The sequence below is a fragment of the Triticum urartu genome, chromosome 4 (assembly GCF_003073215.2).
Source record: "Triticum urartu cultivar G1812 chromosome 4, Tu2.1, whole genome shotgun sequence".
Lineage (NCBI taxonomy): Eukaryota > Viridiplantae > Streptophyta > Magnoliopsida > Poales > Poaceae > Triticum > Triticum urartu.
The window spans coordinates 259,402,248-259,546,426 of NC_053025.1; positions in this window are offsets into that span (position 1 = coordinate 259,402,248).

Here is a 144,179-nt window from a genome sequence, read left to right on the forward strand (position 1 = left end):
TCCACCAGCCCCTATTAATGCCCTCCCTCCTTCCTCTTCCTTTCTTTTGCCCCTTCTCCCCTACTCTTCTTTGCCCCTCCACCACCCCCTCCATTAATGCCCTCCCTCCTCCCTCTCATATCTCTATGTAGAGCTACTAGCTAAATATAAGAAGGTGCTCGATATTCCTCTCGACAAATAGGTGAGCAAAAAAAGAGTTGTGCAAGAATGGAAATATGTGTGTTTGCGATTAGGACCGAAACTATGTGCGATGTGAATATACCAAATTGAGTGTGGCATGTGAGTGACATGAGTTGCCTATGTTTTGCCGAAATGTCGATTCATTTCTGTTTCGGCGAATTTCAGGCAAACTCAATATGTCCTATGTTTAGGGAAGGTCATGCCAAATTTTTGTATGAATTTGATCCATGCATGCATATATACGTGGTTATAATATTTGCTCCGCGCATAGGTGATCATGAAGGTCAATGGAAGGATGGTGGGATGATACAGGCAATCCGCTGTGGATGACATGTATGAAAAAAGACTAAGGGATGTTTAATGTCCATGTCGAAAATGCAAAGGAAGAGTCAGGATCGACCCCTTTCAGGGTGGTAAATTCAAGGCGCATCTGCTCATGCATGGCCATACTCGGTGGACAAGTGAAGATGATGATGATGATGATGATGATGATGATGATGAGGACGTCGACGGGGCAGGAAATAACAACATGGGGCCACCAGACGAAGAGATGAACGATTATGTGCCCGAAGAGGAAGACGGCCCCAGAAATGTCGATGGCGAAGAGGTAGTTCAAGGCGGAGAAGACGCGGACATGCCACCATCTTCGTCGCTACTAAGTTCAGCCATGCGAGACCCGCATGTTCAAGACCTACTTCGCAGGAAGACGACAAGCGACGAAGCTGCTTCTAGAGAGGAGGACAAACTGGCACAACTGGAGGTAGACTCGATAACTCCTTTGTATGATGGTTGCATTCCCGAGGTGACCCGCTTGAGTTTCACACTAGGACTTCTAAAGATGAAGGCAAAAAACAAATGGAAAGATACAAGCCTGGATGAGCTTCTGAAGTACCTAAAGAAGGTTCTTCCCGCGGGAAGCCTGTGTCCTACTAGTGTCGAGGAGGCAAAGAAAAAGGTGTGCCCTCTTGATCTGCCACATATTAGATATCACACATGCATCAGTGATTTCATCATATATCGGAACGAGCACGCGAAAAAACCATCTGTCCATAGTGAAATGCTTCACGATATAAATAGGCCGGAAAGAAAGCTCCACAGAAAGTTGTATGGTACTTTCCGATCACTCCGCGTCTACATCGGTATTTCGTAGATCCTAAGGAAGCAAAGTGTAACGCCCTCGATGCGGCTATATCTCCCACGTGTCGAAGCACGACTTAGAGGCATAACCGCATTGAAAGCAATGTCGCAAGTGAGGTAATCTTCACACAACCCATGTAATACATAAGGGAAAGAGATACATAGTTGGCTTACAATCGCCACTTCACACAATACATGAATAAAGCATTATAACATCCAAATACAATCAAGGTCCGACTACGGAACCAAAATAAAAGAAGAACCCCAAATGCGACAAAGTTCCCCGATCGACCCCAACTGGGCTCCACTACTGAACAACTAGAACGAAACAACATAAAGGACAAGATCTTCATAGAAGTCCTCCTTGAGCTTGGTTGCGTCATCAGCACAGACTCATCGGCACCTGCAAGCTGGTTTTGGAAGTATCTGTGAGCCACGGGGACTCAGCAATCTCGCACCCTCGCGATCAAGACTATTTAAGCTTATGGGTAAGGTAAAAGGCATGAGGTGGAGCTGCAGCAAGCGACTAGCATATATGGTGGCTAACATACGCAAATGAGAGCGAGAAGAGAAGGCAAAGCACGGTCGATAAAAGTATGATAAAGAAGTGATCCTAAACAACCTACGTCAAGCATAACTCCAACAACCGTGTTCACTTTCCGGACTCCGCCGGAAAGAGACCATCATGATTACACACGCAGTTGACTCATTTTAATTAAGGTCAAGTTTAGGTTTTCTACAACCGGACGTTAACAAATTCCCATCTGCCCATAACCGCGGGCACGGCTTTCGAAAGTTCAAAACCCTGCATGGGTGTCCCAACTTAGCCCATCACAAGCTCTCACGGTCAACAAAGGAATAGACCTCCTCCCGAGACATTCCGATCAGACTCGGTATTCCGGTACAACAAGACATTTCGACAGGGTAAAACTAAACCAGCAACACCGCCCGAATGTGCCGACAAATCCCGATAGGAGCTGCACATATCTCGCTCTCAGGGCACACTCAGATGAGCGCTCCATACAACTAAAACCAAACCTCGAGTTTCCCCAAGGGGGCGCTGCACAGGACTCTAGTTTGGACCAACACTCAGAGGAGCACTGCCTCGGGGGGGTAAAATAATGATGACCCTCAGGAGCGCGACTCCCAAGGGAAAAGAAAAGGCTAGGTGGCAAATGGTAAAACCAATGTTGGGCATTGCTGGAAGAGCTTTACTTAAGGCGAACTGTCAAGGGGTTCCCATTATAGCCCAACCGTGTAAGGGACGCAAAATCCGGGAACATAACACCGATATGAAGGAAACTAAGGCGGCAAGAGTGGAACAAAACACCAGGCATAAGGCCGAGCCTTCCACCCTTTACCAATTATATAGATGCATTAATTAAATAAGATATATTGTGATATCCCAACAAGTAAACATGTTCCAACAAGGAACGGTATCTTCATGTTCCAACAAGGAACAAACTTCAATCTTCACCTGCAACTAACAACGCTATAAGAGGGGCTGAGCAAAGCGGTAACATAGCCAATCAACGGTTTGCTGGGACAAGGTGGGTTAGAGGCTTGGTTCAACAATATGGGAGGCATGACAAGCAAGTGGTATGTATCGCAGCATAGGCATAGCAAAAGAGTGAGCATCTAGCAAAACAAAGATAGTAGTGATTTCGAGGGTATGATCATCTTGCCTGAAATCCCGCAAGGAAGAAGAACGAGTCCATGAAGAAGACAAACGGACGTAGACGAACGGATCCTCACAACACGACGTTATCGGAACCAACCCGAAGAAGCAACACCGGAAAGAAGCAAGAAATCGTGGTAAACAACCATCACATAACATGGCATGATGCGCAAAACAATTATGATGCATGTCCGGTTTAAATATGCATGGCATGGCAAAGGGCACAAACAAAACTACAAGTTAAGTGGAGCTCAATATGCAACGAGTTGCATATTGACGGAACACCACATCACTTATTTAGTTAACTCTCGGTTAGGTACTCCACAATATTAAATGCTGTTAGCATGGCAAGGGTGAAGCAAAGTAAAACTACCTATCTAGTCAAGTTTAAATGAGGCCGGAAGCAACGAACAACAATTCCGGTAAATCCTCATATGCATATATTAGGTTTGGTACTGTTCTGCCCTAAACATAATTTTAGAGTTATTAAACATGCAAAGTGATGCCACCATGTTAAACTATGCAAAATTCTACCCCATTTACATATATAATTCATTAAATTCGGAGTTACGCTTATTTAGTTATGAATTAAAGCATTTTAACATGGCATAGGAGCAAATTTAAACAAACAACATTTTAAGCATTTTAAACATGGATGAAAATGACATATTATTAAACTAGTTGAAAAACTAAGCAAGTTTCATATTAAGTTTGTTTTAAACCGATGCACGGTTTGTGAGTTATTATATGCATGATCTAGAGGGACTTTTCTGCAAACTGGTAAATCTCTGGATAAATAGACAGATCGCCTGATAAAAAAAATAGAAGTTGGGCCGAAAGTGGCTGGACCAACTGTGCACAGTCAAAAGGGCTGGGCGGAGCTCACATTGGGCCTAGCCCGGTCAGCGGGGAGGAGGCGCGCCAGTAAAAGGAGCGGCTGGGCCGGCGTGGGAGCTGTGCCTAGCGTGCCTGGTAGGCCACGCAACTGGCCAGCGCGGTGGAGGACGGGGTCAACGCGGTAGCAGGTCTCCTCGTTCGATGCAGGGAAAAACAAGGCGATGGCGCTGCTGGTCAGCGGCGAGGCGGGGAACTCCGGTGGGACGACGGGATGAAGTGGACGGGTGGTGCTGGGCCTTGGCGCCTGTCCACGCTGGCAGGATCGAACGAGGTGGAGGGGCGCGGTCAACTGATGTTGAACGAGGCAGCTTCCTCCTCTGCTCGAAGCAGAGGCTGGGCAGGCGCTGCGCGATGGGGCTTGGGCGCAACTCGGGTGGCGCAGTGCTCTCCGGCGAGGGTAGCAAGATGGCGGCGTTGACGGCGAACTGGGGTCGCCGGGATCCGAGGCAGCGGGGACTTGGCGCATGGCGCTCGATCGGCAGCAGCGGATGTACTCCTGTAGGCATGTACATGAAATCGAGAGAGTTTCAGAGAGGAGAGATACAGAGAAGGAAACGAGAAAACGGAGGGAAGAACAGGCGCAGTTGGCTCGCCCGAGCTTTGCGAGAGGCGTCCGGGCACGGCGGCGCTGGATCTGCTGCTGTTAGCAGCAGCATCCGAGGCAAGCCCCTCGAGCACAAGCAGGAGGGAGGAGAAGTGGCACTCGATCGAGCTTTGAGGCTAGCGAGGCGTTCGTCTCCTCGAACGCGACGAGGAGGAGGCGGTGCCTGTGGTCGAAGGCGACAGGAAGAGGCCTGGCTCCATGGGGCTTGAGGACGCTGCTCGAGAGGCGGAGAGATGGATCGGTGGTGGTTGGCCGATGGGGATCTGGGAGGATCCCAAGGATGAAAAGACCAGAGGAGCGGCGGCGGCTAGGAGGATCCCTAGAAATTAGGGATTGGTCTGAAATTAGACTAGGGGTGGACTGTAAATATACATACATCACGCATTATGTTAGGGTATCTCGACCCTACGATCGCAATCGGATGATCGCGGATAAGATAGCTAGGGAGTCCAATTAACAAAACGGAGATGTTTTGTAGATGTTTGGGGATGATCCGGATCCAACGGTGACGACTGCTCGGGTCGGTCCGGGACAATTTTCGGACGCGCGCGATGGGGGGTGCGGGCTGACGAGAGAGGTTAGGTTGGACCTGGCGGTAGGTAGTGAGCTGTGTAGACGGTCTCGAGCTGAGAGAAAGAGAAGAGAGGGAGGCCCAGCGACTGTTTTCGGAGACTGAAAACGTCCGACGTTAGACCGGCTATACTGCCGCTATAGTTATCCGTTGGGGCGTCAAACGGACTCCGAACGCGTTGAAACTTGACAGGCGGTCTATCTACACTATAATAAGACCGTACGCCAACTTTCAACCCATTCCGAGAACATTTTCCGGCCACTTATAAAATAATATTTCGGACATGCCGCAGGTGCGTGCAAGTGTGTGTGGGCTCAGAATGGACAACGAAAAGAACTGGGGGAAACTCGGACGAATGCAGGTTTCGAAAACATGATGATGCAATGCACATGATGACATGACAAGATGCAACACGCAAGCAAATGACAAGGCAACAACAGCGAATAACTGGAGGACACCTGGCACAACGGTCTCGGGGCGTTACAACACTCTAACACTACGAGAGGATCTCGTCCCGAGATCTAGAATGGCACCGGAGGGAAAAACGGAAGAGAAAGAGAAGAGGTAAAACTAAGTTGCTTTTTTTTGACAAACGAGTGAGACCAAAGAACCTTGAAAAGGTTATACCATTTCGAGAAAAAGAATAATGGAGATGAAAAATTTGAAAAACACTCCGTTAGAAAAGAGGGACAAAGAACATTGCGAAAAACCTTGAGGTTGAAGGGCAAGATGTATATTGAAACCACTCCGGTTAAAACAAGATAGAGAAGGATTAAGAATGATATAATTTGAGCAGCACTCCGTCTGAGAAGGGAGGCAAAACTTGGCAGAATGGGAAAAATTTGAAAAGCAGGCACGACACTCCGGTTAAAAGGATAAGGACGAAAAGAACAAGATCCTGACAAAACAAGAAGATGGGTTGCAGAGAGCAACATCACAATGCCTCCGGAATGAAAGAGTAGAGTAAAGATAATTGAGACATAGTAATGTAGAAGACAATGCCAACTTCTGCTACAAAAGAGCCTGAAAAGGCATCTTTAGGAGAAAGGTTGAACGGAGTTGTTGGAAAACCAACAACGAAAATAATAAGCTTGATATGGTCTTATGGAATACAACTCAAATTATGAGGTGACAACCCGCCACTCACAGGAAAGGATTAGATTGGAATAAACAAGGAGACGAGAAACTTATTTCACCGGAAGGATAAATGAAGAACTTGGGTCATTTATAAGCACCATGGATAGCTACAAACCTTAGGGAAGGCTTTAGGTTAAGTATAACCCCAAGATAACTCCAAAGAAGAGATTGATGGATTTAAAATACCTCATCCTTGACCACATGTGAATCATGAGACATGAACTCAAATTATCAAGAATGACATAATACCATCTCGAATGATACGGTTGAAAGAATTGCACTCCAGATTGCAAGATGAAGAATGTTTGAGTTCATTAGAAACAAATCTCGATGAAAAACTTCGAGAAGGAATTAAATCCTTGATGAACCATCGTGTAGAACCTGCATGAAGAACTCCGGTACACAAAAGGTAACGAAAAGAAAGAGAAGTTGAAAACACAAGGTAAAACATTGTAATGATTTAGATGAATCTCCGTGGTGAAATAATTGAGAGAACTTGGAACTCCGGGAAAAGAAAGATGAACAAACGAAATCAAGAATTTGATGAGCCTCCGGAATAGGGAATTGAGTTCAGTCGATGCAACAAGAATAAGAATTACATTATGCTTATCCTTCACCAATTAAATTGATGACAATCAACGGATTTGGCACACTACTTATTCTCATGGAAAGGATGAAGATAGATATGGCGCCAACTTGAGAAGGTCTTCAACGAACCACCGGTAGGATAGAAATAACAAATACATTGATATGATAAACGAAAGAAGAGAAACTTGAATGAACCACCATAATAATTGAAACTGAACGAAGGAAAGATAAAGAAACACCGGGAAGAGTTAGAGAATGAATGAAGATACTTCAGGGAATTTGATATATGAGAATGAATAGATCACAAACTGATAAGAGAATACTTTAATGATGCACTGGTAAGATTTGGAGAATGTGAGCTGCCAGCTGAAATGAATAATAGTGAGATGATGGCCTCCGGAGAATCAAACTGAAAAGACTCCTGAATTTTCACCGGATGGGTGAAAAGAAATGTCACAATCGAAAACAATTATGAGAGGATGGCAACAAGCTAGAATCACGAATCTTGAAAAGAATGAAGCAAGATTGAGAGAAAAAATCTTCTTCGGTCTTCAAATGCAGAGAATGACGACGAGAAACACCACCAAGAATTGTAGAGGCACTCCGGAAGAATCAAATGCGAAGAGATTGAGCCAACGATGAAAAGAATTCGACAGATCTTGGAGAAAGACATTTTACTGATGACAATGCATTCTTATGTCAAATTTTGACAAGAAATTTGAGGATATCTCCGGGAAATAAGAAGAGTCAGGTAAGATCCTGGGAATAGACCTGTGGGTTAGGGCCCACTCAAAAGAAACACCGTTGAAATGATTACTTGAAAGATATTGCACCGGTTGAATTAAATGACTTTAATGAGATACCAATCTCGAAAGATCTTGAACGAATGTAGAGTGGAAAACACGAATCTTGGAGATATCTTCAGCACTCCAGAACAATTGAATAACGAGAAGTGAAAGAATATGAGGAGCACCGGCATGAGAAAGCATTGAAACGAGGAAAGGATATGATCAACAAAGTTAGAATTGAATCCACCAGAGAAGAAACAAATTAAGGATGATGACCTTGAGGCTCCGTTAAAATCTTCATGAGAATCACCGGATAAGAACAATGACAAAAAAGAATGGAGAGACTTCACATCCATAAGATGGATGCTTCATTAAGACATCTGAGTCCTTGAGGAAAAGGGGGGGGGGGGGGGGAAAACAAAGGCAGCTTGGGACGAATGAAATGAACACCGTTGAGAAGAATTGAGATTGGATCTTGCAAATGTTGAAATGATCGGATCCACTTGAAGAGAAACACACCGGTGAAAAGGATTGACATGACAAACTCGATGATCGAGAAGGGTTGGTAATCACATAGAAATATGAGAACACCACTTGGAAAAGGTATGGAATCAACATTTGACTTCGAAGCAACTCGAATACCACAACTGAAAACAAAACAAAGGATTGGCTTGCAAAATAAGCCGGAACAAACATATGATAGAGATTTCGTTCGATGTTTTCGTGGTGGGGCCTACACGGGCTCGATCGTACAGCACCATCATGTACAAGGCAGTGCACATGACATACGAAGCGTCTCTGAGTCGGCATAGCCAAGGACTCTTTAGGACACAACGAGACCACTTTAAACCGACCGTGGATAGGCGGACCACTAGACGTCGAACCCCAATTTCATATCATACATCTGTCGGAAAGATATCCTAAGAGCTACTTGAATTCCCACCTATGAAACTCCCGAACCTTTCCGGTTATGCAATCAGGTGTTGGGGATACAGGGGAAGCATAATATCTCACCCAAACTAGTAAATCCTACATCCAGCTGTATCCATCCTTCAACACATAACCAAGAATCCTTCGGAAATCATCTACCTCAACCTTCGAAAAGCATCCATTATACGAGTTATGGCAATACTCCCGAACTCCCGCCCCAGTATTGGGTGGCGTCGAGGTTATCTCACCAACGAACTGCATAAAAGAGATTTTCGATGTCGGCGTACTAAACTCAGGTATTCCAGAATTGCAAAGATAAAATAATGACGACAACACCTCAGAGCTCAAATCCCCGGGACACTTCCACAAAACCCCTGACAGGAGGCACCAAGACAATGTTCTCGTCACAAAACCATCGGAACGATTCCAAGATACCCGCGTGATCCTAAATTTTTTTTTGTGAAATTTGAGAAGAGAAGAGTCAAAACTCTACGTCAGGATGCCTTACCAGAGCGATGAGGAGACTGGGAAGTAAAAAGAATTCCTAAACTCTATGATATACAATTCCTAAATGACTCAAAACATTTTCTAGACTCAACAATGGCTGCTAAAAACGATCAAGCAATGGGAGCTCCTAAGGTCGGGGAAGGCTCTGATACCAACTTGTAATGCCCTCGATGCGGCTATATCTCCCACGTGTCGAAGCACGACTTAGAGGCATAACCGCATTGAAAGCAATGTCGCAATTGAGGTAATCTTCACACAACCCATGTAATACATAAGGGAAAGAGATACATAGTTGGCTTACAATCGCCACTTCACACAATACATGAATAAAGCATTATAACATCCAAATACAATCAAGGTCTGACTACGGAACCAAAATAAAAGAAGAACCCCAAATGCAACAAAGGTCCCCGATCGACCCCAACTGGGCTCCACTACTGAACAACTAGAACAAAACAACATAAAGGACAAGATCTTCATAGAACTCCTCCTTGAGCATGGTTGCGTCATCTGCACGGACTCATCGGCACCTGCAAGCTGGTTTTGGAAGTATCTGTGAGCCACGGGGACACAGCAATCTCGCACCCTCACGATCAAGACTATTTAAGCTTATGGGTAAGGTAAAAGGTATGAGGTGGACCTGCAGCAAGCGAATAGCATATATGGTGGCTAACATACGCAAATGAGAGCGAGAAGAGAAGGCAAAGCACGGTTGATAAAAGTATGATCCAGAAGTGATCCTAAACAACCTACGTCAAGCATAACTCCAACAACCGTGTTCACTTCCCGGACTCCGCCGGAAAGAGACCATCATGATTACACACGCAGTTGACTCATTTTAATTAAGGTCAAGTTTAGGTTTTCTACAACCGGACGTTAACAAATTCCCATCTTCCCCTAACCGCGGGCACCGCTTTCGAAAGTTCAAAACCCTGCAGGGGTGTCCCAACTTAGCCCATCACATGCTCTCACGGTCAACGAAGGAATAGACCTCCTCCCGAGACATTCCGATCAGACTCGGTATTCCGGTACAACAAGACATTTCGACAGGGTAAAACTAAACCAGCAACACCGCCCGAATGTGCCGACAAATCCCGATAGGAGCTGCACATATCTCGTTCTCAGGGCACACTCAGATGAGCGCTCCATACAACTAAAACCAAACCTCGAGTTTCCCCGAGGGGGCGCTGCACAAGACTCTAGTTTGGACCAACACTCAGAGGAGCACTGTCCCGGGGGGGTAAAATAATGATGACCCTCAAGAGCGCGACTCCCAAGGGAAAAGAAAAGGCTAGGTGGCAAATGCTAAAACCAATGTTGGGCATTGCTGGAAGAGCTTTACTTGAGGTGAACTGTCAAGGGGTTATTATAGCCCAACCGCGTAAGGGAAGCAAATCCGGGAACATAACACCGATATGACGAAACTAAGGTGGCAAGAGTGGAACAAAACACCAGGCATAAGGCCGAGCCTTCCCCCCTTTACCAAGTATATAGATGCATTAATTAAATAAGATATATTGTGATATCCCAACAAGTAAATATGTTCCAACAAGGAACGGTATCTTCATGTTCCAACAAGGAACAAACTTCAATCTTCACCTGCAACTAACAACGCTATAAGAGGGGCTGAGCAAAGCGGTAACATAGCCAATCAACGGTTTGCTGGGACAAGGTGGGTTAGAGGCTTGGTTCAACAATATGGGAGGCATGACAAGCAAGTGGTAGGTATCGCAGCATAGGCATAGAAAAAGAGTGGGCATCTAGCAAAACAAAGATAGTGGTGATTTCGAGGGTATGATCATCTTGCCTGAAATCCCGCAAGGAAGAAGAACGAGTCCATGAAGAAGACAAACGGACGTAGACGAACAGATCCTCACAACACGACGTTATCTGAACCAACCCGAAGAAGCAACACCGGAAAGAAGCAAGAAATCGTGGTAAACAACCATCACATAACATGGCATGATGCGCAAAACAATTATGATGCATGTCCGGTTTAAATATGCATGGCATGGCAAAGGGCACAAACAAAACTACAAGTTAAGTGGAGCTCAATATGCAACGAGTTGCATATTGACGGAACACCACATCACTTATTTAGTTAACTCTCGGTTAGGTACTCCACAATATTAAATGCTGTTAGCATGGCAAGGGTGAAGCAAAGTAAAACTACCTATCTAGTCAAGTTTAAATGAGGCCGGAAGCAACGAACAACAATTCCGGTAAATCCTCATATGCATATATTAGGTTTGGTACTGTTCTTCCCTAAACATAATTTTAGAGTTATTAAACATGCAAAGTGATGCCACCATGTTAAACTATGCAAAATTCTACCCCATTTACATATATAATTTATTAAATTCGGAGTTACAGTTATTTAGTTATGAATTAAAGCATTTTAACATGGCATAGGAGCAAATGTAAACAAACAACATTTTAAGCATTTTAAACATGGATGAAAATGACATATTATTAAACTAGATGAAAAACTAAGCAAGTTTCATATTAAGTTTGTTTTAAACCGATGCACGGTTTGTGAGTTATTATATGCATGATCTAGAGGGACTTTTCTGCAAACTGGTAAATCTCTGGATAAATAGACAGATCGCCTGATAAAAAAATAGAAGTTGGGCCGAAAGTGGCTGGCCCAACTGTGCACAGTCAAAAGGGCTGGGCGGAGCTCACATTGGGCCTGGCCCGGTCAGCGGGGAGGAGGCGCGCCAGTAAAAGGAGCGGCTGGGCCGGCATGGGAGCTGGGCCTAGCGCGCCTGGCAGGCCAGGCAACTGGCCAGCGCGGTGGAGGATGGGGTCAACGCGATAGCAGGTCTCCTTGTTCGATGCAGGGAAAAACAAGGCGATGGCGCTGCTGGTCAGCGGCGAGGCGGGGAACTCTGGTGGGACGACGGGGATGAAGCGGACGGGTGGTGCTGGGCCTTGGCGCCTGTCCACGCTGGCAGGATCGAACGAGGTGGAGGGGCGCGGTCAACTGATGTTGAACGAGGCAGCTTCCTCCTCTGCTCGAAGCAGAGGCTGGGCAGGCGCTGCGCGATGGGGCTTGGGCGCAACTCGGGCGGCGCAGTGCTCTCCGGCGAGGGTAGCAAGATGGCGGCGTTGACGGCGAACTGGGGTCGCCGGGATCCGAGGCAGCGGGGACTTGGCGCATGGCGCTCGATCGGCAGTAGCGGATGTACTCCTGTAGGCATGTACATGAAATCGAGAGAGTTTCAGAGAGGAGAGATACAGAGAAGAAAACGAGAAAATGGAGGGAAGAACAGGCGCAGTTGGCTCGCCAGAGCTTTGCCAGAGGCGTCCGGGCACGGTGGCGCTGGATCTGCTGCTGTTAGCGGCAGCATCCGAGGCAAGCCCCTCGAGCACAAGCAGGAGGGAGGAGCAATGGCGCTCGATCGAGCTTTGAGGCTAGCGAGGCGTTCGTCTCCTCAAACGCGACGAGGAGGAGGCGGTGCCTGTGGTCGAAGGCGACTGGCAGAGGCCTGGCTCCATGGGGCTTGAGGATGCTGCTTGAGAGGCGGAGAGATGGATCGGTGGTGGTTGGCCGATGGGGATCTGGGAGGATCCCAAGGATGAAAAGACCAGAGGAGCGGCGGCAGCTAGGAGGATCCCTAGAAATTAGGGATTGGTCTGAAATTAGACTAGGGGTGGACTGTAAATATACATACATCACGCATTAGGTTAGGGCTATCTCGACCCTACGATTGCAATCGGATGATCACAGATAAAATAGCTAGGGAGTCTTAACAAAACGGAGATGTTTCGTAGATGTTTGGGGATGATCCGGATCCAACGATGACGACTGCTCGGGTCGGGTCCGGGACAATTTTCGGACGCGCGCGAGGGGGGTGCGGGCTGACGAGAGAGGTTAGGTTGGACCTGGCGGTAGGTAGTGAGCTGTGTAGACGGTCTCGAGCTGAGAGAAAGAAAAGAGAGGGAGGCCCAGCGACTGTTTTCGGAGACCGAAAACGTCCGACGTTATACCGGCTATACTGCCGCTATAGTTATCCGTTGGGGCGTCAAACGGACTCCGAACGCGATGAAACTAGACAGGCGGTCTATCTACACTATAATAAGACCGTACGCCAAATTTCAACCCATTCCGAGAACATTTTACGGCCACTTATAAAATAATATTTCGGACATGCCGCGGGTGCGTGCAAGTGTGTCTGGGCTCAGAATGGACAACAAAAAGAACTGGGGGAAACCCGGACGGATGCAGGTTTTGAAAACATGTTGATGCAATGCACATGATGACATGACAAGATGCAACATGCAAGCAAATGACAAGGGAACAACAGCGAATAACTGGAGGACACCTGGCACAACGGTCTCGGGGCGTTACACAAAGCTTATGTGCTGGCACGCGGAGAGGGTGAAGCCGGATGACGGAGATGAGCCGAAGATGAGACACCTCGCAGATGCTAGCCAGTGGAGAGCATTAAATGCTGAATTTGAACTTTTCGCAAATGATCCAAGGAACATCGTGCTTGGCGCTAGTAGTGGTGGCATGAATCCATTTGGCAACCAGAACACCAATCATAGCACATGGCCCGTGTTTGTATGGATGTACAACCTCCCCCTGGTTGTGCATGAAGGAAAAATACATACACATGGCTATGCTTATTCAAGGGCCGAAACAATCGGGAAATTATATAAATCTGTATCTCAGGTTACTGAAAGAGGAGTTACAGGCCTTATGGACAACGACGGCCAAGACATGGGATGCAAGCAAAGGAGAGTATTTCTACATGAGAGCCGCGCTGATCACGACGGTGCAGGACTATCTCGGTTACGGCTATCTCTCCGGCCAGGTGTGCCACGGATATTGCGGATGCACGAGGTGCATGGATGATACAACTTCTCTGCAGCTATCGAAAGATGGCGGGTCTTCGAAAATCGTGTACATGGGGCATCGAAGATGGCTCGAGAAGGATGACCCATGGAGAAAGCATGGAGATCTATTCAATGGTAAGGTTGAGCATCGAGGTCCTCCACGTAAGCGTAGCGGTGCAGAAATATATGAGTTATTGAAGAATTTGGAAGAGTGCCCCTCGCCGGGAAAGACGAAGAAAAAGGCGTCGGAGCCCCTGTTGAAGATATGGAAGACGAGATCTATTTTCGGGGACTTGGAATACTGGCTCATACTCGACATGCCTCATAGCCTTGATCAAATCCATATCACAAAAAATATCCTTGAGAGTTTGCTTGGAACATTGATGAACATGCCGGAGAGGACCAAGGATGGGCCGAAGGCAAGAAATGACTTGGAATTTTTGAAAATCCGGAAAGATCTCCAAATGCCTGGTAAAAGGTCGTTAGAGGAGACAGAGACGGAGACAGAGACGAAAGATAGGGGCAAAAAAGTAAACAAGAACGAAGAACAATATTGCCCCCCTCTTGCTTCACCTTAGATCCGAAGGAGGTCGATCAATTGTTCAAGTTCCTTGCTGGTATCAAAGTTAGTTCCGGATACTATGGAAAGATAAGCAGATATCTGGACACTAAGAAAAAAAGGTTCAGTGGGATGAAGTCTCACGACTGTCATGTGATGATGACGCAGTTACTCCCGGTTGCACTTAGAGGGATTATGGACACACATGTGCGTGAGATTCTTACTGACCTATGCCACTTTTTTGATGCTATCTCTTGAAAGTCGATCAGTGTGAAGCAACTCCATAGGCTACAGGAAGAGATTGTTGTCATACTGAATGATCTAGAGATGTACTTCCCGCCCATGTTCTTTGATGTCATTGTGCATCTATGTGTCCACATCATGGACGACATCATCGACCTAGGGCCCAGATGGAAGCATAGCCTAGGGATATCCTACCAAAGAATGCACCTCTTTCTGTGAGAGTTATCTGACCAAAGACCCTATTGTTGGTTTGCCTGTCAACAAGCACTGTGGAAGGCTCGAAGGTGAAGGTCACACCAACGGTCATAGGGATGTGAATGTGTTACGCTCGGGCCGACAAAACGACCTTGACAGGGCAAACTTACTAGTGTTACAACACCTATATGTGCTAGAAGATTTCGTGACACTGCACAAAGAGACCATTGCAAAGAAATACCGTCACAGTGGCGTGCACAGGACGGGCGCTGAAGTTATTAGAGAGCACAACTCCACTTTCGTGTGTTGGTTCAAAGAGCGAGTTATGGCTAATTCCCCGTAAGAGGGTTGTCCGAACGGAACACTCATATACGCCTTAGCACATGGCCCCTCGACCAACCTCGCGGCTTATCAAGTATACGATATCAACGGATACACGTTCTACACAGAGGAGAAAGATATAAACAATGATGACCAAAACTCAGGGGTGATGATGGAAGCGATGACCGGGAATGTAATTGAAAGATATTACGGAAGGGTCGAAGAGATATGGGAGCTTAACTACTCTGGAATGCATAGCGCGATGATGTTCCGTGTCAGATGGGCTAAGAATGTACACAGAGAAACCGACATTTCACTACCATGTGTATACCCTACTCCGATAGCGGTACCGTCAACGCCATCGCCAAAAGTGAGCCATGAGTACATGCTAAGCACGTGACACAATGTTTCTTCATAACTGATCCGATCAATCCCAGCCGTGTTGTCGTGAGGAGAAGCAAAAGGAGCTTCGCCGGAATGGATGGAGTCGCCACCGAGGAAGACTATGACCAGTACGGTGATCTGATGCGGGAAGATGATGCTGATGACGACGAAACATATGTCAAAAGAAGAATGAAGACTACATTACCTACGAAAGATCGTAATCCCTGGAGAAGGAAAAGTCACGACCATGGGCTCAATTATTCGACAATGAACAAAAGAGGGCAGAAGATCAGTCTGAAGTGTCGTCGTCGCCCTAGGTGACAAACTAATCCCCAAAGTTTTGTGTGTGTCTACCTATTTTGTATACCGCCGATAGAGGTCAAATGATGTAAGATATATATTATACTAATTATTATCCAGAGGGTAACAGTGGTATGGTTCAAACGACAGACCAAATTAAAGGAAGGAAAGTGCAAATGAAAGATAAGACAAAGAAAAGTGCAAATGAAAGAAAAAGAAAAGAAGTTTTGCAAAATGAAATGCAAGAAAAAGAAAAAAAGAAAGAAAAATAATAAAAACTAGTTAGTAGTAGCGCGTTTTAGCTTGTGCGGCGCTATAGTTAAGAAAAATAAAAAGGAAAAAAAGTTAGCAGTAGTGTGGTTTGGCCAGGGCAGCGCGGTAGCTAAGAAAAAGAAAAAGAAGAAAAGTTAGCAGTAGCGCGTTTTATCCTCGGTAGCGCTATAGCTAAGAAAAAGAAAAATATAAAGAAAAAAAGTTAGCAGTAGCGCTGTTTTGCTAGACCAGCGCTATAGCTAAGTTAGCTATAGCGCGTTTTGCCAACAGGCGCTATAGCTAAGTTGCCTACAGCACCCGCCCACGCCCACGCTCGATCTCTTTGCTCTCTCTCTCTCTCACTCTCTCGCTCGATCCCCTTTCTCTCGCACCCGCCCACGCCGCCGTCACCACCTGCACCTGCCCACGTGTGATAGCCTGGCTTATTAGGGATGATAGACTACTCATATCAATAAGGAATTCCTTCTTTTCCGGGAGCCCATTCGGACAAAACTCCAAAGTTAAGCGTGCTCAGCTTGGAGTAGTGTCAGGATGGGTAACCGATCGGGAAGTTGCCCCCGGGTGCGCACGAGTGAGGACAAAGTGCCCAGAAAAGACTAGTATTGATCTGTGGGGCCAGTCTACACCCCGCCAGGAGTAACGATCACCGGCGGGTGTGTCCGGGGCGTTACACCACACCACTGCCGACGCCCGCACCTACCCACACCACCCGACTCCCACACCTGCCCACGCCGCCGTCGACACGCGCCGCACCCGGCCCCGACGCCGGCTACTGGCCACCCCGACGCTCCCTCCCCCCGTGCTGCCCTCTGCCCTAGGTGCACCCCTGGCCCGGATCCTCCCACTCCGACGCTCTCACTCTCTCTCTGACCAAATTTGATCTCTCTACAGATCGACGAGGAGGAGAAGGACCCCCTCTGCCTCGGCGACCCCGACACCACCCCTCAGCCCCGGCGAGCCCTTACCCCGACGCCACCCCCTCAGCCCCGGCGACCCTAACCCCGCCGTGTGGTGAGCCACCCCCTCCTTTCTGGTCAGGTAGCAGGATTTTGCAGGATTTAGCCTTATGCAGTGTTCCATGTCTGGTTAGGTAGCAGCAACAATAGCATTAGTATCTAGGTTCTATGGTAATTAAGATAAATATGATGAACTAATGGTGTAGAGACCATACTGAAACTGAATATGCCACTAAATATGTGACCTATGTTTAAATGAAAATGAAATTGAGTATTTTTAAAAATTCGGAAAATGGAGTAGTAGATACCACTGAATATGCCATGGAAAATGGAGTAGCTTACATCATTGCAAAAAACAATGCTAAAAATATCTTGGAAAGTGTCATGTTAGCATCATTGAGCATTTTTCTGCCACTAAAGATTAGTGGAAACTGAAGATTGTTTTTTGTATTAAGCCACAAGTAGTTGTATTGGAAGCAACTAGTTGGCAGAAAGTTTTGTTAGTGAAAATTTGCAGTGATCAATTTTGCATTTCTATAACTAGTCCATTACAGTAGTCTGCAATTTTATTTGAATGCAATGTTGATGGACACATCAGCAAGTTTATGAAATGAAATGAAATGATGTCCATTGGAGTCCATTTGGAGTTGCTCCATTGCTTGCGAGATGCTCTGTATGTGACCTATGTTTTGCCGGTTGCGAGTGACCTATGTTTTGCATGAAATGTTGATTCATTTCCATTCCGGCAAATTTCAGGCGCTCTATATGTGCACTTTCTAGCAAAGGTCATGCCGAAATTTTCCATGAATTTCGGCATGACTTGTGCTTGAAAGTTGGACATATCGAGTGCTTGAGATTTGTCGCGACGGGAATGAAATGAAATTTCTGGCAAAACAAAGGTCTTGTTTTGTCATTATTAACTTTATTATGTAAAGCTCGATAATTTGCGGTGAACCCTAGGAAACATGACCGACACCGATGAGGCCGGAGGTTCTTAGTCCCAATTAGGTCGAGCACACGCCTACCTCGACTTACTGCCGGATCAGGAGAGACAGCAAGCTGGGTGTCCGAACCGCCTTGTCATGACGGATGACGATGGTGGTGGCGCTAGCACCGACACTGATGCCACCAACGACACCGGCACTGAGACTGGCGCTGATGATGTTCCTAACTAAAGCACGGAAGGTGGGACCTCCCAAGCCAGTGAGGGAAAGAAGGAAAAGAGGACACGACGCCCAAATGAGCTCGGCACAAGAAGACTGGTGGTCACGGCGGTGCACCCTAGCGAGTTCAAGCCAATAGAGCCGCGAGAAGTGGCAGCGTGTTACGACAACCAACTAGCATGCATCCTATGGGATACTGCTAACATCAAAACCACAAAAATACGGAAGAATGAACATTTGAAGAAGCTGCTTCTAACTAGGTTGCACGCAAGATTCATGTTCCCCGGTTGGAATGACGATGTCGACCCATGGGATGATGATGCCATGAAAAAAATCAACAACAAAGCCCTAGGGAAGTTCAGCAATGCATTGAGCGCTTGGAAAACTAGGGCGAAAAGGGTGATTCAAGTAGGATATGAAACCTACACAGAGATTGTTGCAGACAATCCAAAAATTACAATAGAGGACTTTGAAAGGTTCAAGGAGAGTTGCAATGAAGAAGCTGCCAAGGCCAGGTCAGAGAGAGGCAAGCAGCTGCAGGCAAAAGCTGAGACCAAAGGTGAGATAATCGCTGCCTATAGAGATGATATGGTGGCTGCCTTTACAAGCTTGATTCCAACAGTGGTCACATGGGTTCAACAAAATCCAAACGCGCCACCAAGTGATTTTCCCATGCCCAGCTTCACCGGGAGCAACTCAATGAACACCGCACCCATACCCATACCTAGTATGGCAACCGCACCCGCACCTCCTCCAGCACCTGCTCCTGCACCCAGCTCTCACAGCAGCCCTAGCTCCGTCTCTGGCTTGAATGTCGGGCCGTCGACATAGGCTGAGCTTGACGCCCTCATGGTAAATACGCGTCGCACCTTCATCAACTCAACTAATTAATTAATCTTCAGTTACCATTCTTTTTAGGCCGAATCCACTCCATGCACCCTCCTTTATAACATGAAGGGCGGGTTGGTGGATGTGGGGAAGGGTACTATAGTGAAGCCTAAGGATCGATTGTTTCACCGCCGGCAGATGCCTGATAACGCCTTAAGGGTCTCCGTGGCGAGTGTGAAAGCTGGCTACGAGGGTCTCCCTCGTCCGATACAAACCAATGGAGAGGATGACAAGACCCCCACGCAGCTTGGCCAATGCAAAAATTGGCTGATCCTGTGGCCAAAAAATCTTCTTCGTGTCGAGGTGGCCGGGAGCACACCAACGGGACCTCATGAAGGTATGACCACAACCCCTCCTACACAAGTACAACCATCGTCTGTGCTGCTTGCTGAGATCGAGAGACACGAGGAAGGAGGGCCAACCATTCCGGCTAATGATGCCATCTGCCCCATGGAAGATGGTAGGGATCATGACATGGAGGAGACCGATGACCCTGACCAGTATTTCAATACTGCCTATGACAACGAAGTAACAATGAGTCAACCATATGAATATGAGATGCATGTACCAGAGCAGGAACGTCCTCGGGAGTGCAAGAAGTCTTTATTCATGCAATCCTTGCAGGACATGCCTCTAGATGCCGGTTCCACCCAAGCTCAACTACTTAGACAGAGTCGTCCAATGCTGAGCCCGGAAACTCTAGGGGTGGTGCTCAGGGAGGGTCTGACAGACTCACCGGCACCTCAGCCCACCAAGAAGAAGCAGAGGAAGAGACCGACGGCGAGAAAATCCAATAAAGCTGGCAATGTTGGTTCTAGCAGCCAGCTGCCTTCGACCAAGGTTGAGAGTGCACCGATGAAACATCCGCCATTAATCCATGCCGTGGGAGAGCCAATGGTACCAGCGAATGCACTAGCTGCCATAACAGGGGATCTCAGGAGACTCCATGACCATGTGCTTTCGACAGAGAGAAGCCTCCTCGCCTCGGATGATCCAGGATACCCACTTTATATGGTTCGTGTGCCGAGAAGTTTCAAGATGTACATCCACACATGCCTCGTGGACCTCCTCTTCCTGAGGTTTGATTACATCTTCCAGATGTTTCAAATGAGGACACTCGATTTTATGTTCACCCACCTGTATGCGCTGCACATGAACTACATCGTCAGGAGAGAGCAAGTCACCGGTCTTGCGGTCGCGGACCCATACTACATGCATGAGGGCTTCTTGTCAATCAACGACGCCAACCGTCAATATGCGAGTCAGTACATCAAAGAATTCTTAGTCAGCAATAAGGAGAAAGAAACGATTCTCCTACCTTATCATCCCGGGTAAGTCATCCGCGGATAGCACTATAACACATACGTGCATTTCAATAGTTACTTTGCATGCATGGAGGCTAACTTGATCGTGTATTTTGCGCAGCGGGGTGTGTCATGCCGTTCTCATCGTTCTTTACCCGCGTTACTCCCGCGCTCTATATTTGGACCCATCGAAGAACATAGAGAAGAAAGATTACACACACATAAAGCATGTTCTGGACAGAGCTATGCTGGGCTTCAGCATGCGGGGTGGCTACATCTAATGCAAAAAAACAAATAAGGCCGGTCTTTATTTCGGCCACAAGACTGACTTCTGTTGCATCCAGCAACCGGCAAGAAGTGCGAATGATGGATTCTACGTCATCCATCTAATGATGGAGTACAGAAGGGATGTGCAATCACTTTTCATGAAATCTTCATCCGATACCCATATCCAGAGATGGGACGAAGCCTTTGGAGCCGTGCCGGATAATCAACTTCGAAATGATTTCTACAGGATCCAGCAGGAAATTGCGTCCATCATCATGAAAGATGTCCTCGAAGAGAATGGGATGTTCTACGGCGGCCCAATATTGTGAGCTGACGTTCGAACACGCAATGCCCTATAGCATCAGGACATGACGCCTTTCACTAAGCTTGGTGACACCCTTCCGGATATGGACAGATGTGAAGAGTGCACTTCTTAAAAACAATGTGTCTGTTTAGTTACTTGTTACTTTCTGTATGATGAAACTTTGAATGTCTCAGTGTATGATGATACTATTAGATGTATGGTGTCGCGCTCTAGTTAATTACTTTCGGTACGATGAAATTTGTTAGCTATGTTTACTATATATGTTGCTTCTATTTCATAACTATTTCGTTCAATTCCCTTCATGATATATATATATATGTATCTCTAACAGGTATATAGATCAACGATGGCGGGGAAGTGGTATGCCGTGTATGTAGGGCATGTTCCGGGTGTGTACGATGAGTGGCCACAGTGTCAGGCCCAGGTCTCTAGCTTCTCCGACGGAAGCCAGAAAGGGTTTGATAGCAGAGCGGAAGCCGAAGCTAGTTACTTGAGATTCATAGCACAACAGAGATTCTGAACCAGCGCTGCTGCAAAAACTACTACATAATACTGCTTTTGATCATCGTGATCGCTCTTATCTTCTATGCGGTCATACCATAGTCTACATAGATGATGAAACATGAGTATGTGACCATGTAGTTGCATATATTGAGAACTTGTAATGACTTGTAACGCTATTTCGAGACATGTGTTCGACCATGATTGATGAGGATGAGATACTTGAGACATGTCGAGACTTCTAATAACTTTGGCTCATCGATGACTCACTTGCTTTTCAATGAATATGCATGTTATTGTATAAACGGTGGATCTGTTTAATTGTGTACAGAGCCAAAACGCAAAAAAATACAAAAGATAGCAGTGGCGTGGGGGTAAACATTACCAGTAGCACTGAAATAATAGTAGCGCTGGCTAGTGCCACGCGCTGTAGATAATTACCAGTAGCGCTGGTTGGAAGCATGTTACATCTAGCTTTATATACCAGTAGCACTGGGCCAAACAAGTGATACTGCTAAAAATAGCTGTAGCGCCGTAGCAGTAGCGCGCCTGCCCATGCTACTAATAGAAAAAAACCAGCGCTACTGCTAATTGCGTGGGCGGGTGCAGGCGGCGACGGCGGCGTGGGCGGGTGCGGGAGAAAGGGGATCGAGCGAGAGAGTGAGAGAGAGAAAGGAAAGAGATCGAGCGTGGGCGTGGGCGGGTGTTGTAGGCAACTTAGCTATAGCGTGTGTTGGCAAAACGCGTTATAGCTAACTTAGCTATAGCGCTGGTCTAGCAAAACAGCGCTACTGCTAACTTATTTTCTTCATATTTTTACTTTTCTTTTTCTTAGCTATAGCGTTGCCTAGGATAAAACGCGCTACTGCTAACTTTTTTTCTTTTTTTTCTTTTTCTTTTTCTTTTTCTTTTTCTTAGCTATAGCACTGCCCAGGCCAAAGCACGTTACTGCTAACTTTTTTTCTTTTTTATTTTTCTTAACTATAGAGCCGCACAAGCTAAAAGGCGCTACTTCTAACTATTTTTTTAATTATTTTTCTTTCTTTTTTATTTTTCTTGCATTTCATTTTCCACAACTCATTAGTTCCTTTTTCTTTTTCTTTCATTTCATTTTGCAAAACTTCCTTTATTTTTCTTTTTCTTTTTCTTTTTCTTTCATTTGCACTTTTCTTTGTCTTATCTTTCATTTGCACTTTCCTTCCTTTAATTTGGTCTGTCGTTTGAGCAATACCACTGTTACCCTCCAGATAATAATTAGTATAATATATATCTTACATCATTTGACCGCTATCGGTGGTATACAAAATAGCTACACACAAAGAAACTTTGGGGATTAGTTTGTCAGCTTGGGCGACGATGACACTTCAAACTGATCTTCTTCCCTCTTTTGTTCGTTGTCGAATAATTGAGCCCATGGTCATGACTTTTCCTTCTCCATGGATTACGATCTTTCATAGGTAATGTAGTCTTCATTCTTCTTTTGACATATGTTTCGTCGTCATCAGCATCATCTTCGCTCATCGGATCACCGTATTGGTCATAGTCTTCCTCGTTGGCGACTCCATCCATTCCGGCGATGCTCCTTTTGCTTCTCCTCATGACAACACGGCTGGGATTGATCGGATCACTTATGAAGAAACATTGTGTCACATGTTTAGCGTGTACCCATGGCTCATTTTTGGTGATGGCATTGACGGTACCGCTATCAGAGTCGGGGTATACACATGGTATTGAAATGTCGGTTTTCTCTGTGTACATTCCTAGCCCATCTGACACGGAACATTGTCGCGCTATGCAATCCAGAGTAGTTAAGCTCCCATATCTCTTCGACCCTTCCGTAATATCTTTCAGTTACATTCCCGGTCATGGATTCCATCGTCACCCCTGAGTTTTGGTCATCACTGTTTATATCTTCCTCCTCCGTGTAGAACGTGTATCCGTTGATATCGTATGCTTGATAAGTTGCGAGGTTGGTCGAGGGGCCATGTGCTAAGGCGTATATGAGTGTTCCGTTCGGACAACCCTCTTCCGAGGGATTAGCCAGAACTCGCTCTTTGAACCAACACACGAAAGTGGAGTTGTGCTCTCTAATAACTTCAGCGTCCGCCTGTGCACCCCACGGTCACGGTACTTCTTTGCGGTGGTCTTTTTGTGCAGTGCCACGAAATCTTCTATCACATCTAGCTGTTGTAGCACTACTAAGTTTGCCCTGTCAAGGTCATTTTGTCGGCCCGAGCGTAACACATTCACATCCTTATGAGCCTTCCACGGTGCTTGTTGACGGGCAAACCAACAACAGGGTCTTTGGTCAGATAACTCTCACAGAAAGAGATGCACTCTTTGGTCAGATATCCCTTGGCTATGCTTCCATCTGGACGGGACATGTTATGAACGAATGCTTTGATGACCCCATTCATCCTCTCGAACGACATCATGCTATGTAGGAATGTCGGCCCTAGGTCGATGATGTCGTCCACGATGTGGACACATAGATGCACCATGACATCAAAGAACGCGGGCGGGAAGTACATCTCTAGCTCATTCAGTATGACAACGATCTCTTCCTGTAGCCTATGGAGTTGCTTCACACTGATCGACTTTCGAGAGATAGCATCAAAAAAGTGGCATAGGTCAGTAAGCGTCTCACGCACATGTGTGTCCATAATCCCTCTAAGTGCAACCGGGAGTAACTGTGTCATCATCACATGACAGTCGTGAGACTTCATCCCACTGAACCTTTTTTTCTTAGTGTCCAGATATCTTCTTATCTTCGCACAGTATCTGGAACTAACTTTGATTCCGGCATAGCACTTGAACAATTGATCGACCTCCTTCGGATCTAAGGTGAAGCAAGAGGGGGGGGACAATATTGTTCTTCCTTCTTGTTTACTTTTTTGCCCCTATCTTCCGTCTCCGTCTCCATCCCGGCCTCCTCTGACGACCTTTTACCGGGCATTTGGAGATCTTTCCTGATTTTCAAAAATTCCAAGTCTTTTCTTGCCTTCGGCCCATCCTTGGTCCTCTCCGGCATGTTCATAAATGTTCCAAGCAAACTCTCAAGGATATTTTATGTGATATGCATTTGATCAAGGCTATGAGGTGTGTCGAGTATGGGCCAGTATTCCAAGTCCCGTAAAACAGATCTCGTCTTCCATATCTTCAGCAGGGGCTCCGGCGCCTTTTTCTTCGTCTTTCCCAGCGAGGGGCACTCTTCCCAGTTCTTCAATAACTCATATATTTCTGCACCGCTACGCTTACGCGGAGGACCTCGATGCTCAGCCTTACAATTGAATAGATCTCCACGCTTTCTCCATGGGTCATCCTTCTCGAGCCATTTTCGATGCCCCATGTACACAGCTTTCAAAGACCCGCCATCTTTCGATAGCTGCAGAGAAGTTGTATCATCCATGCACCTCGTGGATCCGCAATATCCGTGGCACACCTGGCCGGAGAGATAGCCGTAACCGAGATAGTCCTGCACCGTCGTGATCAGCGCGGCTCTCATGTAGAAATACTCTCCTTTGCTTGCATCCCATGTCTTGGCCGGTGTTGTCCATAAGGTATGTAACTCCTCTTTCAGTAACCCGAGATACATATTTATATCATTTCCCAGTTGTTTCGGCCCTTGAATAAGCATATCCATGTGTATGTATTTTTCCTTCATGCACAACCAGGGGGGAGGTTGTACATCCATACAAATAGGGGCCATGTGCTATGATTGGTGTTCTGGTTGCCAAATGGATTCATACCATCACTACTAGCGCCAAGCATGATGTTCCTTGGATCATTTGCAAAAAATCAAATTCAACATTTAATGCTCTCCACTGGCTAGCATCTGTGAGGTGTCTCAGCTTCGGTTCATCTCCGTCATCTGGCTTCACCCTCTCCACGTTCCAGCGCATAGGCTTTGCTTCCTTAGCATCTACGAAATACCGCTGTAGATGCAGAGTGATCGGAAAGTACCATACAACTTTCTGTGGAGCTTTCTTTCTGGCCTTTTTATATCGTGAAGCATTGCACTTTGGACAGATGGTTTTTTCCGCGTGCTCGTTCTGATATATGATGCAATCATTGATGCATGTATGATATCTAATATGTGGCAGATCAAGAGGGCACACGATTTTCTTTGCCTCCTCGACACTAGTAGGACACAGGCTTCCCGCGGAAAGAACCTTCTTTAGGTACTTCAGAAGCTCATCCAAGCTTGTATCTATCCATTTGTTTTTTTGCCTTCATCTTTAGAAGTTCTAGTGTGAAACTCAAGCGGGTCACCTCAGGGTTGCAACCATCATACAAAGGAGTCATCGAGTCTACCTCCAGTTGCGCCAGTTTGGCCTCCTCTCTAGAAGCAGCTCTATTGCTAGTCGTCTTCTTGCGAAGCAGGTTTCGAACAAGCGGGTCCTGCTTGGCTGAACTTAGTAGCGACGAAGACGGTGGCATGTCCGCGTCTTCTCCACCTTGAACTGCCTCTTTGCCATCGCCATTTCCGAGGCCGTCTTCCTCTTCGGGCACATGATCGGTCATCTCTTCGTCTGGTGGCCCCATGTCATTATTTCCTGCCCTGTCGACGTCCTCATCATCATCATCATCATCATCATCTTCACTTATCCACCGAGTATGGCCATGCATGAAACCATGCATGAGCAGGTGCGCCTTGAATTTACTACCCTGAAAGGGGTCGACCCTGACTCTTCCTTTGCATTTTCGACACGGACATAAAACATCCCTCAATCTTTTTTCATACATGTCATCCACAGCGGATTGCCAATATCTTTCCACCATCCTTCCATTGACCTTCATGATCACCTGCATGCGGAGCAAATATTATAACCACGTATATATGCATGCATGGATCAAATTCATACAAAAATTCAGCATGACCTTCCCTAAACATAGGACATATTGAGTTTTCCCGAAATTCGCTGAAACGGAAATGAATCGACATTTCGGCAAAACATAGGCAACTCATGTCACTCACATGGCACACACAATTCGATATATTCATATCGCACATAGTTTCGGTCATAATTGCAAACACACATATTTCCATTCTTGCACAACTCTTCTTTTGCTCACCTATTTGTCGAGAGGAATATCGAGCACCTTCTTATAATCAGCTAGTAGCTCTAGATAGAGCTATGAGAGGTAGGAGGGAGGGCATTAATGGAGGGGGTGGTGGAGGGGCAAATAATAGAAGGGGAGAAGGGGCAAAAGAAAGGAAGAGGAAGGAGGGAGGGCATTAATGGACGGGGTGGTGGAGGGGAAAAGAAGAGAAGGGGAGGAGGGGCAAAAACAAGGAAGAGAAAGGAGGGAGGGCATTAATGGAGGGTGAGGAGGGGCAAAGAAGAGGGGGAAGCATTGAAGGACAAGCAAGTGCAAGAGGGAGGGGGAGAAAGAAAGGGGGAGGAAGAAGAAGGGGGGAAAGGTGGCAGATATTTTGGCTGGCGACCATAGCAGTAGCGCTGGGCACCAAAGCGTGCTACTGCTATGTGTGCCAGCCAAAATATCTACTGGTACATAAAACTAGCTATAGCGCTTGCCCAGAAGACACGCTACTGGTAAAATATTACACATAGAAGAAGTAGCAGTAGCGCTTCTTAGTGGGCCCGCGCTACTGATATTTTCCCAACATTATCGCTTGTTAGGGTACCAAAGCTGCTACTATTTTTTGGTCGGGGGGTGTGGTGTGCCTAACTTACCAGTAGCGTGCCGTCTAGAAACCAACATTGCTGCTAAGTTGTACCAGTAGCACGGTTTGTAACACGCGCTACTGCTAATTATAAGTAGTGTGGGCACCAAAACACATGCTACTGGTAAACTTCTATGTATAAGCCTTTTCCTAGTAGTGCTTAGTGCAGGAGAGAGGGCCGGCCAGAGGAGGTAGCGCTCCCCCCTTGCCAATCTGAATTGGACAACGGGTGGGGGTGGCGCCACCCTTTCCCTCTCCTACTCCTTCTCTCTTTCCCCCTTTGCTACTCCAGAAAAGGAAAAAAGGAGGGGAATCCTACTAGGACTTGGGAGTCCTAGTAGGACTCCCCACACTTGGCGCACCCCTAGGGGGCCGGCCCCCTCCTCCCCTCCTTTATATATGGTGGCAAGGGCACCCCAAAGCACATCAATTGTTCCTCAGCCGTGTACGGTGGCCCCCTCCACAGTTTATCACCTCGGTCATATTCTCGTAGTGCTTAGGCGAAGCCCTGCGCAGATCACATTATCAACACCATCAGCACACCATTATGCTGATGAAACTCTCCCTCGTCCTCAACAAGATCAAGAGCTTGAGGGACGTCATCGTGCTGAAAGTGTGCTGAACACGGAGGTGCCATACGTTCAGTGCTAGGACCGGTTGGATCGTGAAGACATTCGACTACATCAACCACATTACTAAACGCTTCCGCTTCTGGTGTACGAGGGTACGTGGACACACTGTCCCCTCTCGTTGCTATGCATCTCCTAGATAGATCTTGCGTAATTGTAGGAAATGTTTTGAAATACTGCGTTCCCCAACAATATCTTGGTATCATCTTTTGTGTCACAAAGTTGTCATCGCATACACAATTGCTATCTTGGTTCGTGAAGTTTTGTATGATAAATAGTTCAAAAGTGAATGAGCCAAACATGCTTTTAAGAAAAAAGAAAAGATAAACAAAGAGCTTATAAGCAAGAACCATAGTATCATACCACATTAAGATTGTCATACTTGATCATACATGTTATTTGCTTGTTCCACATTTGAGTGATCATTGATCCATCTTCAACATCGGTCAAGGTACATTTGGTATAAGTTCTTCCCTTTCTCCCTCTCACATATTTCCTTGGAATGATGGATAGGCCAAGTACTTATACCAACCCACTCTTCATTGAGCAAGACGACGACATATCCTCCTACGTCACAAAGAGCCACCTCTTTGGTGCACAACGAGCTTTGCATCAAGAGCAACAAGCAATGAATGAACGCGTAAACACCCTCGCCACCGACTTGCGACTCTCCGAGCAACGTACAAGAGTGTGACGCCCCCGATTCAATCATACACTAATCATACACGCAAACGTGTACGATCAAGATCAGGGACTCACGGGAAGATATCACAACACAACTCTACAAATAAAATAAGTCATACAAGCATCATATTACAACCCAGGGGCCTCGAGGGATCGAATACAAGAGCTCGATCATAGATGAGTCAGCGGAAGCAACAATATCTGAGTACAGACATAAGTTAAACAAGTTTGCCTTAAGAAGGCTAGCACAAACTGGGATACAGATCGAAAGAGGCACACACCTCCTGTCTGGGATCCTCCTAAACTACTCCTGGTCGCCGTGAGTGGGCTGCACGCAGTAGTACGCACCTCGCGAGTAGTAGTAGTCGTCGTCGACGGTGGCGTCTAGCTCCTGGGCTCCAACGTCTGGTCACAGCAATCGGTTATAGAAAGGGGGAAAAGAGGGAGCAAAGAAATCGTGAGTACTCATCCAAGTACTCGCAAGCAAGGAGCTACACTACATATGTATGCATTGGTATCAAATGGATTAAGGGTATCATATGTGGGATGAACTGCAGAATGCCGGAATAAGAGGGGGATAGCTAGTCCTATCGTAGACTACGCTTCTGGCCACCTCCATCTTGAAGCAGGAGAAGAGAGTAGATGGTAAGTTCACCAAGTAGAATTGCAATGCATAATCCTAACCGATGAGCCTCCCCTCGTCGCCCTGTGAGAGAGCGATCACCGGTTGTATCTGGCCTTGGAAGGGTGTGTTTTATTAAGTATCCGGTTCTAGTTGTCATAAGGTTAAGGTACAACTCCAAGTCGTCCTGTTACCGAAGATCACGGCTATTCGAATAGATTAACTTCCCTGTAGGGGTGCACCACATAACCCAACACGCTCGATCCCATTTGGCCGGACACACTTTCTTGGGTCATGCCCGGCCTCGGAAGATCAACACGTCGCAGCCCTACCTAGGCACAACAGAGAGGTCAGCACGCTGGTCTAAATCCTATGGCGCAGGGGTCTAGGCCCATCGCCCATTGCACACCTACACGTTGCGAGGGCGGCCGAAAGCGGAACTAGCCCCCTTAATACAAGAGCAGGCTTACGTTCCAATCCGGCGCGCGCCGCTCAGTCGCTGATGTCACGAAGGCTTCGGCTGATACCACGACGTCGAGTGCCCATAACTGTCCCCACGTAGTTGGTTAGTGCGTATAGGCCAGTGGCCAGACTTAGATCAAATACCAAGATCTCGTTAAACATGTTAAGTGTCCGTGAACGCCGACCAGGGCCAGGCCCACCTCTCTCCTAGGTGGTCTCAACCTGCCCTGTCGCTCCGCCACAAAGTAACAGTCGAGGGCCGTCGGGAACCCAGGCCCACCTCTACCGGGATGGAGCCACCTGCCCCTTCAGCCCCCAACTCCGAACAGTACCACATGTAATGTAACAATGTAAAGTATATAGCATATGCCCGTGATCACCTCCCGAAGTGATCATGGCCCAGTAGTCTAGAATGGCAGACGGACAAGAGTGTAGGGCCACTGATGGAACACTAGCATCCTATACTAAGCAGTAGGATAGCAGGTTAAGGTAACAACAGTAGTAGCAAGGATAGGCTATGCAACAGGATAGGATTAACGGAAAGCAGTAACATGTTACACTACTCTAATGCAAGCAGTAGACAGTATAGTAGGCGATATCTGGCGATCAAGGGGGGGGGGCTTGCCTGGTTGCTCTGGCAAGAGATAGGGGTCGTCAACACTGTAGTCGTACTGGGTAGCCGCGGCGTCGGTCTCGGTGTCTAGCGAGAGAAGAGGGGGAAGAAACAATAAATATTAAGCAAACAGATGCATAGCGGTGCATGATATGACAAGTATCGGTGCTAGGGGTGCCCTAACGCGGTATGAAGTGGTACCGGTGAAGGGAGAAACATCCGGGAAAATATCCCTGGTGTTTCGCGTTTCCGGACAGATGAACCGGAGGGGGAAAGTTGCGTGTTTGCTATGCTAGGGATGCGTGGCGGACGAACGGGCCGCGTATCCGGGTTCTTCTCCTCGTTCTGAGCAACTTTCATGTAGAAAGTATTTTCATCTGAGCTACGGTTTATTTTATATGATTTTCTCAAGTTTTAAATCATTTTTAGAATTTATTTAATAAATTTAACCAAACATTATCCAGAATAGTGCATGCATGACGTCAGCATGACGTCAGTAGTCAACCGGGGGTTGACTGGGTCAAACTGACGTGTGGGTCCCACATGTCATTGACTGTTTAGTCTAATTAGGGTTTAGGTTAATTAGCTAGGATTAATTAGTTGATTAGTTTAACTAATCAAAATTAATTAAGTTAATTAATTTATTAATTAATTACTTTAACTAATTATTATTATTTTTTAAATTGTTCTCAGGGACTGGGCCCACTTGTCATTGGGCCAGAGGGGCTTAGCGGTTCGGGCTAGTGTGCGTCGTGCGCAGGGGCTTGCGGGCGCCCGATTGGGGAGGGACCGGGCGCTAGCTCGGCGCGGCCACCGGCGCCCACAACGCCGGCCAGGGGAGGCGGCGGAGGCCTACGGGCAGCGCAGTGAGGCCACAACGGCAGGCATAGCCGAGGCGGGGTGCAGCGGTTGCCGAAGTTGGAGGTGGCCGCGGGCGGCCGTGGCTGGGCGACGAGCATGCCATGCGGGCGAAGGCGAGGTGCGCGAAGGAAGTAGAGGAGACGGGGTGCGGGCGCGAGCCGACTCGCACGGCGTGCGACGACGCAGGCGAGCGAGCAGCGGCAGGGGGGGTGGGGAAGGCAGTTGCAGACGGCGGTGACCTTCATGTGAGCAGCGACGCCCGTGGCGGCAGCAGAGCAGCGGCTGGCGTTGGTCAGAGGGAGGGCGGTTGCAACACGCAGGCGAGAGCGTGTGTGCTTGAGTGGGGGCAGCCGGGCGCGGCGCGGTGGCCGCGGCGACAAGCGCGAGCGCGAGGAGCGGCGAGGGGGGCTTGGCCCGTGCATTGGCGCGGTCGGACGATGTCTGACAGGGGAGGGAGGGGAGGCGCGGCGTCTCACCGACGACTGCAGGGAAAAGGCAATGGGTGCGGGGAGGAGGACGGGGTCGACGGGGATGGAGAGGCAGCAGTCCGATGGAGAGGTCCGGCGAGGTTCAGCGGCGTCAGAGGCGGGGCGGCGTCACGCGTCTAGCGGCGGGGATCGATCCCCCCGATCCAATCGGGGGCAGAGGTGGGGAGAGCGAGAGGCGCCTGGAGGGAGAAGAGGCGACGGCAGCAGGGCGCGCCGGCGATGGGCGCCGTCGTCGTGTCGCGAGGCGGCGGGGCGTGGTGTGGGTCGAGCCCCCGATCCAGATCGGATCGGGAGGGGGAGGGAGTGAGGGAGTGGGGGAAGTGGGTCGGTTGGAGGCTAGGGTTACAGGGGAGAGGGGGTTGTGCAGGGGGCCGGAGTGGGCCGTTTCGGCCGGGGTGCTGGTGCTGGTCGGCTGGGCCTCTTGGCCCAGTTGGCCAAGGGGGCTTCCTTTCCATTTTTTTTGTTTGTGTTTCTTCTTTTTTTGTTTTAGTTTATCTTTTCATTTATTTAGTTTTAGAAAAACTATAACTAGCACCTAATTAGTATTAATAAATAATCTACTGCCCCATTAATTTTTGGCAACTAAATAAAGTGGTTTAATATCTTATTAATTGTAAAAAGGCATTTAATCAATTGTTTTTATTATTATTTCCGAGTATTTAACATTTTATAAAGGAGTGGTTTCTCCACCACTGTTTCTTATGAATTATTTGGCTCACCTCAAACATCTTAGTTTTAATATTTGAAAACTTTTATTGTTTGCTTGATTTTTAATTTAAATTTGAACTGGTTTCAAACTAACGCAAGATTAGCAACAGAAATCGAGGTGACGTGGCATCATTAGCAGAGGTTCACTGTAGCTTAAGTATCCGGGCGTCACAATTCTCCTCCACTACAACAAATCTCGTCCCGAGATTTAAGAGGGGAGTAAGGGGGAATGTTCTGGTTACGATCTTCTAACGGAGTTCTCGGTCTTGGTTGCTCTTCTCTAAGTGGTCGATCCATAGCGCTGATGTCTTCATTCCTCTGCTTCAGGTCATCATGATGTAGTATGCATCCTTTCTTCTGGAACTCCGTTGTGCTTCCGACTAGGACAGGGGCGACTCCACAATGATGGAAGGCTATAAGGCGTAATCACCGGGGGTTATCCCATGAATGATTACATGAGTATCTCTCGAGTTGGTCAAATGAAACACATCGAGAGCCAAGCAAGAAGGTACAGTAAGAAGTTTCAAGTGGTTTAGACAATTGTTCGCTGTCTGGAACGAGGCACGAAAAGGGTTCGGAGCAGCGGGAATAGGTATTGTTTCTGATACCAGAGTAGATCATCTCTAGGAAGGTGACCTGTGAACTACATATGAAGTCAAGCGCGAGGAATAACTTTGGAGATAGAGGTGTACAGGAGAGTCAGGTTTCGATCCTGGGAACTGTGGGATATGGGCCCACCATGTGAGTTAACGGTAGGAAGGGCGGTGATGTCTTGCATGACCATGTAGGCAAGACATGTCAGCGGATAGCATGTCAGTTATGTTGGCAACAACATCGGTACCAAGGGCGAGGGACGAAGAGAACCATTTTCCTGCTCGTTGAATGAGGCGGACCAATAGGCAAAGTTCTCGTCCATCGGGGGTTACCAGGATGCCAACAACAATAGTAACAGGGTCTTACTGACAGAGTTGTACACCGAGGTGCTTATAAAAGCAGTGACATATTACTGCTTAGATCATATAAACCCCAAGAAGGTTAAACAGAACAATGGAAAGGAAAATATGATTATCAGATTAAACAGAACAATGGAAAGGAAAAATGTGTTTAAACACATATTTCAAGGGTATATCCTTCCCAAGGACAAGCAGAGCATGATTTCCTTGACAGGATATAATGTAGAAAACCCTTTAGGTAAGGGGGGGGGATTTCATGATATTACCCATACAATGGGGTTTGGGTAATTGAGCAGGAAACATTTAGCATTGGGCTTCAAATGTTCTCTTTCAAAATCAGAGTACCACCGACATGTTTCGAGATAGCATTGACATGGTCTTTAATCAAAGGTCAGACTCTGGATACACGAAGGGATTCATCATTAAGCCAAGGAGAGGATGAGGAGGTGGCTGATGGACTCAGCAATAATTCAACGAGGTATCCAAAAAGATGGATTTCCACAGTTATGTGAACAAGGAGATAACATTTGTCGGATCAAATGATAAAATGATGTATGCTCAAGGAAACACATACACAATTAAACATTAATTGAAAAGGGTGCCCAAAGTATGGCCTTAGGTAGCATGATCAAATGTTAGAATGGTGATTCAGTGATCAATAATCTAAGAATGAACGTCCGACCATTAACTTCAAAGCAATAGGGTTGCTAGAAGGGTAGAATCCAAACAGCACCGTTCACCTGTTGGTATCCCGGTTAGAACCAACACGGGGACCAAGAAAGAAAGGTGATGGTGAGAAGTATTACCTGTATCAAGAATCCTTAAGAGGTGGTGAAATTCTCATGAATTTCTTGACATTAAAGATGGTAATACTCCAAGGTAAAGAAGAACAAATGCTGGATAGCAAGGAACTCAAGGTATAACACAAAACGCGACAAGTTTGTGATGGAGGGAAGTCAATAAAGTGGTTGATGATAATACAAATCATCAAGGGCAAGGATGGTATTTCTCATCATGAACTCAATTGACATCCTGTAAGAGCTCAGAATGCCGATGATGATCACGACACAATTGTTGAGAGATTTCATGAAGATGTAATCGGTCAGCGATGACATCAGGCCAAAGGAATGATGAAGCGAAAGGTTACTGAAACCATAGGTACGACACAAACTTGAAATCAAGCTTGTCATTCAAGGAAAATTGTTATGACGAGGAAGATCGACGTAAGATTAGCTCACCTCGAAATTTTTGCTCTAGGAAGAAGGTCCAGGTAGCACAGTTAAAATCGATATGACAAGGATATAGCCAAACAGGCTAGGAATGACCTGATCGAGTTCAAACTCGTAAGTCATGAAGGTTACCTCGATTTGTTTAATCGTGGTGCAGACTTCAGTCTGTTATCGGTGTCTTTGAGTGTTTAATAACTCAGAGCCTGTGAAAAATTGGAATTAGTGAGAATGTACCACTTGATGAAGAACTCATAAGAAGTATGCAGTTCCATGATAATCTCGAGATACTAGGGGGTAATACTCGACGACAGATCATAGTAAAGGTTGGAATAGGGTAATGCTTTGTAGAAAACAAGTGATCAAACTTGCACGAGAAATGGAATCAAGGAGAAACATGGTCGGAACCATGTCCACAGATACATGATGAACTTATAACAAGGGGATTATTATCATTTACAAGAAGCTTCAATGAAAAGTTCCACATCGGGTCCATGGGCATGAACGCAAGGGCTCAAGGTCGACTCCCACTTCTTCAATGCATAACCTTTCATTTTACTTATCGCTTTTGATGAGGCCGTAGTGTAGAAATTTTATCCGGCGGAGCAACAGAAGAGTATGACTCGTGAAAACTTTCGGGTTCATACCGTTTGGGGAAGGCATAGGTTCAACCCATCAGGGCATCTTAGGAGTATATACCACAAATTTCAAGAATAAATAACATAAGCTCGATAGTAGAGCATGCTTGAGAAAGCATAGGATACAAGTTACCAAAGGCATTATGTATCCGAGGAAAGGCTCACAGACTTATTGAATATGAAGGACGTTGTCGGATAAAATCCAACAAAGGATCTGGTGGTCCGCAAGGGATCTGGTGTGAGCATCGGTACTCAACCAGAGGGAGAAACAATGCAAGGAGATCAGACTTTAGAAACAACTGACTAATTCAGATCTCAAATGCAAAGGAATTATGATTTTCAAATCAAGAGATCAGAAGCAATGTTCTAATTAGTGATGGATAAGTTGAATATCCTTAGGGGTACAATTGACGACAATTGGATTTGTTGAGAACCAGCTCATGTTTAAAATGACGTCTGAGCCGGAAAGATAATTTAAAAGGACCTACTGATGATTGCGTGCATTCGCACTCATGTTGAATCAAAGGGATCAAAATGACGGTGCCTAAGGATACTAACGAATATTGCCAGACATATGGAAAGCATCCATCATGCAGGCAGACAAGTATTGCAGAGCAATAAGCTACTAAGGATTTTTGGAGGATCAAATAGTATTTCGATGACCATTGTGAAACACATGAACAACTAGGGGATGAGAGGATACTTGATAAGTGCGAGAATTATCCGTAGGGGTATTCCGGTGACAGAGAACAACAAGGCAGTAAGCCCAAAGGATTATCGAAACAACGATGAGTATTTCGGGGTATCTTGTAATAACAAGACCAACTGGGAATAAAAGTAAGAACGACAGGTGTAAGTATTTATCCATAGGGATTTTTCGGTGGTAGGGAATTGCAAAAGCAACAGGCACAAGGTCTCTAGAAAATATCGGAGAGTATTGTCAGAATCTTCTGTTGAAGCAGTCAATCATCCATAATGAAAGGGTTCTCCAGCAGGAAGTGGTAACGAGAACCTAGAGTTAGATTTTAGCAAAATCATTTAACTAGAACAGAAGAGAGAACAGAGGCCCGGAGTATAGACGAGGAATAAAAGATCCAAATACCACCCAATGGCGACGTGGGCCCATAAGCCACACAGCCATGTTAGTAAAAGTTTTTCAATGACTAGACTACATTTCGGCCAAGGAGTTTGGAAGGGGGATTCCTACAGGCAGTCGGCTCTGATACCAACTTGTGACGCCCCCGATTCAATCATATACTAATCATACACGCAAACGTGTACGATCAAGATCAGGGACTCACGGGAAGATATCACAACACAACTCTACAAATAAAATAAGTCATACAAGCATCATATTACAAGCCAGGGGCCTCGAGGGCTCGAATACAAGAGCTTGATCATAGACGAGTCAGCGGAAGCAACAATATCTGAGTACAGACATAAGTTAAACAAGTTTGCCTTAAGAAGGCTAGCACAAACTGGGATACAGATCGAAAGAGGCGCAGGCCTCCTGCCTGGGATCCTCCTAAACTACTCCTGGTCGCCGTCAGCGGGTTGCACGTAGTAGTACGCACCTCCCAAGTAGTAGTAGTCCTCGTCGACGGTGGCGTCTGGCTCCTGAGCTCCAACGTCTGGTCGCAGCAATCGGGTATAGAAAGGGGGAAAAGAGGGAGCAAAGCAACCGTGAGTACTCATCCAAAGTACTCGCAAGCAAGGAGCTACACTACATATGTATGCATTGGTATCAAATGGATTAAGGGTATCATATGTGGGCTGAACTGCAGAATGCCGGAATAAGAGGGGGATAGCTAGTCCTATCATAGACTACGCTTCTGGCCACCTCCATCTTGCAGCAGGAGAAGAGAGTAGATGGTAAGTTGACCAAGTAGCATTGCAATGCATAATCCTAACCGATGATCCTCCCCTCGTCGCCATGTGAGAGAGCGATCACCGGTTGTATCTGGCACTTGGAAGGGTGTGTTTTATTAAGTATCCGGTTCTAGTTGTCATAAGGTCAAGGTACAAGTCCAAGTCGTCCTGTTACCGAAGATCATGGCTATTTGAATAGATTAACTTCCCAGCAAGGGTGTACCACATAACCCAACACGCTCGATCCCATTTGGCCAAACACACTTTCCTGGGTCATGCCCGGCCTCGGATGATCAACACGTCGCAGCCCTACCAAGGCACAACAGAGAGGTCAGCACACCGGTCTAAATCCTATGGCGCAGGGGTCTGGGCCCATCACCCATTGCACACATGCATGTTGCGAGGGCGACCGAAAGTGGAACTAGCCCCCTTAATACAAGAGCAGCCTTACGTTCCAATCCAGCGCGCGCCGCTCAATCGCTGACGTCACGAAGGCTTCGGCTGATACCACGATGTCGAGTGCCCATAACTATCCCCGCGTAGATGGTTAGTGCTTATAGGCCAGTGGCCAGACTCAGATCAAATACCAAGATCTCGTTAAACGTGTTGAGTATCCGCGAACGCTGACCAGCGCCAGGCCCACCTCTCTCCTAGGTGGTCTCAACCTGCCCTGTCGCTCCGCCACAAAGTAACAGTCGAGGGCCGTCGGGAACCCAGGCCCACCTCTACCGGGATGGAGCCACCTGCCCCTTTAGCCCCCAACTCCGAACAGTACCACAGGTAATGTAACAGTGTAAAGTATATAGCATATGCCCGTGATCACCTCCCGAAGTGATCACGACCCAGTAGTATAGCATGGCAGACGGACAAGAGTGTAGGGCCACTGATGGAACACTAGCATCCTATACTAAGCAGTAGGATAGCAGGTAAAGGTAACAACAGTAGTAGCAAGGACAGGCTATGCAACAGGATAGGATTAACGGAAAGCAGTAACATGTTACACTACTCTAATGCAAGCAGTAGATAGTAGAGTAGGCGATATCTGGTGATCAAGGGGGGCGGGCTTGCCTACTTGCTCTGGCAAGAGAGAGGGGTCGTCAACACTATACTCGTACTGGGTAGCCGCGGCATCGGTCTCGGTATCTGGCATGAGAAGAGGGGGAAGATACAATAAATATTAAGCAAACAGATGCATAGCGATGCATGATATGACAAGTATCGGTGCTAGGGGTGCCCTAACGCGGTATGAGGTGGTACCGGTGAAGGGAGAAACATCCGGGAAAATATCCCTGGTGTTTCGCGTTTCCGGACAGATGAACCGGAGGGGGAAAGTTGCGTGTTTGCTATGCTAGGGATGCGTGGCGGATGAACGGGCTGCGTATCCGGGTTCGTCTCCTCGTTCTGAGCAACTTTCATGTAGAAAGTATTTTCATCTGAGCTACGGTTTATTTTATATGATTTTCTCAAGTTTTAAATCATTTTTAGAATTTATTTAATTAATTTAACCAAACACTATCCAGAATAGTGCACGCATGACGTCAGCATGATGTCAGCATGACGTCAGTAGTCAACCGGGGGTTGACTGGGTCAAACTGACGTGTGGGTCCCACATGTCATTGACTGTTTCGTCTAATTAGGGTTTAGGTTAATTAGCTAGGATTAATTAGTTGATTAGTTTAACTAATCAAAATTAATTAAGTTAATTAATTCTTTAATTAATTAATTAATTAATTATTTTAATTATTTTATTATTTTTTTTAAATCATTCTTAGGGACTGGGCCCACTTGTCATTGGGACAGGGGGGCTTATCGGTTCGGGCTAGTGTGCATCGTGCGCAGGGGCTTGCGGGCGCCCGATTGGGGGAAGGACCGGGCGCTAGCTCGTCGCGGCCGCCGGCACCCACAACGCCGGCCAAGGGAGGCAGCGGAGGCCTACGGGTAGCGCAGTGAGGCCACAACGGCAGGCATAGCTGAGGCGGGGTGCGGCGGTTGCCGCGGGCGGCCGTGGCTGGGCGACGAGCACGCCATGCGGGCGAAGGCGAGGTGCGCGACGGCAGCAGAGGAGACGGGGCGCGGGCGCGAGCCATCTCGCACGGCGTGCGACAATGCAGGCGAGCGAGCAGCGGCGGGGGGGGGGGGGGGGGGGGGGAAGGCAGTTGCGGACGACGGCGACCATTATGTGAGCAGCGACGCCCGTGGCGGCAGCAGAGCAGCGGCTGGCGTTGGCTGGAGGGAGGGCGGCTGCAACGCGCGGGCGAGAGCGTGCGTGCTCGAGTGGGGGCAGCCGAGCGCGACGCGGTGGCCGCGGCGACAAGCGCGAGCGCGAGGAGCAGCGAGGGGGGCTTGGCCCGTGCATTCGCGTGGTCGGCCGACGTCTGACAGGGGGGGAGGGGAGGCGCGGCGTCTCACCGACGACTGCAGGGAAAAGGCAATGGGCGCGGGGAGGAGGACGGGGTCGACGGGGACGGAGAGGCAGCAGTCCGATGGAGAGGTCCGGCGAGGTTCAGCGGCGTCAGAGGTGGGGCGGCGTCACGCGTCTAGCGGCTGGGATCGATCCCCCTGATCCAATCGGGGGCAGAGGTGGGGAAAGGGAGAGGCGCCTGGAGGGAGAAGAGGCGACGGCAGCAGGGCGCGCCGGTGACGGGCGCCGTCCTCGTGTCGCCAGGCGTGGTGTGGGTCGAGCCCCCGATCCAGATCGGATCGGGAGGGGGAGGGAACGAGGGAGTGGGGGGAGTGGGGCGGTTGGAGGCTAGGGTTACGGGGGAGAGGGGGTTATGCAGGGGGCCGGAGTGGGCCGATTCTGCCGGGGTGCTGGTGCTGGCCGGCTGGGCCTCTTGGCCCTGTTGGCCAAGGGGGCTTCCTTTCCATTTTTTTGTTTGTGTTTCTTCTTTTTTTGTTTTAGTTTATCTTTTCATTTGTTTAGTTTTAGAAAAACTATAACTAGCACCTAATTTGTATTAATAAATAATCTACTGCCCCATTAATTTTTGGCAAATAAATAAAGTTGTTTAATATCTTATTAATTGTAAAAAGGCATTTAATTAATTGTTTTTATTATTATTTCCGAGCATTTAACATTTTATAAAGGAGTGGTTTCTCCACCACTGTTTCTTATGAATTATTTGGCTCACCTCAAACATCTTATTTTTAATATTTGAAAACTTGTATTGTTTGCTTGATTTTTAATTTAAATTCGAACCGGTTTCGAACTAACACAAGATTAGCAATAGAAATCGAGGTGATGTGGCATCATTAGCAGAGGTTCACTGTAGCTCAATTATCCGGGCGTCACAAAGAGACTACTTCGACAACAAGCTCGACAACCACAAACAAGATAATGACGCAAGAATGGACGAGATTCGTGCTTTGTTGCTCAACCGCTATTCTTCCACTTCATCCTACTCAAGATGGAGCCGCTCAAGTCAACACTCCGACGATGCCACCTCCGGGTCAAGTACTCCGACATCGAATACTCTTTAACGTGGCGTGTGCCAAGACCGTCAAGCAAACCGTAATCTTCTACAAGACAACGACTCTCAGTAACAACAACACCGTCAAAACCAAGCTACTTTTGCGCAAGCACGAAAACGGCAACGCCAATGCCAACAAGAAGAGGAAGATCAAGCGCGATAACACCAAGATGCACAAGATGTCGAGGCACAACATCAAGAACAACAACTACGAGAAGCTCAAGCACTTGAGGCGCAACGTGCCCTTCGAGATTCAAGTCGAGACGTAGCCACATGCAACCGGCAAAATTGTGAGCACCAAGAAGCGCTTCGCGAAAAAGTTCAAGAGAGGATTTTCAATCAAGAGTGCATCGTCAAGTTCCTCAAGCTCTTCCACAAGCTCGACAAGCACCTCAAGTTCACCAAGAGCAAGAAGACAATGGAAATCCTCCAAGGCAAGAGAAAGTTGAGGGAGACAATCCTCCTCGTCAAGGACGTCATCATCCCCGACCCCAACACAATGAACAGCAATGCTACGGCAAGCTAAAGTTCACCATGCCCAAGTTCAATGGAAGCATCGATCCCGAAGAGTACCTTTCATGGGCATTGAAGGTTGACAAAATGTTACGCTTGCACAACCATGAGGAAGAGAAGAAGATCGTGATTGCATCCCTTGAGTTCCAATATTTCATCCTCATTTGGTGGGAACAACTCATTGAGCGCCAAGACGCAAGAGGTGAACCACCCATCACAACTTGGGTGCAAATGAAGAATGTCATGAGAACACGTTTCATGCCAACCTACTACAACCGCGACCTTTTCAAGATACTCCAACTACTTAAGCAAGGAACCAAGAGCGTTGAAGAATACTACAAGGAAATGGAGATTGCCATGATATGAGCCAATGTCATAGAAGATGATGAGCAAACTATCGCATGTTTCTTGAATGGACTCAATCATCCTATCAAGAAGATCGCCAACTTCCAACCATACTGGAACCTCATCGAGCTAGTGCACCAAGCTACAAAAGTGGAACATCAAGTGCAAGATGAATTCAAGTATGCAGAGTACTCTTCCAAGAGCTACAGCTTATCCAACACCCAAGCTTCAACGACTCCAACACCTTCTACCTCAACCAAGCCATCTGCAAGCAACGACAACAAGTCAAGTTACAAGAAAACGTCGACAAACTCAAGTCGTCCTCCTACAATAAGCAACTTCAAGCCGAGAGCTTCATCATCCTCTACCCCAACCGATGAGACCATCAAGACAAGTTCCTTCAAATGCAGCACATGCAGTGGCCGAGGCCACAAGTCTTTCGAGTGTACCAACAAATGCACCATGATCTTCAACGACGATGGTACATATGACTCCATGAGTGAAGGAGAAATGGAAGCCCTTGAGCAAGTGGCCATGCACCGGCAAGTGAATGAAGATGAAGATGATCATGTCTTTTGTGACAAAGATTCGATCCCCGCTCTTGTTGTCTCCAAGGTCTTGACATTTCAACATCAATAAGAAGAACACCAAAGATGTCATACCTTCCATACCAAGGTCGGCACTAATGGAAGGTCCGTGAAGGTCATCATCGATGGAGGGAGTTGCCATAACTTGGCAAGTGAAGAACTTTGCTCCAAACTCCAACTGGTCAAGATGAAGCACCCACACCTCTACAAAGTTCAATGGCTAAGCAACTCCGGCACTATCCAAGTCGAGCATAGGGTACAAGTTTCCTTCAAGATTGGAGCTTACGAAGAAACTTTGGAGTGTGATGTCATTCCAATGTACGTTTTCCACCTTCTTCTTGGGCGACCATGGCAATTTGATCGAGGTGTCATCCACAACGTCCAAATGAATCACTATAGCTTCAACATGGAAGGAAAGGAGTACTTCCTTTAACCTATGTCTCCACGGCAAGTGACCGCCGATAAGCAAGCCACCCATCATGGAGAGAATAGTGAGAGAGCGAGCCACCAATAAGAGAGTGAGCGCCACAAGCCCAAATTGAGTGCCTCCACGGTGAGCGAAAAGAAAAATCTAGTCATATTTGCCACCAAAAGTGAGATGAGAGAAGTATGTGCGAACCCATCAAGTGTCATGCACTATGTCCTTTTGTGCAAGGACGAGGGACCAAACGCTAACACCTCTCACAATCTTCCTTTAGTGTTATCTTCTCTATTGCAAGAATTCCAAGACGTTTTCCCCGACGAGCTACCTCCGGGTCTACCTCCACTACGAGGCATCGAACACCGAATCGACCTCATCCCCGGAGCACCCCTTCCTAACAAGGCTCCCTACCGCATCAACCCCGAGGAAACTCTGGAGATCCAATGGCAAGTACAACAACTCATCGATAACGGCCATGTTCGAGAAAGTTTGAGCCCTTGTGGCGTACCGGTAATCCTTGTTCCCAAGAAAGATGGTACATATCAGATGTGTTCTGATTGCCGTCCTATCAATGCTATTACCGTGCGTTATCGTTACCCCATTCCACGCCTAGATGATATGCTAGACAAGCTTAGCAGATCCACCATTTTCTCAAAAAATGATCTTAAAAGTGGCTACTATCAGATACGCATCCAATAAGGTGATGAATGTAAAACCGCATCTAAGACCAAATTTGGCTTATATGAATGGCTTTTTATGCCAATGGGTTTATCCGAAGCACCCGGTACCTTCATGCGAGTCATGCACTTTGTTCTTCGGCCCTATATTGGTGTATTTGTTGTGCTCTATTTTGATGATATTCTTGTGTTTAGCAGATCTCTCAAAGACCATGTCACCCATCTTAGAACCGTGTTGCAAACTCTTAGAAAAGATCGCCTTTGTGCTAATATGGACAAATGCCTTTTTGTGTTGATAAGCTTGTTTTCTTGGGTTTCGTTGTGTCTTCTAAGGGTGTTCATGTTGATGAATCTAAGATCAATGCTATTAAAACTTGGCCCCAACCAATCAACTTGCAACAAGTGCGTAGCTTCCTCGGTTTAGCCAGTTTCTACCATAGATTTGTTAAGTGTTTTAGTAACATTGCTTCTCCTTTACATTCCTTGAGTAAGAAGAATGCGCCCATTGTTTGGGGACCATCTCAAGATGGCGCATTTAATGAGCTTAAGAATTTGCTTACATGCTCCCGTGCTTGCATTACCAAACTTTGACAAACCCTTTGAAATGCATTATGATGCTAGTGGTAATGGCATAGGAGGTGTGCTAACGCAAGAGAAGCGCCCCATAGCTTACTTTAGTGAGAAACTTTCCGGAGCGCAACTCAATTACCCCATCTATGACAAAGAGTTATATGCTTTAGTGCGAGTTTTGCAAGAATGGGAACATTATCTTCTCCCTCATGAATTTGTCATCCATACCGACCATGAAACGCTTAAATACCTTAAGGGTCAAACTAAGTTTAACAAGCATCATGCTAAATGGACTGAGTTGATTGAGTCATTTCCTTATGTCATCAAGTACATTAAAGGTAAGGAAAATTTCGTGGCGGACGCTCTTTCCCACATATGCATGCTTGTCACCAAACTTGAATTGAATGTCATTGGCTTTGAGCACATAAAAGACTTGTATGCGCATGATCCTACTTTTGCTATTCCTTATGCCAAATGTTTGACGCAAATATCTTGGGAATGCTATTACATAAAAAATGATTATCTTATGAGAGCTAACAAACTATGCATCCCCAAGTCTTCTCTTCGTTTGTTACTTTTGCAAGAATCTAATGGAGCAGGACTAATGGGACACTTTGGACACGACAAGACATTTGCTACGCTCTCCAAGAACTATTTTAAGCCCAAAATGTTCCTCGACATCTCATGCTTCACTAACCGAGGTTCTACATGTCGCAAAGCTAAGTCTAAAGCTCAATATCATGGCCTTTATATGCCCCTTCCAATTCCATATCACCCATGGGAAGATATTAACATGTATTTTGTCCTTGGATTGCCTAGAACTAGAAATGGAAAGGATTTTGTGTTTGTTGTTGTGGACCGATTCTCTAAAATGGCACATCTCATACCATGCAACAAGATAGACGATGATTCACATGTTGCAAATCTTTTTTGTAGGGAAATCTTGCGCCTACATGGATTGCGAAAGACGATTGTCTCGGACCGCGACGTCATGTTCCTAAGCTACTTTTGGAAGACCTTATGCACCAAGCTCGGAATCAAGCTCTTGTTATCTTCGGCATACCATCCTCAAACCAATGGCCAAACGGAGGTCACGAACCAGATGCTCTCCACTCTCCTACACATGTTGATAAAGAAGAACATCAAGGAGTGGGAGGAGTTCCTACCCATCGCCGAGTATGCCTACAACCGCGCAAGACATTCGATTACCGGCAAGTCCCCCTTAAAGGTCGTCTATGGTTTCAACCCATTGTCCCCATTGGACATTCTTCCCCTACCACTACAAGAGTGCAGAAACATGGAAGCGAGTGCCCGAGTCAACTACCTCAAGAAGATGCATGAAGATACAAGGCACACCATTGAACGCCAAGTACAACGACTCGCGACCAAACTCAACATCAACAAGCACCCCATGTTATTCAACATTGGAGATCTTGTGTGGCTATACCTTCGCAAGGACCGCTTCCCCAACGAATGCGAGTCCAAACTTCTACCATGAGCGGATCGACCCTTCAAGGTGCTTGAACTCTACAACAACAACACCTACAAGATCGACATTCCATGAGATAAGTACTCCGTGAGTGACATCTTCAACGTCAAAGATCTCTCTCCCTACCATGGTGACGAAGATTTCGAGCCGAGGTTGGATCTTTCCCAAGGAAGGAGAGATGATGCGGAGCATCCTACGGTCATCCCCATGGACCTACCGTCGTCTCACCAAGTGCCAAGAGGACCTATGACACGAGCTAGAGCTAGAGCTCTCGAGACCGAGGTGACTTCCTTCCTTAGTGATATCACATACGATCCACTCGAGACATCGCTACTACCTCAGTCCGGAATGTTGTGCATGATTAGGTACCAAGAGGACCCTCCCGAAGATGCATGTGAAGACGGACATGTCCCCAAGTTCACGGATGAAGAGAACCAACAGAAGGAGTCAAGAGCAGCTTCCAGGACCCGGACATCCGGCAATGACCCCGGACATCTGGCCCCTGGAGCATCCACCACGACAGCCGCCAAGAACCTACAGGCCTCGGACATCCGGCCTTACCACAGAAATCCGGCGTCCTCCATCCCGGATGCATCAAGACCAACCCCGCCAGCCCGGACATCCTGCCCAAGCACGGAAATCCAGCGTCCTCCATCCCGAATGCATCAAGACCAACCCCGCCAGCCCGGACATCCGCCCCCCAGCCCAGACATCCGGCCCTTCGGGAAAGCCCGGACATCCGGCCCGATGCCCGGACGTCCAGCCTCCCTTGTCCGCGCACAGTGTAGGGCCGAGGCCCATGTACCCCTTTCCCCCCTAGACTATATATACTCATCCTCCTCCCTCTTTCTAGGGTTAGCGTTGTGATAGCTCATATGTGAGATTGAGCCTCGCTCATCCATCCGGATCTACTCGACTGCGAGTGACCGACACCTCTTCGAAGAAGATCCACTTGGATTCAAGACACCTAACAGGAAGACCTCAAGACCTCCTCATGGAGAAGAATATGTTACCCTATGTATCATACCTTGTTGGATCTGGACCATGTGATCTCTATGTGTACTCGGATCTAGCATATGTGTGACCTAATCTCGTTGGCTTGAGTGATTCTCTTGTATTTCCCCTTCGTTATTTCCCCTTGTGTTCTTCGTGTTCATCGCGGGATCAGCTCCTTTCATGAAAGACCGGTCGTATAGGGTTCCACCCTACATCATCTTGGTATCAGAGCCAGGTTGATCACAATTTCAGAGCCTCCCCCCTTTGTTTTCTATCCTTGTTTTGTTGATTTTGTCCCAAATTCAAAAATTCCCCACAAAAATAGCCCCCAAAATTCTTTGTGATTTGTTGGTGTGATGAAGTTTTGTTGGATTTGATCTGTAGATTTCGTGTGTTGCAACTAGATCTAGCTTTCCCCCATCTTTTCACCAATTTCCAACCACAAAATGTCTTGAATTTTGCCCCGGAATTTCAAATTCCCCACGAGTTTATCAAGTTCATCCACGGATCCAGAGCCCGGACATCCGGCCCGACCCCCGGACATCCCGCCACCCCAGAATCCGGCCAATGATAGCAACATCTCCATCCACCGCCCTGTTTTCCGCCTTACCTTCGCCAAATTTTGCTCCGGTGCCCACTTTCACTTCCGCATACCACCATCACTTCCGCATAGCACCTCCTTTTCCCACAAACACCACCATCGCTTAACTGCTATCAACTCTAAAAATTTTGTCACGTTTTGCTTTGAGAATTTGAGTTGCGATTCCGTGTTCTATTGTGTTTCGGCTATTTTGGTATGGTTCAACACCAACATCACCGCCACTCATCTTCGCCATGGAATAGTCAACGGCAATGACCACTCCACCATTTTGACACCATACCGTAAGCAAGAACGGTAATATCGTCTTGGTATCATGATATCCCATCATTATACACTCTTGCCAATACATTGATAACCACAATATCCCAATTCTACATATATTACCATCGAGATTAGACTTTGAGTATTGCCGACAACGTCACTTTTGAAAATTAGTGGACATACTTCGCATTGCATACTTACCATATCATCTTGGTACAACGAGGGTGAACAACTACATCACCAAATCTTCAATCTTCGATTTAGAACGCCAAATGCAAGGCGCACAATCAAGATTGCGAGAGTGCATCAACAACCTCGCCATCAACATACTACACTCCGAGCTACGTACAAGAGACTACTTCAACAACAAGCTTTCCGCACAAAAGGAGGAGAATGATGCAAGGATGGAGGTGATTCGGGCCTTGGTCAACACTACTTCCCCTTCGCCATCTTCATGGCGGTGGCGAGCAAGTCGATCATCTTTAGAGCACCCACATGATGCAAGCACAATTCGTCCATGTCTACATCTATGTGGTGACCATCATCACATTCATGATCCACATGTCACCTCCAAGCAACATGTGCATGACAACGATGAACGACATCTACTCCGAGCTCAAGTACGACGACAACACCATCAACATGAAGATGCTCGAGATGCACCTACCTACAAGGCCCAACAAGCTCTACATCAAGCTACGGCAAAACTTCATGAGCACAAGAAAAAGACCGCGAGACAAGAACCACCAAGAGGACGCTACGGCTACTACCACCACCACTTCGGCATCTTCGCCAAGTGCTATTGCTACCTCTTGAGCATGCGTTGGTTTTCCCTTGAAGAGTAAAGGGTGATGCAGCAAAGTAGCGTAAGTATTTCCCTTAGTTTTTGAGAACCAAGGTATTAGTCCAGTAGGAGACTACACACAAGTCGCCTGGTACCTACACAAACAAACAAGAACATCGCAACCAACGCCATAAAGGGGTTGTCAATTCCTTCACGGTCACTTACGAAAGTGAGATCTGATAGAGATAATGAGATAAATATTTTTGGTATTTTTGTGATATAGATTGGAAAATAAAGATTGCAAAATAGATAGCAAACTAGAATTGTAGATTGGAAACTTATATGATATAAAGTAGACCCGGGGGCCATAGGTTTCACTAGTGGCTTCTCTCAAGATAGCATGTATTACGGTGGGTGAACAAATTACTGCTGAGCAATTGATAGAAAAGCGCATAGTTAGATGATATCTAAGGCAATGATCATTAATATAGGAATCACGTCCGTGACAAGTAGACCGAAACGATTCTGCATCTACTACTATTACTCCACACATCGATCACTATCCAACATGCATCTAGAGTATTAAGTTCATAAGAACGGAGTAACGCATTAGGCAAGATGACATGATGTAGAGGGATAAACTCAAGCAATATGATATAAACCCCATCTTTTTATACTTGATGGCAACAATATAATACGTGCCTTGCTGCCCTTGCTGTCACTGGGAAAGGACACCGCAAGATTGAACCCAAAGCTAAGCACTTCTGCCACTGCAAGAAAGATCAATCTAGTTGGACAAACTAAACCGATAATTCGAAGAGACTTGCAAAGATATCGAATCATGCATATAAGAATTCTGAGAAGAATCAAATAATATTCATAGATAATCAAGTTCATAAACCCACTATTCATCGGATCTCAGCAAACACACCGCAAAAAGAGTTACATCGAATATATCTCCAAGAAGATCGAGGAGAAATTTTATTTAGATCCAAAGAGAGAGAAGAAGCTATCTAGATAATAACTATGGACCCGAAGGTCTGTGGTAAACTACTCACACATCATTGGAGAGGCTATGGTGTTGATGTAGAGGCCCTCCGTAATCGAATCCCCCTCCGGCAGATCACCAGAAAAGGCCCCAAGACAGGATCTCACAGGTACAGAAGATTGCGGCGGTGGAAAAGGTGTTTCGTGGCTCTCCCCGAAGGTTTCAGGGTATAAGAGTATATATATAGGTGAAAGAAGTAGGTCGGTGGAGCTGCGAGGGGCCCACGAGGGTGGGGGGCGCTTGGCCCCCCTGGGCGCGCCCTCCTACCTCGTGGCCGCCTCGCTGCTTCCTTGATGTCCACTCGAAGTCTCCTGCATCACGTTTCTTCTGAAAAAGATCCTCGCGAAGTTTTCATTCCGTTTGGATTCTGTTTGATATTCCTTTTCTGCGAAACATTGAAATAGGCAAAAAAAACAACAATTTTCACTGGGCTTTCGGTTAATAGGTTAGTCCCAAAAATAATATAAAAAGGTATATTAAAACCCATTAAACATCCAAAATAGATAATATAATAGCATGAAACAATAAAAAATTATAGATACGCTGGAGACGTATCAAGCATCCCCAAGCTTAATTCATGCTCGTCCTCGAGTAGGTAAATGATAAAAACAGAATTTTTTCTGTGGAATGCCCCATAACATAATTTTCAATGTAATTATCTTTATTGTGACATGAATGTTCAGATCCAAAGCATTCAAGACAAAAGTTTAATATTGACATAAAAACAATAATACTTCAAGAATACTAACCAAGCAATTATGTCTTCTCAAAATAACATAGCCAAAGAAAACTCATCCCTACAAAATCATATAGTTTGGCCATGCTTCATTTTCGTCACACAAAATGTTCCCCTCATGCATAACCCTAATGAAAAGCCGAGCAATTGGTTCATACTTTTTAACGCGCTTCAGCCTTTTCAACCCTTATGCAATACATGAGTGCAAGCCATGGATATAGCACTATAGGTGGAATAGTATATGATGATGGGGGTTATGTGAGAAGAAAAAAAGGTGAAAGTCTCACATTGACGCGGCTAATCAATGGGCTATGGACATGCCCATCAATTAATGTCAATGCGAGGAGTAGGGATTGCCATGCAACGGATGCACTACAGCTATAAGTGTATGAAAGCTCATCTAAAGAAACTAAGTGGGTGTGCATCCAACTTGCTTTCTCACGAATACCTAGGGCATTTTGAGGAAGCCCATCATTTGAATATACAAGCCAAGTTCTATAATGAAAAATTCCCACTAGTATATGAAGGTGAAAAAATAAGAAACTCTCTATCATGAAGACCATGGTGCTATTTTGAAGCACAAGTGTGGAAAAAGGATAGTAAAATTGTCCCTTCTCTCTTTTTCTCTTATTTTTTTATTTTGGCTTATTTGGCCTATTTTCTTTTCCTCGCATGGGACAATGCTCTAGCAATGATGATAATCACAATTTTATTTACTCATAACTCAATGTTACAACTCGATACTAGAACAAAAATATGACTCTATGTGAATGCCTCCGGTGGCGTACCGGGATATGCGATGAATCAAGAGCGACGTGTATGAAACAATTATGAAAGTGGCTTTGCCACGAATACGATGTCAACTACATGATCATGCAAAGCAATATGACAATGATGGAGTGTGTTGATACGTCTCCAACGTATCTATAATTTTTGATTGTTCCATGCTATTATATTATCAACCATGGATGTTTTATATGCTATTTTATATGATTTTTGGGACTAACCTATTAACCTAGAGCCCAGTGCCAGTTTCTGTTTTTTCGTTATTTTTGATTATTGCAGAAAAGGAAAACCAAACGGAGTCCAATGGACCTGAAACTTCATGGAACTTATTTTTGGACCAGAGGAAGGCCAGGAAGTAAAAGAATTGGGCCAGAAGAGTCTCAGGCTGTCCACGAGGGTGGTGGGCGCGCCCACCCCCCGGGCGCGCCCCCCTGCCTCATGGACATCCTAGAGACCACCCTGCCTTGTTCCCGACTCCAACAACTCTTATATAACCCAAAACTTCTAGAAAGAAACCTAGATCGGGAGTTCCGCCGCCAGAAGCCTCTGTAGCCACCGAAAACCAATCTAGATATGTTCCTGCACCCTTCCAGAGGGGGGAATCCCTCTCCGGTGGCCATCTTCATCATCCAGGAGCTCTCCATGACGAGGAGGGAGTAGTTCAACCTCGGGGCTGAGGGTATGTACCAGTATCTATGTGTTAGATCTCTCTCCCTCTCTCGTGTTCTTGAGATGATACGATCTTGATGTATCGCGAGCTTTGCTATTATAGTTGGATGTTATGATGTTTCTCCCCCTCTACTCTCTTGTGATGAATTGAGTTTTCCCTTTGACGTTATCTTATCGGATTGAGTCTTTAAGGATTTGAGAACACTTGATGCATGTCTTGCATGTGCTTATCTGTGGTGACAATGGGATATCACGTGATCCACTTGATGTATGTTTTGGTGATCAACTTGTGAGTTCCGTGACCTAGTGAACTTATGCATAGGGGTTGGCACACGTTTTCATCTTGACTCTCCGGTAGAAACTTTGGGGCACTCTTTGAAGTTCTTTGTGTTGGTTGAACAGATGAATCTGAGATTGTGTGATGCATATCGTATAATCATACCCACGGATACTTGAGGTGACATTGGAGTATCTAGGTGACATTAGGGTTTTGGTTGATTTGTGTCTTAAGGTGTTATTCTAGTACAAACTCTATGATAGATCGAACGGAAATAATAGCTTCGTGTTATTTTACTACGGACTCTTGAATAGATCGATCAGAAAGAATAACTTTGAGGTGGTTTCGTACCCTACAATAATCTCTTCATTTGTTCTCCGCTCTTAGTGACTTTGGAGTGACTCTTTGTTGCATATTGAGGGATTGTTATATGATCCAATTATGTTATTATTGTTGAGAGAACTTGCACTAGTGAAAGTATGAACCCTAGGCCTTGTTTCCTAGCATTGCAATACCGTTTGTGCTCACTTTTCTCATTAGTTACCTTGCTGTTTTTATATCTTCATATTACAAAAACCTTTATCTACTATCCATATTGCACTTGTATCACCATCTCTTCGCCGAACTAGTGCACCTATACAATTTAGCATTGTATTGGGTGTGTTGGGGACACAAGAGACTCTTTGTTATTTGGTTGCAGGGTTGCTTGAGAGAGACCATCTTCATCCTACGCCTCCCACAGATTGATAAACCTTAGGTCATCCACTTGAGGGAAATTTGCTACTGTCCTACAAACCTCTGCACTTGGAGGCCCAACAACGTCTACAAGAAGAAGGTTGTTTAGTAGACATCAAGCTCTTTTGTGGCGTCGTTGCCGGGGAGGTTAGCGCTTGAAGGTATATTTTTAGATCTTGCAATCGAATCTTTTTGTTTCTTGTTTTGTCACTAGTTTATTTTACAAAAGAAAACTATATAAAAATGGAATTGAGGGTACCTCATATGCTTCATCTTTTTAATATCTTTCATGAAAATAAGGATTCCAATAATTGTGCCTAAGTGTTAGAAGAAGAATGCATTAGAATGTTTGGCACTAAATCTTTGAATGATGAGCATGATTTCAATGTTATTAGTATGAACTCTTTGAATATCCATAGTACTAATGATGATAGCACTAGTCATGATGAAAATGTCTCTTATAAGCATGTCAACTTTTGTGGAATACATAGAGCTTGCAAGCACATACCAAACAGGGAAGATAGATTTTGCAAGAGGCATAAGTATTTGGAAACTAAATGGTTGCAAGAAAGGTTAGATGATTGTGCCGAAAGATTAAATATTTATCACCATCCTTGTGAACTTTGCAATGAACATGGTCATTTAAAGCTCCAATGCTATTTGTTTCATGATCAAATCGTGTCCAAAAAGTGTGATAACTTGATTACCCTTGAGCATCATAAAGAGCTTAGTCTTGTTTTGTGGTGTGAAGAAATGAAACGTATAACTTAGGGTATTCCAAAATTTAATCTTGATAGATTTCTTGATTTTAATCTAGAAGAAATTTTTATGTATTGTGCGGTGAATTGCATTGAATATCCTTATATTGCCAATTACATAAAGACAATAAAACAAATAGAAGACGAAGAGAATACTAATGAAAGGGAAGAGACTTCCCAATATTGTCCTATTATTTCTTATGATGAATCAGGTAATGAGGAGGAGCCTCTTATTCAACCAATGTCATTAATAAGGAGCTCCAAAAAGAGGATCAAACCCACACATGATGTGAAGAAGAAAAAGAAAAGACAGAGAAGCAAATGTAAAAATGTATCCCTCCCAAATGATGTTGCTCCTATTACTCATTGTGATGAGAGTGATAATGCTTATGATATGAAAGGCCCAAGCTTGGCGATGCTATGTTTGATGAGACTGACATGTTTGAGAATGTATTTTCTGCAATTAATGTTTGTCCCAAGCTTGGGGATGCTATGTTTCATGAAGATGATATTTTTTACCTCCCAAGTTTTGATATGCAAATTTATTATGATGATAGCATGCCTCCTATTTATGATAGTTATATTGATGAAAGTGGGTTTGGAAGAGTGTCAACTTTAGGAAGTAATGATCCCACTATTTTGGAGGGTGTTGAATCTTATTGTGACAATTATGAAAGTGGATTTGGAGAGGTCATGACTTTTTTTAGTAATGATTCCACTATCTTGGAAGAGGTTTCAATTGATTATGATGAGAACAAAGTTGCTACTTATGATGATTATTGTGATGACACTTATGCCATAAAAAGTAGTGATGATTATATTTATAAAACATGTCATGATTATGATTACCCTTTTTCTGAACATTACTCTTTTAATGTGGAAACAATTTGTAGTATTCAAGTTTCTTGTGATACTCACACTATTCTGAATGAGAAGAATTTTGCTTATGTGGAGAGTAGTAAATTTTTTATGCTTGTAGATCATGAAAGCAATGCTTTATGTGATGTTTATATTGTTGAATTCATTCATGATGCTACTGAAAATTATTATGAGGGAGGGATATATGCTTGTAGGAATTGCAATAATATCAAGTTTCCTCTCTATGTGCTTAAAGTTTCAAAGTTATGCTTGTTTCACCCTCCTATGCAAGTTGATTCTTGTTCCCACAAGTTGTTTGCTCACAAAATCCCTATGCATAGGAAGTGGGTTAGACTTAAATGTGCTAGTCATACTCTTCATGATGCTCTCTTCGTGTTTCAATTCTTATCTTTTATGTGAGCATCGTTGAAATCATCATGCCTAGCTAGGGGCGTTAAACGATAGCGCTTGTTGGGAGGCAACCCAATTTTTATTTTTGTTCCTTTCTTTTTGTTCCTGTTTAGTAATAAATAATTTATCTAGCCTCTGTTATGATTGAGTTTTTATGTTTTAAGTGTTCGTGCCAAGTAGAACCTTTGGGAAGACTTGGGGAAAGTCTTTGCGATCTTGCTGTAAAAAACAGAAACTTTAGCGCTCACGAGATTTGCTGCTATGTTTTACTGGAGAGTGCTACTTAGTTGATTCTTTTTGAAGATGATTAATAGATACACTACTCACGTCCAGCAATATTTTTTAGAATTTTTGGTGTTCTGTTTTTGACAGATTCTGTTTTCTATGTGTTGTTTGCTTATTTTGATGAATCTATGAGTAGTATCGGAGGGTATTGTAACACCCTCGATGCGACTATATCTCCCACGTGTCGAGGCACGACTTAGAGGCATAATCGCATTGACGGCATATGTCGCAAGTCAGGCAATCATCACAAACATCCCATGTAATATAGATAATAAAAAAAAGGGATAACATAGTTGGCTTACACTCGCCACGTCAATCAAGTACATAAATAACATACATCTTCCAAACACTCATGGCCCGACTACGGCGCCAAAATAAAAGATAACCCAACATGCGACACGGTCCCGATCACCCCCAACTTGGCACCACTACTGATCATCAGGAAAGGAAACATAGTAACGTTGAGAGTCCTCGTCGAACTCCCACTTGAGCTCGAGCGCATCACCTGGAGCGGAATCATCAGGCCCTGCATCTGGTGTAATAGTAATCTGTGAGCCACAGGGACTCAGCAATCTCGCACCCTCGCGATCAACACTATTTAAGCTTATAGGTAAGGCAAGGTAAAAAATATATGTGGAGCTGTAGCAAGCGACTAGCATATATGGTGGCTAACTTATTCGTAAAAGAGAGCGAGAAGAGGAGGCAAAGCGCGAGCGAGAAACTAGAGGACAACCTGCGCAAACATTACTCCAACACCGTGTCCACTTCCCGGACTCCACCGAGAAGAGGCCATCACGGTAACACACACGATTGATTCATTTTAAATTAAGTTAAGGTTCAAGTTATCTACAACCGGACATTAACAAATTCCCATCTGCCCATAACCGCGGGCACGGCTTTTGAAAGTTCAAATCCCTGCAGGGGAGTCCCAACTTAGCCCATGACAAGCTCTCACGGTCAACGAAGGAATAGACCTCCTCCCGAGACGTACCGATCAGACTCGGTATCTTGGTTCTTCAAGACACTTCGACAGGTTAAAACAAGACCAGCAACACCGCCCGAATGTGCCGACAAATCCCGATAGGAGCTGCACATATCTCGTTCTCAGGGCACACTCAGATGAGCCAGACGTCGGGTAGGCCAGCCCAGAGTTGCCCCTGGTAGCCCCGGACATCGCTCGGTTGGACCAACACTCAGAGGAGCACTGGCCCGGGGGGGGGGGCTAATATAAGATGACCCTCGGGCTCCGGAAACCCAAGGGGAAAAGGGGCTAGGTGGAAAATGGTAAAACCAAGGTTGGGCATTGCTGGAAAAGCTTTAATCAAGATGAACTATCAAGGGGTGCCCATTATAACCCAACCGCGTAAGGAACGCAAAATCCGGGAACATAACACCGATATGATGGAAACTAAGGCGGCAAGAGTAGAACAAAACACTAGGCGAGAGGCCGAGCCTTCCACCCTTCACCAAGTATATAGATGCATTAAGATAACATGGCAATATAATGATATCCCAACGTAAATAAATGTTCCAACAAGGAACAGTCTCCAATCTTCACCTGCAACTAGCAACGCTATAAGAGGGGGCGGGCAAAGCGGTAACATAGCCAATCAACGGTTTGCTAGGACATGGTGGGTTAGAGGTTTGACATGGCAATTTGGGAGGCTTGAAAGCAAGTGGTAGGCATCGTAGCATTGGCATAGCAAAAGAGCGAGCAAACTAGCATAGCAAAGATAGTAGTGATTTCGAGGGTATGATCATCTTGCCTGCAAAGTTGTCAGAGTTGACTGGATCCTCAAGAGCAAACTCAACGGGCTCCTCGTTAGCAAACTCGTCTCCCGGCTCTACCCAAACAAGACAAACAAGCAACAAGGACACAATCAACCACGTGCAAGGATCAAACAATATGATGCAAGGATGGTATGCTATGCGGGATGCATATGCAAGAGGTGACAAGGAATGCATGACCCTGGCCTCAACATGGAAAACCAAGTGTGCCACTGGAAAGATGAGATGAAATCGCTTGAAAACGATATAAAGAACACCGGAATCGGAGTTACGGTTTGGAAATGGCAAGCGATTCAAATATGACACCGGTCTGCGATTTACAGCAAGTAGCCATCTAAATACATGGCAGGGATGCATTAAAGATGCTTAACAAAAGTCTAGCACTGAGCTATGGCCAAATCATCCATTAACAGGTTCAAACAAGTATGGAAAAAATGCATATGGTAAACAGATCTCAGACTTAGTGAAATTAACACTTGTCTGAAATTTCAGATCAGGTAGCACTCTTCGGAGCAACAATACTATATGCTACAGGAGCTGAACATGGCAAAGTAAAGCATTGCATGGAGCTACTCAAAGAGCTTAACAAAAGTCCCTTAGTGACCTTGAGCCAAAAGGGATCAGAAAATACAATTGCAAGCATGTGAACATGGCAAAAGCATAATCAGCTCTCAGACTTGGTGAAAACTGGAGCATGCTGAAAACAGATATCAAGTAGGCATGGTTATGAGCTCGGTGCACTCACTACGGTGCAAGTCATGACTAGCTAAGCATACACCCACCAAGAACACACAAAATGAAAGCTAGCCATGGCAAGAACAATAACATAGCATGCACGGATCAACTACAACAACATCGGCAAAATTGCAAACAAGTTGACAATCTGCCCAGATTCACAAAGTAGCAAAAGTAGAGCTCGATTGACTCAAGCTAGGGTGCTCCATAATTGCAAACAAAGACATGGATGGATAGAGCACTACAAGATTAACAAAACATCCTTACTGATCATTCTCAAAAGAGGCACGGATCACTAGGAAACAACAAGAACATATGGCATCATGAACTAAACGGCTCAAGGACTTAGTGGAATTGCTAAGTCCCTGAAATCAGAATTACCAAGTGCCTCACTTGGAAAGCTTGCACTAGACACCACACACATCACAAAAATACATGGGTTGCACCTCTGGAGATATGGCAAAACCCTTAACAAAACATATGTAGAGCATCAGGGCATATCATGCACACAATAATCATGGCAAAAATGACAAAAAAGCTAAATGGATTAGCAGATCTGACAATTAACTCAAGTAGCCCTCTTCTAACAGCATTTCGTGCTTCAAGATGAACTCAAATGAAAATGATGCAATGGAATGAAATGATGTACTCTTCGAGACGAACAATTTGATATGCTATATGCCCAAATCGGAGCTATGGATGAGGAGATATGATGCTATGAACATGGGCACTTGAGCTAGGGTTAGGAGGGAAAAAGTCTACCAAAAATTCCAGATCTGAGATTTGCACGCAATCCGAGGTTGGTCGGGAGGTTCTCCGGAGTTCCTGTACGCCGGAGCTCGGCGGAGAACTCAGGGAAGCAAGGGCCGGCCGGATCTCGCCGGATCCGGGCCGGGCGGCGGCGCGAGGCGGGCGGGCAGCGGCGCGCGGCGAGGCAGCGGCGGCGGGGCGGCACGGTCGAGGCGGCGGCGCGGCGATGACCGGGCGGCGGGGCGGCGCGGTCTGGCCAAGCCTCGGGCGCGAGGAGGCGGGGCGAGGGAGCGGGCGGCGGGGCGGCGCGGTCCGGCCAAGCCTCGGGCGCGAGGAGGCGGGGCGAGGGAGCGGGCCGCGGGGGCCGGCTCCGGGCTCCCGGGCCGCGGCGGCGGCTGGCGGCGGAGGTGCCACGTGGCAGCCTGCCACTGGTGCGGGCGGGCGGCGGACGTTGTCCGGCCGGGACGGACGTGTCCGGCGCGGCGCGGTGGATTTTTAGGGTAAGAGGAAGGGGAAGATCGGCGAATTTCGGGAGGGGACTTTAAATAGAGGTAGAGGGAGCTAGGAGAGTCTAAATGAGGTGCGGTTTTCGGCCACGCGATCGTGATCGAACGCTCTAGATGATGGAGAAGGTTTAGGTGGGTTTTGGGCCAAATTGGAGGGGTGTTGGGCTGCAACACACACGAGGCCTTTTCGGTCCCTCGGTTAACCGTTGGAGTATCAAACGAAGTCCAAATGATACGAAACTTGACAGGCAGTCTACCGGTAGTAAACCAAGGCCGCTTGGCAAGTCTCGGTCCAATCCAGAAATGTTTAATCCCCACACACGAAAGAAAGGTAGAAAAGACCACCGGAGGAGAACGAAGCGCCGGAATGCAAAACGGACAATGGGGAAAATGCTCAAATGCATGAGATGAACACGTATGAAAATGCGATGCACATGATGACATGATATGAGATGCATGACAACGATAACAACACACGGAGAAAAAGACCCGAACCCGAGAAAATAAAATAACTTAACACCGAAAACGGCAAGAGTTGGAGTACAAATTGGGAAAGTTACATCCGGGGTGTTACAACACTCCACCACAACGAAAGGATCTCGTCCCGAGATCTAGGACTGAAAGAACGCCGGGTACTCAGAACGGAGGTGATCCTCGCGTTCCCAGGTAGCTTCACGGTCGGAATGGTGTGACCACTTGACTTTGAGGAATTTGATTGACTTATTGCGAGTCTTGCGTTCTGTTTCTTCAAGAATAGCAACTGGGTGCTCACGATAAGAGAGATCTTCTTGGAGCTCAATGTCCTCGAAGTTTACGTTGCGGTCAGGAGTCTTGAAGAACTTTCGGAGCTGAGAGACATGGAACACATCATGAACATTTGCAAAGTTTGAAGGAAGCTCGAGTTGATAGGCGAGATCGCCTCTCTTGCTGACAATCTTGAAAGGTCCCACGTATCTGGGGGCAAGCTTCCCTTTGATACCAAAGCGACGAGTACCTTTCATAGGAGAGACGCGGAGGTAAACATGATCTCCGATCTCGAAAACCAAATCACGGTGCTTAGTGTCATAGTAGCTCTTCTGGCGGGATTGGGCTGCTTTGAGGTTATCTCGAATGACTTTGCACATTTCTTCTGCCTCTGTGATTAAGTCATTACCCAAAAGCTGACGTTCACCGGTTTCAGACCAGTTGAGAGGGGTACGACACTTCCTGCCATACAGAATTTCAAATGGGGCCTTGCCCGAACTTGCTTGAAAACTGTTGTTGTAGGAGAATTCAGCATAAGGAAGACAATCCTCCCACTTCTTGCCGAAGGAGATCAAACAAGCCCTGAGCATATCTTCAAGAATCTGGTTGACACGCTCGACTTGACCGCTAGTTTGAGGATGGAAAGCTGTGCTGAAGCGGATGTTGGTGCCCATGGCCTTCTGAAAAGAATCCCAAAACTTGGAGGTAAATATGCTGCCACGGTCTGAAGAGATCACTTGAGGAATACCGTGCAGAGAGACAATACGAGAGGTATAGAGTTCCGCCAATTGAGCTGCAGTGATCGACTCTTTGATAGGCAGAAAGTGAGCCACTTTAGTCAGTTTGTCGATGACAACGAATATAGCATCATTGCCACGTTTGGACTTTGGAAACCCAGTCACGAAGTCCAATTCAATGTGGTCAAACTTCCATTCTGGAATGGCAAGAGGTTGGAGGAGACCAGCCGGCCTTTGGTGTTCTGCCTTCACTCTTTTGCAGACATCACACTCATTCACGAATTGAGCAATCTCGCGCTTCATTCGAGTCCACCAATAAGCCTGCTTGAGGTCCTGATACATCTTCGTACTCCCAGGGTGGATGGAGAGGAGAGAATTGTGAGCCTCGTTCATGATCACTTTACGAAGATCACCTTTGGGTACCACAATACGATCCTCGAAGAAGAGAGTATCCTTGTCATCAAGGCGGTAGCACTTGTACTTGGGTTGACTCTTGGCAATCCCAATCTTCACCTTTTTCACCATAACATCAAGAAGCTGAGCTTGGCGAATCTGGTCTTCCAAGATAGGAGAGACTTTAAGGTTGGTGAGGAAACCTTGAGGGACAACTTGCAGATTAAGTTTGCGGAAAGCTTCACAAAGGTCGGGTTGATAAGGCTTAAGAATCAGGCTGTTGCAATAAGCCTTTCTCCTCAAAGCGTCAGCAATCACATTAGCCATGCCTGGAGTATACTCGATACTTGGATTATACTCTTGAATCATTTCGACCCATCGAGTTTGCCTGAGGTTGAGATTAGGCTGAGTGAAGATGTACTTGAGACTCTTGTGATCAGTGAAGATGTCCACTTTTCTTCCCAATAAGAGATGTCTCCAAGTCAAAAGAGCATGCACAACTGCCGCCAACTCGAGATCATGAGTGGGGTAGTTCTTCTCATTAGGATTCAACTGGCGATAGGTATAAGCAACAACTTTCTTCTCTTGCATCAACACTGCACCGAGACCTTGGAGAGAGGCATCACAAAAGACCTCGTACGGCTTGGATTCATCAGGTGGAGTCAGAACTGGAGCAGTGATCAACTTCTCTTTCAAAGTGTTGAAAGCAATGTCACACTCCGGAGACCAAACGTACTTGACGTGCTTATGGAGAAGATTTGAGAGAGGCTTCGCGATCTTAGAAAAGTTTTCAACGAATCTTCGACAATAGCTTGCGAGACCGAGGAAGCTACGGAGTTGCTTCACATTCTGAGGAGGTTCCCAATTCACAATTGCAGACACCTTCTCAGGATTCACGGCAATGCCCTTGGCAGAGATGATATGACCAAGATAAAGAACCTCATCGAGCCAAAATTCGCACTTGGAGAACTTGGCATAGAACTGATGTTCTCTGAGCTTATCGAGTACCAAACGCAAGTGCTTGGCATGATCTTCCTTATTCTTCGAGAAAACCAGAATGTCGTCGAGATAGACCAAAACGAAGTCATTGGTGTAGGCGTTGAAGATGAAGTTCATCATGCGAGAGAACGTCGGAGGAGCGTTGACGAGGCCAAAAGAGATGACAGTGTATTCATATGAACCATAGCTTGTCCTGAAAGCCGTCTTGGGAATATCTTGCTCACGGATTCGAATCTAATGATAACCCATACGGAGATCAAACTTGGAGAATACTTGGGCACCTTTGAGTTGTTCGAACAGCTCGTTGATGTTGGGAAGTGGGTATTTGTTCTTTATAGTCTTCTTGTTCAATGGACAGTAATCAACACAAACTCGGTCCGTTCCATCCTTCTTCTTCACAAAAAGAACACCACAACCCAACGGAGAAGAACTAGGCCGGATGAGACCCATTTTCTCTTGAATATTGAGTTGCTTCTTCAGCTCCTTCAACTCTTCAGGTCCGAGCTTGTAAGGACGTTGCAAACAGGTTCCGTGCCGGGCTCAAGATCAATGACGAATTCAACTGGCCGGTGCGGAGGCATTCCTGGAAGCTCTTCTGGAAAGACGTCTTGATATTCGCAAACGACTGGAATTTGCGAGATAGCATCCAGTTCACCCTTCTCATTGAGAGAAAACAGACGGATGGTGTCATCACGAGCGGCAAAGACAATTACATCCTCAGACGAATGAGTCAATTGAATCTACTTGGCTGCACAATCAAGCTGAGCCTTGTGCTTGGAAAGCCAATCCATTCCGAGAATAAGATCAATATCCGAGTCACCCAGAACATTTGGAGAGGACAAGAACTTATAGTCACCCAAAGTGAATGTAACATCCGGAACACATACTCGAGATGTCATTTGACGGGCCGGAGAAACAATAACCAACGGTTTCGACAACACTTGAGTAACAAAATCATGCTTAGATGCAAAAGGTCTCGACATGAAACAATGCGATGCACCAGTGTCATAAAGAAATCTTGCAGGAATATCGTTAACAGGAAGGTTACCCATGATGACATCTGATGAATCCTCTACCTGAGCTGCATTCACCAAATTGACCTTGGCATACTTGGGGTTATGCTTGACCACAGCTGTACTTGCCGATCTCACAGGAGGAGGAGGAAGACGCCTCTGGTTGAAACACTTGTTGGCATAGTGACCCTTCTATTGGCACTTGTTGCACGTGACCTCTGAAAGCGGACGGTGGTAAGGAGCACTCGATCTTGGAGCTTGAGACGAAGTCTTGTTCTGAAAGCCAGGGTTGGGTGGGTGGGAAGAACCATTGCCACCTTTGCTCTTCTGCTGATACGGCTGACGGAACGGAGGAGGAGGAAGCCAATACTTCTGCTGCTTGGCCAGTTGAGTAGAGGAAGAAGGAGTAACATCTCTGACTCGCTTCTTGGAAGCATCACACCTCAGTTGAGCGGCCTCTTGCTTCAATGCCATGTTGTAGAACTCATCGTACCTCAAGGGCTCAAAGAGGACAAGAGCTAGCTGAATTTCTTCTCTGAGACCACCTCTGAACTGGTATACCATGCTCTTCTCATCAGGGACGTCCTGCTTGGCAAAGCGGGCGAGCTTCTGGAACAACTTGTTGTAGTCATAGATAGACAAAGAGCCTTGCTTCAGGTTGCGGAATTCCTCACACTTACTTTCAACCACGCTCTGAGGGATGATGAGCTCGGAAATCTTGACAAAATTCATCCCAAGTGATAACACGTCCACCTTTGGAGTCCTTGTACTGCTGGAACCATTCTGCAGCTTGATGTTTGAGTTGGAAGGAAGCGAACTTGACGAAATCTTCAGGCCTGACGTTACTGCACTCGAAATGCTTGCACAGATCCACAAGCCAATCGTCAGCATCGGTTGTCTCAACACAATTGCTGAAAGTCTTTAGCCCGTTAGCAAGGAACTGGTTGAGTGTAGCAAAGTGATTCTGATTGTTTCCTTGATTCCCTTAGTTGCCTTGATTGCGCTCTTGGAGAATTTGCATGATCAACTGTGTGTTTGCATTGGTTGCGGCCATCACAGCTTGCCATGCCTCCGGAAGAGGTGGAGGTGGTGGCGTATCTTGATTCTGATTCTGACTAGTACTCTTAGCGGGAGCCATCCTGAAGAGGTTGACCACCGTTAGCACCTAGACAGATAAAATGAAGCTGAATCCAATGGAATGAAAATTGCAACATAAATTCTTCACATCCGAACAAAATGAATGAATGCATTCCTCTTGAAATGGTCACCTATCCATAAATTGAGAAGCCACGTAGAATTAAGGTAGAGAAATAAATCAACAAGGTACGGCTCAAGAATGAATAATCGGTAAGAAATCCCAATCTCAAACCAATATTCGTGGAAGAAGAACTAGAGCTACGAGAATTCCCACCTATGAAACTCCCGAACCTTTCTGGTTATGCAATCAGGTGTTGGTGATACAGGGGAAGCATAATATCTCACCCAAATCTAGCAAATCCTACATCCAGCTGTATCCATCCTTCAACACATAACCGAGAAAAACTTCGGAAACCATCTACCTCAACCTTCGAAAAGCATCCGTTATACAAGTTATGGCGATACTCCCGAACTCCCGCCCCAGTACTGGGCGGCATCGAGGTTATCTCACCAACGAACTGCATAAAAGAGATTTTCGATGTTGGCGTACTAAACTCAGGTATTCCAGAACTGCAATGACAAAATTATGACGACAACACCTCAGAGCTCAACTCCCCGGGACACTTCCACAAAACCCCTGACAGGAGGCACCAAGACAATGTTCTCATCATAAAACCATCGGAACGATTCCAAAATACCCGCGTGATCCTAAAGAATTTTTTTAGTGAAATTTGAGAAGAGAAGAGTCAAAACTCTACGTCAGGATGCCTTACCAGAGCGATCAGGAGACTGGGAAGTAAAAAGAATTCCTAAACTCTCCGATATATAATTCCTAAATGACTCAAAACATTTTTCTGGACACAACTCGGTTGCTAAAATGATCAAGCAATGGGGCTCCTAAGGTCGGGGAAGGCTCTGATTACCAACTTGTAACACCCTCGATGCGACTATATCTCCCACGTGTCGAGGCACGACTTAGAGGCATAATCGCATTGAAGGCATATGTCGCAAGTCAGGCAATCATCACAAACATCCCATGTAATATAGATAATAAAAAAAGGGATAACATAGTTGGCTTACACTCGCCACGTCAATCAAGTACATAAATAACATACATCATCCAAACACTCATGGCTCGACTACGGCGCCAAAATAAAAGATAACCCAACATGCGACACGGTCCCGATCACCCCCAACTAGGCACCAATACTGATCATCGGGAAAGGAAACATAGTAACATTGAGAGTCCTCGTCGAACTCCCACTTGAGCTCGAGCGCCTCACCTGGAGCGGAATCATCAGGCCCTGCATCTGGTGTAGTAGTAATTTGTGAGCCACAGGGACTCAGCAATCTCGCACCCTCACGATCAAGACTATTTAAGCTTATAGGTATGGCAAGGTAAATATAAGTGGAGCTGCGGCAAGCGACTAGCAAGTATGGTGGCTATCTTGGGGAAGACTTGGGGAAGGTCTTTGCGATCTTGCTGTAAAAAACAGAAACTTTAGAGCTCACGAGATTTGCTGCTATGTTTTACTGGAGAGTGCTACTTAGTTGATTCTTTTTGAAGATGATTAATAGATACACTACTCACGTCCAGCAATATTTTTTAGAATTTTTGGTGTTCCAGAAGTATACATTAGATCCAGATTACTACAGACTGTTCTGTTTTTGACAGGTTCTATTTTCTATGTGTTGTTTGCTTATTTTGATGAATCTATGAGTAGTATCGGAGGGTATTGTAACACCCTCGATGCGACTATATCTCCCACGTGTCGAGGCACGACTTAGAGGCATAATCGCATTGAAGGCATATGTCGCAAGTCAGGCAATCATCACAAACATCCCATGTAATATAGATAATAAAAAAAAGGGATAACATAGTTGGCTTACACTCGCCACGTCAATCAAGTACATAAATAACATACATCATCCAAACACTCATGGCCTGACTACGGCGCCAAAATAAAAGATAACCGAACATGCGACACGGTCCCGATCACCCCCAACTGGGCACCACTACTGATCATCAGGAAAGGAAACATAATAACGTTGAGAGTCCTCGTCGAACTCCCACTTGAGCTCGAGCGCGTCACCTGGAGCAGAATCATCAGGCCCTGCATCTGGTGTAATAGTAATCTGTGAGCCACAGGGACTCAGGAATCTCGCACCCTCGCGATCAAGACTATTTAATCTTATAGGTATGGCAAGGTAGAAAATATATGTGGAGCTGCAGCAAGCGACTAGCATATATGGTGGCTAACTTATTCGCAAAAGAGAGCGAGAAGAGGAGGCAAAGCACGAGCAAGAAACTAGAGGACAACCTGCGCAAACATTACTCCATCACCGTGTCCACTTCCCGGACTCCGTCGAGAAGAGGCCATCACGGTAACACACACGATTGATTCATTTTAAATTAAGTTAAGGTTCAAGTTATCTACAACCGGACATTAACAAATTCCCATCTGCCCATAACCGCGGGCACGGCTTTTGAAAGTTCAAATCCCTGCAGGGGAGTCCCAACTTAGCCCATGACAAGCTCTCACAGTCAACGAAGGAATAGACCTCCTCCCGAGACGTACCGATCAGACTCGGTATCTCGGTTCTTCAAGACACTTCGACAGGTTAAAACAAGACCAGCAACACCGCCCGAATGTTCCTACACATCCCGATAGGAGCTGCACATATCTCGTTCTCAGGGCACACTCAGATAAGCAATCCGTACAACTAAAACCAGCCCTCAAGTTTCCCCGAGGTGGCGCTGCAAGGGGCTCTAGGTTGGACCAACACTCAGAGGAGCACTGGCCCGGGGGGGTTTAAAATAAGATGACCCTCGGGATCCGGAAACCCAAGGGGAAAAGGGGCTATGTGGAAAATGGTAAAACCAAGGTTGGGCATTGCTGGAAAAGCTTTAATCAAGATGAACTATCAAGGGGTTCCCATTATAACCTAACCGCGTAAGGAACGCAAAATCCGGGAACATAACACCGATATGACGGAAACTAAGGCGGCAAGAGTGGAACAAAACACTAGGCGAGAGGCCGAGCCTTCCACCCTTCACCAAGTATATAGATGCATAAAGATAACATGGCAATATAATTATATCCCAACAAGTAAATAAATGTTCCAACAAGGAACGGTCTCCAATCTTCACCTGCAACTAGCAACGCTATAAGAGGGCTGAGCAAAGCAGTAACATAGCCAATCAACGGTTTGCTAGGACATGGTGGGTTAGAGGTTTAACATGGCAATTTGGGAGGCTTGAAAGCAAGTGGTAGGCATCATACCATTGGCATAGCAAAAGAGCGAGCAAACTAGCATAGCAAAGATAGTAGTGATTTCGAGGGTATGATCATCTTGCCTGTAAAGTTGTCAGAGTTAACTGGATCCTAGAGAGAAAACTCAACGGGCTCCTCGTTAGCGAACTCGTCTCCCGGCTCTACCCAAACAAGACAAACAAGCAACAAGGACACAATCAACCACGTGCAAGGATCAAACAATATGATGCAAGGATGGTATGCTATGCGGGATGCATATGCAAGAGGTGACAAGGAATGCATGACCCTGGCCTCAACATGGAAAACCAAGTGCGCCACTGGAAAGATGAGATGAAATCGCTTGAAAATGATATAAAGAACGCCGGAATCGGAGTTACGGTTTGGAAATGGCAAGCGATTCAAATATGACACCGGTCTGCGATTTACAGCAAGTAGCCATCTAAATGCAATGAGATGAACATGCTACAGCACTCAAGCATGACAAAAAAATACATGGCAGGGATGCATTCAAGATGCTTAACAAAAGTCTAGCACTGAGCTACGGCCAAATCATCCATTAACAGGTTCAAACAAGCATGGCAAAAATGCATATGGTAAACAGATCTCAGACTTAGTGAAATTAACACTTGTCTGAAATTTCAGATCAGGTAGCACTCTTCGGAGCAACAAAACTACATGCTACCGGAGCTGAACATGGCAAAGTAAAGCATGGCATGGAGCTACTAAAAGAGCTTAACAAAAGTCCCTTAGTGACCCTGAGCCAAAAGGGACCAGAAAATACAATTGCAAGCATGCGAACATGGCAAAAGCATAATCAGTTCTCAGACTTAGTGAAAACTGGAGCATGCTGAAAACATATATCGAGTAGGCATGGTTACGAGCTCAATGCACTCACTACGGTTCAAGTCATGACTAGCTAAGCATACACCCATGAAGAACACACAAAATTCAAGCTAGCCATGGCAAGAACAATAACATAGCATGCACGGATCAACTACAACAACATCGGCCAAGTTGCAAACAAGTTGACAATCTGCCCAGATTCACAAAGTAGCAAAAATAGAGCTCGATTGACTCAAGCTAGGGTGCTCCATAATTTCAAACAAAGACATGGATGGATAGAGCACTACAATATTAACAAAACATCCTTATTGATCATCCTCAAAAGAGGCACGGATCACTAGGAAACAACAAGAACATATGGCATCATGAACTAAACGGCTCAAGGACTTAGTGGAATTGCTAAGTCCCTGAAATCAGAATTACCAAGTGCCTCACTTGGCAAGCTTGCACTAGACACCACACACATCACAAAAATACATGGGTTGCACCTCTGGAGAGATGGCAAAACCCTTAACAAAACATATGTACAGCATCAGGGCATATCATGCACACAATAATCATGGCAAAAATGACAAAAAAGCTAAATGGATTAGCAGATCTGACAATTAACTCAAGTAGCCCTCTTCTAACAGCATTTCGGGAATCAATATGAACTCAAATGAAAATGATGCAGTATAATGAAATGATGTACTCTCTGAGACGAACAATTTGATATGCTATATGCCCAAATCGGAGCTACGGATGAGGAGATACGATGTTATGAACATGGGCACTTGAGCTAGGGTTAGGAGGGAAAAAGTCAACCGAAAATTCCAGATCTGAGATTTGCACGCAATCCGAGGTTGGTCGGGAGGTTTGCCACAGTTCCTGTACGCCGGAGCTCGCCGGAGAACTCAGGGAAGCAAGGGCCGGCCGGATCTCGCCGGATCCGGGCCGGGCGGCAGCGCGCGGCGAGGAGGCGGCGGCGGGGCGGCGCGGTCGAGGCGGCGGCGCGGCGATGAATGGGCGGCAGGGCGGCGCGGTCCGGCCGAGCCTCGAGCGCGAGGAGGCGGGACGAGGGAGCCTGCCACTGGTGCGGGCGGGCGGCGGACGGTGTCCGGCCGGCACAGATGTGTCCGCGCGGCGCGGTGGATTTTTAGGGTTAGAGGAAGGGGAAGATCCGCGAATTTCGGGAGGGGACTTTAAATAGAGGTAGAGGGAGATAGGAGAGTCCAAATGAGGTGCGGTTTTCGGCCACGCGATCGTGATCGAACACTCTAGATGATGGAGAAGGTTTAGGTGGGTTTTGGGCCAAATTGGAGGGGTGTTGGGCTGCAACACACACGAGGCCTTTTCGGTCCCTCGGTTAACCGTTGGAGTATCAAACGAAGTCCAAATGATACGAAACTTGATAGGCGGTCTACCGGTAGTAAACCAAGGCCGATTGGCAAGTCTCGGTCCAATCCAGAAATGTTTAATCCCCACACACGAAAGAAAGGTAGAGAAGACCACCGGAGGAGAACGAAGCGCCGGAATGCAAAACGGACAATGGGGAAAATGCTCAAATGCTTGAGATGAACACGTATGCAAATGTGATGCACATGATGACATGATATGAGATGCATGACAACGATAACAACACACGGAGAAAAAGACCCGAACCCGAGAAAATAAAATAACTTAACGTCGAAAATGGCAAGAGTTGGAGTACAAATTGGGAAAGTTACATCCGAGGTGTTACAACACTCCACCACTACGAAAGGATCTCGTCCCGAGATCTAGGACTGAAAGAACGCCGGGTACTCAGAACGGAGGTGATCCTCGCGTTCCCAGGTAGCTTCACGGTCGGAATCGCTTGAAAACGATATAAAGAACGCCGGAATCGGAGTTACGGTTTGGAAATGGCAAGCGATTCAAATATGACACCGGTCTGCGATTTACAGCAAGTAGCCATCTAAATGCAATGAGATGAACATGCTACAACACTCAAGAATGACAAAAAAATACATGGAAGGGATGCATTCAAGATGCTTAACAAAAGTCTAGCACTGAGCTACGGCCAAATCATCCATTAACAGGTTCAAACAAGCATGGCAAAAATGCATATGGTAAACAGATCTCAGACTTAGTGAAATTAACACTTGTCTGAAATTTCAGATCAGGTAGCACTCTTCGGAGCAAACAAAACTACATGCTACCGGAGCTGAACATGGCAAAGTAAAGCATGGCATGGAGCTACTAAAAGAGCTTAACAAAAGTCCCTTAGTGACCCTGAGCCAAAAGGGACCAGAAAATACAATTGCAAGCATGCGAACATGGCAAAAGCATAATCAGTTCTCAGACTTAGTGAAAACTGGAGCATGCTGAAAACATATATCGAGTAGGCATGGTTACGAGCTCAATGCACTCACTACGGTTCAAGTCATGACTAGCTAAGCATACACCCATGAAGAACACACAAAATTCAAGCTAGCCATGGCAAGAACAATAACATAGCATGCACGGATCAACTACAACAACATCGGCAAAATTGCAAACAAGTTGACAATCTGCCCAGATTCACAAAGTAGCAAAAATAGAGCTCGATTGACTCAAGCTAGGGTGCTCCATAATTTCAAACAAAGACATGGATGGATAGAGCACTACAAGATTAACAAAACATCCTTACTGATCATCCTCAAAAGAGGCATGGATCACTAGGAAACAACAAGAACATATGGCATCATGAACTAAACGGCTCAAGGACTTAGTGGAATTGCTAAGTCCCTGAAATCAGAATTACCAAGTGCCTCACTTGGCAAGCTTGCACTAGACACCACACACATCACAAAAATACATGGGTTGCACCTCTGGAGAGATGGCAAAACCCTTAAACAAACATATGTACAGCATCAGGGCATATCATGCACACAATAATCATGGCAAAAATGACAAAAAAGCTAAATGGATTAGCAGATCTGACAATTAACTCAAGTAGCCCTCTTCTAACAGCATTTCGGGAATCAATATGAACTCAAATGAAAATGATGCAGTATAATGAAATTATGTACTCTCTGAGACGAACAATTTGATATGCTATATGCCCAAATCGGAGCTACGGATGAGGAGATACGATGTTATGAACATGGGCACTTGAGCTAGGGTTAGGAGGGAAAAAGTCAACCGAAAATTCCAGATCTGAGATTTGCACGCAATCCGAGGTTGGTCGGGTGGTTCGCCACAGTTCCTGTACACCGGAGCTCGCCGGAGAACTTGGGGAAGCAAGGGCCGGCCGGATCTCGCCGGATCCGGGCCGGGCGGCGGTGGGCGGCGGCGCGCGGCGGGCGGGCAGCGCGCGGCGAGGAGGCGGCGGCGGGGCGGCGCGGTCGAGGCGGCGGCGCGGCGATGACCGGGCGGCGGGGCGGCGGGGTCGAGGCGGCGGCGCGGCGATGACCGGGCGGTGGGGTGGCGCGGTACGGCGATGGCGGCGCGGTCCGGCCGAGCCTCGAGCGCGAGGAGGCGGGGCGAGGGAGCGGGTCGCGGGGGCCGGCTCCGGGCTCCCGGGCCGCGGCGGCGGCTGGCGGCGGAGGTGCCACATGGCAGCCTTCCACTGGTGCGGGCGGGCGGCGGACGGTGTCCGGCCGGCACGGACGTGTCCGGCGCGGCGCGGTGGATTTTTAGGGTTAGAGAAAGGGGAAGATCCGCGAATTTCGGGAGGGGACTTTAAATAGAGGTAGAGGGAGATAGGAGAGTCCAAATGAGGTACGATTTTCGGCCACGCGATCGTGCTCGAACGCTCTAGATGATGGAGAAGGTTTAGGTGGGTTTTGGGCCAAATTGGAGGGGTGTTGGGCTGCAACACACACGAGGCCTTTTCGGTCCCTCGGTTAACCGTTGGAGTATCAAACGAAGTCCAAATGATACGAAACTTGACAGGCGGTCTACCGGTAGTAAACCAAGGCCGATTGGAAAGTCTCGGTCCAATCCGGAAATGTTTAATCCCCACACACGAAAGAAAGGTAGAAAAGACCACCGGAGGAGAACGAAGCGCCGGAATGCAAAACGGACAATGGGGAAAATGCTCGAATGCATGAGATGAACACGTATGCAAATGTGATGCACATGATGACATGTATGAGATGCATGACAACGATAACAACACACGGAGACAAAGACCCGAACCCGAGAAAATAAAATAACTTAATGCCGAAAACGGCAAGAGTTGGAGTACAAATTGGGAAAGTTACATCCGGGGTGTTACAGGTATGAACCATAGATGAGTTGGAATACAGTAGATATTACACCAATATGAATTTAGAATGAGTTCACAACAGTACCTAATGCAACACCCACAATGCGGCTATATCTCCCACGTGTCGGGGCACGACTTAGAGGCATAGCCGCATGGTAGGTTTGTCCCAAGAGGGGTAATCTTCACACAATCCCATGTACTGATTAAGAATGGGATAAAGAGTTGTCTTACAATCGCCACTTCACACAAATACAAGTTACACATACATCATCCAGAATATAATCAAGGTCCGACTACGGAACCAAAGTAAAAGAAGACAACCCCAAATGCTAGATCCCCGATCGTCCCAACTGGGCACCACTACTGATCAACCGGAAAAGACACAAGACAACGATCAAGATCTTCATCGAGCTCCCACTTGAGCTGGGTTCCGTCGCCTGCACTGGTATCATCGGCACCTGCAACTGTTTGGAAGTATTCATGAGTCACGAGGACTCAGCAATCTCACACCTGCGAGATCAAGACTATTTAAGCTTATGGGTAGGAGAAGGTAGTGAGGTGGAGCTGCAACAAGCACTAAGCATATATGGTGGCTAACATACACAAATAAGAGCGAGAAAAGAAGCAATGCAACGTTCGTAAAATAGAAGTGATCAAGAAGTGATTCTGAAACTACTTACGCACAACCATAACCCAAGAACCATGTTCACTTCCCGGACTCCGCCGAAAAGAGACCATCATGGCTACACACGCGGTTGATGCAATTTAATTAAGTCAAGTGTCAAGTTATCTACAACCAGATATTAACCAATTTCCATCTGCCACATAACCGTGGGCAGGGCTCTCGAAAGTTTACACCCTGCAGGGGTGTCCCAACTTAGCCCATCACAAGCTCACACGGTCAAAGAAGGATATTCCTTCTCCCAGGAAGACCCGATCAGTCTCAGAATCTTGGTTACAAGACATTTCGACAATGCTAAAGCAAGACCAGTAAGACCGCCCGATGTGCCGACAATCCCGATAGGACCTGCACATATCTCATTCTCAGGGCAATACCAGATGAGCACTCCGTACAACTAAAACCAGCCGTCAAGTTCCCTTGAGGTGGCGCTGCAAAGGACTCTAGTTTGGACCAACACTTAGAGAAGCACTGGCCCGGTGGGGTTAAATAAAGATGACCCTCGGGTTGGCCGACCGAAGGGAAGGGGTATAGGTTGTTAGGCAAATGTAAAACCAAGGTTGGTCCTTGCTGGAGGAGTTTTATTCAAAGCAAAATGTCAAGGGGTTCCCATAAAACCCAACCGCGTAAGGAACGCAAAATCAAGGAACATAACACTGGTATGACAGAAACTAGGGCGGCAAGAGTGGAACAAAACACCAGGCATAAGGTCGAGCCTTCCACCCTTTACCAAGTATATAGATGCATTAATTAAATAAGAGATATTGTGATATCCCAACATATCCATGTTCCAACATGGAACAAACTTCAGCTTCACCTACAACTAACAATGCTATAAGAGGGGCTGAGCAAAGCGGTAACTTAGCCAAACAACGGTTTGCTAGGAAGGTGGGTTAGAGGCTTGCCATGGCAACATGGGAGGCATGCTATAACAACTGGTAGGTAGCGCGACATAGCGATAGAGCGAACAACTAGCAAGCAAAGATATAAGTGATTTCGAGGGTATGATCATCTTGCCTGAGATCCCGCAAGGAAGAAGAACGAGTCCATGAAGAAGGCAAACAGACGTAGTCGAACCGATCCTCACAACTACAGAACGAAACTGAAGCTAACAAGAGAAGCAACCCGGAAAGAAGCAAACAACATAGTAAACACACATGCATAAACATGGCATGATGCACAACCAAGGATGATGCATGTTCGGTTTAATGAGGCATGGCATGGCAAAGTGCAACAATCAATACTATAAATTAAGTGGAGCTCAATATGCAACGAATTGCATATTGACGAAACACCACATGACTTATTTAGTTCTCTCTCGGTTATGTACTCAATAATATTAAATGTTGGTTAGCGTGGCAAGAGGTGAAGCATAATAAAACTACCTATCTAGGCAATTTTAAATGAGGCCGGAGCAACAAGCAACAAGTCCGGAAAAATCCTCATGTGCATATTATGAATTTGGTACTGTTCTTCCCTAAACACAATTTTAGAGTTTTTAAACATGCAAGGTAATGCGACTGTGTTAAACTAGGCATTTCTCAAGTCCAGAAAAATCCTCATGTGCATATTATGCATTTGGTACTATTCTTCCCTAAACACAATTTTAGAGTTTTTAAACATGCAAGGTAATGCCACTGTGTTAAACTAGGCATTTCTCTACCCCATTTACATATAAATTTATTTAAAACCGAGCTACGGTTAATTAGTTATGAATATAAAGCATTTTAGCATGGTATTTAGCAAAATAAACACAAACAACAATCTAAACATTTTAAACATGGATGAAAGTAGCATATTATGAAACTAGATGAAATTCTAGTCATTTTTCATATATAAATCATTTTAATCCGATGCACCATTTGTGAGTTATCAAATGCATGTTCTAGGGGGACTTTTCTTTAAAACTGCCAAACACTGGATAATAGCAAAGTTCACAGATCTGAAAAAAACACTCGGGCCGATTCTTGCTGGCACGATAGTGCTTAGAGGGGCGGCTGCTCACATTGCGCCCTGGGCCGAAAGTGGAGAAGCGGTTGGGCCGGTTCTGGCGACGAGAAGACGCTGCTGGGCCTCGGCGCGACTGGCAGCTGGGCCTTGGGGAAGTAGGCCGCAGTACGAGTGGGCGGTCAACGCGACATCATTTGCGGTCGTCTCGCTCGACCACGGTCGAACCATAGGACGACAGAGGCGCGATGCAGGGGCAGGGGGCATGAACTCCGGCACCTCGACGCGAAGGTCACTGGCGGCGACAGAGCTTGGCGAGGCGGCGATCAGGGCGACTCTGGCGATGATGCGTGCAATGAGGAGGGAGCTCGTGCTCCTGCATCCATGAACGAGGCACGGTCGGGGACTCTGGACTTGCTGGAGATGATGGCGGAGCAAGGACGAGGCGGCACTGTGCGGGCGAGCTGACGAGGAGGCAAACGGCGACGGGGCTGGGATGGCACGAGGACGACGCCGGCAAGCTCCATGGCCACGGCGGACGGCGGAACTTGGCGGATCTAGATGGACTTGAGGGCAGGGAGGCGGCTTGGCGATGCGGACGCCGGGGTTGGGCTCCTGTCTGTGAATCTGTGAAAGAGAAAGAGAGAGAAAGAGAGAGAGAGAGAGAGAGAGAGAGAGGTGTGGTCAGGGAGAGTTCACGGGAGAGAGGAGCGAGAAAGGAGCACGGGAAGGTGCGAGACGGCTTGGTGGCTGGATATGGTCGCCGGCAGCAGCGCCGGTTGCCGGACGACGAGGCGAGGTGGAGGAGCATGGGGATGTTCCTTGGCTTGTAGTAGATGGCGGGAGGCGGCATGGATGCAAATTAGCAGCGGCTGGTCACGAAGAAGCAGGGCGACGCCATGGTGGATGGATCGGGAGGAGGTTGTGGCTGGCTGCCTGCGGGTGGAATTTGGCGGTGACGAGGGGTTGGTCCAGTTGGAAATTCGAGGGGGGATTTGGATTGGGGGAAGAACCCAAGGTGGGAGGAGACAAGAGGACTGGCGGCGGCTATGAGGATCCCTAGAAATTAGGGATTTGTTCTCGGTTTAGAGAAATATATATAACGAGTTGGTTAGGTTACGGGCTATCTCGTCTCTCTGATAAAAATCGGACGATCGGGAAAAATAGGCTAGGGAGAGTGCAACGAGAAACCGATGATACTTTATAGATGTTTGGGGATGATCCAGACCCAAAGGTGACGACTGTCCGGGTTGGGTTTGGGGGAGTTTGGATGCGTGAGAGGTCGATGCACTGTGCAAAGAGGGGTTAGGCGAGCGAGGTCAAGTGTGTGGTTGGACAGAGAAGAGAGAGGAGGAATGCAACCCGACAACCGTTTCCGGAGACCGAAAACGTCCGACGATATGACCGACTATAATGCCGCTATAGGTAACCGTTGGGGCATCAAACAGACTCCGAATGCGATGAAACTTGGCAGGCAGCCTACCTACAACATAACAACACCGCATGCCAACTTTCAACCCATTCCGAGAACATTTTCCCGCCACTTATAAAATACTATTTCGGACATGCCGCGGGCGCGTGCAAGTGTCTCTTGGCTCAGAACGGACAACGGAAGGAACTGGAAGACCCGGACTAATGCAAGTTTCGAAAACATGATGATGCAATGCGGATGATGACATGGCAAAATGCAACACGCAAGTAAAAGACAAGGCAACTACACAGCATAACTGGAAGACACTTGGTGCAATGGTCTCGGGGCGTCACAACACTCCACCACTACAAGAGGATCTTGTCCCGAGATCTAGGATGGCACTGGAGAAAAACATAAGAGGAGGAGAAGAGGTAAAACTAAGTTTCTTCTTTGACGAATGAGTGAAACCAAAGAACCTTGAGAGGTTAAACAATTGAAAGAAAGAAAACAACGAAGATGAACAAAATTGTAAACACTCTGTTAGAAAAGAGGAATAAGGAACATTACTAGAACCTTGTAGGTTGAAAGACATAAGAAAAAGGTTGCAGTGGACAAGAAGTACATGCAAGCACTCCGGTTGAAACAAGATGTACAAGGAACGATAACGATCAATTACGACAACACTCTGGTTGAAACAAGATAGAGAAGGAATAAGAATGATATAATTTGGACAACACTCCGACTGAATGGAAAGAATTCAACATGAACTTGAAAATATGGGAGGATACTTGATGAAATCCACAAAACACTGCCTCCAGAACTATTGAAATAATGGCACAAAGGGTAAGAAAGATTTCAGACATTACTCCGGCTGAGAAGGGAGGTAAAACTTGACAAAATGGGAAGAACTTGAAAAGAGGGCACGACACTCCGGTTAAATGGATAAGCAAAGGAAAGAACATGATCTTTGCCAAAAATGGGATGATGGGTCGAAGCGTGCAACATCACAATGCCTCCGGGACAAAAGATAGAACGGACTGAAAGTAACAAAGAAGAAAACAACATCTTCTACCTCGAATGAATTTGAAAGCATCCTTCCATAGAGGATTGGACGGTGGGGAAATGAACAATGAAAATAATAAACTTTTTGTGGGCTTATTGAAAACATCCCAAAATTTGAGGTGAAATTCTGCCACCGAAAACAATGATTGATCGAGAACAAAGAAGAGACGAAAAACTTCTTCACCGAGAAGGAAGGAGAAGATTGGATCATTGATAAGCACCACAGTCGCAACCATCCTTAGTATAGGCTTTAGGTGAAATATAATGCAAGATAACTCCAATGAAGAGATTGATTGATTGAGAAGAGCTCATGCTCGAAGAAATTGATGTGTTTAAATATCTCATTCCTGACAACTTATCACCCATGAAACATGAAGGAAACTGTCAAGGATGACATAACACCATCTCAAAAGATAAGGTAGAAAGAATTGCACTTCAGAATGCAAGATAAAGAATGCTTGAACTCCTAAAATCAAGACATGTGTTGAACACCATCTTTATTTTAGAGTATAGCTTGGCGTAACATAACTCTGATAGAAATCTTGAAGAACAAATCGAGAAAGAAAGGAATCCTTGACGAACCACCATGTAGAGCCTCCATGAAGAACTCCAGTAATAAAAGGATGATAAAAAGAAAGAGAAGTTGAGAATATAAGGTGAAGCCTTGCGATGATTTAGATGGACTTTCGCGACGAGATAATGCGGAAAACTTGAAACTCCGAAAAATAAAGGATGAAGCATCTCGAACCGAGAATGTGACATGATGAACAACTCTAGAAAGAAGATATTATATCACTTGGATGAAACAATAATAAGAATTACGTTATGCGTATCCTTAACCAATTTAGTTTGATGGCAAGCAACGGATTTTGCATACTACTTATTCTCGTAGACAGGATTAAGAGAGATATAGCGCAAACTTGAGAAAGGTCTTCAATGATCCGCCGGTTGGATTGGAAAGAACGAATGAATTGATATGAGAACATAGGATGAGGAATCTTGAACAAACCACCATAAGAATTGAAAATGAACTAAGAAAATATAAAGAAACACCGGGAATAATTATAAAATGAATGAAGATACTTGAGAGAATTTGGATGCAAGTGAACGAAGAGATCCCGAGCTGATTAGAAAATACTTAAACGAAGCACCAGTATGATTTGGAGAATGAGAGCTGAAAGTTGAGAATGAATAAACCCGAAATGATGGACTTCAGAGAATCAAACTGAAAAGACTCCTGAATTGCTCCGGATGGGTGAAAAGAATTCTCACAATCAAAAACAATTATGAGAGGATGGCATCAAGCTTGAACTACACATCTTTGGAAAAACGGGTAAGGATTTAAGAGGAAACTCCACTTTGGTCTTCAATATCCGAGAATGACGACAAGAAACACCACAAATTGTTGAGACACTCCAAAAAGGAAATTAGAAAGGTTGAACCAACAATGAAAAGACTTTGAAAGATCTTGGAGAAAGGCATTTGACTGATGACAATTCATTCTTATGTCAAACTTTGAAAATGAATTTGAGAATAACTTCGGAAAAAGAAGAGCTAGGTAAGATCCTGGAAAAAGACCTGTGAGTTAGGGCCCACTCAAAAGAAACACCGTTGAAAATAATTTCTTAGGAAGAGATAATGCACCGGTTGATTTGAACGTCTTGAATGAGGTAACAACCTCGAAATAGCTTGGAAGGACTAAGAATGGAAACTTGAATCTTCCAAGATATCTTCAGCACTCCAAATAACATGAATATCAAGAGGTGGATGATTAAGAGGTGCACCGGCATGAGAAAACATTTGAAACGAGTAAAGGATATGATCGACAAATCTTGACTTGAATCCACCGGAGAATAAAAGAGAATGAAGAATGATAACTTGAAGCTTCGTTAGTATCTTCCTGAGAATCGCCGGATAAGAACATTGACGGAAAAGAATGGAGAGACTTCCCATCAATAAAAGAATACTTGATTAAGAAATCTGAGTCCTGGAAAAAAAAGGGGGGGAGGGCGGGAAAACAAAGACAACTTGGAGTGGATGAAACAAACACCGTTGCAAAGAACTGAGAATTTATCTTGCGAATAGGGAAAATGATAGCATCATCTTGAAGAGAATCGCACCGGTTGAAAAGAATTGGCATGAAAATATCGATGATCATGAAGGATTAGCACTTCCATAGAAATATGAGAACATCGCTTATGAAAGGTATGAATTCAACACTTGACATTGAAGAAACACGAATACCATAAACCAAAACAAAAACAAAGGATTGGCTTGCAGAATAAGCCGGAACAAACATATGATAGATCCCATATCGTATCATGTGTCTATTGGAAGGATATCCTACGTGATACTTGTAACACCCACAATGCGGCTATATCTCCAACGTGTCGGGGAACGACTTAGAGGCATAGCCGCATGGTAGGTTTGTCGCAAGAGGGGTAATCTTCACACAATCCCATGTACTGAATAAGAATGGGATAAAGAGTTGGCTTACAATCGCCACATCACACAAATACAAGTTATACATACATCATCCAGAATACAATCAAGGTCCGACTACAGAACCAAAGTAAAAGAAGACAACCCCAAATTCTAGATCCCCAATCATCCCAACTGGGCACCACTACTGATCAACCGGAAAAGACACAAAACAATGATCAAGATCTTCATCGAGCTCCCACATGAGTTGGGTTGCGTCACCTGCATTGGTATCATCGGCACCTGCAACTGTTTGGAAGTATCTATGAGTCACGAGGACTCAGCAATCTCACACCACGAGATCAAGACTACTTAAGCTTATGAGTAGGAGAAGGTAGTGAGGTGGAGCTGCAGCAAGCACTAAGCATATATGGTGGCTAACATACGCAAATAAGAGCGAGAAGAGAAGCAATGCTACAGTCGTAAACTGGAAGTGATCCTGAAATGACTTACGCACAACCATAACACAAGAACCGTGTTCACTTCCCGGACTCCGCCGAAAAGAGACCATCATGGCTACACACGCAGTTGATGCATTTTAATTAAGTCAAGTGTCAAGTTATCTACAACCAGATATTAACAAATTCCCATCTGCCACATAACCGTGGGCATGACTCTCAAAAGTTTATACCCTGCAGGGGTGTCCCAACTTAGCCCATCACAAGCTCTCACGGTCAACGAAGGATATTCCTTTTCCCGAGAAGACCCGATCAGTCTCGGAATCCGGTTACAAGACATTTCGGCAATGCTAAAACAAGACCAGCAAGACCGCCCGATGTGCCAACAATCCCAATAGGAGCTGCACATATCTCATTCTCAGGGCAACACCGGATGAGCACTCCGTACAACTAAAACCAGCCCTCAAGTTTCCCCGAGGTGGCACTACAAAGGATTCTAGTTTGGACCAATACTTAGAGAAGCATAGGCCTGGTTGGGTTAAATAAAGATGACCCTCGGGTTGGCCGACCGAAGGGAAGGGGTATATGCTGTTAGGCAAATGTAAAACCAAGGTTGGTCCTTGCTGGAGGAGTTTTATTCAAAGCGAACTGTCAAGGAGTTCCCATAACACCCAACCGCGTAAGGAACAAAAAATCAAGGAACATAACACTGGTATGACGGAAACTAGGGCGGCAAGAGTGGTACAAAACACTAGGCATAAGGCCGAGCCTTCCACCCTTTACAAAGTATAGAGATGCATTAATTAAAAAAGAGATATTGTGATATCCCAACATATCCATGTGCCAACATGGAACAAACTTCAGCTTCACCTGCAACTAGCAACGCTATAAGAGGTGCTGAGCAAAGCGGTAACTTAGCCAAACAACGGTTTGATAGGAAGGTGGGTTAGAGGCTTGACATGGCAACATGGGAGGCATGCGATAACAAGTGGTAGGTAGCGCGACATAGCGATAGAGCATACAACTAGCAATCAAAGATAGAAGTGATTTCGAGGGTATGATCATCTTGCCTGAGATCCCGCAAGGAAGGAGAACGAGTCCATGAAGAAGGCAAACGGACGTAGTCGAACGGATCCTCACAACTCCGGAACGAAACCGAAGCTAACCAGAGAAGCAACCCGGAAAGAAGCAAATAGCATAGTAAACACACATGCATAAACATGGCATGATGCACAACCAAGGATGATGCATGTCCGGTTTAATGAGACATGGCATGGCAAAGTGCAACAATCAATACTATAAATTAAGTGGAGCTCAATATGCAACGAATTGCATATTGACGAAACACAACATGACTTATTTAGTTCTCTCTTGGTTATGTACTCAACAATATTAAATGTTGGTTAGCATGGCAAGAGGCGAAGCATAATAAAACTACCTATCTACGCAAGTTTAAATGAGGCCGGAACAACAAGCAACAAGTCCGGAAAAATCCTCATGTGCATATTATGAATTTGGTATTGTTCTGCCCTAAACACAATTTTAGAGTTGTTAAACATGCAAGGTAATGCCATCGTGTTAAACTAGGCATTTCTCTACCCCATTTACATTTAAAGTTTATTTAAAACCGAGCTACGGTTAATTAGTTATGAATATAAAGCATTTTAGCATGGCATTTAGCAAAATAAACACAAACAGCAATTTAAACATTTTAAACTTGGATGAAAGTAGCATATTATGAAACTAGATGAAATTCAATTCATTTTTCATATATAAATCATTTTAATCCGATGCACCATTTGTGAGTTATTAAATGCATGATCTAGGGGGACTTTTCTGTAAAACTGCCAAACACTGGATAATAGAAAAATTCACAGATCTGAAGAAAAAAACACTCGGGCCGAATCTGGCTGGCCCGATAGTGCTTAGAGGGGCGGCTGCTCACATTGCGCCCTGGGCCGAAAGTGGAGAAGCGGCTGGGCCGGTTCTGGCGACGAGAAGACGATGCTGGGCCTCAGCGCGACTGGCAGCTTGGCCTTGGGGAAGCAGGCCGCAGTACAAGCGGGTGGCCAACGCGGCATCATTTGCGGTCGTCTCGCTCGACCACGGGCGAAGCAGAGGATGGCAGAGGCGCGATGCAGGGGCAGGGGGGCGTGAACTCTGGCACCTCGACGCGAAGGTCACCGGCGGCGACGGAGCTTGGCGAGGTGGCGACCGGGGTGACTCCGGCGGCGATGCATGCAACAAGGAGGGAGCTCGTGCTCCTGCCTCCATGAACAAGGCGCAGTCGGGGACTCCGGACTTGCCGGAGATGATGGAGGAGCAAGGACGAGGCGGCACTGTGCCGGCGAGCTGACAAGGAGGCAGACAACGACGGGGCTGGGACGGCACAAGGACGACGTCGGCGAGCTCCACGGCCACGGCGGATGACCGAACATGGCGGACCTGGACGGACTCGAGGGCAGGGAGGCGGCTTGGCGACGCGGAAGCCGGGGTTGGGCTCTTGTCTGTGAAAGAGAAAGAGAGAGAGAGGTGAGGTCAGGGAGAGTTCACGGGAGAGACGGGCGAGCAAGGAGCACGGGAAGGTGCAAGACGGCCTGGTGGCTGGACGAGGTCGCTGGCGGCAGCGCTGGTTGCCGGGCAATGAGGTGAGGTGGAGGAGCACGGGGAGGTTCCTTCGCTTGCGGTCGACGGCGGGTGGCGGCATGGATGCAGATCAGCAGCGGCTGGTCTCGAAGAAGCGGGGCGACGCCATGGTGGATGGATTGGTGGGAGGTTGTGGCTGGCTGCCTGTGGGTGGAATTTGGCGGCGATGAGGGGTTGGTCCGGTTGGAAATTCAATGGGGGATTTGGATTGGGGGAAGCACACGAGGTGGGAGGAGACAAGAGGACTGGCGGTGGTGGCTAGGAGGATCCCTAGAAATTAGGGATTATTTCTCGGGTTAGACAAATATATATATAATGAGTTGATCTGGTTAGGGGCTATCTCGTCTCTCCGATCAAAATCGGACAGTCAGGAAAAATAGGCTAGGGAGAGTCCAACGAGAAACCGATGATACTTTATAGATGTTTGGGGATGATCCGGACCCAACGGTTACGACTGTCCGGGTTGGGTTTGGGGGAGTTCGAGATGTGTGAGAGGTCGATGCACTATGCAAAGAGGGGTTAGGCGAACGAGGTCAAGTGTGTGGTTGGACTGAGAAGAGAGAGGAGGAATGCAACCCTGCAACCGTTTTCGGAGACCGAAAAAGTCCGACGATTTGACCGACTATAATGCCACTATAGTTAACCGTTGGGGCATCAAACATACTCCGAATGTGATGAAACTTGGCAGGCAGCCTACCTACAACATAACAACACCGCATGCCAACTTTCAACCCATTCTAAGAACATTTTCCGGCCACTTATAAAATACTATTTCAGACATGCCGCGGGCGCGTGCAAGTGTGTCTGGGCTCAGAATAGACAACAGAAGGAACTGGGAGACCCGGACTAATGCAAGTTTCAAAAACATGATGATGCAATGCGGATGATGACATGGCAAAATGCAACACGCAAGAAAAAGACAAGGCAAGAACAACGAATAACTAGAAGACACTTGGTGCAATGGTCTCGGGGCGTCACACCTAAGTGGTGATTTATTTTATTATACTAACGGAGCTTACGAGTTTTTTGTTAAGTTTTGTGTTGTGAAGTTTTCAAGTTTTGGGTAAAGATTCGATGGAATATGGAATAAGGAGTGGCAAGAGCCTAAGCTTGGGGATGCCCAAGGCACCCCAAGGTAATATTCAAGGACAACCAAGAGCCTAAGCTCGGGGATGCCCCGGATGGCATCCCCTCTTTCGTCTTCGTTCATCGGTAACTTTACTTGGAGCTATATTTTTATTCACCACATAATATGTGTTTTTCTTAGAGAGTCATTTTATTTTATTTGGTTTTGCTTGCTGTTTGAATAAAATACCAAGATCTGAAATTCTTAAATGTTAGAGAGTCTTCACATAGTTGCATAATTATTCGACTACTCATTGATCTTCACTTATATCTTTCGGAGTAGTTTATCATTTGCTCTAGTGCTCGGCTTATATCTTTTAGAGCACGGTGGTGGTTCTATTTTTATAGAAATAATTGATCTCTCATGCTTCACTTATATCATTTTGAGAGTCCTTTAGAACAGCATGGTAATTTACTTTGGTTATAAATTTTAAATGCTCAGAGAAGATGGATGCTTGATAGTTGTTTTGAGATATAAAGGTGGTAATGTTAGAGGTGTGCTATTTGAGTAGTTGTGAAATTGATGAATACATGTGTTAAAGTTGGCAAGTCCCGTAGCATGCACGTATGGTAAACGTCGTGTGACAAATTTGAAGCATGGGGTGTTCTTTGATTGCTTTCCTTATTAGTGGCGGTCGGGGACGAGCGATGGTCTTTTCCTACCAATCTATCCCCCTAGGAGCATGCGCATAGTGCGTGGTTTTGATGACTTGTCAATTTTTGCAAGAAGTATGTGAGTTCTTTATGACCAATGTTGAGTCCATGCATTATACGCACTCTCACCCTTCCATCATTGCTAGCCTCTTCGGTACCTTGCAATGCCCTTTCTCACCTTGTGAGTTGGTCCAAACTTCGCCGGTGCATCCAAACCCCATGATATGATACGTTCTATCACACATAAGCCTCCTTATATGTTCCTCAAAACAGCCACCATACCTACCTATTATGGCATTTACATAGCCATTCCGAGATAAATTGCCATGCAACTTTCCACCGTTACATTTATTATGACATGCATCATCATTGTCATATTGCTTTGCAGGATCATGTAGTTGACATCGTATTTGTGGAAAATCCACCATGCTTAATTTTTCATACATGTCAATCTTGATTCATCGCAATCTCGGTACACCGCCGGAGGCATTCACATAGAGTCATATTTTTGTTCTAAGTATCGAGTTGTCATTCTTGAGTTGTAAGTAAATAAAAGTGTGATGATCATCATTAGAGCATTGTCCCATGTGAGGAAAGGATGATGGAGACTATGTATCGGTGAGAACGATACCTATGGGATCACTGGGATCCCTTCTATGGTCGGCGAGCGCGGGGTCGTGAGAAGAGCAGGTCTTCGTGATGAGACTCCGGAGGAAAAAAAGAGGCCATAAAAAAAAGAAGGCCCAAACAAAAAAAGAGAGAGAAGAAGAGAGAAGGGGCAATGTTACTATCCTTTTTCCACACTCATGATTCAAAGTAGCACCATGATCTTCATGATAGAGAGTCTTTTATTTTGTCACTTTCATATACTAGTGGGAATTTTTCATTATAGAACTTGGCTTGTATATTCAAATGATGGGCTTCCTCAAATGCCCTAGGTCTTCGTGAGCAAGCAAATTGGATGCACACCCACTTAGTTTCTTTGATGAGCTTTCATACATTTATAGCTCTAGTGCAACCATTGCATGGCAATCCCTACTCCTTGCATTGACATCAACCAGTGGGAATCTCCATAGCCCATTGATTAGCAGCATCAATGTGAGACTTTCTCCCTTTTTGTCTTCTCACACAACCTCAATCATCATATTCTATTCCACCCATAGTGCTATGTCCATGGCTCGCGCTCATATATTGCGTAAAAGTTGAAAGAGTTTGAAAGGGCTAAGTATGAAACAATTGCTTGGCTTGTCATCGGGGTTGTGCATGATGAGAGCATTTTGTGTGATGAAAATGAAGCATGGCCAAACTATATGATTTTCTAGGGATAAGCTTTCTTTTGGCTATGTTATTTTGATAAGACATAATTTCTTGATTAGCATACTTGGAGTATTACTATTTTTATGTCAACAATAAACTTTTTTTATTGAATCTTTCGGATCTGAACATTCATGCCACAATAGAGAAAAATACATTGAAGAACATGCTAGAAAGCGTTCCACATCAAAAATTCTGTTTTTATCATTTACCTATTCAAGGACGAGCAGGAATTAAGCTTGGAGATGCTTGATACGTCTTCAACGTATCTATAATTTTTGATTGTTCCATGATATTATATTATCAACCTTGGATGTTTTATAGACATTTATATGCCATTTTATATGATTTTTGGGACTAACCTATTAACGTATAGCCCAGTGCCAGTTTTTGTTTTTTTTTGTTTTTGAGTATCACAGAAAAGGAAAATCAAATGGAGTCCAATTGACCTGAAACTTCACAGAACTAATTTTTGGACCAGAAGAAGGCCAGGAAGTAAAAGAATTGGGCCAGAAGAGTCTCAGGCTGCCCACAAGGGTGGGGGCACGCCACCCTTCCTTGTGGACAGCCCGTAGACCCCCCAGCCTTGTTCCCGACTCCAACACCTCTTATATAACCCAAAACTTCCAGAAAGAAACCTAGATCGGGAGTTCCGCCGCCAGAAGCCTCCGTAGCCACCGAAAACCAATCTAGACCTGTTTTAGCACCCTGCCAGAGGGGGAATCCCTCTCCGGTGGCCATCTTCATCATCCGGTGCTCTCCATGACGAGGAGGGAGTAGTTCACCCTCGGGGCTGAGGGTATGTACCAGTAGCTATATGTTTGATCTCTCTCTCTCTCTCTCCTTCTTGAGGTGATATGATCTTGATGTATCGCGAGCTTTGCTATTATAGTTGGATGTTTTGATGTTTCTCCCCCTCTACTCTCTTGTGATGAATTGAGTTTTCCCTTTGAAGTTATCTTATCGGGTTGAGTCTTTATGGATTTGAGAACACTTGATGTATGTCTTGCATGTGCTTATCTATGGTGACAATGGGATATCACGTGATCCACTTGATGTATGTTTTGGTGCTCAACTTGCGAGTTTCGTGACCTAGTGAACTTATGCATAGGGGTTGGCACACGTTTTCGTCTTGACTCTCTGGTAGAAACTTTGGTGCACTCTTTGAAGTTCTTTGTGTTGGTTGAATAGATGAATCTGAGATTGTGTGATGCATATCGTATAATCATACCCACAGATACTTGAGGTGACATTGGAGTATCTAGGTGACATTAGGGTTTTGGTTGATTTGTGTCTTAAGGTGTTATTCTAGTATGAACTCTATGATAGATCTAACGGAAAGAATAGCTTCGTGTTATTTTACTATGGACTCTTGAATAGATCGATCGGAAAGGATAACTTTGAGGTGGTTTCGTACCCTACAATAATCTCTTCATTTTTATGTGCAATTAGTGACTTTGGAGTGAGTCTTTGTTGCATATTGAGGGATTGTTATAAGATCAAATATGTTATTATTGTTGAGAGAACTTGCACTAGTGAAAGTATGAACCCTAGGCCTTGTTTCCTAGCATTGCAATACCGTTTGTGCTCACTTTTATCATTAGTTACCTTGCTGTTTTTATATTTTCAGATTACAAAAACCTTTATCTACTATCCATATTGCACTTGTATCACCATCTCTTCGCCGAACTAGTGCACCTATACAATTTACCATGGTATTGGGTGTGTTGGGGACACAAGAGACTCTTTGTTATTTGGTTGCAGGGTTGCTTGAGAGAGACCATCCTCATCCTACGCCTCCCACAAATTGATAAACCTTAGGTCATCCACCTGAGGGAAATTTGCTACTATCCTACAAACATCTGCACTTGGAATCCCAACAACGTCTACAAGAAGAAGGTTGTGTACTAGACATCATGTGTCATAATAAACGGAACGGTGGAAAGTTGCATGGAAATATATCTCGGAATGGCTATGGAATTGCCATAATAGGTATGTATGGTGGTTGTTTTGAGGAAGATATACAGAGGCTTATGTGTGATAGAGCGTATTGTATCACGGGGTTTGGATGCACCGGCCAAGTTTGCACCAACTCTCGAGCTGAGAAAGGCAATGCACGGTACCGTAGAGTCTAGCAAATTGCAGAAAGGTTAGACTGTGTATGATCCATGGACTCACATTAGTCATAAAGAACTCATATACTTATTGCAAAAGTTTATTAGCCCTGGAAGCAAAGTACTACTATGCATGCCCCTAGAGGGATAGATTGGTAGGAAAAGACCATCGCTCGTCCCCGACGGCCACTCATAAGGAAAGCACACAAAGAACACCCCATGCTTCAAATTTGTCACACAACGTTTACCATACGTGCATGCTACGGGACTTGACAACTTTAACACAAGTATTTCTCAATTTCACAATTGCCACTCGTTGTTCGAAAATCCATCAAATCTTTACCCAAAAACTTGAAAACTTCACAACACAAAACTCAACAGAAAATCTCATAAGCTCCGTTAGTATAAGAAAATAAATCACCACTTAAGTTACTGTAATGAACTCATTATTTATTTATATTGGTTTTAAACCTACTGTATTCCAACTTCTCTATGGTTCATACCCCCCGATACTAGCCATAGATTCATCAAAATAAGCAAACAACACACAAAAAATAGAATCTGTCAAAAACAGAACAGTATGTAGTAATCTATAGGTTTCGAATACTTATGTAACTCCATAAATTCTACCAAATTAGGAAGGCCTAAATAATTTGTATATTGATCTACTGCAGTTGGAATCAGTATTTTATCGCTCCCTAGTTAAAAATGAAAATTATTCTCGTGAGTGCATACTTTCTGTTTTTTTTCAGCAAGATCAAATAACAATCATCCAAGAAGATCCTAAAGGCTTTACTTGGAACAAACATAAATTAAAACATAAAAAACAATCATAAGAGAGGATAGATTATTTATTTATCACTAAACAGGAACAAAAAGCAAGAAACACAAAAAAAATTGGGTTGCCTCCCAACAAGCGCTATCGTTTAACGCCCCTAGCTAGGGATAAAAACAAGAATAGATCTAGGTATTGTCATCCTTGGTATGCAATCCATAAGTGGCTCTCATAATAGATTCATAAGGTAATTTAATTTTATTTCTAGGAAAGTGTTCCATGCCTTTCCTTAATGGAAATTGGAATCTAATATTTCCTTCCTTCATATCAATAATTGCACCAATTGTTCTAGGTAAAGGTCTACCAAGAATAATAGGACAAGTATGATTGCAATCTATATCAAGAACAATAAAATCTGCGGGCACATAATTACTATTTTCAACAATAAGAACATCATTAATTCTTCCCATAGGTTTCTTAATGATGGAATCCGCAAGATGCAAATTTAAAGAACAATCGTCAAATTCACGGAAACCTAGCACATCACACAAAATTTTTGGAATAGTGGAAACACTAGCACCTAAATCACATAAATCATAGCATTCATAATCTTTAATATTAATTTTAATAGTAGGTTCCCACTCATCATAAAGGTTTCTAGGGATAGAAACTTCTAATTCAAGTTTTTCTTCATAAGATTGCATTAAAGCATCAACGATATGTTTAGTGAAACCTTTGTTTTGATCATAAGCATGAGGAGAATTTAACACAGATTGCAACAAGGAAATACAATCTATCAAAGAGCAATTATCATAACTAAATTCCTTGAAATCCAAAAAGGGGTTCATTTATATGTAAAGTTTTGACCTCTTCAATCCCACTTTTACCAAATTTTGCATCAAGATCTAAAAACTCTGAATCATTGAGACGCCTTCTAACTAAAGTTGACTCATCTCCAATCCCATATTTATCAAGATTCATATTGGCAAACAATGATATAACAGGAGACACACCAATCACTTTTAGATCTTCATCATTATTATCATGAATACTAAAAGAACATGCTTTCACAAAGCAATCTTTCTTAGCACACATCCTAGCGGTTCTTTCTTTGCACTAATCAATGGAAATTCTCATGGCTTTGAGAGACTCATTGATATAATGCTTAGGTGGAATAGATCTAAGTTTCAAAGAATCAACATCAAGAGAAATTCTATCCACATCCCTAGCTAACTCATCAATCTTAAGCAATTTTTCTTCAAGCAAAGCATTGAAATTCTTTTGCGAATTCATAAATTCTTTAACATTAGTCTCAAAATCAGAGGACATCTTATTAAAATTTCCATAAGATTTGTTGTAGGAATTACCATAATTATTAGAGGAATTACTAGGGAATGGCCTAGAATTAAAGTTTCCTCTATACGCGTTGTTACTAAAATTGTTCCTTCCAAAAAAATTCACATCCATAGATTCATTACTATTCTCAATCAAAGTAGACAAAGGCATATCATTAGGATCAGAAGAAACACTCTTATTAGCAAACAATTTCATAAGTTCATCCATCTTTCCACTCAAGACATTAATCTCTTCTATCGCACGAACCTTTTTACTAGTAGATCTTTCGGTGTGCCATTAAGAATAATTAACCATAATCTTATCTAGGAGCTTAGTAGCTTCTCCTAAAGTGATTTCCATAAAAGTGACTCCCACGGCTAAATCTAAAAGATTTCTAGAAGCAAAATTCAATCCAGCATATTTTTTTTGTATAATCATCCATAAATTCAAACCATGAGTAGGGCAATTACGTATCATTAATTTCATCCTCTCCCAAGCTTGTGCAACATGCTCATGATCAAGTTGCTTAAAATTCATAATATCGTTTCTAATAGATATGATCTTAGCGGGAGGAAAATACTTGGAGATAAAAGCATCTTTGCACTAATTCCATGAATCAATACTATTTTTAGGAAAAGAAGAGAACCAAGTTTTAGCACGATCTCTAAGCGAAAACGGAAAGAGCTTCAATTTAACAATATCATTATCCACATCTTTCTTCTTTTGCATATCACATAAATCAACAAAGTTGTTTAGATGGGTAGCAGCATCTTCACTAGGAAGTCCAGCAAATTGATCTTTCATGACAAGATTCAGCAAATCAATATTAATTTCACAAGATTCAGCATCGGTAAGAGGAGCAATCGGAGTGCTAATAAAATCATTGTTGTTGGTATTGGTAAAGTCACATAATTTAGTACTTTCTTGAGCCATCATGACAAACAATCAATCCAACACACAATCACACAAGAGGGAAGCGAAAGAAGGCGAATGGAAAAGGGCGAACGGAAAAGAGGCGAATAAAACTGCAAAGGTGAAGTGGGGGAGAGGAAAACGAGAGGCGAATGGCAAATAATGTAATGCGAGGGATAAGAGTTTGTGATGGGTGCTTGGTATGTCTTGACTTGTGAGTAGATATCCCCGACAATGGTGTTGCGCCAGAAATCCTTCTTGCTACCTCTTGAGCATGTGTTGGTTTTCCCTTGAAGAGGAAAGGGCGATGCAACAAAGTAGCGTAAGTATTTCCCTCAGTTTTTGAGAACCAAGGTATCAATCCAGTAGGAGACTACACGCAAGTCGCCTAGTACCTGCACAAACAAACAAGAACCTCACAACCAACACGATAAAGGGCTTGTCAATCCCTTCATGGTCACTTACGAAAGTGAGATCTGATAGAGATAATGAGATAAATATTTTTGGTATTTTTGTGATATAGATTGGAAAAAATATTACAAAATAGATAGTAAACTAGAATTGTAGATTGGAAAATTGTATGATATAAAGTAGACCTGGGGGCCATAGGTTTCACTAGTGGCCTCTCTCAAGATAGCATGTATCACGATGGGTGAACAAATTACTACCGAGCAATTGATAGAAAAGCGCATAATTATGATGATATCTAAGGCAATGATCATGAATATAGGCATCACGTCCATGACAAGTAGACCGAAATGATTCTGCATCTACTACTATTACTCCACACATCGACTGCTATCCAACATGCATCTAGAGTATTAAGTTCATAAGAACGGAGTACCGCATCAGGTAAGATGACATGATGTAGAGGGATAAACTCAAGCAATATGATATAAACCCCATCTTTTTATCCTCATTGGCAACAATAAAATACGTGCCTTGCTGTCCATGTTGTCACTGGGAAAGGACACCGCAAGATTGAACCCAAAGCTAAGCACTTCTCCCATTGCAAGAAAGATCAATCTAGTAGGCCAAACTAAACCGATAATTCAAAGAGACTTGCAAAGATATCAAATCATGCATATAAGAATTATGAGAATAATCGTATAGTATTCATAGATAATCAAGTTCATAAACCCACAATTCATCAAATCTCGGCAAACACCCCGCAAAAAGAGTTACATCGAATAGATCTCCAAGAAGGTTGAGGAGAACTTTGTATTGAGATCCAAAGAGAGAGAAGAAGCCATCTAGCTAATAACTATGGACCCGAAGGTCCGTGGTAAACTACTCACACATCATCAGAGAGCCTATGTTGTTGATGTAGAAGCCCTCCATGATCGAATCCCCCTCCGGCAGATCATCGGAAAAGGCCCCAAGATGGGATCTCACGGGTACAGAAGGTTGCGGCGGTGGAAAAGGTGTTTCGTGGCTCTCCCAAAGGTTTCATGGTATAAGAGTATATATAGGCGAAAGAAGTAGGTCGGTGGAGCTATGAGGGGCCCACGAGGGTGGGGGCACGCCTGGCCCCGCTGGGTGCGCCCTCCAACCTCGTGGCCGCCTTGCTGCTTCCTTGACGTCCACTCTAAGTCTCCTGGATCATGTTTGTTCCAAAAAATATCCTCGCTAAGGTTTCATTCTGTTTGTATTCCGTTTGATATTGCTTTCCTGTGAAACACTGAAATAGGCAAAAAAACAACAATTTGCACCGGGCTTTCGGTTAATAGGTTAGTCCCAAAAATAATATAAAAAGGTATATTAAAGCCCATTAAACATCCAAAACAGATAATATAATAGCATGGAACAATAAAAAATTATAGATATGTTGGAGACGTATCAGCTATCAAGGCATCTTCACCTTTGGACGTATGGAATCTTCGCCTTCTTCCCATGAGTTCGCCTACATCAACATCTTCAACAATAAGGCGACCAACTATGAGTGAGGGCGATACTTCTATCTTCGGAAGCCTCTTAAAGAAGACAGCCGAGCATGGGAATATCCCTTCGGTCATGGAGACGAGCTACGAGGTACCACATCGTATGGGCCTCCAACAAGACGGTGACAAGAAGGTCGAGAAAGGGCCATCCCCTTCAACCACGACAACGATCATGAACCTCTTCAACAACACGAAGACAGCGCCCATATTGGACTCATACTCTGAGTCAAGCTACGAGACCGCACATGAGACATTATCTTTGGTCTCGGAGGAGAGTGATGTTTTGCCACATCCTAAGGCTTTCATCTTTGGAGTCATTATGGATGAGGAGGTTGAGCATGGGACTATCCCTTCAACCAAGGCGGAGATAGGTGTTGCCCATGGAGACGTTTGCACCTACATCTCTTCGACACCCACATATGACGAGATGACCCAATTGCCATGTGATGAGAACCACCACCACATGAGTGAATTGAGTGACTCCACCATATATGACATTGAGTGCATTTCCTATGATAGGATGAGTATGACCACCACTAGCCCCATACTTGAGAGCATGCCACACATCCTATGTGAGGTTGAGAGCCATTTAAGTGACTCCACCAACCATATCAATGAGAGAATCCAAGAGGGAGTGAGTTAGCCACAACACTTAGTGAGTGAGGTAGTTGACACGGCATGTGAGGCCACTATGATTTCTAACGACTTAACCTCCACTTCGAGTGTGTTTTATTCTTTGGTGCTAGGTCTCCTACATGATGTCATGCCTACCCTCCACGATTCCATACTTCCAACGACGACGATGGCCATGGTGGACGGTGATGCACCCCCCACATGGTTCCATCAATATGAAGATGACCATGACTTGGTCTTCAACACCTCACCTACAACACATGAGCGATGCTCCAAAGGTAACATATGTGATGGTGCTTCTCTTGTCCCACTAGTGGACTATCTCACCAATGATTGCTTGCATGATTTTGACACACCTATTACCATGCTTCATGCTAGTGCGACTTCCTCATATCATGACTTACCTATTTATGGTGAATATTATGACGAGCATGTCGAATTGCCTAGTTGTGATGATATGCTCCATAGGATATCATGTGAAAATTGTTTTGGTCACATCATGTTCGACAACCCATTGAACTTGTCATATGCTATGAGTGAGATCTCAACATAGTAACTATGCATGCCCCATTAAAATAAATCCCATTTGCACTTATGGCATAGATGACGAGATGACAGTCATTGACTTTTGTTTTTCATGTGATGATATTGTGATGCTCCCTTTATACGATTTGCGCAATTCATCTACTATGCCATGCCATGATCACATTGTTCCATATATGCATTGTTTTGGATGTTGTCAATATTCTCTATATGATGTGTCCATTAGTGCTCATGAGGAGACCCCCATAGTTTCCTCATACATATTAGGAGATTTTAATGCATTCCATACTTTGCATGTTTCCTATAATTGCGTGCACCACATGCATTCCATGAATAACAATGCTATACATATTTCTCATGATGCATTACACAATTTGAGTCTCCATTATGCTACACATAACAATAAACCTATCATGATGGATGACATGTTTCTATATCATGCATCTCATTTATTTGAGCATTGGATAATTTGTGCTAACTGACACAAGCACGTGCGCATCAGGATGTGTAAAGCCCACAATGCGGCTATATCTCCCACGTGTCGAAGCACGACTTAGAGGCATAACCGCATTGTAAGCAATGTCGCAAGTGAGGTAATCTTCACACAACCCTTGTAATGAATAAGGAAAAGACATACATAGTTGGCTTACACTCGCCACGTCACACAATAGCATAAATATCATTACATTCATCCAGATACAATCAAGGTCCGACTATGGAACCAAAATAAAGAACAACCCCAAATGCAATAAAGTTCCCGATCGCCCCAACTAGGCACCACTACTGATCGTCTGGAAAGGAAACGTAGTATCGTCCTGAGTCCTCATCAAACTCCCACTTGAGCTCAGTCAAATCACCTGGAGTGGTATCATCGGTCCCTGCATCTGGTTTTGGAAGGAATCTGTGAGTCACAAGGACTCAGCAATCTCACACCTTCGCGATCAAGACTATTTAATCTTATAGGAAGGGTAAAAGGTATGAGGTGGAGCTGCAGCAAGCACTAGCATATATGGTGGCTAACATACGCAAATGAGAGCGAGAAGAGAAGGCAAAGGCACGATCGATAAACTATGATCAAGAAGTGATCCTAGAACAACCTACGTTCAAGCATAACACGAGACCGTGTTCTCTTCCCAGACTCCACCGAAAAGAGACCATCACGGCCATACACTTTGTGGATTCATTTTAATTAAGTTAAGTTTAAGGTTACCTACAACCGGACATTAACAAATTCCCATCTACCCATAACCGCGGGCACGGCTTTCGAAAGATCAAAACCCTGCAGGGGTGTCCCAACTTAGCCCATCACAAGCTCTTACGGTCAACGAAGGATATTCCTTCTCCTAAGACAACCAGATCAGACTCGGAATCCCGGTTACAAGACATCTCGACAATGGTAAAACAAGTCCAGCAAGACCACCCGCTGTGCCGACAAATCCCGATAGGAGCTGCACATATCTCGTTCTCAGGGCACACTGGATGAACACTACGTACAACTAAAACCAACCCTCAATTTGCCCCGAGGTGGTGCTGCAAGTGGCTCTGTTTTGGACCAACACTCAGAGGAGCACTGGCCCGGGGGTTTAAAATAAAGATGACCCTTGAGTCCGCGGAACCTAAGGGAAAAAGAGGCTAGGTGGCGAATGGTAAAACCAAGGTTGGGCCTTGCTAGAGGAGTTTTATTCAAGACGAACTGTCAAGGGGTTCCCATTATAACCCAACCGTGTAAGCAACGCAAAATCAAGGAACATAACACTGGTATGACGGAAACTAGGGCGGCAAGAGTGGAACAAAACACCAGGCATAAGGCCGAGCCTTCCACCCTTTACCAAGTACATAGATGCATTAAAGTAGACAAGATGTAATAATGGTATCCCAACAAAAATAAACATGTTCCAACAAGGAACAAACTCCAATCTTCACCTGCAACTAACAACGCTATAAGAGGGGCTGAGCAAAGCGGCAACTTAGCCAAACAACGGTTTGCTAGGACAAGGTTGGTTAGAGGTTTGACATGGCAATATGGGATGCATTATAAGCAAGTGGTTGGTATCATAGCATAGGCATAGCAAAAGAGCGGGCAACTAGCAAGCAAAGATAGAAGTGATTTCGAGGGTATGGTCATCTTGCCTGCAAAGTTCTCCGAGTTTACGTTAGCTTGATCCTCGTAAACATACTCAACGGGCTCCTCAATCACGTACTCGTCTCCAGGCTCTACACAAATAAGAACACAAGAAAAGGGAGACACAATCAACCACGTGCAATGCACAAGCAACATGATGCAAAACATGGCATGATATGCGGGATGTGATATGCGATGCGTCTGCATGCTTCGGAAAGGAAAGATTGAACCTGGCCTCAACTTGGAAAACCAAGAGTGCCACTGGAAAGGGGAGTTGATTTGGGTCGAAATGGATATAAAGATCACCGGAATCGGATGCACGGTTTGCAAATGGCAAGCAAAACAATAATGGCACAAAGCTGCGATTAACAGCACGAGGCCATCTAAATGCATCAGGAACAACAAGCTACTGCACTCTAACATAGCAACAAAATACATGGCAGGGATCCACTCAAGATGCTTGACAAAAGATGTACACTGAGATATGTCTAATTCACTCAATAGCAGGTTCAAACAAGCATCGCAAAAGTGCAAAAGATACTAGGTTACAGACTTAGTGAAAATAACGTGCCAGGAATTTAACATCAGGAAACAATGTTTAGAGCAAGATATCAACATGCTACAGGAACATATCATGGCAATGAAAGGCATGGCATGAAGCAACTCAAAGCATACAACAAAAGTCCCTTACTGACCATAAGCCAAAAGGGATCAGAAAATACAATGGCAACCACGTGAACATAGCAATTACCGTTAACAGATTCAGAATTAGTATAAAACTGGAACATGGCAAAACAGATATCAAGTAGGCATGTTTACGAGCTCGATGCACTCACCACAAAGCATTGCATGGTAAACTAAGCATTCACCCAACAAGTAGACATGGCATAGAAGCTAAACATGGCAAGAACAACAACATAGCATTCATGGATCAACTACAACAACCTCGGCAAAAATGCTTAACATGTAAACATTCTGCCAAGAACATTTTATAGCAAAAGTAGAGCTCGATTGAGTCAAGCTAGGGTGCTCTATAATTGCAAACAAAGACATGGATGGATAGAGCACACCAATCTCTACAAAACACCCTTTCTGATCATGCTCAAAAGAGGCATGGATCACTCTGTAGCAACAAGGATAGATGGCATAAAAATATTGTCAGGGCAATGACTTAGAATATTTCTAAGTCCCTGAAATCAGCAACATTACGAGAGCTACTTTGCATGCTTGTGCTAGTCACCACAGAGATCACAAAAATACATGGCATACACCCCTGTAAAGATGGCATGGCATACTTCAAAACTCATGTAGGGCTCAAGTTCATAGGAGGCACACAACAATCATGGCAAAAATGACAAATGTGCATTTGCTGATAAGAATCTGAAACTAAAATAAACTAGCACTCTTGCAACAGCATTTAGGGCATCAAGATGAGCTCAAATGAACATGATGCAATGAGATGAAATGAAGTACTCGTCGAGACGAACAATTTGATATGGTACAAGCCCAAAACAGAGCCACGGATGCGGAGATATAGCATGATGAAATATGCAAAAAATACTGGGGTGAGGGCAAAAAGTCAACCCGATCTAGGGTTTCCAGATCTGAATCCAGACCGGCGCGGAAGTCCAGGTTCGCCAGCCGGAGTTGGAGCTTCGAGGTCGCTGGAGCTTGGGCCGACCGGAGGTGGACGCCGGAGAGGGAGGAGGACGCGGCCAGCGTCGAGGCGATGGCAGCGGAGGCAGCGAGGCCGGACGGCAGCGAGGGCAGAGGCGAGCTGTGGCGGAGACGGCCGGCGAGCGAGGCGGCGGGGTCGGCGCCGGCGTGGAGTGAGCTGGGCGGCAGGGCAATGGCACGGGCGGCACGTGGCTTCGGGCCGGCGAGGGCCGGTGATGGGCCCCGCGGGCCCGGCGGCGTGGTGAAGTGGGGAGCTTGGGCAGACGAATCCTAGCATGACACATGGCGGTGGCGGGGCGGAGCGGACGTTGTCCGGCCCGGCGGATTGTGTCCGGCGGCGCGAGGAGAGGGAGGGGCTAGGGTTTGACCGAGATTTTCGGGGGGAGATGTCTTTATATAGGTAGGAGGAGCTAGGAGGCTCCAAATTGAGCACAGTTTGCGGCCACGCGATCGTGATCGAACGACCTAGATGATGGAAGGGGTTTTAGGTGGGTTTTGGGCCACTTTCGAGAGATGTTGGGCTGCAACACACACGAGGCCTTTACGGCTCCTCGGTTAACCATTGTAGTATCAAACAAAGTCCAAATGGTATGAAACTTGACAGGTGGTCTACCGGTAGTAAACCAAGGCCGCATGGCAAGTCTTGGTCCAATCCAAGAACGTTTAACTCCCACACACGAAAAGAGGTAGAAAGGGACACCGGAGGACATAGGAGCGCCGGAATGCAAAACGGACAACGGGGAAAATGCTTGGATGCATGAGACGAACACGTATGCAAAAGCGATGCACATGATGACATGAAATGTGATGCATGACAAAGACAAAAAGCACACGAAGACAAAAACCCGACAATGAGGAAATATCATAACTTAGTGCCGGAAACGGCAAGAGTTGGAATACAAATATGGCAAGTTACATACGGGGTGTTACAACACTCCACCACTACGAAAGGATCTCGTCCTGAGATCTAGGACTAGAAAAACTCCGGGTATTCAGAACGGAGGTGGTCCTCGCGTTCCCAGGTGGCCTCATGGTCAGAATGATGTGACCACTTGGCTTTCAGGAATTTGATAGACTTGTTGCGAGTCTTGCGCTCAGTTTCTTCAAGAATAGCAACGGGGTGCTCACGATAAGATAGGTCTTCTTTGAGATCAATCTCTTCGAAGTTGATGGTGCGGTCTGGAGTCTTGAAACACTTGCGGAGTTGAGACTCGTGAAACACGTCGTGCACATTTGCAAAGTTGGATGGAAGCTAAAGTTGATAGGTGAGATCGCCTCTTTTGCCAATGATCTTGAAAGGACCCACGTATCTAGGGGCAAGCTTCCCTTTGATACCGAAGTGACGAGTACCTTTCATTGGAGAGACGCGGAGGTAGACATGGTCTCCGATCTCTGGCGCGATTGCGCGGCTTTGGGATTTTCACGAATGACTTTGCACATTTCTTCAGCCTCTGCGATCAAGTCATTGCCAAGAAGTTGGCATTCACCAGTCTCTGACCAGTTAAGAGGAGTACGGTACTTCCTGCCATAGAGAATCTCGAATGGGACTTGCCCTCACCCAGGCTGACCTGGCCTCCGCGCGCGCCGACTTGCTCTCCCTTTAGCAACAGATTGATGGCACCACGTCCCTTGTGAATAAGAGCGCGGATGAGGCATGTCATCGGCAAACGCTACAACATGAGCACGCTTGTATGCTCCAGGACATCAGTGTAAGGGCCAACCGAGCTCTGAGCTCTATCTGCGAGGAGAGCACCCCTCACCCACATGACGAAGACTACACCAGCGACCTCCCCTTCTTCACTGAAATCGTGACGCGCCTGGAGGACCGGGCCATGAGGGCTCGCGAGCTCATTGAGGGGAGGAGCCGGGGACTCCTTGGCCACGCATTCTCGCTGATCTTCAGTCACCTTCAGAACCTCGACCCCCATTTTGACTTTGATGCTGCCATAGCCCCCGTGCCCAGGGTTATTCGAGACAACTTATCGGACTGGGTGGACGACCATGTGGACGCCCTGGTGGAGGAGTTCACGCTTGAAGATGACGCGACCGTGGTGGTGGTTAGAGAAGATGGCGTGGACGACGATGATGCAGATGGCGCTAGCGACAACTCTAATGACGAGGACGAAGGCAGTGAGCATAGTGAAGAGGGTAGCGCCTTCGGCTAGCCCTGCGCTTTCCTTGCATTAACTTGTGTAAAAAAGGGAAACCTCCGGGCGCGTCCCTATGGGGTTTCAAAGAATTTTGGAAAGCCCCCGCCCCCTTATCATGTATGAAACAGGGTGTATGGAGTGCTGGCACGCTTTTATGGACAAAGCTTGAGATGCACTATCATGAACCCGAGGGGCTCCCGAGCTCAGTAGTCATCGTGCCTTACCTTGGCTCCGCAGGTCTTGGCCGCGCCTTGACGTCTTGGTCGGACCTTCCTCCAGAGGCGAGCCCCTAGGGGCTCGCGAGACTCAGGGATTCCCGAGGAGCCCGCGGATCCATTTGAGAGGGCCTGGCGAGGATCGTACATTTGACCTCGGCAGGATGCACACATGGAAATCTTGTGGTGCATGCACTCTTGGTCCCAGGGGGTCCTATCCGAGTCGCCCAGACGCGCCTGGCGCTGTCAGCCAGCCAGCCCCCCGCTCGCGAGGTGCTCGCGAGGGGGGTGCCGGAGGTGTGAGCCTCAAATAAAGCATGCAACCAGAACACAAGAAATTGGCACAAAGCAGAGAAAACACACCCTGTTTTTAGATAACACAAAAGAACATCAAATCTTAGTCCAAAAAGCGGTGAATCAAGTTACAGAGAAAGGGGCAAAAGCAAACAGCCACGTCCTGCACCTAGCTACTCTTCTTGTCTTCCCATCAGTGCGGAGCTATGTGCTTTCACTGGGTCCGAGCATAGTCATTGGGCGACAGTGTCGACGGCTAGTGCGGAGCATGGTGCTTCCACTTGGACATGGGCGGGAGCCCCCGAGGCCGTGGGGCGGCACTCTGGAGACTCCAGGTCATGTACAGCCTCACTCATTATTATGTGAGAGTGTCACGAGCGGAGACCTTCACAGGCGTGAGCCTTGCTTCATATTGCTTGACGAGGGCCCCGCCTTGCGCTTCCCCGTACCACCATTGGGGCGTCCGGAAACCAGGATGAGACCAAGGGGCAAGGGGGACGCTGGCGGCGCCCTCAGCGACCACGGGCTCTCTACCGGGGGGAAGGGCTCGCCAGTACCTCCCCTGGCAGAGGACCTACCTCCGTGTGACGCCTTGCTCCGCGCAGCGCGAGGGCCCCCCTCCGTCCAGGCCCCGCCCACGCAGCCCCCAGTGCGCTAGTCCTGCCGGGAGCGGGGGCACTGCGCCGGGGTCTCCGACCGCTGCCATGGCCTGGTTCACCTGCGGTCCATGGTTAGCGTTAGCATGTCCCTGGGGTATCGGCCGTCCCCTGTGGTTGTTGTCATTGAAGGTTCGGTGATGCTTCCCGGTAGCTCGTGGAAAGCCCTGGCCTCTAGCATATCTTCTGTCCAGCTCGGCTCGGGAAACGAGTTGGGGTCTTCCTCAGGCGTGTACTCCAGGTCCATCATGCGAGGCATGCAGGAATCTTGGGCGGGGCGATGCCCTTGCGCGGCCCCGCAGGGGACCGCCAGAGCTTGCCCCAGCTGCAGGCGTTGCGGTTGTGGCGGGACGAACTGCACTAAGGGCTGTGTTGTTGCGGTCGAATCCTTCGGGTGCTTCGTGGGGCGCACGGGCGCGTCAGTACACAGGACGCGCTTCTGCCATGGCCTGAGGCATGGAAAGGGAGTAGAAAGGTGCGGCACCCCTGTAGGAAACGTCAAGCAGTTCGGCAACCCGCTCCAGCAGGGCATCGTGGCCGCCCTCCGCCAACCTATAGTGTAGCAGCTCTCGTGCCACGATGATCGCGGCTTGCATGTTTGCCTGTTCCAGACGAGTGTGCGGCGTTGTCGCCGCGGCGTAGCCCGAAGACCGCGCGGCAACGCGCATATGCCGAGGTGCGAGGGCGGGTGGTACCGGCCCGCGCCGCCCACGCCCGGCGGGGTTGGGAGGTGTACAAGTCGCCTGGAGCACGGAGTGGAGGTCTTCCTGGGCGGATGACATCACCCGAGTGGGCCAGGCGGCGCAGTGTTCAGCATGAGCCCCCTGATCATCGGCCATCAAGACTGTCGGGTGATGGTTGGCTGGCTGGAAGAAGAGAGGCCCCGACGTACCCCTACTTGGCGCGCCAAATGTCGGATTCGGGGTTTCGCAGACCCTTGAGAGGTTCGAACACTATTGTGCGTGCCATGGCCCAAGGGACAAGAAGCACAACAGTTTACCCTAGTTCGATCCACCTTGTGGTGTAATACCCTACTCCAGCTTTGTTGTGGATTGCCTCGAGGGGCTAAGGATGAACTAGTACAGTCGATGAACAGCCTTAGGAGGTGATGTGTTCTTGAGCTCGGTGAGCTGGTGAGGTGGTCAGGATGGAATGGATCCGATCCTCTCTATGGTGGTGGCTAGGTCCTATATATAGTGGCCTTGGTCCTCTTCCCAAATGTAGGAGGGGCGGGATCCCACAACGGCCAAATTTGAAGGGAGACAACTAGTACAAGCTATCCTGATGAAATTATTCTTCGCCTGTAAAAGACTCTAGTGGTGACACTGCGGTGGGCTCCACGATGACCTCCGACCTGTCATCCTGGCAGTCTTCGTCTTGTTGCTCTGATATGGAAACCTTTGCTTGATTCCTCGGGACTCTGTGCCTGCGCTTGCCTCCTTGGGACCAAAGGGGAAACTGGTACACTGTGTCCACTGGAGCCCGCCTTGCCTTGGTCGTCATGGCTCACATCATGTGAACCTCGTGAGGTGCACCTTGCATTGATATATCCACTCCTCGGGAGCCAGCCTAGTGAGGCCGCCCCCCAGGGAGGTCCTAGTGTCATCCGCCTCGCGAGGCTTGGCCCCTCGCGAGGGTCTTGGGTTGTTGTTGCTGAAACTAGGCTATACCAGGACATTGTCGGAGCCACGCCACGTGCTGCAGGCAGGCAAGTCTGGGTACCACCGTTCCCACCGACAGATTGGCCCACCTTGCTGCACCTTAGTTACTTTATTTACTTGTTACCCTTTATGATTTATCTTAGCTCAAAACTATCTGTTACCCATAATTCTAGTGCTTGTAGAGAATACCTTGCTGAAAACCACTTGTCATTTCCTTCTACTCCTCGCCGGGTTCGACACTCTTACTTATCGAAATGACTACGATAGACCCCCTATACTTGTGGGTCATCACACGACCTGACGCTCCTGTGGGGCCCGATGCGCGATGTTGAGGGGGAGGAATCCTGCTCGGTTTAGGTCCTCGATGTCATTGTTGGTGACACAAGAGGCCTCCCACGTGCCCTTGGCTCCGGATCCGGCTATCACTGAACTTGACTTTGTAGAAAGATGGGTTGGAGCGTTCGAGCTCTGTAGATGGGGAAAATCTGTGGCAGGAGAAAGAAGAAGGCGTACGGGAACAATCATGGCTACTCCATTTTATAAGCAATTGTAATACCAAGAGTCCTATAAATGCGCCACTCACCTTGCCTATTCCCAATGAACTCGTGGCGTTATGCATGAGTGGGATACTATCAATCATTGATTGAACCCCTTAAAAATGGGACATGATCTCCACCTCGAAGAGACATGCCAGTGAAGGGGTGGCCTCGATCCGCGCATCGAGTCTTCATGTTTATGACCGGGTGAAACCCTTCCTCAAAAGTTGTCAGTCAAAGAAACTGTTCACACTTGAAACGATTGGCCTTCGAGGCTGAGTAAAATAGATAGTTCGGAATCCGGACATGGTTCGGCGTATGGCTGAATTGAATCAAGCAGCGGTTGAAGACTTCTTTGGAGGAGGATTGTTCTGAATGTTCGGAGAAAGGGAACTCGCCTGCAAGCCGGTGCCTGTAGTCATGGGAGATATATGAGACCAAGGTTGAAGGCTTGTTCGAGGGCTACTGAGGGATTCCTGGACTAGGGGGTCCTCGGGGTGCCGGTTCATCTCACGTGGGCTGGACTGTTGGGCCGCACCATGTTCGGACCGAAGACACTTGTACCATGGTGTGTACCCCAAGTCAAGATGGAAGATCCGAAGTTTCCTTGATGTAACCGACTATTTATAAACCCTAGCAACCATGGTGTCTATATAAACCAGGGGGCTTAGGTTGTAGAGGCTAGAAGAAGAACAATTGCCATCCTACTAGTTAGGGTTTCGTTTGTATGATCTCGTGGTAGATCTACTCTGTAACTCCCTCATACACAAGCAATATAATCAAGGGCCTGAATTTGGGTAAACATCATGTCTGATACGTCTTTGTCGTATCTAATTTTTTCTAATGATTTTCCTCTTGTTTTGGACTCTAATTCGCATGATTTGAATGAAACTAACCCCGAACTGATGGTGTTTTCAGCAGAACTACCATGGTGTTGCTTTTGTGCAGAAATAAAAGTTTTTGGAATGGAATGAAACTTTGTGAGGATTTTTTTATATCAATAAAGAGAATTTGTGGAGCCAAGAACCCACAAAGGTGGGCACTGATGTCTACTACACAACCTTCTTCTTGTAGACGTTGTTGGGCCTCCAAGTACAGAGTTTTGTAGGACAGTAGCAAATTTCCCTCAAGAGGATGACCTAAGGTTTATCAATCCGTAGGAGGCATAGGATGAAGATGGTCTCTCTCAAGCAACCCTGCAACCAAATAACAAAGAGTCTCTTGTGTCCCCAACACACCCAATACAATGGTAAATTGTATAGGTGCACTAGTTCGGCGAAGAGATGGTGATACAAGTGGTATATGGATGGTAGATAATAGTTTTTGTAATATGAAAATATAAAAACAGCAAGGTAACGAATGATAAAAGTGAGCGTAAACGGTATTGCAATGCGTTGAAACAAGGCCTAGGGTTTATACTTTCGCTAGTGCAAGTTCCCTCAACATGCAACAAAGAGTCACTCCAAATTCACTAATAGCGGAAAACAAACGAAGAGATTATGATAGGGTACGAAACCACCTCAAAGTTATTCCTTCCAATCAAACCGTTGGGCTATTCCTATAAGTGTCACAAACAGCCCTAGAGTTCGTACTAGAATAACACCTTAAGACACAAATCAACCAAAACCCTAATGTCACCTAGATACTCCAATGTCACCTCTAGTATCTGTGGGTATGATTATATGATATGCATCACACAATCTCAGATTCATCTATTCAACCAACACATAGAACCTCAAAGAGTGCCCCAAAGTTTCTACCGGAGAATCACGACGAAAACGTGTGCCAACCCCTATGCATAGTTTCATGGGCGGAACCCGCAAGTTGATCACCAAAACATACATCAAGTGAATCACGTGATATCCCATTGTCACCATAGATACGCACGGCAAGACATACATCAAGTGTTCTCAAATCTTTAAAGACTCAATCCGATAAGATTACATCAAGGGGAAAACTCAATTCATTACAAGAGAGTAGAGGGGGAGGAGAAACATAAGATCCAACTATAATAGCAAAGCTCGCGATACATCAAGATCATGGCAAATCAAGGACACGAGAGAGAGATCAAACACATAGCTACTGCTACATACCCTCAGCCCCGAGGGAGAACTACTCCCTCCTCATCATGGAGAGCACCGGGATGACGAAGATGGCCACCGGAGAAGGATGCCCCCTCCGGCAGGGTGCCGGAACGGGTCTAGATTGGTGTTCGGTGGCTGTGGAGGCTTCTGGTTGCGGAACTCCCGATCTATTGTTCTCGATGTTTTTAGGGTATATGGGGATATATAGGCGGAAGAAGTACGTAAGGGGGGCCACGATGGGCTCACGAGGGTGGAGGGCGCGCCCAGGGGGGTGGGCTCGCCCCCTGCCTCGTGACCTCCTCGCAGATCCCCTGACGTGCACTGCAAGTCTTCCAGGCTTCTTTCCTTCCAAAAATGAGTTCCGTGAAGTTTCAGGTCAATTGGACTCCGTTTGGTTTTCCTTTTCTTCGAACCCCTAAAATAGGGTAAAAACATAAACTGGCACTGGGCTCTGGGTTAATAGGTTAGTCCCAAAAATGATGTAAAAGTGTATAATAAAGCCCATAAACATTCAAAACAATAGATAATATAGCATGGAGTAATAAAAAATTATAGATACGTTGGAGACGTATCAGGCACCTGGGTGGGTACAACCCACCAGGGCGCGCTACCCCCTACAAGAGCGCCCAGGTTGGTTGTCCCCACCTGGTGGCACGTAGACCCTGAAACCAACGCTATAAAATCCTACTTTGCCAGAAAAAATCAAGGAGAAAGAATTATTGTGTTCCATGAGACAGAGCCGCTATCACCTCCTGTTCGTCATCGGGAGGCTAGATCTGCAGTCCGTTTGGGGCTGCGGGGAGGGGGATCTTTGATCTTCGTCATCACCAACCCTTCTCCATCGCCAATTCCATGATGTTCCCCACCGGGAGTGAGTAATACCTTCGTAGGCTCATTGGTCGGTGAGGAGTTGGATGATATTCATCATGTAAAAACGAAAGCCCTGGCATACTGACCGTACCAGAATATACTGGTGCAAGTTGTCGTAAATGAATATATAGGAAAAAAAGGAAGGATGGATATAATGCAATAATAGACTAATGCTATGCATTGTTATTTAAATGATACATCGAAGCGTACTGATACAAGTAGTGCAATAAGCACAAAATAGGACTATTTGACATGTCCTATCCAAGGGCAAGCTGCATATGTGTAATAAAAAGCAGGTATGTCGATTGTTATTAGAGACCACCTAGGGGTTCCCTTGTACATCTTGGCTTCTTGCCTCCTTGGTTGTTTCTTCCCGTAATGTGTCCAGCAATCATACTGCCAGAAAGGGCTTCCAGAGAGTAAGGTCCTGAAAGAGAAAAAATGATAAAGGTATGAAGCCCCTAGGGCGGTTAAGCCGCATTGCGGGACGTGCCCTGATCGTGCCCCCGCCTATGCCCGTGGTATTTTCAGTGCGTAATTATGTACGCGTGGCATGGATTTCGTCGCTTGACTGGGACTGGGACGGGGCTGAATTGCTAGGCGAGCTCTGAACGTGCCAGGCGATCCTGTTGCTTTGTTCTTCTGCTGCGAGGGCCGCAGTGTGCTCTTCCGTGCGGAGCGAGCGTTTTGTGTTTCCATTGACTGTTATGACCCCCCTAGGTCCTGGCATCTTGAGCTTAAGGTATGCGTAATGCGGTACCGCATTGAATTTTGCAAATGCGGTTCTCCCGAGCAGTGCGTGATAGCCACTGCGGAATGGGATGATATCAAAGAGTAACTCCTCGCTTCGGAAGTTGTCCGGAGATCCGAAGACCACTTCCAGTGTGATTAAGCCCATGCAATGGGCCTCTACACCTGGGATGACGCCCTTAAAGGTGGTTTTGGTGGGTTTGATCCTTGAGGGATCTATACCCATTTGGTGCACTGTATCCTGATAGAGCAGGTTCAGGATGCTGCCGCCGTCCATAAGGACTCGAGTGAGGTGAAATCTGTCGATGATGGGGTCTAGGACCAATGCGACGGATCCACCATGACGGATACTAGTGGGGTGGTCCCTGCGATCGAAGATGATCGGACAAGAGGACCATGGGTTGAACTTTGGGGCAATGGGCTCTATCACATAGACGTCCCTTAGTGCATGCTTCCGTTCCCTCTTCAGAATGTGGGTTGCGTATATCATGTTCACTGTCTTCACTTGTGGGTGGAACCTCTTCTGTCCTCCCGTGTTCGGCGGTCGGGGATCCTCCTCGTCATCACTATGCAGCCCCTTGTCCTTGTTTTCGGCATTCAACTTGCTGGCCTCCTTGAACACCCAACATTCTCTGTTGGTATGATTGGACGGCTTATCGGGGGTGCCGTGGATTTGACACGAGCAATCGAGTACGCGATCCAAACTGGACGGTCCCGGAGTACTTCTTTTGAATGGTTTTTTCCGCTGACCGGATCTAGAGCCTCTGAATCCGGCATTGACTGTCGTATCATCGGCGTTATCGCCGTTGTTGTGGTGCTTGTGTCTGTTACGACGTGGTCTGCCGTCGGCATATTTAGTATCCGAAGTTCCCGGATTCCTTGATGTGTTGTTGCTGCGAGCCAGCCAGCTATCCTCGCCCGCGCAAAAGCGGGTCATGAGTGTCGTGAGGGCTGCCATAGACTTCGACTTCTCCTGGCCGAGGTGCTGGGCAAGCCACTCATCACAGATGTTATGCTTGAATGCCAATAAGGCCTCTGTGTTCGGACAGTCCACAATTTGGTTTTTCTTAGTTAGAAACTGTGTCTAGAATTGCCTGTCCAATTCCCCTGACTGCTGAGTTATATGGCTCAAGTCATCAGCATCTGGTGGTCGCACATAAGTGCCTTGGAAGTTGTCAACGAATGCATCTTCAAAATCCTCCCAACTGCCGACGGAGTCTGCTGGCAAGCTACTCAGCCAATGCCGAGCTGGTCCTTTAAGTTTTAGTGGGAGGTACTTGATGGCATGCAGATCATCACCACGAGCCATGTGGATGTGGAGGAGGAAATCCTCAATCCATACAGCGGGATCTGTTGTACCATCATACGATTCGATATTTACGGGTTTAAAACCCTCCCAGAATTCGTGATCCATAAATTTATTAGTGAAGCATAGGGGGTGTGTGGCACCTCTGTGTCGGGCTATATCACGATGCAGTTCATATGAGGCTTTTCTGCTGTATTCGGCCCGGCCGGATTTACTTTTAGTGCATCCGGCGTGACGGTCATCGTCGCGTGTCGGTGCACGCCCCCGTGATCCGTAGATCGATCTTGCATGTTTTGCCTTGTTTTCCAATACGTTTTGCAGGTCCCGCTTGTTGCTCTGGGCCTTGGTATTTTTGTTTGATTGGTGGCGGGGTGGGGGCTGGACTTCGGGCTGAAATGCCTCTCTGTCTCGGCCACGAGGTGGCCTGTCAGCCGCATCATATGCTGGTGATGTGGGTTTCAATGCTTCCTCCTCGAGGTGAGGTAGCAACCTGCGCTTTGGATAACTCTTGGTTGGGCGCTCGGGTTCGTATTCCTCGGCCGCAAGGACTTCGGCCCATCTATCTGCTAGCAAATCTTGATCAGCTCGAAGCTGTTGTTGCTTTTTCTCCAAGCTATTTGTTGTGGCTATAAGCCGGCGCTTGAAGCACTCCTGCTCGACGGGATCCTCAGGCACGATAAATTCTTCGTCACCGAGGCTCGCCTCATCTTCGGAGAGAGGCATGTAATTGTCCTCCTCTGATTCTCCATCTACTGCCCACTCTGGAGGGCTAGCTTATTCACCCTCCCGCTCTAAATCGTGCTGGAGGGGATTGTTGTCTTCGGCACTATCCGGAGTGTTATTGTCTCTTGTGCCGGTATCACTAATTTTGCTATGGCAGGACTTAGAGCGGCGCTGTTGATGTCGGCGCTTGGGTTGCTTCTTGGAGGGGTCATCCTCCGCTGTCTCGTCGCCATTGCCTTCTTTGGGGGTGTCCACCATGTATATATCATATGGTGACGTGGCGGACCAGCGCCCTATGGGCGGTGGTTCCTGTTCGTCTCCTGCATCATCGTCCATACCGTGGATGTCTTCGGAGTCGAAGTCGAGCATGTCGGTTAAATCATCGACAGTGGCTACTAAGTGGGTGGTGGGTGGAGAGCGAATTTCTTCGTCGTCCGCATACCATTCTAGCCGAACATAGTTCGGCCAAGGTTCTCCTGACAAGGAGAGAGACATTATTGAATTTAGCACTTCGGTGGAAGGTGAGTGCTGAAAGATATCCGCGGAGGTGATCTCCATGATCAGCGCCCAATCGGATTCGATAGGCATGGACACAGGCGGCTCGGAGTCCGTGGCCAGAGATGAATCCATTGGTTCGGCAACACGGCTCTCGTAAGGGGTGAAGTCAGTATCCGGCTCTATCGCCACTGAGAGTGTGGCCTCCATGGTGTGGTCTATCCACCCATCCTCGAATGGCGCAATTTGCTCCGGATTGAAGGCCAGATTAGTTGCTGGTGTGATTTCCCGAACACTGTCCGACGGCAGAGTTATGTCATGCTTGTCGTGATTGTGCGGTGCACCTGACATGGGCTCGAATCCGTCGAAGATCAAGTCTCCGCGGATGTCGGCAGTGTAGTTTAAGTTTCTGAACCTGACATTATGGCCAGGGGCGTAGCTCTCGATCTGCTCCAGATGGCCAAGCGAGTTGGCCCGCAGTGCGAAGCTGCCGAATACGAAGATCTATCCGGGGAGTAAAGCCTCACCCTGGACCGCATCGTTACCGATGATCAAAGGAGCCATCAAGCCTTACGATGACGGCACAGTGGAACTCTCAATGAAAGCACCAATGTCGGTGTCAAAACCGGCGGATCTCGGGTAGGGGGTCATGAACTGTGCGTCTAAGGCGAATGGTAACAGGAGGCAGGGGACACGATGTTTACCCAGGTTCGAGCCCTCTCGATGGAGGTAATACCCTATATCCTGCTTGATTGATCTTGATGATATGAGTATTACAAGACTTGATCTACCACGAGATCGTAGAGGCTAAACCCTAGAAGCTAGCCTATGGTATGATTGTTGTTGTCCTACGGACTAAACCCTCTAGTTTATATAGACACCGGAGGGGGCTAGGGTGACACAGAGTCGGTTACAAGGGAGGAGATCTACATATCCATATTGCCAAGCTTGCCTTCCACGCCAAGGAAAGTCCTATCCAAACACGGGACGAAGTCTTCAATCTTGTATCTTCATAGTCCAACAGTCCGACCGAAGGATATAGTCTGGCTGTCCGGAGACCCCCTAATCCAGGACTCCCTCACCAAGGCTGACCTGGCCTCCGCGCGCGCCGACTTGCTCTCCCTTTAGCAACAGATTGATGGTGCCACTTCCCTTGTGAACAAGATCGCGGACGAGTCATGTCGTCGGCGAATGCTACAACCTGAGCACGCTTCTATGCTCCAGGACCTCAGGGTAAGGGCCAACCTAGCTCTGAGCTCTATCTGCGAGGAAAGCGCCCCTCACCCACATGAGGAAGACTATGCCAGCGACCTCCGCTTCTTCACTGAAATCTTAACGCGCCAGGAGGACCGGGTAATGAGGGCTCGTGAGCTCGTTGAGGAGAGGAGTCGGGGCCTCCTTGGCCATGCATTCTCACTGGTCTTCAGCCATGTTCAGAACCTCGACCCCCATTTTGACATTGATGCTGCCATAGCCCCCGTGCCCAGGGTTATCCGAGACAACTTGTCGGACTGGGTGGACGACCATGTGGACGCCCTGGTGGCGGAGTTCACGCCTGAAGATGACGCGGCCGTGGTGGTGGTCAGAGAAGATGACGTGGACGACGATGATGCAGATGGCACTAGCGACAACTCTAATGACAAGGACGAAGGCAGTGAGGATAGCGAAGAGGGTAGCGCCTCCGGCTAGCCCTGCGCTTTCCTTGCATTAACTTGTGTAAAAAAGGGAAACCTCCGGGAGCGGCCCTATGGGGTGTCAAAGAATTTTGAAAAGCCCCCCCCCCCCTTATCATGTATGAAATAGGGTGTATGGAGCGATGGCACGCTTTTATGGACTAAGCTTGAGATGCACTATCACGAACCCGCAGGGCACCCGAGCTCGGTAGTAGTCGCGCCTTATCTTGGCTCCGCAGGTCTTGGGCGTGCCTTGACATCTTGGTCGGACCTTCCTCCAGATGCGAGACCCTAGGGGCTCGCGAGATTCGGGGATTCCCGAGGATCCCGTTGATCCATTTGAGAGGGCCTGGCAAGGATCGTACATCTAACCTTTGCAGGATACGCACGTGGCAATCTTGCGGCGCGTGCACTCTAGGTCCCATGGGATCCTATCCGAGTCGCCCGGACGCGCCTGGCGCTGTCAGCCAGCCAGGCCCCCGCTCGCGAGGCACTCGTGAGGGGGGTGCCGGAGGCGTGAGCCTCAAATAAAGCACGCAACCAGAACACAAGAAATTGACACAAAGCAGAGAAAACACCCCCTGTTTTTAGATAACACAAAAGAACATGAAATCTTAGTCCAAAAAGCGGCGAATCGAGTTACAGAGAAAGGGGCAAAAGCAAATAGCCACGTCCCACACCTAGCTAGTCTTCTTGTCTTCCCACCACCGCGGATCTAAGTGCTTTCACTGGGTCCGAGCCTAGTCATTGGGCGACAGTGTCGACGGCCAGTGCGGATCATGGTGCTTCCACTTGGACGTGGGCGGGAGCCCTCGAGGACGAGGGGCGGCACTCTGGAGACTCCAGCGCATGTACAACCTCACTCATTATTACGTGAGAGTGTCACGAGCGGAGTCCTTCACAGGCGTGAGCCTTGCTTCATATCGCCTGACGAGGGCCCCGCCTTGCGCATCCCCCGACCACCATTGGGGCGTCCGGAAACCAGGACGAGACCAAGGGGCAAGGGGGATGCTGGCGGCGCCCTCGGCGACCATGGGCTCTCTGCCGGGGGAAGGGCTCACCAGCACCTCCCCGGCAGAGGACGTACCTCCATGTGACGCCTTGCTCCACGCAGCGCGACGGGGGCCCTACGTACGGACCCCGCCCACGCAGCCCCCAGTGCGGCGGTGCTGCCGGGAGCGGGGCCACCGCGCCGGGGTCTTCGACCGCTGCCATGGCCTGGTTAACCAGCGGTCCATGGTTAGCGTAAGCATGTCCCTGGGGTATCGGCCGTACCCTATTGTTGTTGTCATTGAAGGGTTCGGTGAAGCTTCCCGGTAGCTCATAGAAAGCCCCGGCCTCCAGCGTATCTTCTGTCTAGCTCGGCTCGGGAAACGAGTTGGGATCTTCCTCAGGCGTGTACTCCAGGTCCATCATGCGAGGCACGTAGGCATCTTGGGCCGCCACGGTGGAGCCTTCGCCTGGGTGCCTCGTGTCCTGGTCCTCCAGGACCTGCTGGCCTTGGTGGATGCAGGGCAATGCCCTTGTGCGGCCCCGCAGGGGACCGCCAGAGCTTGCCCTGGCCGCAGGCGTTGCCGTTGCGGCGGGATGAACTGCACTGAGGGCCATGTTGTTGCGGTCGAATCCTTCGGGTGCTTCGTGGGGCGCACGGGCACGTCAGGACACGGCACGCGCTTCTGCCACGGCCTGAGGCATGGACAAGGAGTAGAAAGGTGTCGCACCCCTGCAGGCGACGTCAAGCAGTTCGGCGACCCGCTCCAGCAGGGCATCGTGGCCGCCCTCCACCAACCTGTAGCGCAGCAGCTCTCGTGCCATGATAATCGCGGCTCGCATGTTTGCCTGTTCCTGACGAGTGTGCGGCACCGTTGCCGCGTGTAGCCCGAAGTCCGTGCGGCAGTGCGCATATGCCGAGGTGCAAGGGTGGGTGGTGCCGGCCCGCGCCGCCCGTGCCCGGCGGGGTTGGGAGGTGTACAAGCCGCCTGGAGCGTGGAGTGGAGGTCTTCCTGGGCGGATGACATCACACGGGCGGGCCAGGCAGTCCAGTGTTCGGCATGAGCCCCCTGATCGTCGGCCATCAGGATTGTCGGGTGATGGTTGGCTGACTGGAAGAAGAGAGGCCCCGACGCACCCCTACCTGGCGCGCCAAATGTCGGATTCGGGGTTTCGTAGAGCCTTGAGAGGTTCGAACACTAGGGTGCGTGCCACGGCCTAGCTCGACGAACCCAAGGGACAAGAGGCACAGCAGTTTACCCTAGTTTGATCCACCTTGTGGTGTAATACCCTACTCCAGCTTTGTTGTGGATTGCCTTGAGGGGCTAAGGATGAACTAGTATAGTCGACGAACAGCATTAGGAGGTGATGTGTTCTTGAGCTTGATGAGCTGGTGAGGTGGTCAGGATGGAATGGATCCGATCCTCTCTATGGTGGTGGCTAGGTCCTATATATAGTGGCCTTGGTCCTCTTCCCAAATGTAGGAGGGAAGGGATCCCACAACGGACAAATTTGAAGGGAGACAACTAGTACAAGCTATCCTGACAAAAGTACTCTTTGTCTGCAAAAGGTTCTAGTGGTGACGCTGCGGTGGGCTCCGCGATGACCTCCGACCTGTCATCCTGGCAGTCTGGGTCTTGTTGCTCTGATATGGAAACCTTTGCTTGATTCCTCGGGACTCCGCGCTTGCGCTTGCCTCCTTGGCACCAAAGGGGAAACTAGTACACTGTGTCCACTAGCGCCTGCCTTGCCTTGGTCGTCATGGCTCACGTCATGTGAACCTCGCGAGGTGCACGTTGCATTGATATCTCCACTCCTCGGGAGCCAGCCTAGTTAGGCCGCCCCCTAGGGAGGTCCTGGTGTCATCCGCCTCGCGAGGCTTGTCCCCTCGCAAGGGTCTTGGGTTGTTGTTGCTGAAACTGGGCCGTACCAGGCCATTGTCGGAGCCACACCGCGGGCTGCAGGCAGGCAAGTCTGGGTACCCACGTTCCCACCGATAGATTGGCCCACCTTGCTGCACCTTAGTTACTTTATTTACTTGTTACCCTTTATGATTTATATAATCGCAAAACTATCTGTTACCCACAATTCTATTGCTTGCAGAGAATACCTTGCTGAAAACCACTTGTCATTTCCTTCTTCTCCTCGTCAGGTTCGACACTCTTACTTATCGAAATGACTATGATAGATCCCTATACTTGTGGGTCATCACACGACCTGATGCTCTTTTGGGCCCGATGCGCGATGTTCAGGGGGAGGAAGCCTGCTTGCTTTATGTCCTCGATGTCACTGTTGGTGACACATGAGGCCTCCCACATGCCCTTCGCTCCGGATCCAGCCATTGCCGAACTTGACTTTGTAGAAAGATGGGTTGGAGCGTTCGAGCTCTGTAGACGGGGAAAGGCTGTGTGCTACCTCTTGAGCACTGCGTTGGTTTTCCCCGAAGAGGAAGGGATGATGCAGCAAAGTAGCGTAAGTATTTCCCTTAGTTTTTGAGAACCAAGGTATCAATCCAGTAGGAGGCTACGCGCGAGTCCCTCGTACCTGCACAAAACAAATAAATCCTCACAACCAACGCGAATAGGGGTTGTCAATCGCTACACGGCCAGTTACGAGAGTGAGATCTGATAGATATGATAAGATAATATTTTTTGGTATTTTTGTGATAAAGATGCAAAGTAAAATAAAGGCAAAGTAAAAAAGCACAGGAAATAACTAAGTAGTAGGAGATTAATATGATAAAGATAGACTCGGGGGCAATAGATTTCACTAGTGGCTTCTCTCGAGAGCATAAGTATTCTACGGCGGGTGAACAAATTACTATTGAGCAATTGACAGAATTGAGCATAGTTATGAGAATATATAGGTATGATCATGTATATAGGCATCACGTCCGAGAGAAGTAGACCGACTCCTGCCTGCATCTACTACTATTACTCCACTCATCGACCGCTATCCAGCATGCATCTAGAGTATTAAGTTCATGAAAACAGAGTAACACCTTAAGCAAGATGACATGATGTAGAGGGATAGACCCATGCAATATGATGAAAACTCCATCTTGTTATCCTCGATGGCAACAATACAATACGTGCCTTGCTGCCCCTACTGTCACTGGGAAAGGACACCACAAGATTGAACCCAAAGCTAAGCACTTCGACCATTGCAAGAAAGATCAAACCCACAATTCAAAGAGACTTGCAAAGATAACCAATCATACATAAAAGAATTCAGAGAAGATTCAAATATTATTCATAGATAGACTTGATCATAAACCCACAGTTTACCGGTCTCAACAAACACACCGCAAAAAGAAGATTACATCGAATAGATCTCCAGAAGAGAGGGGGAGAACATTGTATTGAGATCCAAAAAGAGAGAAGAAGCCATCTAGCTACTAACTATGGACCCGTAGGTATGAGGTAAACTACTCACACTTCATCGGAGAGGCTATGGTGTTGATGTAGAAGCCCTCCGTGATCGATGCCCCCTCTGGCGGAGCTCCGGAATAGGCCCCAAGATGGGATCTCGTGGATACAGAAAATTGTGGCGGTGGAATTAGGTTTTTGGCTCTGTATCTGATCGTTTGGGGGTACGTAGGTATATATAGGAGGAAGGAGTACGTCGGTGGAGCAACAGGGGGCCCACGAGGGTGGAGGGCGCGCCTAGTGGGGGTAGGCGCGCCCCTACCTCGTGGCCTCCTCTTTTGTGTCTTGACATAGGGTCCAAGTCTCCCGAGTCTTGTTCGTTGAGAAAATCACGTTCACGAAGGTTTCATTCCGGTTGGACTCCGTTTGATATTACTTTTCTTCGAAACCCTAAAACAGGCAAAAACAGCAATTCTGGGCTGGGCCTCTGGTTAATAGGTAAGTCCCAAAAATAATATAAAAGTGGATAATAAAGCCCAATAATGTCCAAAACAGTAGATAATATAGCATGGAGCAATCAAAAAATATAGATACGTTGGAGACGTATCAAGCATCCCCAAGCTTAATTCATGCTCGTCGTCAAGTAGGTAAATGATAAAAACAAATTTTTTTGATGCGGAGTGCTACTTGGCATAATTTTAATGTAATTCTTCTTAATTGTGGTATGAATATTCAGATCCGAAAGATTCAAGACAAAAGTTTAATATTGACATAAAAATAATAATACTTCAAGCATACTAACAAAGCAATTATGTCATCTCAAAATAACATGGCCAAAGAAAGTTATCCCTACAAAATCATATAGTTTGGCTATGCTCCATCTTCACCACACAAAATATTTAAATCATGCACAACCCCGATGACAAGCTAAGCAATTGATTCATACTTTTGACATTCTCAAAACTTTTTCAATTTTCACGCAATACATGAGCGTGAGCCATGGATATAGCACTATAGGTGGAATAGAATAGTGGTTGTGGAGAAGACAAAAAAGGGAGAAGATAGTCTCACATCAACTAGGCGTATCAACGGGCTATGGAGATGCCCATCAATAGATATCAATGTGAGTGAGTAGGGATTGCCATGCAACGGATGCACTAGTGCTATAAGTATATGAAAGTTCAAAAAGAAACTAAGTGGGTGTGCATCCAACTTGCTTGCTCATGAAGACCTAGGGCATTTTGAGGAAGCCCATCATTGGAATATACAAGCCAAGTTCTATAATGAAAAATTCCCACTAGTATATGAAAGTGATAACATGAGAGACTCTCTACTATGAATATCATGGTGCTACTTTGAAGCACAAGTGTGGTAAAAGGATAGTAACATTGTACGTTCTCTCTTTTTCTCTCATTTTTTTATTTGGGCCTTTTCCTTTTTTATGGCCTCTTTTCTTTCTCTTTTTTTTCGTCCGGAGTCTCATCCCTACTTGTGGGGGAATCATAGTCTACATCATCCTTTCCTCACTGGGACAATGCTCTAATAATGATGATCATCACACTTTTATTTTGCTTACAACTCAACAATTACAACTCCATACTTAGAACAAGATATGACTCTATATGAATGCCTCCGGTGGTGTACCGGGATATGCAATGATGCATGAGTGACACGTATGAAAGAATTATGAATGTTGGCTTTGCCACAAATACGATGTCAACTACATGATCATGCTAAGAAATATGACAATGATGGAGTGTGTCACGATAAACGGAACGGTGGAAAGTTGCATGGCAATATATCTCGGAATGGCTATGGAAATTCCATAATAGGTAGGTATGGTGGCTGTTTTGAGGAAGGTATATGGTGGGTGTATGATACCGGCAAAAGGTGCGCGGTATTAGAGAGGCTAACAAAGGTGGAAGGGTGAGAGTGCGTATAATCCATGGACACAACATTAGTCATAAAGAATTCATATACTTATTGCAAAAATCTACAAGTTATCAAAGCAAAGTATTACGCGCATGCTCCTAGGGGGATAGATTGGTAGGAAAAGACCATCGCTCGTCCCCGACCGCCACTCATAGGGAAGACAATCAAAAAATAAATCATGCTCCGACTTCATCACATAACGGTTCACCATATGTGCATGCTACGGAAATCACAAACTTTAACACAAGTATTTATCAAATTCACAACTAGTCAACTAGCACAACTTTAATATCACCATCTTTATATCTCAAAACAATTATCAAGTATCAAACTTCTCATAGTATTCAACACACTCATAAGAAAGTTCTATTATTAATCTTGTATACCAAGCATATTAGGACTTTAAGCAAATTACCATGGTATTTAAGACTCTCAAAATAATATAAGTGAAGCATGAGAGATCAATAGTTTCTATAAAACAAATCCACCACCGTGCTCTAAAAGATATAAGTGAAGTACTAGAGCAAAACTACATAACTCAAAAGATATAAGCGAAGCACATAGAGTATTCTAACAAATTCCAAATCATGTATGGCTCTCCAAAAGGTGTGTACAGCAAGGATGATTGTGGTAAAACTAACAAATAAAGACTCAAATCACGCAAGACGCTCCAAGCAAAACACATATCATGTGGTGAATAAAAATATAGCTCCAAGTAAAGTTACCGATAGAAGTTGATGAAAGAGGGGATGCCTTCCGGGGCATCCCCAAGCTTTGGATCTTGCCACTCCTTGTTCCATAATCCATCAAATCTTTACCCAAAACTTGAAACTTCACAACACAAAACTCAAAGTAGAAAATCTCGTGAGCTCCGTTAGCGAAAGAGAATAAAAGACCACTTAAAGGTACTGTAATGAACTCATTCTTTATTTATATTGGTGTTATACCTACTGTATTCCAACTTCTCTATGGTTTATAAACTATTTTACTAGCCATAGATTCATCAAAATAAGCAAACAACACACGAAAAACAGAATCTGTCAAAAACAGAACAGTCCGTAGTAATCTGTAGCTAGCGCAAGATCTGGAACCCCAAAAATTCTAAAATAAATTTCTGGACGTGTGTAATTTACCTATTAATCATATGCAAAAAGAATTAACTAAATAGCACTTTCCAAATAAAAATGGAGCAGTTCTCGTGAGCCCTAAAGTTTCTGTTTTTTACAGCAAGTGTAACAAGACTTTCCCCAAGTCTTCCCAACGGTTCTACTTGGGACAAACACTAATTAAACACAAAAAACAAAACCAAAACAGAGGCTAGATAAATTAATAATTACTAAACAGGAGCAAAAAGCAAGGAATAAAAATAAAATTGGGTTGCCTCCCAACAAGCGCTATTGTTTAACGCCGCTAGCTATGCATAACAAGCAAGGATAGATCTAGGTATTGCCATCTTTGGTAGGTAATTCTTCAATGAGGCATCTACCATCTTTAGGAATTTCTTTATTTTTATTAATTATCAAACTTTAAGGCACAAGATAGAAAAATTCATTTGTAACAAATGGTTCCTTAATGTTAGCAAAAAGATTGGGATGAATACTTATAGATTTGAGATCCGCATTTACCTTACTAGAGGATTCACCCTTATTTTTAGGAACATACATAAGCTTGGAAATTTTAGTGGGAGGACTTGGAGTACTCTTTACGGAAGAAAAAGTGGTTCCCAAGTTGGTAATAATATCCTCAAGTTTATCGATCCTAGTGGGATCGTGATTTATTTTCTCATTAACTATGGGTTCCTTTTCTTTAATGTTTTTCAAAGCAACTCCTACTTTAGATCCATATTGAGAGATTCGGCTGTGGATATTTTTATCCAAATTTTCAATTAACTCTACGGTAGCAACCTTATTTTCAATAATTTCAAGCCTTTGCATTACATGCTCTAAACTTAATATAGTTCCATTAACCAAAAGAGGGGTGAGCCAAATAAATCTATCATAGCATTGTAAGAATCAAAAGTATGGCTACCCAAGAAGTTCCCTTCGGTAATAGTATCAAGAACATATCTGTGCCAAGGAGTAATGCCTACATAAAAATTGCGAAGAAGAACGGAAGTAGATTGTTTCCTAGTAGATCTATTTTGAGCATTGCAAATTCTATACCAAGCATCTTTTAAATTTTCTCCCTCCCTTTGCTTAAAATTTAGAATTTCACTCTCGGGAGACAACGGAGAAGATAGGGGACTAGCCATAGCGACAAGCAAGCAAACTAACACACGAGCAAACAAAAAGCAAGCGGGAAAAAGAGGCAAATAGAGAAAGAGAGGGAGGATAGAGAGAGAGGGTGAATAAAACAACAAGGGTGAAGTGGGGGAGAGGAAAACGAGAGGCAAATGAAAAATAATGTAATGCGGGAGATAAGGGTATGTGATGGGTACTTGATATGTTGACTTTTGCATAGACCTCCCCGGCAACGGCGCCAGAAATGGCTCATTGTCGGGAGTCAAATCTTGACTTGCGCGAATCTCCCTGGCAACGTCGCCAGAAATCCGTCTTGCTACCTGTTGAGCACTGCGTTGGTTTTCCCCGAAGAGGAAGGGATGATGCAGCAAAGTAGCGTAAGTATTCCCCTCAGTTTTTGAGAACCAAGGTATCAATACAGTAGGAGGCTACACGCGAGTCCCTCGTACCTGCACAAAACAAATAAATCCTCGCAACCAACGCGAATAGGGGTTGTCAATCCCTACACGGCCACTTACGAGAGTGAGATAGACCCGGGGGACATAGGTTTCACTAGTGGCTTCTCTCGAGAGCATAAGTATTCTACGGTGGGTGAACAAATTACTATTGAGCAATTGACAGAATTGAGCATAGTTATGAGAATATATAGGTATGATCATGTATATAGGCATCACGTCCGAGAGAAGTAGACCGACTCCGGCCTGCATCTACTACTATTACTCCACTCATCGACCGCTATCCAGCATGCATCTAGAGTATTAAGTTAAAAACAGAGTAATGCCTTAAGCAAGATGACATGATGTAGAGGGATAGACTCATGCAATATGATGAAAACCCCATCTTGTTATCCTCGATGGCAACAATACAATACGTGCCTTGCTGCCCCTACTGTCACTGGGAAAGGACACCGCAAGATTGAACCCAAAGCTAAGCACTTCGACCATTGCAATAAATATCAATCTAGTAGGCCAAACCAAACTGATAATTCGAAGAGACTTGCAAAGATAACCAATCATACATAAAAGAATTCAAAGAAGATTCAAATATTATTCATAGATACACTTGATCATAAACCCACAATTCATCGGTCTCAATAAACACACCACAAAAAGAAGATTAACATTGAATAGATCTCCACAAGAGAGGTGGAGAACATTGTATTGAGATCAAAAAAGAGAGAAGAAGCCATCTAGCTACTAACTATGGACACGTAGGTCTAAGTTAAACTACTCACACTTCATCGGAGAGGCTATGGTGTTGATGTAGAAGCCCTCCGTGATCGATGCCCCCTCCGGCAGAGCTCCGGAACAGGCCCCAAGATGGGATCTCGTGGATACAGAAAGTTGCCGCGGTGGAATTAGGTTTTTGGCTCCATATCTGATCGTTTGGGGGTACGTAGGTATATATAGGAGGAAGGAGTACGTCGGTGGAGCAACAGGGGGCCCATGAGGGTGGAGGGCGCGCCTGGTGGGGGTAGGCATGCCCCCTACCTCGTGGCCTCCTCTTTTGTGTCTTGACGTAGGGTCCAAGTCTCCCGAGTCTTGTTCATTGAGAAAATCACGTTCCTGAAGGTTTCATTCCGTTTGGACTCCGTTTGATATTCCTTTTCTTTGAAACCCTATAACAGGCAAAAAACAGCAATTCTAGGTTGGGCCTCCGGTTAATAGGTTAGTCCCAAAAATAATATAAAAGTGGATAATAAAGCCCAATAATGTCCAAAACAGTAGATAATATAGCATGGAGCAATCAAAAATTATAGATAGGTTGGAGACGTATCACTGTGGCAGGAGGAAGAAGAAGGCGTATGGGAACAATCATGGCTACTCCCTTTTATAAGCAGTTATAATACCAAGAGTCCTATAAATGCGCCACTCACCTCACCTATTCCCAATGAACTCGTGGCTTTATGCGCGAGTGGGATACTATGAATCATTGATTGAACCCATTAAAAATGGGACATGATCTCCACCTCGAAGAGACATGCCTGTGAAGGGATGGCCTCAATCCGCGCATCGAGTCTTCATGTTTATGACCGGGTGCAACCCTTTATAAAAAGTTGTCAGTCAAAGAAACTGTTCACACTTGAAACGATTGGCCTTCGAGGCTGAGTAAAACAGATAGTTCGGAATTCGGACATGGCTCAGCGTATGGCTGAATTGAATCAAGCAGCGGTTGAAGACTTCTTTGGAGGAGGATTGTTCTGAATGCTCGGAGAAAGGGAACTCACCTGCAAGCCGGAGCCTGCAGTCATGGGAGATATATGAGACCGACGTTGAAGGCTTGTTCAGGGGTCTAGGTGTCCTCGGGGTGCCGGTTCATCCCACGTGGGCTGGACTATTGGGACGCACCATGTTCGGACCGAAGACACTTGTACCATGGTGTGTACCCCAAGTCAAGATGGAAGATCTGGAGTTTCCTTGATGTAATTGACTATCTATAAACCCTAGCACCCATGGTGACTATATAAACCAGGGGGCTTAGGTTGTAGAGGCTAGAAGAAGAACAATTGCCATCCTACTAGTTAGGGTTTAGTTCCTGTGATCTCGTGGTAGATCTACTCTGTAACCCCCTCATAGACAAGCAATATAATCAAGCAGGATGTAGGGTTTTACCTCTTAGAGAGGGTCTAAATTTCGGTAAACATCGTGTCTGAGACGTCTTCGTCGTATATAATTTTTCTAATGCTTTTCCTCTTGTTTTGGACTCTAATTTGCATTATTTGAATTAAACTAACCCCGGACTGACGGTGTTTTCAGCAGAACTACCATGTTGTTGCTTTTGTGCAGAAATAAAAGTTTTCGGAATGGAATGAATCTTTGTGAGGATTTTTTATATCAATAAAGATAATTTCTGGAGCCAAGAACCCACGGAGGTGGGCACCTGGGTGGGCACAACCCACCAGGGCGCGCTACCCCCTCCAGGAGCGCCCAGGTGGGTTGTCCCCACCTAGTGGCCCACGGACCCTGAAACCAACGCTATAAAATCTTAATTTTCCAGAAAAAAGCAGGGAGAAAGAATTATCGTGTTCCATGAGACAGAGGCGTTGTCACCTCCTGTTCTTCATCGGGAGGCCAGATCTTGAGTCCATTTGGGGCTGCGGAGAGGGGGATCTTCGATCTTTGTCATCACCAACCCTTCTCCATCGCCAATTCAATGATGCTCCCAACCAGGAGTGAGTAATTCCTTCATAGGCTCATTGGTCGGTGAGGAGTTGGATGAGATTCATCATGTAAACTAAAGCCCCTGGCGTACTGACCGTACCAGAATGTACGGGTGCAAGTTGTCGTAAATGAACATATAGGAAAAAAAGGAAAGATGGATATAATGCAATAATAGACTAATGCTATGCATTGTTATTTAAATGATACGTCGAAGCATACTGATACAAGTAGTGCAATAAGAAAAAAATAGGACTATTTGACATGCCCTATCCAAGGGCAAGCTGTGTATGGGTAATAAAAAGCGGGTATGTCGATTGTTATTAGAGACCACCTGGGGGTTCCCTTGTACGTCTTAGCTTCTTGCCTCCTTGGTTTTTTCTTCCCGTAATGTGTCCGGAAATCATCCTGCCGGAAAGGGCTTCCAGAGAGTAAGGTCCTGAAAGAGAAAAAATGATAAAGGTATGCAACCCCTAGGGCGGTTAAGCCGCATTGCAGGACGTGCCCTGATCGTGCCCCCGCCTATGCCCGTGGTATTTTCAGTGTGTAATTATGTACGCGCGGCACAGATTTCGTCGCTTGACTAGGACTGGGACGGGGTCTGAATTGCTAGGCGAGCTCTGAACGTGCCAGGCGATCCTGCTGCAGGTTACTCCGGACTCTCTTAACGGTGTCTGGGGACTGTATCGCCGAATTGGCGGTTTTCCTTAAAAGGCTGCTTTATGCTTCTACTGCGAGGGCCGCAGTGTGCTCTTCCGTGCGGAGCGAGCGTTCTGTGTTTCCATTGACTGTTATGACCCCCCTAGGTCCTGTCATCTTGAGCTTGAGGTATGCGTAATGCGGTACCGCATTGAATTTTGCAAATGCGATTCGCCCGAGTAGTGCGTGATAGCCACTGCGGAATGGGACGATATCAAAGAGTAACTCCTCGCTTCGGAAGTTGTCGGGAGATCCGAAGACCACTTCTAGTGTGATTGAGCCCGTGCAATGGGCCTCTACACCTAGGATGACGCCCTTAAAGGTGGTTTTAGTGGGTTTGATCCTTGAGGGATCTATACCCATTTTGCGCAGTATATCCTGATAGAGCAGGTTCAGGATGCTGCCGCCGTCCATAAGGACTCGATTGAGGTGAAATCTGTCGATGATGGGGTCTAGGACCAATGCGGCGGATCCGCCATGACGGATACTAGTGGGGTGGTCCCTGCGATCGAAGGTGATCGGACAAGAGGACCATGGGTTGAACTATGGGGCAAAGGGCTCTATCACATAGACGTCCCTTAGTGCACGCTTCCGTTCCCTCTTCGGAATGTGGGTTGCGTATATCATGTTCACCGTCTTCACTTGTGGGGGGAACCTCTTCTGTCCCCTCGTGTTCGACGGCCAGGGATCCTCCTCGTCATCACTATGCAGCCCCTTGTCCTAGTTTTCGGCATTCAACTTGCCGGCCTCCTTGAACACCCAACATTCTCTGTTGGTGTGATTGGCTGGCTCATCGGGGGTGTCGTGGATTTCACACGAGCGATCGGGTATGCGATCCAAATTGGACGGGCCCGGAGTACTTCTTTTGAATGGCTTTTTCCACTGACTGGATATAGAGCCTCAGAATCCAGCATTGACTGCCGTATCATCGGCGTTATCGCCATTTTTGCGGCGCTCGTGTCTGTTACGACGTGGTCTGCCATCGGCATATTTAGTATCCGAAGTTCCCAGATTCCTTGATGTGTTGTTGCTGCGAGCCAGCCAGCTATCCTCGCCTGCGCAAAAGCGGGTCATGAGTGTCGTGAGGGCTGCCATAGACTTTGGCTTCTCCTGGCCGAGGTGCCGGGCAAGCCACTCGTCACGGATGTTATGCTTGAATGCCGCTAAGGCCTCTGCGTCCGAACAGTCGACAATTTGGTTTTTCTTAGTTAGGAACCGTGTCCAGAATTTCCTGGCCGATTCCCCTGGATGCTGAGTTATATGGCTCAAGACTTCAGCATATGGTGGTCGCACATAAGTTCCCTGGAAGTTGTCAAGGAATGCATCTTCCAAATCCTCCCAACTGCCGAAGGAGTCTGCAGGCAAGCTATTCAGCCAATGCCAAGCTAGTCCTTTAAGTTTTAGTGGGAGGTACTTGATGGCATGCAGATCATCACCGCGAGCCATGTGGATGTGGAGGAGGAAATCCTCAATCCATACAGCGGGATCTGTTGTACCATCATACGATTCGATATTTACGGGTTTAAAACCCTCCGGGAATTCGTGATCCATAACTTCATCAGTGAAGCATAGGGGGTGAGCGGTGCCTCTGTGTTGGGCTATATCATGACGCAGTTCATATGAGTCTTGTCTGCTGTATTTGGCCCGGCCGGATTTACTTTTAGTGTATCCGGCGTGACGGTCATCGTCGTTTGTCGGTGCGCGCCCCCGTGATCCGTAGATCGATGTTGCATGTTTTTCCTTGTTTTCCAGTACATCTCGCAGGTCCCGCGTGTTGCTCCGGGCCTTGGTATTTTTGTTTGATTGGCGGCGGGGTGCGGGCTGGACTTCGGGCTGAAATGCCTCTCTGTCTTAGACACGAGGTGGCCTGTCAGCCGCATCATACGCTGGTGATGTGGGTTTCAATGCTTCCTCCTCGAGGTGAGGTAGCAACCTGCACTTTGGATAACTCTTGGTTGGGCGCTCGGGTTCGTATTCCTCGGCCGCAAGGACTTTGGTCCATCTGTCTGCTAGCAAATCTTGATGAGCTCGAAGCTGCTGTTGCTTTTTCTTCAAGCTATTTGCTGTGGCTATAAGCCGGCGCTTGAAGCGCTCCTGCTCGACGGGATCCTCAGGAACGATAAATTCTTCATCGCCGAGGCTCGCCTCATCTTCGGAGAGAGGCATGTAATTGTCCTCCTCCGATTCTCCATCTGCTGCCCACTCTGGAGGGCTAGCTTGTTCACCCTCCCGCTCTAAATCATGCTGGAGGGGATTGTTTTCTTTGGCACTATCCGGAGTGTTATTGTCTCTTGTGCCAATATAACTACTTTTGCTATGGCGGGACGTAGAGCGGCGCCGCTGACGTCGGCGCTTGGGTTGCTTCTTGGAGGGGTCATCCTCCGCTGTCTTGTCGCCATTGCCTTCTTTGGGGTGTCCACTATGTATATATCATATGATGAGGTGGCGGTCCAGCGCCCTGTGGGTGGTGGTTCCTGTTTGTCTGCTGCATCGTCGTCCATACTTTCGATGTCTTCGGAGTCGAAGTCGAGCATGTCGATTAAATTGTCAATGGTGGCTACTAAGTGGGTGGTGGGTGGGGAGCGAATTTCTTCATCGTCCGCATCCCATTCTAGCCGGACATAGTTTGGCCAAGGTTCTCCTGACAAGGAGAGAGACCTTAATGAATTTAGCACGTCGCTGAAAGGTGAGTGCTGAATCATATCCGCGGAGGTGAACTCCATGATCGGCGCCCAATCGGATTCGATAGGCATGGATGCAGGCGGCTCGGAGTCCGTGGCCGGAGATGAATCCATTGGTTTGGCAACACGGCTCTCGTAAGGGGTGAAGTCAGTATCTGACTCTATAGCCACTGAGAGTGCGGCCTCCATGGCGGGGTCTATCCGACGTCCTTAGATGGCGCAATTTGCTCCGGACTGAAGGCCGGAGTAGTTGCAGGTGTGATTTCTCGAACAGTGTCCGACGGCTGAGTTACCTCATGCTTGTCGTGATTGTGCGGTGCACCTGACATGGGCTCGAATCCGTCGAAGATCAAGTCTCCGCGGATGTCGGCAGTGTAGTTTAAGTTTCTGAACCTAACCTGATGGCCAGGGGCGTAGCTCTCGATCTGCTCCAGATGGCCAAGCGAGTTGGCCCGCAGTGTGAAGCCGCCGAATACGAAGATCTGTCTGGGGAGGAGAACCTCACCCTGGACCGCATCATTATCGATGATCGAAGGAGCCATCAAGCCTTATGGTGACGGCATAGTGTAACTCTCAATGAAAGCACCAATGTCAGTGTCAAAACCGGCGGATCCCAGGTAGGGGGTCCCGAACTGTGCATCTAAGGCGGATGGTAACAGGAGGCAGGGGACACGATGTTTACCCACGTTCAGGCCCTCTCGATGGAGGTAATACCCTACGTCCTGCTTGATTGATCTTGATGATATGAGTATTACAAGAGTTGATCTACCACGAGATCGTAGAGGATAAACCCTAGAAGGTAGCCTATGGTATGATTGTTGTTGACCTACGAACTAAACCCTCCGGTTTATATAGATACGGAGGGGGCTAGGGTTACACAGAGTCAGTTACAAGGGAGGAGACCTACATATCCGTATTGCCAAGCTTGCCTTCCACACCAAGGAGAGTCCTATACAGACACGTGACGAAGTCTTCAATCTTGTATCTTCACAGTCCAACAGTCCAGCAAAAGGATATAGTCTGGCTGTTCAGAGACCCCCTAATCTAGGACTCCCTCACCCAGGCTGACCTGGCCTCCGCGTGCGCCGACTTGCTCTCCCTTTAGCAACAGATTGATGGCGGCACGTCCCTTGTGAATAAGAGCGTGGACGAGGCATGTCGTCGGCGAACGGTACAACATGAGCACGCTTCTATGCCCCAGGACCTCAGGGTAAGGGCCAACCGAGCTCTGAGCTCTATCTGCGAGGAGAGCACCACTCACCCACATGAGGTAGACTACACCAGCGACCTCTGCTTCTTCACTGAAATCGTGACGCGCCTGGAGGACCGGGCCATGAGGGCTCGGGAGATCGTTGAGGAGAGGAGCCGGGGCCTCCTTGTCCATGCATTCTCACTGGTCTTCAGTCACCTTCAGAACCTCGACCCCCATTTTGACTTTGATGCTGCCATAGCCCCCATGCCCATGGTTATCCGAGACAACTTGTCGGACTGGGTGGACGACCATGTGGACGACCTGGTGGCGGAGTTCATGCCTGTAGATGACGCGGCCGTGGTGGTGGTCAGAGAAGACGGCGTGGACGACAACGATGCAGATGGCGCTAGCGACAACTCTAATGACGAGGATGAAGGCAGTGAGGATAGCGAAGAGGGTAGCGCCTCCGGCTAGCCCTTTGCTTTCCTTGCATTAACTTGTGTAAAAAAGGGAAACCTCCGGGCGTGGCTCTATGGGATGTCAAAGAATTTTTAAAATCCCCCCTTATCATGTATGAAACAGGGTGTATGGAGTGATGGCACGCTTTTATAGACTAAGCTTGAGATGCACTATCACGAACCCGCGGGGCTCCCGAGCTCGGTAATCGTCGTGCCTTACCATGGCTCCGTAGGTCTTGGGCGCGCCTTGACGTCTTGGTCGGACCTTCCTCCGGAGGCGAGCCCCTAGGGGCTCGCGAGACTCGGGGCATCCCGAGGAGACCACATATCCATTTGAGAGGGCCTGGGGAGGATCATACATCTGACCTTGGCAGGATGCGCACGTGGCAATCTTGCGGCGTGTGCACTCTTGGTCCCGAGGGGGTCCTATCCGAGTCGCCCAGACGCGCCTGGCGCTGTCAGCCAGCCAGCCACCCGCTCGTGAGGCGCTCGCGAGGGGGGTGCCGGAGGCATGAGCCTCAAATAAAGCACGCAACCAGAACGCAAGAAATTGGCACAAAGCAGAGAAAACACCCACCATTTTTAGATAACATAAAAGAACATGAAATCTTAGTCCAAAAAGCAGCGAATCGAGTTACAGAGAAAGGGGCAAAAGCAAAAAACCACATCCCGCACCTAGCTAGTCTTCTTGTCTTCCCACCAGCGTGGAGCTAAGTGCTTTCACTGGGTCCGAGCATAGTCATTGGGCGACAGTGTCGATGGCTGTTGCGGAGCATGGTGCTTCCACTTGGACATGGGCGCGAGCCCGCGAGGCCTAGTGGCGGCACTCTGGAGACTCCAAGGCATGTACAATCTCACTCATTATTACATGAGAGTGTCACGAGCGGAGATCTTCACAGGCGTGAGCCTTGCTTCATATCGCCTGACGAGGGCCCCGCCTTGCGCATCCCCCAACCACCATTGGGGCGTCCGGAAACCATGACGAGACCAAGGGGCAAGGGGGACGCTGGCGGCGCCCTCGGCGACCACGGGCTCTCTGCCAGGGGGAAGGGCTCACCAGCACCTCCCCCGATAGAGGACCTACCTCTGCGTGACGCCTTGCTCCGCGCAGCACGAGGGGGGCCCTGCGTCTGGGCCCCGGCCACGCAGCCCCCAGTGCGCCAGTCCTGCCAGGACCAGGGGCACCGTGCCGGGGTCTCCGACCACTGCCATGGCCTGGTTAACCTGCGGTCCATGGTTAGCGTAAGCATGTCCCTAGGGTATTGGCCGTGCCCTGTGGTTGTTATCATTGAAGGGTTTGGTGAAGCTTCTTGGTAGCTCGTGGAAAGCCCCGGCCTCCAGCGTATCTTCTGTTTAGCTCGGCTCGGGAAATGAGTTGGGGTCTTCCTCAGGTGTGTACTCCAGGTCCATCATGTGAGGCACGTAGGCATCTTGGGCCGCCGTGGCGGAGCCTTTGCCTGGGTGCCCCGCGTCTTGGTCCTCCAGGACCTGCTGGCCCTGGTGCCTGTGGGGCGATGCCCTTGCGCGGCCCCGTAGGTGACCGCCAGAGCTTGCCCTGGGCGCAGGCATTGCGGTTGCGGCGGGACGAACTGCACTGAGGGCCGTGTTGTTGCGGTCGAATCCTTAGGGTGCTTCGTGGGGCGCATGGGCGCGTCAGGACACAGCACGCGCTTCTGCCAGGGCCTGAGGCATGGACAGGGAGTAGAAAGGTGTTGCACCCCTGCAGGCCACGTCAAGCAGTTCGGCGACCCGCTCCAGCAGGGCATCGTGGCCACCCTCCGCCAACCTGTAGCGAAGTAGCTCTCGTGCCATGATGATCGCGGCTTGCATGTTTGCCTGTTCCTGACGAGTGTGTGGCGCCGTCATCGCGGCGTAGCTCGAAGACCACGGGGCAGCGCACATATGCTGAGGTGCGAGGGCGGGTGGTGCCAGCCCGTGCCCGGCGGGGTTGGAAGGTGTACTACCCGCCTGGAGCGCGGAGTGGAGGTCTTCCTGGGCGGATGACATCACCCGGGCGGGCCAGGCGGCCCAGTGTTCGGCATGAGCCCCCTGATTGTCGGCCATCAGGACTGTCGAGTGATGTTTGGCTGGCTGGAATAAGAGAGGCCCCGACGCACCGCTACCTGGTGCGCCAAATGTCGGATCTGGGGTTTCGCAGACCCTTGAGAGGTTCGAACACTAGGGTACGTGCCACGGCCTAGCTCGACGAACCCAAGGGACAAGAGGCATAGCAGTTTACCCTAGTTTGATCCACCTTGTGGTGTAATACCCTACTCCAGCTTTGTTGTGGATTGCCTCGAGGGGCTGAGGATGAACTAGTACAGTCGACGAACAGCCTTAGGAGGTGATGTGTTCTTGAGCTCGGTGAGCTGGTGAGGTGGTCAGGATGGAATGGATCCGATCCTCTCTATGGTGGTGGCTAGGTCCTATATATAGTGGCCTTGGTCGTCTTCCCAAATGTAGGAGCGAAGGGATCCCACAACGGCCAAATTTGAAGGGAGACAACTAATACAAGCTATCCTGACAAAAGTAGTCTTCGCCTGCAAAAGGCTCTAGTGGTGACGCTACGATGGGCTCCGCGATGACCTCCGACCTGTCATCCTGGCAGTCTTGGTCTTGTTGCTCTTATATGGAAACCTTTGCTTGATTCCTCAGGGCTCCGCGCCTGCGCTTGCCTCCTTGGCACCAAAGGGAAACTGGTACACTATGTCCACTAGCGCCGACCTTGCCTTGGTCGTCATGGCTCACGTCATGTGAACCTCGCGAGGTGCACCTTGCATTGATATCTCCACTCCTCGGGAGCCAGCCTAGTTAGGCCGCCCCCTAGGGAGGTCCTGGTGTCATCCGCCTCGCGAGCCTTGGCCCCTCGTGAGGTTCTTGGGTTGTTGTTGCTAAAAGTGGGACGTACCAGGCCGTTGTCGGAACCACACCACGGGCCGCAGGCAGGCAAGTCTGGGTACCCCCATTCCCACCGACAGATTGGCCCACCTTGCTGCAACTTAGTTACTTTATTTACTTGTTACCCTTTACGATTTATCTTATCGCAAAACTATCTGTTACCCATAATTCTAGTGCTTGCAGATAATACCTTGCTGAAAACCACTTGTCATTTCCTTCTGCTCCTCATCGGGTTCGACACTCTTACTTATCGAAATGACTACGATAGATCCCCTATACTTGTGGGTCATCACACGACCTGACGCTCCTCTGGGGCCCGATGCGCGACGTTGAGGGGGAGGAAGCCTGCTCGCTTTAGGTCCTCGATGTCACTGTTGGTGACACAAGAGGCCTACCATGTGCCCTTCGCTCCGGATCCGGCCATCGCCGAACTTGACTTTGCAGAAAGATGGTTTGGAGCGTTCGAGCTCTGTAGATGGGGAAAGGCTGTGGCAGGAGGAATAAGAAGGCGTATGGGAACAATCATGGCTACTCCCTTTTATAAGCAGTTGTAATACCAAGAGTCCTATAAATGCACCACTCACCTCGCCTATTCCCAATGAACTCATGGCGTTATGCACGAATGGGATACTATGAATCATTGATTAAACCCCTTAAAAATGGGACATGATCTCCACCTCGAAGAGACATGCCTGTGAAGGGGTGGCCTCGATCCGCGCATCGAGTCTTCATGTTTATGACCGGGTGCAACCCTTCATCAAAAGTTGTCAGTCAAAGAAACTGTTCACACTTGAAACGATTGGCCTTCGAGGCTGAGTAAAATATATAGTTTAGAATCCGGACATGGCTCGGCATAGGGCTGAATTGAATCAAGCAACAGTTGAAGACTTCTTTGGAGGAGGATTGTTCTGAATGCTCGGAGAAAGGGAACTCGCCTGCAAGCCGGAGCCTGAAGTCATGGGAGATATATGAGACCGACGTTGAAGGCTTGTTCGGGTGCTACTGAGGGATTCCTGGACTAGGGAGTCCTCGGGGTGCCGGTTCATCTCACGTGGGCTGGACTGTTGGGCCGCACCATGTTCGGACCAAAGACACTTGTACCATGGTGTGTACCCCTAGTCAAGATGGAAGATCCAGAGTTTCCTTGATGTAACCGACTATCTGTAAACCTTAGCACCCATGGTATCTATATAAACCAGGGGGCTTAGGTTGTAGAGGCTAGAAGAAGAACAATCGCCATCTACTAGTTAGGGTTTAGTTCGTGTGATCTCGTGGTAGATCTACTCTGTAACCCCCTCATACACAAGCAATATAATCAAGCAGGATGTATGGTTTTACCTCTTAGAGAGGGCATGAATCTGGGTAAACATCGTGTCTGATACGTCTTCGTCGTATCTAGTTTTTCTAATGCTTTTCCTCTTGTTTTGGACTCTAATTTGCAAGATTTGAATCGAACCCCGGACTAACGGTGTTTTCAGCAGAACTACCATGGTGTTGCTTTGTGCAGAAATAAAAGTTTTCGGAATGGAATGAAACTTTGTGAGGATTTTTTATATCAATAAAGAGAATTTCTGGCGCGATGAACCCACGGAGGTGGGCACCTGGGTGGGCACAACCCACTAGGGCGCGCTACCCCCTGCAGGAGCGCCCAGGTGGGTTGTCCCCACCTGGTGGCCCGCAGACCCTGAAACCAACGCTATAAAATCCTATTTTTCCAGAAAAAAGCAGGGAGAAAGAATTATCATGTTCCATGAGACAGAGCCGTTGTCACCTCCTGTTCTTCGTCAGGAGGCCAGATCTAGAGTACGTTTGGGGCTGCGGAGAGTTGGATCTTCGATCTTCGTCATCACCAACCCTTCTCCATCGCCAATTCCATGATGCTCCCCACCGGGAGTGAGTAATTCTTTCATAGGCTCATTGGTCGGTGAGGAGTTGGATGAGATTCATCATGTAATCTAGTTAGTTTTGTTAGGGCTTAATCCCAAGTATCCACTATGTTCTGAGATTGATGTTGCTATGACTTTCGCATGCTTAATGCTTCTAATTTTGGGCCCGAGTGCCATGATTTCAGATCTGAACCATTTATGTTATCACCATTATATCTATGTTCCAGATCCGATCTTCCATGTTATAGTCACCTAATACATGTTATGATCCGGCAACCCCGGAGTGACAATAGTTGCGACCACTCCCGGTGATGATCGTAGTTTGAGGAGTTCATGTATTCAGCGTGTGTTAATGCTTTGTTCCGGTTCTCTATTAAAAGGAGGCCTTAATATCCCTTAGTTTCCAATTGGACCCCACTCCCACGGGAGGGTAGGACAAAAGATGTCATGTAAGTTCTTTCCATAAGCATGTATCACTATTTACGGAATACATGCCTATATTATATTTATGAACTGGAGCTAGTGCCGTATCGCCCTAGGTTATGACTGTCACATGATGAATATCATCCAACAAATCACCGATTAAATGCCTATGAATTTCTATTATATTGTTCTTGCTATGTTACTACTGCTATCACTGTTACTGTTACTATTGCTGCTGCTACTACTACTATGAAAACTATCATATTACTATGCTACTGATCACTTTGTTGTAGATAATTAATATTCCACGTGTGGTTGAATTGACTACTCATCTGCTAATACTTACAAATCCTCTTTGGCTCCCCTTGTGTCGAATCTATAAATTTGGGTTGAATACACTACCCTCGAAAGCTGTTGCGATCCCCTATACTTGTGGGTTATCAAGACCTTTTTCTGGCGCCGTTGCCAGGGAGCATAGCTATATTTTTGGACTCACTTGGGATTATTATCAATTTATCACTATGGAGAATCTGAAGGATGCTAAGACCAAGATTTTTCCCTCTAAGACGAGAGGAGGTAAGGAACTGGCATCTATCTCTGCTTTAGATTCACCTTCTATTATAAGTAAACTTGCAAAACCACCACATGCTATTAATCCTGATATGTTGCAGATTGTTGATGATGTTACTTCTGCTATGAATGATACTTATGATGATGCTAGTACTTTGCTTGATGATGATGTGCCACTAGGTGAATTTCTTGATGAACAAATTTCTAGAGTAAGACAGCATAATATTGTTGAAACTAATGATGAGCTTGAAACTGAAAATCTTGAAACAGCTACTAGAACTAGCCCTCCCAAATATGAATTGCCTAAGGTACCGAAAGGTTATGTTATGAATGAGGAGACAACTGGAGACATTCTTGCTTGTGAGGATAGAGATGATCTAGAGAAATTATTATGCAAGTATAAAGAAAAATCCTTGAATGCTAGAATGCAATATGATCCTAAGTTTACTACTTCACCTATGTTTATTGATGATAAGGATTATGAATTCTCTGTTGACCCAGAGTTAATTACTTTGGTTGAATCTGATCCTTTCCATGGTTATGAAACTAAAACTGTTTTGGCACATCTTACTAAGTTGAATGACATAGCCACCCTTTTTACTCATCATGAGAAAACTCGCTATTATTATATACTCAAATTATTTTCATTATCATTAAAGGGTGATGCTAAAGCTTGGTACACTCTTGATCCTAGTTGTGTGCGTAGTCCCCAGGATATGATTTATTACTTCTCTAGAAAATATTTCCCTGCTCATAAGAAACAAGCTGCCTTACAAGAAATATTTAACTTTGTGCAAATTAAAGAAGAGAGTCTCCCACAAGCTTGGGGGAGGCATCTCCAATTGCTTAATGCTTTGCCTGATCATCCTCTCAAGAAAAATGAAATACTTGATATCATCTATAATGGGCTAATCGATGCTTCTAGGGATTTCCTAGATAGTTGTGCTGGTTGTGTTTTCAGGGAATGAACTATTGGGCAAGCTGAAGAATTATTGAATAACATATTGAAAAACCATGATGATTGGACTATTCCTGAACCACCGCTCAAAACCACTCTGAAGAAGAGGGGTATCTTATATCTCGGTCCTGAAGATATGCAAGAGGCAAAGAAATCTATGAAGGAAAAAGGTATTAAAGCTGATGATGTCAAAAATTACCTCCTATTGAAGAAATACATGTGCTTGATACACAACCACCTCCTACGGTGGTGGAGGTAAATTCTCTAATGAAATTCAATGATAATGATAATCCTCACATTATGCACCCTAGCGAATGTCTTTATGAGTTTGAAAATTATATTAGAAAATAAGATCACTTCAATGCACATGTTATGAAACAATTGAAATACAATTCTGATATGATTGATCGCTTGAGTGACTTGTAATTTGGAATCTCAAATGATGTTAGAGGTGTGGGAATACATGCTTCTATGGTTCAAACCCAGTTAGAACAAGCTGCTAAATCTCAGAGAGAGTTGCTAGATGAAATGAACAATAACATACATGACTTTGCTATTAGAGTATCAACTAGAGGAGGTAAAATAACCCAAGGACCATTTTATCCTGAGGGACACGCAAAAATAATTGAACAAGACACCCAAAGAGCTAACACTAATGTGCGTAGTCCTTCTAAAAAGAAAAAGAAAAATGATAGGACTTTGCATGCCTCTAGTGAACCAGAAGTAGAAAAACCTCCTGGTAATGAAGTTTCTATCTCTGATGCTGAAACTCAACCTGGTAGTGAACACTCACCTTCTAATAATGAAAAAGATAATAATGAGGTTCATGAAGATAGTCAACCAAATAATAAAGAACCAGACAATGATGTTGAGGTAGAACCAGCAGTTGATCTTGATAACCCACAACCTTAGAACAAAAGATATGATAAGACAGACTTCAATTTGTTGCAAGAAAACATGGTAAGGAAAGAGAACCATGGGTTCAAAACCCTATGCCATTTCCACCTAAGTCAACTAAAAAGAAAGATGACAAAGAATTTAAATGCTTTGCTGAAATGCTGAGGCTAGTATTTTTGCGTACTCGCTTGACTGATATCCTTGAAATGCCTCCTTATGCAAAGTACATGAAAGACATCATCACCAATAAGAGAAAAACACTAGAAGCTGAAATCTCCACTATGATTGATAATTATAATTTTAAAGATAGAATACCTAAGAAACTTGGAGATCCGGGAATACCAACTATACCTTGCTCCATCAAAAGAAACTATGTGAAAACTGCCTTATGTGATTTGGGAGCTCGTGTTAGTGTTATGCCTTTCTCTTTATATAAAAGACTTGATTTGAATAAACTCATGGTTGACAAATCAACAACCATACCTATCGGTATTTGTGAGGATGTGCCCATTCTTGTTGTTAATGTTACTATTTTGACTGACTTTGTTATACTTGAGATGCCCGAGGATGATAACATGTCGATTATCCTTGGTAGATCCTTCCTGAATACTGCAGGGGCTGTTATTGATTCCAATAAAAGCAAGGTCACTTTTCATATCAAATGGTAATGAGCATACGGTGCACTTTCTGAAGAAACAATTCCAAGTGAATGGTATTAATGTCATTCAAAAATCTCCGACAATCACTATTGGAAGTTTTCAACTACGTCTACTTACTGCCAAAAAGAAATATGAAATGCTTATTGTTGGGGACATTCATATCCCCATTGAGGTAACTTAGTGATTTATGAAAGTTCTTCGGTTTCATGCGAATCAAAAGTGGTTGTTAATAAGACCTGATCAACCTTATTAATGGATCATTTTTGAGAGGTATGAAGTTGATGGATCTAGTGAGCACTACCTTCCGTCCTTGCCATTTGTTTTCTGTTTTTATTAGTTAAATAAAATAAAATGCTATGTTTTGTCCATTTTTAGAATTTACCGTGGAATAAAAAATGACCCAAGAATAAAAGTTTTTAGAATGCCGTGAAAATTTAATATGATTTTTTTGAATATTTAAGAATTTTTGGTGCAAATAACATCAGAGGGAGGTGCACCAGGTGGGCACAACCCACCTGGGTGCGCCAGGACACCCAGGACCGCCCTGGTGGGTTTTGGTCCTCATGTGGGCCCCCTCACTTATCTCTTCATACCACATCATCACCTAACTCTAGAAAAAAATCACCATTGCTCTCGCTTTCTCTCGTGTTCTTGCTCCCAAACCCGCGGATTTCGATCTCTTTGCTCGAAGCTCCGTTTCTGAAACTGTTTCGGGGGATTGTTGAGTGGTATGTTACTCCTCCGTTTGTCCAATTAGTTTATTATTTAGTCGTTTATATTTTTAATAATTAGCTACTCTTGGTGCTGCTGTAGATGAGCTTGCATGTTGAATTCTTAGAGTTCTAACTAGTTTGAATGCTTGCTATGGCCTCTATGTACTCGTATGAGTAGTTGCTATCAATCATGTAATGTTTTGTTGATAAATTTTTGTCACCCAAAATTTTCTTTTTTCAGAAAATTGTACGCGAACATGATGAACCTTTTTGGAAGGAGTTCTTCGAGGAGAAGATCCTCGGGGGCATATTCTAGTGACAACTTCGCTCGTCGGTCTTATGTTGGAGCAAGTGAAAGTTCCATGCGAGATGCCACCACCAAAACATGCCTATGGCCATGCGATGATTATATGGCGAGTGTGGGCATCAAGGAGGAATTTCAGCAATATGTTCATAATGCCGACCTCGGTCCCTACATTTCAGATAAGTGTAATCAACACCACACTCTAACTGAATCATTTGTCAAAGGATTTAAATTCCATCCCCGTGAGTCTAGGGTGTCATTTAAACTGTATGAAAATCCTTTTACCATATCACTAGAGAGATTTTCTCAACATTGCAAAATCCCATTCTGGGGTTTGCTAGACGAACCACCAAGGTCTAAGTTTCAAGCGTTCATGACTAGTCTTTGGTACAGTGAGGCTAGGGGAGTGATGCAAGGTAGAATAAAGAGCATTCATTTTCCCGCAATTCAGTACTTTGCATTATTTAATGGAAAATGTATTTGTCGGCGTTCTTGGAATGGGGGTCCCCAGACAGACCTGCCTGCGGCCCGCAGCGTGGCTCCACCAGCGGCCCTATATCGCCCATCTTCACCAAAAAACACTCAAGACCCTCGCGAGGGGCCAAGCCTCACGAGGCGGACGATGCAAGACCCCCTTAGGGGTGTCCTCACCAGGCCGGCTCACGAGGGGCGGAGAAATCAAGGCAAGGCACACCTCGCGAGGTTTCTATGACGCAAGCCATGACGACTGGAGCCAGGCGGGTGCCAGCGCGTAGTGTCCTCGTTTCCTCTTTGGTGCTAAAGGGGCAAGCGCAGGCGAGGAGTCCTGAGGCATCAGGCAAAGGTTTCCATATTGGTGCAACAAGACCAAGACCAGCAGGACGGCAGGATGGAGGTCACCATGGAGCCCAAGACGGTGTCACCACCGGAGCCTTTGGTAGGAGAAGAATACTTTTGTCAAGATAGCTTGTACTAGTTGTCTTCCTTCGAATTTGGCCGTTGTGGAATCCCTTCCCGCTCAATATTTGGGAAGAGGACCAGAGCCTCTATATATCGGACTAGCCACCACCATAGGGAGGCATCTGATTCAAACCCGGATCATCCCGAACAACACAAGTTCACTAAGCACAAGAACACCTTACCTGAGGACATTGTGCTTACCTTGTAATTGTTCATCCTTAGCCCAAGAGGCAATCCACCACACCACACTGGAGTAGGGTATTACACCACAACGGTGGCCCGAACCAGTATAAATCTTGTGTCTCAAGTTCTTTGGGTTCGTCGAGCTAGGTCGTGAAATCATACGAATTGCGAGCTAGAGAGGGGGAGAGATCTTAGTGCGCTCCCCAGTGTTCGAACCTCAAGGGTTTTGCCAGAACCCGAAATCCGACATTTGGCGCGCCAGGTAGGGGTGCGCTTCAGCTTTCCTCTTCGTCGATCCGCGCTTCGCCACTCCTCCAAGCTCATGGTCGACGCTCACCGGGCCCGCGCTGAGCGTCGGGCCGCTCTCGCCACCCATGTCGCTCAGACAGCCCCTGTCGGCGGACCTCCCCGTCGTTCTCCATCACCCGCCGCCAATGATGCCATCGGCCCGGCGGCAAACAAGCAGCAAGCCTGATCACTGCACCCCTCTGTGCGCCGTGACGGTCGCACCGCCACCCTGTCGCTGACTCCGACCGCCTCATCGTATCAAACTCGCCGCGCCCCCATAGATGCGCAGGCTGCACTGCTCATGGCACGCGAGCTCCTGCGCTACCGCCCGGTCGACGACCTCTACAAGGACTGGTTGGACCACATCGCCGATCTCGTCAGCGCCGTGGGGGGCTCTCCTGCACCATCCCTCGCGCTGCCTCGCCCACCCTCGGCTGTGGGCGATGTGGCTCACGGAGCGCCTACGCCCCCTCAGCACCAAGATGGCGCCCTTGCACCGAGGTGTGCGGCTCGTGGAGCGCCTCAGCCTCCCCCGCGTCAAGATGGCGTCCTCGCTCCAAGATGTGCGGTCCCGCGCCATGATCCACCGTGCCGTGTGCCTGCGCACGAAGAAGGAAGTTGCCAGGAGGTTCCCCGTCCGCAAGAAAATGCTCCACCACTTCCAGCACCGCTACGTCAGGATCGCTTGCTGCGGCAGGGCCATGTGCCACTTGTCGTGGCGGCACAGGGATGCCAAGGTCAAGCTCCGCCTCCGCCATGGGCCCTGGTGGCCACGGTGGTCTACCGCGCCTTCCCTCCTGAGGTACGTAGCGTCATCTGGCTGGGCAAGTTCAAGCCGGATCTGCCTCCTCTGTACGACGGCACCCCCGACCCTGCAGAGTTCTTGCAGCTCTACGAGCTGAGCATCGAGGCGGCCAATGGCGATGAAAAGGTCACTGTGAACTGGTTTCCCATGGCTCTCAAGGACGGCGCTCGCTCATGGCTCCTGAACCTGCCCCCAGGCTCGATGTCCTCCAGGGATGAGATGCGCAACCACTTCATCGCCAATTTCTAGGGCACTTGTGACTGTCCCCTGGTCGCGGGTGACCTGCGCCGCATCAAGCACCAGCCAGGAGAAACCCTGCAGAAGTACATCCAGCGCTTCAATAGCACGCGTATCAAGATCCCCAAGGTGACGGACGAGGCCATCATCTCAGCATTTTCTGACCACATATGTGACATCGAGATAAAGGAGGAGCTCGCCATCCATGAGGATTTGTGCATGACTTTGGAGCTGTTCAACATAGCAACCAAGTGTGAAAGAACTGAGGAGGGGCGCCTCTCCCTCCTCGAGCTCCTTGCTGCGGATCCAGAGGAGAAGAAGGCCAAGGTCAAGGACGTGAATCGCAAAGGAGTGGTCGTACTTGCAGCATAATCGGACACCAAGCGTGGCTGAGATCTTCCCGAGTCGTTCAAGGGGAGCCGTACGTTCTGCGCCTTCCACAACGTGCGCACCCACAACACCAATGATTGTCAAGAGCTCAGGGCCATTCGAGATGGACGCTTCGGTCGACGCCCCGAGCGCAACGACCGGGGCTACGGCCGAGGAAGTGGACGAGGTGGAGGACGTTGGGATGACCGCGGCCCTCGCCGGGAGTGGCGCGACCAGCCTCACGAGGATCGTTGGCAGGACCAGCCTCGTGAGGGCGCCTGGAGGGACCAGCCTCACGAGGACCGCCCTCAGGGCAACCTTGGTCTCCCTCTGCTGCCGCCACCGAGGAATGATGACCATCAACAGGACGAAGGGACTGGGGGCTTCCAGGAGTCATGCGTCATCGCCTGCATCTTGGGTGGCGCTCAGGCCCTAGCCTCCCAGCGCATCTTCAAGCATTTCTCTCACAAAGTGAATGCAGCTCTTCCCAAGCTCAAGGCTACACGCCCGCTCAGGTGGTCCAAGTACGCCATCACCTTTAGCTCGGCAGACCATCTCAAATGCGTGGCAACTGCTACCGTCCTCCCGATGCTCTCTTCACCCATCATCAGCAATGTCCAAGTCACCAAGACCCTCATCGACGGCGGCGCAGGGCTCAGTGTCCTCTCCGTCAGGACGTTCGAAAGCCTTCAAGTACCATATGATCAGCTCCAACCTACCAAGCCTTTATCAGGAGTGATAGACGGCTCCACCACCCCGATAGGGCAAGTTCACCTCCCTGTCATCTTCGGTCAGCGCAACAACTACCACACCGAGCTCGTCGACTTCGATGTCGCCCACATCCGCCTGCCATACAATGCCATCCTCGGGTACCCAACACTGGCAAAATTCATGGCAGACACCCACCATGGCTACAACGTCCTTGATATGCCGGGAAGCGGCAAAATCATCACAGTCCCTTGCAAAGAAAGAGGCATGGTGTGCTCCCTCGAGCGCGCCTTCCAAGCTGCATCAATCGAAGACCCTGACAGAGCAGGCACGCAGTAGCATCCTGAGGCCAACCCCAAGAAGATGAAGCAGCTACTCCGTACTGGGCCACAAGGGAAAGGCACCTCCAGCGGCGCCACTTTAGGATCTGCGGCAGCGCCTGGGGCGCGGCCCTCCCTCGCATAGGGAGGCGCACCCAGCGCCCTCCTCGAGCAAGGCTCGGGGGCTCTCTTCTGGAGGGCCTCGGACCTGGCCAACATCACAAGGGAGGCGCTTGGTCACCACGTGGAGGCGTGCTTCACGGCATGTTTCCCTCAGGAGGACACCGAGCGAGGAGCGCACGACGCTCAGGAGTTCATCACCAAGGCATATCAGGAGCTTCAGGAAGCAAGAGCCATACGCGGCGACCACCGCCCACCTAGCGCTGCTCCCCACTCAGGCGAGTGTGGTGAGCTATGCGTCTGCGTCGACATCCCAGGGCTCAATAGGGCCACGTCTCAGGAGCACTTCTGGCCTTCGCGTGTTGGACGGTGTGAGGGTCCACCTCACAGCTACGTTCGCATGTCGTTCGGCCTGCCGAGCATAGCAGTCGCCTTCCAGCACAACTTGCGGAGCGCCCTGGCGGGTCAGAAGGCCGGGCATCATGCAGTCCTGGCGGAGATGGAGACGGTCCTCAAGAGGCCACCCGAGCCTCTAGAGCCTCCCGAGGCTCAGGGTCTCAACGGCTCATGAGGAGCGGCTTCTTCGCTACGCGCCTTCAGCTACCCCAACACTCCTTCGACAACCAAACCAGCTGACATTTTTTCAAGTTCATTCAGCTGGGAGACCCCTAGGCTACATCATTCCCAAGACACATGGGTCAGTCCTTGTGGCATGAATCTATTGGATTTCGGTTCTGGCAAGACCCTTGAGGTTTGAACACTGGGGTGCGCACAAAGATCCCGCCTCTCTAGCTCGCACACTCAACGATCTACGACCTAGCTTCACGGACCCAAAGAACACGAGACACGAGATTTATACTAGTTCGGGCCACCGTTATGGTGTAATACCCTACTCTAGTGTGGTGTGGTGGATTGCCTCTTGGGCTGATGATGAAGAGTTACAAGGGAAGAACAGCCTCCTAAGGAGAGGTGTTCTTGTGCTTGGTGAACTTGTGTGTTTGAGGAAGATCTGGATCCTCCCCGTGTGATGGTGGTGGCTAGTCCTATTTAGAGGCCCTGGTCCTCTTCCCAAATATTGAGCGGGAAGGGATCCCACAATGGCCAATTTGAAGGGAGACAACTAGTACAAGTTATCCTGACAAAAGTAGTCTATGCCTGCCAAAGGCTCTGGTGGTGATGTCCACGGTGACCTCGGTCCTGCCATCCTGCAGGTCCTGGTCTTGTTGCACCGATATGGAAACTATTGCCTGAAGCCTTGGAACTCCTCGCCTGCGCTTGCAGCCTTAGCACCAAATAGGAAGCGAGGACACTATGCTCGCTGGCGCCAGTCTGGCGCCCGCCTGGTCTTGATTGTCAAGTCTTACGTCATTGGAACCTCGCGAGGTTCACCTTGCCTTGATCTCTCCGCCCACGCGAGCCAGCCTGGTGAGTCCGCCCCTGAGGAGGTCTTGCATCGTCCGCCTCACGAGGCTTGGCCCCTCGTGAGGGTCTTGAATGTTTGCTGGTGAAGGTGGCCTGTATGGGGCCGCTGGAGGAGCCATGCCGTGGGCCGCGGGCAGGCAAGTCTGGGGACCCCATTTCCAGAACGCCGACAGTAGCCCCCGGCCCCAAGGCGCTTGGGCTTGGCTTCGAGGCCAAGCCAAAGGGCAAGCGCGGAGCACTGCGGGCCCCAACAGCCTGCGGCCTTGGTCGATGCGTGGCAACTGATTGGACGTGGGCATCTCCGCAACTGCCCGACTTGACGGATCCTTGCTGCATGCAGGAAAAATATCATTATTACCTTAGATCATGGAGGCTAGCGGTTAGCCTCCCCTTGGCTATAAATGGGAGGTGGGGGCGGAGCCCCCATCACCCGTCTCTCCGCTGCGTCTCCCGCTTCTTCTTATTCCTTGCTCCACCGTTGGCAGCGATGTCTATGGCGCCTGTGAAGAGGCTCTTAGCCGCAGAGAAGGGGAAAGCTCGCCTGGAGGGGCCTGGCTCACCGCCGCCCAAGAGGGGGCACGGTTGCCCCCGCAAGAACACTGTGACCCCTCGCAGCCGCGGTGGAGCCTCTTCATGTGGTGGCAGCCGCCGAGGTTGCGGCAGCCCCGTTGAAGAGGTGAGGTGTGCCTTGGTTGCGCAACCTCCCCGGCCGTGCTTCAATTCGGCGGAGCTGATGCCGGAGTTCATCGTGTGGTCGGAGAACCCGGCTGGCACCTGGCTTCAGCTCCCGAGATTCTTCGTCGGCGAACTGCCGTCCGAAGGTCCAGGCGGTCTCTGGTTGCAGGCGGACGGTTGCTGCAGCAGGGCTTCGTTGGTCATGGTGGAGATCTCCTCCGTGGGCAGCACGGTCCTGGCCCGCGCCTGGCAGACACTCACCCCCGCGCGCGGGCTGGGCAGGCGGTGTGCCCTCCACTTCAAGTACGACGGTGATGCGACCCTCTTCGTGAGGGTGTTCGGGGAAGATGGTCGCCGTGCCGGGTGCTGCCCCGAGGACAACGACGACAATGAGGTTCTCGGCCTTGGCGATGGTCGTGAGGAGGAGGCAGGTGGGCCCGGCCATGTCTCGTCCAGCTATGGCGACTTGCTACCTCTTGAGCACTGGGTTTGTTTTCCCCGAAGAGGAAGGGATGATGCAGCAAAGTAGCGCAAGTATTTCCCCCAGTTTTTGAGAACCAAGGTATCAATCCAGTAGGAGGCTACGCCCGAGTCCCTCGTACCTGCACAAAATAAATAAATCCTCGCAACCAATGCGATAAGGGTTTGTCAATCCCTACACGACCACTTACAAGAGTGAGATATGATAGATATGATAAGATAATATTTTTGGTATTTTTATGATAAAGATGCAAAGTAAAATAAAAGCAAAGTAAAAATCAAATGAAATAACTAAGTATTGGAAGATTAATATGATGAAGATAGACCCGGGGGCCATAGGTTTCACTAGTGGCTTCTCTCAAGAACATAGGTATTCTACTGTGGGAGAACGAATTACTGTTGAGCAATTGACAGAATTGAGCATAGTTATGAGAATATCTTGGTATGAACATGTATATAGGCATCACGTCCGAGACAAAGTAGACCGACTCCTGCCTGCATCTACTACAATTACTCCACTCATCGACCGCTATCCAGCATTCATCTAGAGTATTAAGTTCATGAAAACAGAGTAACGCCTTAAGCAAGATGACATGATGTAGAGGGATAAACTCATGCAATATGATGAAAACCCCATCTTGTTATCCTCGATGGCAACAATACAATACGTGCCTTGCTGCCCCTACTGTCACCGGGAAAGGACACCGCAAGATTGAACCCAAAGCTAAGCACTTCTCCCATTGCAAGAAAGATCAATCTAATAGGCCAAACCAAACTAATAATTCGGAGAGACTTGCAAAGATAACCAATCATACATAAAAGAATTCAGAGAAGATTCAAATATTATTCATAGATAGACTTGATCATAAACCCACAATTCATTGGTCTCAACAAACACATCGCAAAAAGAAGGTTATATCAAATAGATCTCCACAAGAGAGGGGGAGAACATTGTATTGAGATCCAGAAAGAGAGAAGAAGCCATCTAGCTAATAACTATGGGCCCGTAGGTCTGAGGTGAACTACTCACACTTCA